This window comes from Copadichromis virginalis, linkage group LG2, assembly GCF_057382275.1.
Source record: "Copadichromis virginalis isolate Kocher_CV1m ecotype Utaka linkage group LG2, C_Virginalis_male_GT1.1, whole genome shotgun sequence".
NCBI classification, from domain to species: Eukaryota; Metazoa; Chordata; class Actinopteri; order Cichliformes; family Cichlidae; genus Copadichromis; species Copadichromis virginalis.
Genome location: NC_140619.1, coordinates 25145868 through 25287812, shown reverse-complemented (window position 1 = coordinate 25287812; position 141945 = coordinate 25145868). Strand labels below are relative to the sequence as shown.

The 141945-nt window shown below is 41.0% G+C and overlaps 10 protein-coding genes and 1 non-coding gene across 17 annotated transcripts; 4 read left to right on the top strand and 7 right to left on the bottom strand.

Moving 5' to 3' along the window:
• Positions 1 to 22034: 22034 nt before the first annotated feature.
• Positions 22035 to 23747, top strand: nkx2-5 (NK2 homeobox 5). Its single transcript, XM_085465808.1, has 2 exons — positions 22035 to 22426; positions 22924 to 23747. The coding sequence occupies exons 1-2, from the start codon at positions 22078 to 22080 to the stop codon at positions 23535 to 23537; spliced, it is 963 nt and encodes a 320-aa protein (XP_085321934.1). The 5' UTR covers positions 22035 to 22077; the 3' UTR covers positions 23538 to 23747.
• A 1304-nt stretch (positions 23748 to 25051) lies between these two features.
• On the bottom strand, positions 25052 to 29090 carry bnip1a (BCL2 interacting protein 1a). The gene is made up of 6 exons (XM_085475146.1): positions 28963 to 29090; positions 27651 to 27743; positions 27461 to 27552; positions 27275 to 27379; positions 26681 to 26799; positions 25052 to 26492 (listed from the first exon to the last, which is right to left on the bottom strand). Exons 1-6 carry the CDS (start codon positions 29041 to 29043, stop codon positions 26296 to 26298), a joined length of 687 nt encoding a protein of 228 aa, XP_085331272.1. The 5' UTR covers positions 29044 to 29090; the 3' UTR covers positions 25052 to 26295.
• A 249-nt stretch (positions 29091 to 29339) lies between these two features.
• Positions 29340 to 31248, bottom strand: atp6v0e1 (ATPase H+ transporting V0 subunit e1). Of its 2 annotated transcripts, none has more exons than XM_085475156.1 (4): positions 31022 to 31248; positions 30469 to 30516; positions 29790 to 29913; positions 29340 to 29698 (listed from the first exon to the last, which is right to left on the bottom strand). In XM_085475156.1, the coding sequence occupies exons 1-3, from the start codon at positions 31123 to 31125 to the stop codon at positions 29820 to 29822; spliced, it is 246 nt and encodes an 81-aa protein (XP_085331282.1). In that variant the 5' UTR covers positions 31126 to 31248; the 3' UTR covers positions 29340 to 29698; positions 29790 to 29819. The 2 variants fall into 2 exon arrangements, with proteins under 2 accessions (XP_085331282.1, XP_085331288.1); XM_085475162.1 differs by having other exon boundaries at positions 29340 to 29695.
• A 2572-nt stretch (positions 31249 to 33820) lies between these two features.
• rpl26 (ribosomal protein L26) lies at positions 33821 to 37345 on the bottom strand. Its single transcript, XM_085475134.1, has 4 exons — positions 37262 to 37345; positions 36423 to 36594; positions 36187 to 36327; positions 33821 to 33986 (listed from the first exon to the last, which is right to left on the bottom strand). The coding sequence occupies exons 2-4, from the start codon at positions 36588 to 36590 to the stop codon at positions 33858 to 33860; spliced, it is 438 nt and encodes a 145-aa protein (XP_085331260.1). The 5' UTR covers positions 36591 to 36594; positions 37262 to 37345; the 3' UTR covers positions 33821 to 33857.
• Positions 37346 to 37509: 164 nt separating this feature from the next.
• ppp2r2ba (protein phosphatase 2, regulatory subunit B, beta a) lies at positions 37510 to 78754 on the top strand. Of its 2 annotated transcripts, none has more exons than XM_085475115.1 (10): positions 37510 to 38473; positions 67190 to 67287; positions 68453 to 68618; positions 69760 to 69872; positions 72165 to 72342; positions 72649 to 72813; positions 74778 to 74947; positions 75542 to 75633; positions 75739 to 75862; positions 78143 to 78754. In XM_085475115.1, the coding sequence occupies exons 1-10, from the start codon at positions 38395 to 38397 to the stop codon at positions 78296 to 78298; spliced, it is 1341 nt and encodes a 446-aa protein (XP_085331241.1). In that variant the 5' UTR covers positions 37510 to 38394; the 3' UTR covers positions 78299 to 78754. The 2 variants fall into 2 exon arrangements, with proteins under 2 accessions (XP_085331241.1, XP_085331249.1); XM_085475123.1 differs by lacking the exon at positions 37510 to 38473 and adding an exon at positions 58664 to 59582.
• A 3280-nt stretch (positions 78755 to 82034) lies between these two features.
• On the top strand, positions 82035 to 84033 carry gpr151 (G protein-coupled receptor 151). The gene has a single exon (XM_085465795.1). The coding sequence runs from the start codon at positions 82241 to 82243 to the stop codon at positions 83564 to 83566; it is 1326 nt and encodes a 441-aa protein (XP_085321921.1). The 5' UTR covers positions 82035 to 82240; the 3' UTR covers positions 83567 to 84033.
• Positions 84034 to 87724: 3691 nt separating this feature from the next.
• Positions 87725 to 105027, bottom strand: adam19b (ADAM metallopeptidase domain 19b). The gene is made up of 23 exons (XM_085475099.1): positions 104699 to 105027; positions 104350 to 104462; positions 102767 to 102837; positions 96521 to 96599; positions 96254 to 96330; positions 94193 to 94394; positions 94048 to 94113; positions 93625 to 93696; positions 93362 to 93528; positions 93150 to 93234; positions 92889 to 93028; positions 92591 to 92768; positions 92414 to 92503; positions 92091 to 92286; positions 90952 to 91060; positions 90627 to 90843; positions 90317 to 90394; positions 89818 to 89926; positions 89584 to 89713; positions 89401 to 89503; positions 88972 to 89298; positions 88794 to 88885; positions 87725 to 88693 (listed from the first exon to the last, which is right to left on the bottom strand). Exons 1-23 carry the CDS (start codon positions 104832 to 104834, stop codon positions 88687 to 88689), a joined length of 2844 nt encoding a protein of 947 aa, XP_085331225.1. The 5' UTR covers positions 104835 to 105027; the 3' UTR covers positions 87725 to 88686.
• Positions 105028 to 105392: 365 nt separating this feature from the next.
• Positions 105393 to 105498, bottom strand: LOC146717367 (U6 spliceosomal RNA). The gene has a single exon (XR_014915874.1). It is a non-coding gene; the product is annotated as a U6 spliceosomal RNA (small nuclear RNA).
• A 3649-nt stretch (positions 105499 to 109147) lies between these two features.
• Positions 109148 to 114880, bottom strand: thg1l (tRNA-histidine guanylyltransferase 1-like). Of its 4 annotated transcripts, none has more exons than XM_085475072.1 (7): positions 114822 to 114880; positions 113884 to 113997; positions 113620 to 113796; positions 113353 to 113522; positions 113181 to 113269; positions 111404 to 111511; positions 109148 to 109491 (listed from the first exon to the last, which is right to left on the bottom strand). In XM_085475072.1, exons 2-7 carry the CDS (start codon positions 113985 to 113987, stop codon positions 109330 to 109332), a joined length of 810 nt encoding a protein of 269 aa, XP_085331198.1. In that variant the 5' UTR covers positions 113988 to 113997; positions 114822 to 114880; the 3' UTR covers positions 109148 to 109329. The 4 variants fall into 4 exon arrangements, with proteins under 4 accessions (XP_085331198.1, XP_085331213.1, XP_085331189.1 ...); XM_085475087.1 differs by having other exon boundaries at positions 113884 to 114081; positions 114822 to 114879; XM_085475063.1 differs by lacking the exon at positions 114822 to 114880 and adding an exon at positions 114301 to 114365 and having other exon boundaries at positions 113884 to 114081.
• Positions 114553 to 116745, top strand: lsm11 (LSM11, U7 small nuclear RNA associated). Its single transcript, XM_085475050.1, has 4 exons — positions 114553 to 115103; positions 115557 to 115696; positions 115771 to 115854; positions 116167 to 116745. The coding sequence occupies exons 1-4, from the start codon at positions 114650 to 114652 to the stop codon at positions 116491 to 116493; spliced, it is 1005 nt and encodes a 334-aa protein (XP_085331176.1). The 5' UTR covers positions 114553 to 114649; the 3' UTR covers positions 116494 to 116745.
• Positions 116746 to 118815: 2070 nt separating this feature from the next.
• clint1a (clathrin interactor 1a) lies at positions 118816 to 130888 on the bottom strand. 2 transcript variants are annotated; one of them, XM_085475029.1, is made up of 12 exons: positions 130682 to 130888; positions 126844 to 126948; positions 126025 to 126121; positions 125482 to 125590; positions 124955 to 125119; positions 124635 to 124809; positions 124237 to 124453; positions 124016 to 124106; positions 123390 to 123449; positions 122513 to 122820; positions 121318 to 121528; positions 118816 to 121211 (listed from the first exon to the last, which is right to left on the bottom strand). In XM_085475029.1, exons 1-12 carry the CDS (start codon positions 130720 to 130722, stop codon positions 120868 to 120870), a joined length of 1923 nt encoding a protein of 640 aa, XP_085331155.1. In that variant the 5' UTR covers positions 130723 to 130888; the 3' UTR covers positions 118816 to 120867. The 2 variants fall into 2 exon arrangements, with proteins under 2 accessions (XP_085331155.1, XP_085331163.1); XM_085475037.1 differs by having other exon boundaries at positions 122513 to 122817.
• Positions 130889 to 141945: the final 11057 nt, after the last annotated feature.

Below are 141945 nucleotides of genomic sequence, written 5' to 3'. Positions count from 1 at the left end.
TTTATCTGGATGTTTGTCTGCTTTTGGATTGCTAGGACTTTGTCAGAATGCAGCCAAACCCTGGTCACAATTTTCTGCCTGACCTTTGCTGGATAATTTTAGGTGTGTGGATGTATAATGTCATGATTTACAGCGAGGATTAGTTTTTCAACAGCCACAGCGTAACTGAGGAACGTCTCCCGAAGGCCAGTAAGTAAATTCCGCTGTCAGTAACTCACCCCCGCCCACATGCTCCCCACCACACCACTTACCCTAATTTTCCCAATAAAGTCGCACAACTCAGCCAGCGTCTAGCCAGGGAAGTACACAGACGCTGTGGGGGACAGTGGATTGGTTCAAAACACGTCTCCAGCCTGCACACACCTTTCCATTGTACTGTCCTGATTCCTCATCCTGGCTTTGGTAATACCATCGTGTTAAACATTTAAAAACCCAGAGTTTCTTGCTAATTAAAGTTTATCACATGCTTGTGGCAGTCCTGTTCAGTACAAGATCACTGTGTGCAAATAAAAACAACTGTTGAGCTCACATCTGTTGAGACAATGTGAAGTCCTTTAAAAAGGTTTCTGATAATGAGGTCACTTCATAAGTAATTCCTTACTACATAAGTTTAAAAAAAAGAAGCTATTTTTACACGTTTTAAAAAAGCTTTTCTACTTTTGAATGAGAAGGCTTATTACAACTGTGGAAGACAAAAACAAAGTAAAAATTCTGAAATTAAAGTCAGAAATCTTTGATTTAAAAAAAAAGCCTGAATTCTGAAAAGTACAGCACAGCGTGAATGTGTCGGCCAGGGAACACTTGTGCACACTTGATGCGGTGTGACGTACAGTGGGCATATATACAACACATGGAGACCATTAGTGGCCACAAAAATGACGTAGTAGAGGCACCGTGCAGCGGTCTGCTCAACACAAATTCTGGGCCGTTCGCTCAAACTAGCGGTGAACGCGGTGCATGCCACTTCCTGTGTGAAAGGGCCTTAATATAATCATCAGAGGCACAGAGCTCTGAAACCTTCTATTTGTGAGGGGCAGCCAATCAGAAGAAAGTTGACTTAAAGGGAGAGAAGCTTAAAAAACTCGATGAAGATAGTGTACACTGCTCAAAAAACAATTTAAAGAAACACTTTGGAAACACATCAGATCTTAATTTAATAGAAATCATGCTGGATCTCTATAATGAAATGAAAGGGGAACACATTGCTTAATGGAAATTGAACATTATCCACTTACAAATTATTGAAATCAAAGTGAAAAAAATGATGTAGCAGGCTAGTCCATTTTGATGAAATTTCACTGCAGCAATTCAAATTGGTCCTCAGCTGTTTTTATTGCCTACATGTCCTTGTATGCATGCCTGAAAATATCAGGGCATGCTTCTAATGAAATGAAGCGTGGTGTCCTTGAGGATCTCCTCCCAGATCTGGGTCAGGACATCACTGAGCTACGGAACAGTCTGAGCTCAAAACCCAACACCATCGGTGGACCAAAACATTGTGTCCCAGAGGTCTTCTATTGGGTTTAGGGGGCCAGTCAGCCGTATCAATTCCTTCATCCTCCAGGAACTGTCAGATGCTCTCGCCAAACTGCCTGCAGAGTCTTACCACATGAGGCTGACCCAGGACCTACTGAATCAGTGTAAGGTCAGGCAATGGGTCCAAGAATTTCATTGCAGTGTCTAAGAGGTACTGGGATGAAATCGCAACAGCCCAGCATGTAAAGCTCTGTGTGTGCCTCCATGGATATGCCTCTTCAGATCATCACTGCCCCGCCACCTAACCTGTCATGCTGAACGATGTGTCTGCAGGTAACATTCACGGATTCTCCAGACCCTTTCACATCTGTCATATGTACAGATGTCAACCTGTTCTCACCTGTGAAAAGCACAGGTGGCCAGTTCACAGGGCCCACTAGAGGATGTTAGACTCTGTTTCTGACTGTTTGCTCCAAGATATTCACACCAGTGGCCTCCTGGAGGTCGTTTTGTAGCCCTGGTAGTGCTCATCCTGTCCCTCCTTGCACAAAGAAGCAGATACCTGTCTTTCTGCTGGGTTAAGGACCTTTTACAGCCTTGTCCAGCTCTCCTACAGTAACTGCCTGTCTCCTGGAATCTCCTTCATGCTCTTGAAACTGTGCTGGGAGACACAGCAAACTTTCTGTCAATGGCAGAAAATTGACGTGCCATCCTGGACTACCTGTGCAAGCTCTTTAGGGTCCAGGCATCACCTCATGCTACCAGTAGTGACAGTGACCCTAACCAAATGCAAAACTAAAGGAGGGAAAAATGTCAGAGGCCTCCACCTCCAACCCCTCAACTACTTAACTGACCAGATCACTATCACAGAAGTTTAACTGACTTATGCTCTGACTAACAAGTTTTTCTATTTTTTTTTTTTTAGCAGTATATGAACTGAGGCGCTGCAGCCTGGGTCTGTTTAAGATAAATAAAAGTTATCTTGAATACCAAATCATGCAAAGCTAAACCAGCAGGGTCCAAGAATAAAATGACAGAGATGCAAATTAGCATAACTCTCTCCTTTATGATTTTGTGATGAAAATGTTAGCAACATTTTTCTTATGTACACATCCAGCATGCGTCATCTGGAGTCATGTTTGTATCCACCCGAATCTAATTCTAACATTCAGTCTCTGCCAACTTCTGACAAACAGTTCTCACTGTCATCATAACAGCGGTAAGATTGAGGCAAAGCAGTAACAATTTGGATCATAAAACCAAAACAATGCACTGAGGGACACAAAACAGCTCTGAATTACTGAGAACAGCTGAGTTGCAGAAGTTTTCTGTGCATTTGTCAGCACAAAAATCTGATTATGAATTATTAAAACTAACTGCAAAAATACCAACAAGTGGAGCTTTAAGGATGTGTTTTCCTGAAAATAAACATAAATAATCTATCCTAACAGATAAAAGCGTTAAGTTCTTAGGTATTGTTCCATTCTCAGAAACCCACACCTATGTTACACCTATGCTTCGCAGCTTTTTCCCCCTGTAGTCTTAAAGTTTATTTTACAATGTGTGCATTGTACAGTGACATATCATATGAACTTTTCCCCACAAATCCCCTTCCTTGCAGCCCTCTGTTGTCTTTTAAAAGTTTAAATCCACCCACTCTTGTAAGCTTTGGAAGACGTTTAGCACTGATGAGCACCGTGATGTGTGTGCGAGGGCAGCACGGATACGGCTGTCCGTGTTTCATGTTTTTGATCCAGTTGTTGTGGAATCTTATTCAGACTGTGACACATGTGCTGTTAAGATGAGAAATAGAGAGCCCATAAAACTTGTGCGTCACATCCCACGCAATACATGCTGTATAGGCACGAGGTCTGGTTGTGCCGTGCAGGGGAGAGCTTGCAGTGCACGGAAAGCTCATGTCTCACAACAAGCTCTGTGCTGCAGGCCCCACAAACACTAATTAGACCTGATATACAGCCTGATGTGAGCTGATTGAAAGCAGGCTCATCTAACTCAGGACAGAGTCCTGCTGCACTGCTGTGGAATGCCGGAGGGTGTCATTTTGTTTCCAGGCACTAGTCTAAGGTCAGTTTCACAGTCTCGAGACAAATGTCTATGGTAGTGATTTAGAGAGGGTAAACTGATGCAGATCCTATGGACATTATGCATTCAAACTGATGTTGTAAAAAGGATGTGGCTGTTTGTGGGGCTGCACAGGCCTCAGCCAGCTGTCCATGTGGCGACAGCTTCAGCTTCACGCAGAAATGAGTGGCATGCACCAGGCAGCACAGGCCACGGCACTGTGCCAACCGTGCCAGGCACTCCCTCAAAACGTTTTCCAGTATGCGCCTTGTGTTGGAAGTGCTAGACTATAGTATCTGTATCTTTCTTTTCTATGTGACTTAGTCTTGCAGTTTTCGTCTAACTTGAATGAGAAATGCTTGGAGGAAAACGGTCCGATGCCTAATTTTTTTTTTCCAGGATTCTGTCTTCTCTATTCTCTCTGTCTCTCACAAAATGGATCACTTGGGAGGTAGAGAGATGGCAGGACAATTATCCAAAAAAGTTGTTTTCACTGGAACTGCAATCAAGCACCTGGAAAACCTAGCCATCTACAATCAAGCGCTTAGCCAAAGCTTTACTATTTCCTATTGAAGCCGTTTATAGATTCATTATTATAAAGCTGTTTATTTGATTAGTGTAGATTCCATCAGTGGCCTTATATGAGGTTGATGCATGGATCTGCATTTACAGTGGATATGCAGTGAGAATGCTCTCAATGACCTCCAGCAGTTTCACTTTAATTATATAAAGAATAAAGAAAGAAAGTGCTGGGACATTTTTGGCAGCTCATGCCAACAGCATTTAGAAAAGGGCCACACTTGTGATTTTACAGCTGGTTTGCAATTGCAGAGTAATTAGAGATTAAGAAAACATGACTTATGTCAATGAAATAATGGCAAGCCATTGACAAAAGTGCCTTTAGCAGCCCAACAACTGGTGAAAGACCAATTGTTAGCCTTAACTGCATGCCAGCTTGAAAAAAAAACACCGCGGGTTCATTTTTCCAACATTAGTTCTTGTAATGAACCAACATTTTTTCTTTTGGACCTGCCATTTGTATCATGCTTAAACAAATTTTGTTCCAATAACTTTTTCAATCACCCAGAGGTGATTTGATTTTCCTTCAACTCACACATTATTAGTCAAAATATTACATTTCCATCTGCGAGGACTGCATGTACAATCACAGTGTCCAGTTGAGTTGGTGACTTGATTGATGGCGGCCTTGACTTAACAGTCCAGAGTTTTTGCTTTTTTTTTGGCCCTATTACATTCTAAACACAGGACTATTTAATCTGTGTGGCTATGAAAGTGGGGAATCTCAAACAGAAAGGTCTTCAAGCAATAGTGCACGTGCTTTCAAATGAGCAGTGATATTTTTTTTACCTGGCAGAGCATGCTTTCTTTTATTTTTTTTAAGGGCTTTTAAGAACTTCCACCATTCTTTGACTGATGTTGTAGTCTTTGACATTGCATTTATCCCCTTTTTGTATAGCAACATGTAATATCACAGTGTGACAGTGGTTGTAACTTCCCTGTAGTAACACATACTTCTTCTGATGTGTCGTTTAACAGCAAATGTATTGCCATATCCCAGTAAGTATGAATTATCAGGTGTTATTTAGTTAAAAAGTAGTTGAATAAATCATAAATCATTAAGTCATTTTCATTATTTAACAAATTGTTATACTGACTAGCCCTCATTCTTGTTCATGTAGCATGTAGAAATAAGTTGGAACAAGCTAACTTAATTTAAAATATAGGGAAATTAATGTCCAGGCTCTTTTCAGAGATAACTGCATCTGCCAGCGAAAGTTTACCAAAAAGCACATTATCAAAATAAAAGTCAGACAGAAAGCAAATAACCACATGTTAAAAATTTTATCTATTCTTATGTGGACTTGTATGGTCCACGCAGGGACTACTTGTCCAGTTTGTGAATTCTACTGACATATTCTAACAACTATAAGTACAAATGAGTAATATAGACATCTACACTGGCAAAAAGTCATTACAGTAACAGCCTAGCTCGTGTTAATTTAGCTAACTGTAGCATAATGCCTCTGACAAAACTAGCATTACTGAGGAAACTGATCCCACTGGGGATAGGTGGCTGATTGAAATCACATCTAGACTGATGATTTTGTAGCGTTTGAGCCAAAGCAAGTCAGGTTTGCTCATGTCCCTTATGTCTATTTGGAACTACGAAGAAGTCATTCATCAGTTTGTGCAGCTAGCTTTAAAGTATGAGCTCACTGAAAATGGCAAAACAAATGGAAATCTGCTGAGGAGATCCTGCCCTCAAATTTGGCAACTCCAGCTGTCCCAGTGTGTGGTGAGTTCACTAATCCACTTGTGCACCTTGAGATAGTGTCTCTCCTGCTTTGTACACTGTGCTCCCCAAGACTTTTGAAAATGTGGCTACACTGACATTTTCCTGATATTTGTTCTTAATATTCTTGAATTTGTTATGTTGTCTATAAAGATGCACCAGTGCATTACTTTATTAATTGCAGAATTCGTTTTAAAATGAAATCTTACACTTTTCATACTGTGAATCCTCTGATTTGCGTGTTCAAATACAAACACAGTTGTGCACATACTGTATGTAACAACTTCTCAATCATAGTTTATCCCTTTCTGAATCGGTTATCTAAAGGCCCCCACTGTCTCAAATGTTTGCCTGTCCAGTCCTTTTGTCGCATCCCTGCACCACAATAAAATGATAAAGGGCAGAACTGTGCAAAAGCCTTGAGCCACCCCTCATCTCTTTATATTATGCTTCCAAGGAGTTTTACTGTCTTGTAGTTATTGGTGATCTGAGCAGTAGTTCTCCAGGCTTTCTGAAGCTCTTTCGAAGTTTTTCTTTGCACACCTGCTGCTTTTTCAGTCATTTTCAGTCCACTCCTTGTACCTGACTATTTTCAGACAAATGTTTTTTTGGTTTCTGTGCGTCTGTTAAACCACTTAACACTGACGAATAAATCACTCATGTACAAAAAAAAAAATCCACTCAACTCAAGGTCATGTGTCAGGTCTTTGCTTGAATTTTTTCCTATTTCTTAAGGAAATGACATGATACTGTTCATGTGCCACTCAACTGGTGTTGTCTTTACACATTGCAGACAACTTAGCAAAGATCTAATTGTGTCTTTAAGTACTTTGAGTACTGTCTCCAAAACACACAATTTTGTTCCCATTTCTTTACCAGATAATGAAAAGATGACACAGTTTGACTGAGTATTTTTGCACCAATAAGTTGATTCCAGTGAGCTATTTGGAAACATGGCTGAGAATGGTATGCAGTCTGTCCTTGAAAATTTGAAGAAACTGGACAACTGAAGGACAAAAAAGAATTGGCAGGCTTAAAAACTATCTACAGCACATGAACAGTATCATGTCATTTCCTTAAGAAATAGGAAAAAATTCCAGCAAAGACCTGACACATGACCTGAGAGATGCATCTGGCCATTCAGCTGATCCATCTACTGTTCACTGAAGCCTAGTCACAAATGGTCTCAGTAGAAGAGTGGCTTTCAAGAAGTTATTCTTAAGAAAGGGAAACAATAAGAAAATGCTGATGTATGCCAAATTACACAAGAGCTGGACTGAAAATCACCGGCAACAGATCTGATGGAGTGATGAATCCAAATATGAAACTTTTAGCCCAACTCATCATCATCATAATCGTCACGTTCTGAGGAGGTCAGGAGAGAGGTACAACAAGAAGTATCTAAAACCATCTGTAAACATGATGGAGACTCTTTCCTGGTTTGGTGCTGCATTTTATCATGTGGTGATCTTGTCAGAATTGATGGAATTATGTATGCAGAAAAGTCCGATTTTGATCCATTGTGCAATACCATCTGGAAAGAATCGGATTAGCAATATTTTCATTTATTTTTCAGCATTACAATGATCCCAAACACATTCCCATTTCAGCAAAAATTATACATGTATAGCGGAGCACTGTGTTCATCCAGCATCCAGAGCTTTGGAATATCTCTGGAGAACTATTCCTGAAATTTTCTTATAGAAATTACAAGAAAGCCTGTCTAAGAATACATATCACTCCATCTATTTCCCATCTTTTCTAGCAAAATTTCAAGAAATATGGGTGACACACTACTTTTGCACAGACTTGCACGGTACTATAACACAGGGAGGGCATCTTGGAGTGGTAGTTAGAATAACCTGACAGGTAATGTCCTGAGTTCAAATCTTTGGCCACCTGAGGCCTTTCTGTGTGGATGTGTACCCATGTTTAGGGTTCTTTCCAGGTACTCCAGTTTCTTCCCACAGACATGCATGTAAGGCTAAATTGGCTGGAGGTGTGAATGTTAGCCTTATGATAGATTGGCAACCTCTGCAGGGTGCACCCTGCCTTTTGCCATATGAGTGCTGAGATAGGCTCTACGATTATGAATTGAATGGGCAGAAGAAGATCGATGGATAGATAACTGACAATTAATACTGTATAATTGTTTAAATTTTAACTAACTGTGTGTTATCCATTTGTTTTGAGCCATTAACAGACTGTGTTAAATCCACAGCTGAACTATGACCATAATGATGTAATAAAATCTGAATCTTCTGATTTTTTTCCTTGTTTAATATATAGATTTATTTTTGAAAATGATCTAGAAATAAGGATCGTGAGCTTTATTTAACCAAAGTAAATTTAAGGTTAGCGTGATTCTGTTTGCATTTGCTATGCTCCAGGTTTTATCTTGCTGCATTGTTAGCATTTAGGATAATCATTAAAAAAGGTCTTTTTTTCATGTATTTAGGCACAAAAATGATGTGTGTTCATGACTGTCTCACACATGGCTGACATGTTACTTTTTGACCTTTTATAAGAACATCCGTATTTCAATTGGTGTATTGGATTGTGTAATAATAGCCTAAATGACGATTTGAAATTATCTAATGATGTCAGGGCTCTGTGTGCAGGCGGATGGAGAGGAGGATCCAAATGCGAGACTCTGAGACTGAATTGAAACTGAGAACCTTAGCTTTATTGCTGGTGATAAACAAAAACATGAACTGAACAATGACACTGAGAACTGAACACACAGGCATAATTCTGAGGGTACGACGTGACACTGAGCACAGGAAAACACAGGGCTAATATACACAGGGTGGTAATCAGGGAATGGGCAATAGGAGGGAGACACAGCTAGGAGAAATTGGACTAACATAGACATAGACTTTCACAATAAAACAGGAAATAAGACACAAGGGCGCAGACTAAGAAACACAGACTTAACACGGGCAGAACTAAAAATAAACCAGAATAAGCTGGAACATAGAACATCATCATAATCATCATCATCATCACAAGCACTAAAAGAATAAGGAAACAATCAAACACACCAAAGTAACTTGAAATGCAGATTCAACATAAAACCCAACAAAGCACCAGAGAAACATAAAGAACAATCCATCATTCAAAAATAAACCAAAACATATCTCAAAATACTGGGTCAAACTGACCCAAAACCGTGACAAATGAACTTTTCTTTTCTCTAAGAATACAGGAAAAAACAAAAAGTGTATAAACGCAGCTGGGTATGACACAGTCCTACTTCATATATAGCACACACAGGCACCCATCATAATTGTCCCCGCCACAAATTATATTTTCATCTCATTATCCATGCACTTCAAAATTAAACTTCTTTCAAATACCAGACATTGTAGGGAATAACATAGCTATGAGCCAACGCAGAGACACAAGTCTGGTGTCTGAAAATGCTGACTCGGCCATACTTCACTATGCTGTGTTTGAAAAAGAGCAGGGTCTGTTACAGATGACAGAGGATAAATGCAGGAGAGATGCTTTATGGGGGATATGGTTTGTCCTGTGATTTAGCTACCAGTTGGAAGGTCTCACAGCGGCACTGATTCACTTATACAAGTCATGTCAGTAGCATCAGCTGAAGCCAACAGTAATGATGAGTACAACCCCTGCAGTACAACCACATGGCAGTTGCTGCCTTACTAGCAGCCTCCTCAGACCTCATACTGTCTGCACAGAGATACACTTTACTATTGATGTTTTATGCTTTAATTATCAAGATTTGTGGGCAATGGACCCCTCGTGCTTAAATGGAAAGACACGGACGTGCTATAACTTTGAATCCAGGTTAATAAACTTGAAAGCCAAGGCCGTCGCGTCGCGTCGCTTTCCGTTCGTTTCTCCTTCTTTTTCATCTTGTCTATCTACTCATCTTCATCCATCGCTTTTCTGTCTCCCACTTTAAAGCCTCCTATACTCTCCTGTTGACAGCTTTGCTTGGCTGAAGAAAAAAAAAGCAGTAGAATTACTGAGTAAAAGGGAAAAAGAGAGCAAATAACAGTTCTTAGAATGTTTGGATTGTGAAACCAGAACATTAGTACAAACCATAATGGCTGGCCCAAAGAGCCCGGTGCCTCTCCAGAACTTCACTCTCACAGGCAATGATGTAACGCCAGCCATTTCATATGAAGCATTCGCTTGTTGCACTCAATGTCTATTTATACTTTCTCCGTCTACTCAAAATAAAGCAGCCTATGTTAGACTGATGCTCTTTAAATAGCCTGTTAGTTTAAGCTAAGGGAATTAGAATACAACTCCATGGTGGCGATCGCTCGCTATAATTATTATACTCTAACTTTAATTTGCTTAAAGCCTGAAAAGTAGAAAAAGATGTGAGCAATTCGTCATACAATGATGAAAAGAGGAACACTTTAATGCTTGTTTGCGATGGTGTCCTGCACTCAGATATCCACAAATGACTGAATTATTGGACATAAAACACAAGTGAGTCACTCAACTGGCAGGTACAACCTGTTCAGAATAGATACTTTTTACTACTACAAAGCAGTGTGTGTGAGTGCGTGTGTCTGTGTGTGTGTGGCACGTGTGTTTGTGGTGCCAACCAGGCCTCAGTGTATACTATGCAGCAGAATAAACAAGTCTGTCTGTGTTCACAGCCTGTAATTAAAGCCGTATAAAAGTGCACACGCATGCAGTAACACAGCACACGTCATGGCCCTGAGAGGCTCTGTTTCCCTCAGCCCTCAGCATGGGTTTGACAACAGCTGACCTAAACCACCTATGGCTAACGTCTCTGCAAAGACATATAGGAAAACTAGAAACATAACATGAGGAAAGCTGCGTAGGCCAGACGTGCAGCATACAGTAAAATGCTGTTTAACAACATACTTCCACTGCACACAGCAGCCCTGTGCAGCCTTGCTTCATCAAAACTGGGTTCTCAGTGCAGCACTCTGTATCAACCACTGCAGACAGCTTTGACTGTGTTGGCTTTTTTGAAGGGTAATCAGACCTCCCAGTGGTTTCACCACCACCTCGGCCATAAAAATAAGCTAGACATGAGAAAAGACTGCATCGTGCTGAATCCTGCCAAAATTTGGCCTAAACGTAAGCATACCACAGGCCATAATCTGCCATGAGCTGAGCTAATAGACTGGAGCCCTAGCAGCTCAAACATGACAGTTGTGCAGATGTTAGTGGATTTAATTGCTGGGTCAGTTTATTAAGCCAGCGCTGGACTATTTCATGTGATAACACTGCTCAGCGAGATTGCTAGAAATCTAGATTGACTGTATACATTTTAACATTGGTATATGTAAAAGGGCTGCTGACATTTTAAAGCCATCTATGCACCTATGTTTGAGAATATGTGTGTTTCTGTGCCGTTTGCTCACGTGCACGTGAGCTCCAGAGACACTACATTAAGGTTTCTGACCAGATTTTGCCCCCTGGTGGTAAAATTTAGGCAGCACTGGTTTTGCCTCCCACCCATCTGAGTGAAAAGGACATTTGTGTACTGTGTATGAGTGATGAGTTTAAATGATTAAAGAAATGTAAGGCTCCAAAAGAAAACAATTGCAGGCGAGTAGCTTAGATGAAAAGTGATTGCCTTGCTGTTAACTCAATTGTGTTTATCTTTGTGTGTCCTTGTATTACTAATGTTGCGGGGATATAAACTTATTTCCACAACAGGGTCCTTACTCCTCTTACGGGGACAAAAAGCAATTCCCATTTGAGGTGGATAATTCTAATAAAAAAAAGACTAAATCTGAGGTCTGGATGAGGGTAAGCCAATATAATGTCATTTGATGACTTGTTTCCATACATATATGTGCATCAGTTACCAAACAGATCCCCATCATTGGTGCCAACGATGGACCATAAGTCCCACGCATTTCCCATGCTCACTCACACCAAGCAGAGAGTTCCACCTCACTCTCTCCTCTCTCTCTCTCATTTCACCCTGTATGTCCTCTTCTTTTCATTCACTCGCTTCCTTCATCACCGCTGCCATTATCATCCCACTTTGTTTTTAGCTGATTTTCAGCCTGACCTCATCTCTGGAGGAGGATAATTACTAAATGGGGACACTGTGTTTTAACAGTGATTTTTGAGGTCAGCAACTCGCTCACGTTTGCTAGCCTTTTTTGTTCCGGGCTGTCAGTAGGGAACTTGCCAATGTTCCCGTTCTCCCCAATAGTCTCTCTTTCTGACCCCCATGCATACATCGGTCCACACTGGGACTGGTTCAGGAATCAGGAGTAAACACTGTTATCTTTCACTGTTGCAGGACTTGGCAGGGCACTTTCTGTACACTGCGTCTTGGTACATTGTGTTCATGCAGTGTTAGATGTTAAAGAGTGGTGATTGCAGAGAATGTGGCATGGTTTTGCAGAATGCCAGCTTAATAAGTTCAGCCACGCCAAGAGCTATATTTGCATTCCAAACGCTCTGCTGCTCTACAATCCAAGGCACTGTACATTGTTTTCCCATGTCTGGAATATTAAAATGAAAAACTGCATATCGACTTCATAAACATCTGAGTTGCAACTCAGAGTCATTTGCAGCATGGGCGATTGCTAAGCGGGTTTTATCGGTGTGACCTGGATTGTCCTGAAGCAGGTGGCCAGTTATGCAAAGACTTAGGTACCCTGAGTGAGTAAAACGCTGGGCTAACAGAGCTGCGCTGGTATTCCACTCACCTTGAGCATGTAAAACACTATCCCTGTGGAAGCACGAGGCAGGCATGGGGGAAGGGGTCAAACTTTCTTCCCTGACTAGACATAGATCACATAACTGGGCCAGCATGGGTCTAAGTCGGCTTCAGCTGTGGAGGTAAACCTCTTGATAAAGGAAAGGGGGGGAGAAAGAAACTTGCCAATCAGTGTAAGTTCAGTGCTGCGTGTAAATCAAAACTAGAATGAAGACACTTCTGTGGCTGAAAGTCAAGCCTTATTACACAAATTCAGAACAACATGACAAGAGAGAGTGGACAAATCAATTTAGTGTCTGTTTAATGGACACATGCCTGAATTCGAACCCATCTATTTATTTCCCAGTAACAGTCATCACTGGCTCTACGTGTCAGTTTGAACGTGCAGCATTCAGGGAATGTAACTCCTGTCGTACGTGCCTCGAGGTTGCCACAGAAATTAAGCACATAGGTGTAAAGAAATGCCAGCCAGCCTCTCCATGGCTCCTTCAGTCCAGCTCCTGGCAGTGTGCTGGCAAGGTCCAGGCCCAGGAATGCTGTGCCCATCTGTCAACACAGAGCTGCCTTCCATGGCAGATGCCACAGAGAGGATTTTTGTAACCTGGCCCTGGGTGGATTTCATAACCTGGCCTGGCAGTAGCAGAGAGCCTTAGGGCTGCGAGAAGATTATATGTTAAGATAATATAGAGCTGCATGGATCCCTGTGTCTATGTGTGTGCATCCCAAGAAGGTTTTGCTCACCAGAGTGGTGAATAAGGGCATTCAAAAGCTTAAGTAGAATTCATTGGGCTTATAATGTGACAGATAACTTTTACCTGTGCTACATGCTCACCTCTGCTCATCTTTCTGTCCTGTACTCTCTTCCATCCCCTTCTCCTCCCCCTCTCATGTCTCTCCTAACCACTCCTCTGCTCTGAAATTTATAATGAATGGTGTTCTCTATGTGGGGCCTGAATATGTGTGGTGGACTCAAGGGATCACCACCTGAGTGATGAGTCTGTCTGCCCAAGTCTCTCTAGCTACCTCTCGCTCTCTCACTCTCTCTCTCTCTCTCTCTCTCTCGTTCACGCACACACACACATGCTTGACCTGCTGGGAACACAGGGTCTTGCTGTATCAGGCCTGTGTGGCAGGGGCAATTAGAAAGGTCCAGACGGAGCACAAGCTCTCTTCTCATACTGTCCCCATTAAAGAGGGAGAGACAGGCAGTGAGGGAAGACAGGAGGAGGATACACAATAACAGTCTCTCTCTCCCACTTATAAACACACAGTGGCCGTACAGTAACCTTATACAGACATATGCTTACTAAGGTAGTAAGCATGGTGTCTCAGAAGCACCAACAGTACAGTACAGTATGTTATAGTAAGCACTGAAAAAAAGTGTTTTTTTTTAGCCTGCTTAAAAGACGCCCTATTCATTGGGTCAAGCTATCACATGGGTTTCCCAGAAGTCCACTGTCAAATACTGAAAATAATAGGCCAGAGTTGGATGAATCAGTGTCCAGACCTGCCCGGCAGGATCTGTTTGCCAAGATAACAACACAATGATCGAACCCCTCAACGCTGCAGAACCTGCCACACAATTAGAGGTGATGAAAATTGATTCAGAGCAAGTGAATGACGTGTTTATGTGTTTTTCCACAGGAAGCAGTCATGAAGATGCCAACGACATGATAGCTTCTGGAGGAATATGTTACAGCTGACAGTATCGTGTGTGTGTGTTTATGTGCATATCAGGATCTGATGGGTGGCAGATCACTCATCCCTGAAGAGAGATCGGCGCTCTTTGTCTCCACATGAATTTTCATGCATTTAGCCATGTGTGTAACTCAAGCTATACCAACAAGACTTATTCTAATGTTGGTCATTTAGCCTATTAGCAATGCTCTTACCTCATTTCTTGGTGAACTCCAGTGGTGTGAAAAACAGACTACTCAACATGTGAACTTGGCTGGTAAACTCTGGGTAATTTAAGGACCATAAAGCAATGGCAGCTGATGCAGCACAAACGGGCTGGCAGTGAGAACCTACAAACCTCGGGGCACGTAGTCGGTCCCAGTTCACTTGAGGACCCATGAGCTGAGGATCAAGAAAACTAATATTTAAAGAAGGGAGAACACAGAATTCATATATATTTATAAATAGGTAAACATTAGGGGAGTAATACAGCTCCTAATACATAATTTACGCAGAATTCAGATAAGACAAATACACTTTTATAAAGAACCCCATATTTTACACAGCACAGAGGGAGATTTTAAGGAACAGGGCTGTAGATGTTTATCTACCCTGCATTCAGAAATTTCCAACAATTTGGGTTTTAAAAAAAAAATCTGTCATTTAAATTTGACTGGAGTATAAGATAAAATATGTCATGGTGTTTATTTAGATAAACAATATGATGTTGATGTGTGACAGTTAGTAAGTACTATGTGATGCTGCCCCCCTGTGGCCAGTTTTCATGATAACAATAAATAAGTAATTCAAACTGATGAGGTCAGGGAATAGTGTTTATTTTATTTTATTTTATTTTATTTTATTTAAGACATTTTTACACAAGAAGTGCTTTACTATGAAATGTAAAATCTTGTGTTACTAAGAAATCTCTTTTTGGTTACAAAAAAGAAAACAGATTTATTTAGACTTTATTTAGTTTTTATAGCCTGCAACCACCTGTGTCACTGGGTCGCTGAACAGTCTCAACAGTTGGTGAAGGCAACATGTCAGGCAGCAGGACGGGAGGAAGGGTAAGGGAGAATCCAGAAGACAAAGCAATCACATGAACACCAGGAAAGGACTGCAAACCTGGTGGGTGGGTGCAAGCAAAATACACTAGCAAGAAAGAAAGGAAAAAAAACTGTGATGGCAGGTAAACACAGTGCAGGAAATCACCCTTGGTCAGAATGGACATGAAATAAGACAAATGAAAAAGAGAAACAAATAAACAAGCAAAAAAAAAAAAAACCCAACAACCAAACAAGTGTGACAAGATAAGGCTTTTTATGACTCTGGAGGGAACTTGTGTAACAGATGTGTAATAAAATGTAAAAAAAAATATGAGGGATGTTAAAAAGGACTTGGTTGCAGAGATAAGTGCATAAGTTTAGGAGTGGCTCCTAAACTGTTCTACTGCTCATAAGTCTCCTAAATTTATGGAAGTGCAGTACTAAACTGCTGGATTACCCCCATTAAAATCACTGTAGCATGTACAATCTGTATATGTCAGCAAAGCACAATCTGCCCATTTAAAATCCATTCATCAGCTCATAAGCTACAACACAGTATCCCACTACTGACCTCAAACATCAGCTGTGAAGGGCCGTAGACAAAACTAAATTAGGCGCAGAGTTAGATCCATCCTCTTAAGTCCCCTGGGGGCTCGAACATCACCTTGAACCCAGCAAAAGATTGTGTGAAGCCTTGCCAAGCTTATGAACATGACCTGGGGAGTGTGTATGAGGGATGGGGGAGGAGGGTGAGAGGATGGAGGGTAGATAAAGGGGATGCTGCTCTCTCCATCACAAAAAAAGATAAATGATCCACAGACAGATGGCACTCAACATCACTGCCATATTCAGATAGTTTCCAGTTACAACAACCTGAATCTGGATCAGCGGATGCTTATGGTTACACTTGTGTCGCTTGATGAATGAGACAGTGTTGACCCCTGAATGATCCCTGCAACAGCATGACTTCTATTGCTTTAATTCACTAATAAAAACCCACTTCATCACGACAGCAAGCACTTTTTTTGTTTCTTGTAGGAACCACATGGAAGTCTTAGAGCTTAAAATTAAGAGATAGATTTAGATTTGACTTATTGATCAGTAAACCACACCAGTATTAGCTACATAATAATCAGGTCCCCTTCTCTTACTTATGTTGTGAGAAACATCCAGGGTGCAGCGTGGATGGAGACACAGCATGAGAGTGCAGTTGCCAAGACCTGACCTTGAACTGGAAGCAAATTGGACTGTATAACCCATTATGGGTTATACATGGGGGGAAGAAGAAAGTACACAAGGAAACATAATATGTAATGAAGTCTTGAAAACAAGGATGGAAAAACAGGTGGTGATATGAATTTCAGCTGCATCTGACACTGTAGGTCTTCTGGGCCACACAAGAACTGTGATGTGTTATATTAAGACCGGGAGAAGAAAATACTTTAGGGCTCATCTGTAATTTGAATTTTAAGGAGATACATATTTTAAACACAGAAAAAACTGTGCAATGGAAACTCATTTAACAACACTTTAACCCTAAGCACAATTCCACTGGTCTCACTCAAATAACATTGTGGAGGTTTTGCAAATCTCCAAACACAAACTGCATCATTTAGTACACTTTGTTCACCTAGAGACACAGGCATACAACACCCTGATTACCAATTAGTTTCACTCATGTTGCATCCGTTCATCTCAATTGGAAGAACCATTCAATTGTGTATGGATGTAAATATGTAGCATAGCCACATGAAGCTAAAACATAGATCAAATGATCACGTCAGTGTTTATTATGATACTCTATAAGACAGACATATAATTGCTGTGCATAGGCTGTTGTTTTGATGCAAGAAATTCGTTTTGAGAAGAGAGAGCACACCGTTGAGTGCTGTGTTTCATTTGTTAAGAGGTGTGTGGATTTTTGACAAACTCTTTAAGTATTTTCAGTCTGTGTTTGGAGTATTGAAAAACTGAGCCACAGTTTCTGGAGATGTGTTTAAATGTTTTTGGAAAAAACTGCAATTTGAAATCCAGTTGTAAGTTACAATGAATTACCTTAAAACGTGACATATAAGTTCAGGGTGGAGCAGCCTAAGTGGTCTCTGCATAAAAAGGTTACACTACAGTTATGCTGAACTAGGATACAGGATACAGAATTTCAATTTAACTACTACTCTTTCTGAGTCTTGGGACTTTGAAGATATTCAGTTAAACGTTTTTTAATGGTTCACAAATTTGAACTAACTGCTGTTCATGTGAAATTGATGGATTTTTGCTGAAAATATTCTCCTTTGGAGCAGTATAACATGCTGTTGTATGCTTAGATGGTTGGTTGGATTAGTTTGATTTTGACTTAGTGTATCACAGTAGGAGATATGTCTTGTTCCTATGGGACAAGTCACTCATTGTTTTCATTTCTGTAACAGTAGGAAAATGTAACTGTAATGAAAATGTTAATGTTAATCCATTAGTCACAGTACAGAAACGAGCACTGCGTATTATTCACAAGGCTGGTTATCTAGATCATACTCACAAATTCTTTCTTCAGGCAAAGTTACTTAAATTCCAGGATCTGGTTAATTACAATACATCCATAATTTTGTATAAAGCTTTTACTAAACTTTTACCGGCAAATTAACAAACTAGATTTGAAATTCGAGAAAAGGTTTATAATGTGAGAGGCTTTGGAGAATTCAAATTACCCAGAACTCGAACAACCCGTAAAGGTTTTTGTGTGTCTGTATGTGGTGTGAAAATCTGGAACAGTCTGAGTTTACAATTGAAACAATGCAAAAATATTCATAGATTTAAATTTCTCTACAAACAGTTGGTCTGGTCACAGTATACTCAATGATGCTTTTAGTGTGCTCTGTAATGTCTGTTCTCTTACCATTGCTGGTATGGATTCCAAAAAAAAATAAAGTGTGCGTATGTATGTACATATATGTACATGTGTGTGTAGATATATATGTATGTATATGTATGTGTGTTTGTTACTTGTAGTTATTACTGCCTGTTACCTGTGGTAATGCAATTTATAATTTATATATTCTGTATTCAGTTATGAAGGCTCTAATTGTTGTTTGCGAGCTGCCGTTTAGATGCTTGTATGTGCCCGGGGCTGTTGATGGGTCTGTATGCAATGATGGGCGTAGCTGCGGGAAGTTTGTTTTTTTTGTTGATGAGTGAGTATAGGGGTGGGATTTAATAAGTTTTCTTCGTCCCACTCCTTTTTCAGGCAATTTTTGTTTTTTGTTTTGTGCATTTTATGTTCAATATAGGTATTTGTTGTGCCTGAAAATGAACAAATAAATGAAATGAAATAAATGAAATGATTGGAAAATATAGCAACAGACTATGACAAATTTACATTCCAAATTTTCTGAAGGAGCTTTTTTGTAATTAAATAAATAATTCTCAAGCAGTGCTTCTTTTTCTTTTTTTTTCTTCATGTAAATTATTGTTTCACATTTAAATTTACATCAGATATCCCCTAATTAAATGGCAACTTTCAAAGAAGTTTAGAGCTGTTACAGAGTTCGGCATCATCCATTCCTTACCTCTGTATGAACTCGGGTGTGTTGCTGTTCTGACTGCCGGTATACTTTGGTAGAGCCTTCATGTTAAAGTCACCACACTAATTCACTTTTCTCTGCCTTTATTTCTAGCAAGTAAGACAAAAGTTTGAGTGTATCTAGTGTGTAAACTTGGGTGTGTTGCTATGTAAATGTTTCATACTCTACATGTATAATTAGGATGCATTTAAAAATAATAACATTAACATTTTGTATTTATTAATAAACATCATATAATCACATAAAGCTTAATAATAAACTACATAACATGGATTAAAAAAATTAAACTGATGCAGTGTCACAAACCTTTCCCTTGAAGAAAAAAGAAGGACTCATTTCTCCTAAAGAGTGTCTTCAAAGGTTTTCGGTAAGCAGGTTATCCCAAGCAGTTTGGAAAGCTTTGCCACAATTTCTCATTGTCTTCAGTCTCTTCACATAATCCCAGACTGACTATGATGTTGAGATCTGGCCTCTGCAGGGAGCGGACCAAATCTCCCACAGGCATTGTTCTCCTGTATGTTCGGGGCTGCTGTCTTCCAACAGACTTTGTGTGCCTGATCAGACTCTGACATAAACCTTTGCACAGTAATACAGTTTTCGTATTGTTTTGCTTTCTGTTTTTTAAATAAGTCTTTCAATAAGCACTATTCAGAACTGACCACATATTTGTGTTTTAGTGTATATATGCCATAATTGTTTATGTGCATGCTTACCTGCATATTTACATGTATTAACAGTAGTTTCTGTGGGTTTTTTGTTTTGGTTCCTTTTTTTATTTTTTACTTAACCACTGGAATAACAGACAAATTATAGAATATAATATAGCTGGTGTAATATATCATGTATAAAATGTAGATTATACTATTTCTTTGTTCTTCCCAACATTAATGGATAAAAGTATTTGGACTCACGAATTTCAATAAAATGTTGAATTTTATTTTATTTGAAGAATTCCTAGAAATGTCCTTTGTTTTCATCACTGACTGGTAAAGTTATTTACATTAGTACATTCAGCGTTCGCAAAATAAACCTGACTTTATATACATGCACGCACAGCTAAGGTCAGCTGAAGGACAATTTTTAATTGTATCGGTCTACTCTGTCCACCACTGCAATATTCTGACATTTGAAACAATAAAGTTAACGGGGAAAGTGTAATCTAATTGTTAACTATTATATAGCAAAACGCAAATAAGCAGCCAGTTAGAGGATTTAAATTATCCAAAAGCCTCGAGGCCAGAGAGCACCAGCCAACGGTCTAAGACCCCACAAAATCCTGCTATCTTTCTTTCTCTTTCTCTCTCATACACACACGCAGTGAGCCTCCCTCTAACACACAACCCTCAAAATACCCACACGTTCCTGCAGCGGAAGTTTTTAAGCAACCTTATCTGAAGCTTTATCTGAGCTGGAGATGTGCTGCAGAAAGACAGGTCAAAGGGGACCGCGGGGCTTCTGCAGGACGAAGCATTAGGGATATGAAACACATGCCAGACCTGTCATGTCCAATTTACAGTTGACAGAATAAGTTAGTATCCAGTAGGACTGGGAGTTTCACTTAATTCTGCATGCATGTTCATAATATGGCTCCTTTCTTTAAATCTCTTTTTGCAATTGATGCTATAAAAAATATGGAAACGTTCATTCTGACTGCGCATGGGCAGCCTAAATTAATCATGTCGAAAACGTTTCCATCACGTTCTGAGCCTCCCCGAAGCGCGTTTACTTTATTTAACCAATTATTACGACAAGAGCCGGGCCAGTGTTGACTCTCGCTGGGCCGGAGAAAGATTTTATGGCCATTCATCAGCTCGCGAGGCGCACAAATAGTCTTTAAAACTATAAACACAATCGCTGGATCGGAGACGGGGGGACCCATTTACCCCGTGGCTGCGCTAAACGCTTAAGATAAAACAAACGATAATACTGTCTGTCTCCTGTGACCGTCTCCACAGGCATTAATAGGAGGTTTAGTGCCAATGGTGCGAGGGGGAACCCATGTAGGTTACGCGTCATTACGCACAGCTGTCTCTATTTCACTGCTGACAGCTGAAGTCATATTGCCCAAATTATCATTGTTAAATTAAGAACTAAATGATTGTATGCTTAATTGATATCTCAGTGCGCCTGTATTTAACAGGACAGAGAAGATGCACAGAAAATGTAAACCCGGCTGAACGAATTGGGACTTTCTGACTGCCATAAGACAAAAGTGTCACACATGACACTTTTTTAGGATAACCCGGCCTGCAGCTTGGGTGGGAGCTTGTTGTCATCTGTTATCACGTCCCGATAAGACAGACAGCGTCTCCAAAAATCTCTTAGAGGCAGACAGCAGAGTATGTCACTCCTGGTTTCAGGTTCCTTGTTCAGGGACCCAACCTGTTGTCTGCTTCCCTCCTTCTTGACGCTTGTCTGCTCCGTTTCCCCTCAGAAGAGCCACGGGCCGACACCCCAAGCACACACGCGCAGACGACCATCTAGGCGCATTAATGGATTTTGATTCCACCCAGAAAGTTAAACAATGCAAGTCAGTGGTCGCTAATGCAAGTTTTTGATGTGTATGTCAGATAAATTATTTATTTGGTACTTGAAGACCTGTATAAACATCCGGAGCTTGTATTGTGCGTAATGGACTACAGCAGTGCTAAACACTATCCGGCGAGATGGATACTTCATTTAGAAGCTTTATAAACCAGTGACATCCTCAATCAAAGCACAATAAGATGTGTTTCTCCAACAGGATGAAAGGATGTACTGATTTAGTGGAATATTTAGAGCAATCCTATTTGCTCTGGGCAGAGTATAAAGGCTGGTTAAGCAGGCTACTTTGCTGCAAATTAAGAAATAGACCTATGACCAACATCAGGCCTAACATGCAACCTACCAAACATCACTTTACGTCAGTAAATGGGAGTACCAGAGCTCAAGGTCCCACTGGATCCCCCGTCCCTCCCTCATTCTCTGCGTCACTGAAAGGAGGGAGAGAGAGGGGCCAAGAAAAAAGTTTGGAGTCAGAGTTGACATTCAAAATGCACACTTCACTCAAGAACAGTCCGGTATACCAAACTTATACGTAAATCCAAGAAGGAAAGGTGGGGTTTTTTGTTTGGGGTTTTTTTTTTTTTTTTTTTTGGTGACTTCTTTTTGGCCTCCATGTGACAGATTAACAGATTATTTTTCTTTTTCTGGTTTTTGACAATGTTTCCCAGCCCTAGCACGTCCACTCCCTTCTCTGTTAAGGATATATTAAACTTGGAGCAGACTCATGACGTTCTGGCGTCTTCTTTGGACGATTGTTCTCGCATGGACTGCTGCACCGTGGCGACATCCTCCTCCTCCTCTTGTATGCTGGGCCGAATGAAGCAGGAGCCTCTCCGGGACATCTCGTCCACCGCCGCCTCGCTTCTTGTAGAGGACACACACGACTCCAGAGCCGGCAGAGGCAATGCACTTAACTTTGCTTCTACCTTTTATGGCAAATCCCTCATGGAGATGGAAATAGATAAGGGTGGAAAATCTGATGCGTTTGAGGGGAAAAGAAGAAAAGGTGAGCTAAAGAAAGAATTGTCTTTAGTTTGGAGGCCCATTAAACCTAGGCCTGGATACACATGTGCTTGATTTGAATAATGGCAGATTCTCTGAATGTTATCTTCACTAAAGCAATAAGTACCACAAGAAAGTACACAAGAAAAACGGGGGCTGCTGGACAAAGGCCCTAAAACGAAACCTTTGAAATTTAAACATAAATGAAAGTTGGTGAACTTTAATACTGATTTGAAAATTAATTTGAAAAATGTAATAAAATCCAAACTATCATTGACGTCTTTGGTATGAAATGACAAATCATAGCGTTGTGCGTAAATCATATTAGGAATGATTGGTCGCACGGATGGCCGGGCAATCTGCCCGAACCTGTGCCAATTATTATGATCGTTATAACAGCGCAAAATAAAAAATATGAATATAAATTCTAAAATCGTGAAGAATTCTAATCTAATTCAGTTATTTCTCTGTGCTTTTTCTGTCTGTGTTTGTCTTAATCAGGCGAATTCAGTGTTCCGTCAGAGTCTGTGGAGGACATAAAGGCCGATGATCAGGACCGGCCCAAGCCTCGGAGGCGCAGGAAGCCCCGGGTCCTCTTCTCCCAGGCACAGGTGTACGAGCTGGAGCGCCGCTTCAAACAGCAGCGGTACCTTTCGGCCCCGGAGAGAGATCACCTCGCCGGTGTTCTCAAACTCACCCCGACGCAGGTGAAGATCTGGTTCCAGAACAGGAGGTACAAGTGCAAGCGGCAGAAGCAGGACCAGAGCCTGGAGATGGTGTCCCTGCCGCCGCCCAGGAGGGTGTCGGTGCCGGTGCTGGTGAGGGATGGGAAGCCCTGTCTCGCGAGTGACGCGACCAGCTACAATCCTTCCTACAGTATGGGTCACATTAACCATTTTAGTTATAACAACTACACAGCCTTCAGCAACTACACCGGCTCCAGCTGCAACACGAACTATGCATGCAATTACCCCGCAGCCGCAATGCAGACTATGCAAGGTACCTCCAGCAACGGCAATTACATGAACTTTGGGGTAGGGGATTTCAGTAACGTCCAGAACACATACTCCTCCAGTAACGGGGTGTCTTCCTTACACGGCATTAGGACGTGGTAAACAAGAGAAGAAGAAGAAAAAAAGATGTTAATTTACCTTAATAGTATTTTATGACTGCATGCGTGTATACCAACGAATTAAAACATTGAGGAGTTTGTGTAATTTACTTATATTTGATGAATTATTTCTCGTAGTTTCCGTTTGAATTCAGCACCAGTTTTTCCTCTAAACGTGTTACATTTTAAGTTATTTTCAGCGCACATTTAATTTGAGCGAAAAACAACATAATAAATGCCATTTTTTAATTTTAAAAATTGCCAGATTTCACTTTCTATTTTTCCATATCTTCCTTAAGGTGGTTATTACATATTTCTTTTTACGAAAAGTATTTTCGGTGGAAAACAAAACAACTTACAACTTAATTATATGATATAATTGTATATGTATTCTATATTATTATTGTTACTACCATTATTATTATCATTAAAATTTTTAGCATACAACCACGTCCTCATCGTGTCTGTTTTGGCTCTGTTATCTAACTGTACATCACAAACCCCCCACAAGAATTCAACTAAATCATCCAATAAAAAAACGATAATTTTAACAGCACATATAATGCACACCTGTGGGTTATATACTGGTAAACATGCATAAAAATAAAATAAAAAATCTGACATCTATCAAACCACCCCATGGTTTGTTTCTGGTTAAACTGCTCAAGTACCTATTAGAAAGCTTCATTCAGTAGGCTTCAACAAGGTAAAAGGTTGTTAAATGTTTACACTTTTTTTACAACCTACTGTCAGCTGCATGTACTTTTTACACATGTTTATAAGGTTGCTTTGACTAGCCGTGACCTTGACCTTTTAAAATGTTTCAAACTGGGTTCCAATACGGAAAACCTGAAACGAATGATCAGTTTTTTATGTAGATAAATTTTATATGAATTATTTCTTCATCTTCTCTTTGTTCCTGAAAGTCAATAGTCTTATTCCCTGAACTTGGAAACATGGTGGCAAATACAAGGTGTGACCAGATCAAATATATGTAACTTTTTATGGACAGTACACTGGATTACTGAAAATTACTGTAATATAACCTTTCGCTTTTTATTGTAACACAGCTGTTACTCTCCAACTGAACATACACCCAGTATCAAAATGATGTATTAAATACTAACAATACCAAAGCTCTATAAAGTCAAATTTACTAAATGAATGTGAAGTTGCAGAGGTCTCCCATTAGCCACCCGATCCCCGTGTTTACACCATCAGTGTGGTGTCGTGTACACTTCAGAGACCTCTGCCCACTTATCCAGATACAAACCCAAACACTCAATTGTCAGTATCTTGGTGCTAAATGCAAGAATGGCCCAATTTGCTTGACAGAGAGCCAAAGGCTTTGTCTAAGTGTGTGGCTATACGAACAGGCTGGAAATTGGCTCTGTCCAACTGCCGCCACTTTACACAAGTAAGAGATGCTTAGGCATCTCTCAGGTCTCTTCACACATACTCTATTGTCTGCTATCTTACTGTAAACAATACAGTGACAAATGCACATTTGAGACACACTAAAGAAGACGGGAGCCACTGTGTTTATTAATAATTAGCGATGACATTTACAAATAATAAAAATGAAACAGCAATGCCAGGCAATTGCCCAAAGGGTGGCAAGGTCATGTGGCTTCTCTGGCCACCCTCTCCTCTGTAGTGTTGAAAAGGGAACGTCAGATAACAGCGCCACACAAACCTAAAAATATCCCTCACCCTCCACTCACGCTGGAAAGGGAGAGGGAAACAGGTTGGAATAATCTGCTTTTCCGGGTCTTATCTGAAGAAAGGCAGGGCTGCATGCTGTCCTATCTCTGCCAGTGCGAACACTGCTGGTGCTTTTCGGAGCTTTTCTGCTCTGCTGCAGAGCCACACCGGCAGAGACGGAGCAGACTGCATCCAGTCTTACACTTAATAAAGGGTTGTTTTTTTTTTACTTTGATTTGCATGCCAAGTGAATAAACATAGGGACAGTTAGAAGTGTATATACAACCTACGAGTGCTGTTCAAGTAGGAAAACACAGTGAGGAGTGAGTGCAATTGAGCCTGAATCATAATAAAGTTAAAAAAGTACTTAAATATTCTTTTCACATAAACAACATTAATTCATCATTACGGAGTACAGTAATGTAAGTTGCACAGTGCATTCCCACAAATAGCATTTACATATAAAGCTGGAACGTTATTAACAGTAATTGTGGGAAACTGGATCGTGGTAAATGGCTTGGTTTCCACTGGTGATGCAAAAACATGTACAGGCCTTGTTTTGATCCCAAATATATATGTCTGTAATATAATGTCATTACATAGCATTTTTTGCCTTGAATTAACAGTAATTAATAGCATTGCATGCTACTTTAATAGTTCAGTGATTGACTTGCCAATAAAAAAACTGTTGAAGCTAAAAATGACTTTTCTTTTTTCCAAATGAAACCATGATATTACTCATGCTGTACCATATTTCATGTTTCATAATAATCAGCAAACAAGTTTCCCCTCACACAAAGACACGTTTTACATCCTGAAGCCAAAATATTTTTTTTCCTTTAGTCTGCCTCTGAGCTGCAGGCCTGTAGGTCGCTCTCCCTCTGTGTGGACAATATTTCACTCTCAGCAGCGTCTCAGTTCAGTCAAGTAAGCGGTTCGCATTCTGCCGTGCAGACGCCGTAATGCGTCTAGCATAGCACGCAGCATTCAGAGTTGTTTAAATCATTCCCACTGACTATGGAAAGTACCATTCATGCTCACGGGAGAACCCTTCTGGTCTACAGGAAGGGGAACAGTCTCTTCTTTAGGATGTAGAGCACTGTTGCGAGAAACAGAGCTAACGCCAGGAAGATGAGCAGCTTGTCGGTGAGCTCCCTCCGGTTGTACTTGGTGATGAGTTTTCTCCCAATCTGAATGGTCCCTGTCATTGTCTTAAACTCATCATTTGTCTCTTGGATCGTTCTGGAGGAGGTTGCTTTAAACAGAAAAGAAAAAAAATGTGGGGCTACACATTTGTCACTGATATAAATAGACATTATATTCCGAGTGTGTGCATTAACACAGTATAACCTGTTAAATTACTCTCAATAAACAAGAATGCTTTAATGCCATTTAAAATTAAACAAGTATATCAAAACAACAGGATACTGTTCATTCACCAACCTAGTGACGTTATGGTCTCCTCGCTCTGCTGAACTTGCTGGGCCATCATTCGGCTGATGCTCATAAGATTTTCGGTGATGTCGCTGGTGGTCTGGGCCAGACCCTCTTTGGTCATCTTCCTGATTTAAAAAGAATGCATGCAAACAGAATGCATCACATAATAATAATAATAATAATAATAATAATAATAATACTAATAATAATAATAATAATAATAATAATAATATTTTTATCTCTTTATTTGAAAATAAAGAGATAAATAAATAAAAGCGATACACAGCAATACAAGTTAAAAACACAATAACAAGTTAAAAACATAATAAAAGTTAAAAACAATAAAAAATTTTAAAACTAAATGGCATAGAATTAAGACATGTAGGATAGGGTGAACAAGTGGGTCTTCAACTTAGCTTTAAAAACCTCCACCGAGCATGCCTGCCTAATATCTTGAGGGAGATTGTGCCACAAAAATGGGGCACGTAAAGAAAAAGCACGCTCCCCGATAGTCTTTTTTCTTTGCATTTAAGCAAACGTTGCTTAAGTGCAAAGCTGAGATTTAGTGGTCTTTAAATATTAGGACAATCTTCAGCTCACCTCTGTCTCACAGAATCATCAGCTCCATTAAGAAGGGCCTGCTTTTCCATGTTGTCGATTGTAAGTTTGCTGGCCAGGTTGGCTTTCCTCCAGGTTGTCTGGTTACTGCAAAAAATACAAAAAAGAAAATGAATAAGCTTTTATTAAGTAGACTTTTAAAGTGTTAAAGTGGGCAAAATGCATTACCTGAGCATCTGTTTTCTGTGGCCTTCTACCTGAGTCATCAAGGCCTGCTTGTCTGACTCTTTGTCCTGCTCCATTGCCATCTGCTCAAAGTCCTAACATGGAAGCAAAACAACCACAAGGGCTTACAATTAAAAGAAAAAAAAGTTCAAGCAACCGATGTACAGCCTATTAATTGGGAAAAATCTCTCACCTGAATCCGTAGTCTTAAGCTGAGGAAGTTCTTTTTCACTTCTCCATTTAATTCTGTCAGCTTGCTTTGAGGGCCTGTGCACTCACTGATATCCTGGTAAAATGTTGAACCAAGGATAAAAGTCATGACATTTCATTGCTACACTGCTGTTACTGTTCACATGTTGAAACGACAGCTGTTCTGCATATTAACACTGCTTTCTCAAGCTGAACTGTGGAATTCGCACTGTTTTAGACCTCCTCCTCACCTTTTAACTATTTTCACTTTTTCCTGCAAAGCGGATTTTTTTAATGTATTTATTTATCGACACTTCCCCCCAAATTAACCAGCTTTCTAATATTTTTTGACAAGTTTTGCAAAATAGAGTTTAACTTACCCATTTATATTTAAATATGCTCTAAAATCATTTTAAAATATGAATAGTTTCTACCAAATATGGTCCTACACTGCCTTGTGCTTACTAGTGTCGCAAAAGTGAGGCACTTGATCCGGTACATGTTTGGAAAATAATGCTTGATTTTCCAGCGCGCCTTTTATTGAATTGCTTTCCTGTCCATTGACTACTTGAAAAAGATTAACGTAGGTAGATTTTTATTTAGGTCCATAAGTTACATTAATCCTTCGTTTAAATGAAAACATCTAAATACCTGCTGCCAGAAAGATTTTTTTTACACCGATAAACAGGTTGTAGTCAACAGGAATTAAAAACAGAGAATAAAGAAATAAGAAACATTGCAAATATTTCTTAGCCTCTTGGCCACATCTCTCCTACAAAAAGGAGCTGTTTAATCTCAATCTCAATTTTCTGAATCTAAATGGTTTTCTATTATTCATGATAGAAATATTTAACACACTAGAGCTTTAAGTTATTTTAAACAGTTTAAATACAGGTGATGTACCAAAAAGTGATCTCAGATGTGTTTTTATGGCAAGTATTCGTTTTGCTTATAATGTAAACGGGCTGCAGTCAAGGGGATTTATGAAGGGGTTATATATAAAATAAAGAAGTGACCTGTTTTGGGAGGATCATCATTTGGTATATACCGGAAATCACTAGTTAGCGCAACACAACACCGGCTGGTTATCTACATTATTATTACAACATCTTGTTCATAAAATCTTGGCTGAAAATATTCTTTTTTTACAGCCTCTTTGTAACTTTGATAGAAAATGTTCCGGTGCAGGCTTTCGGAGACGGTCGCTACACCTCATAAAATCAGGCCAAGTTAATACAACTCCGCTATGTGACACGCTCAAAAAATAACGTGTCCCGTCGCAGCACTAAGCAGTCTTACCAAAGAAATATTCGCACCTGGATGAGAGCTTTAATTTCCAAGTCATATTTGAGTATTTCTTGTTCGCATATTCGGACGTGGACATCTGACGACGCCATGTTGCCAACGTAGCCGGCTGGAGCTACGGAAAGCAAAGAGGCCAATTTGAAGTCCGTACGTCAACGTCGCTGTTTGACGTGTTTTGTTACGCAAAAAACGTCAACGATAATGACTGCATGAAAAATGTTTTATGGGGTCATTTTTTTCAGATAAATTACAAAAAAACAACAGCATTTTCTATGCCCTATGAAAATATTTTAGTGACATAAATGTGTTTAATGTGTAAATGACTTTCAACATAATTATGTAGAAAGGAACACTTTTATATTTGAAAAAAATATATAATTACAAACAATTATGGATGAATGATTTGTTTATTAATTTATTAATTATCTGATGAACCAGCTGACACAAACTTCACACATACATACACACACACACACACTCACACAACAACTGCTATCCATGCTAACAATATTGTTGAACACAATGTACATAATATATAAACAAAACTGCAACAAGGAAATGTTACTTTAATTTAGGTCACAGCACATCCACACAGATCTCACAGCCCTTTGGGAGTCATTATATACACAAGGCACTGGTGCCACTCAATAATCATACAGGGTTCAGAGTTTTAAGGCAATTGGGGACAACTGATCTCTGCAATGGCAAACATCCACTGGTGTGCAGCACTGCAAGGTCATCCTGCTGCTGAGAGAATAATAACACAACATTAGACGAGAGGCATCCAAGTATTAATATATTACATAAAAGTAGCATGTAGGTATAGTCTTAAGCTTACCTTAAGGGTTGGGAGCCCCAGAAAGGCAAATTAAGGCCAGTGATAGCGCAGGTACCAAATAACATCAGTGGACAGGCTAGGCCCAAACAGCGGGTTCAACTGGGCCAGAATGGCTATCAACCAGCTGGGTGAACAGAGAGGACACCATCAAGATCACAAACAAAACACTCACATCATATTCTCTAATAAAAATGTCATCTTGAATGAACACCACGGTTTGTCACAACACTGCAACCAGCTCCTGGGTTTATTATAACAGCATCAAGCTTGGGGGGCATTTGGGAGATTAACCTCACATGGCTGTAACACTACTGTGACTATACTGCCCCCTTTTGTCTGCCAGCATGCAACAAAACACCAGATGCATTCAAAACTGTGAATGTAAATAATTTATGACTTAAATAAGATACGCATAGTCTGCTTTATTTTCAAGCAACGTGCATCAATTAACTTAGAGCAACAGAAGTGGACCAATTTGTAATTATCCAAATGCATTAATCACCTATCAAGAAGATAGTTCTCTTATATTTAACTGACTGCTCACTTCAGCCATTTATATTATAGGCCTGATTCATTGCAGGCTTCCTCTATTGTTTTTAGATATATATAGTACCACTGTGTGTGTGTGCCTGTCTGTGGAAAAAAAAAAAAAAAAGGAATCCTGATGGTGAATACTTACAAAAGGTAACAGCAGACTGCAGTTAGCACCAGCATCGTCACTATCACACTGTGGGGAAATAATATACATTTTAAATATATAAACAGCACATCTAATATTTAATGTCTGCGAGTTTTTGGATTTAAAACACATCCAGCCATTCATCCACATTCACGAGCTGGATCTCGTGATGCAACTGAAAATCAGACAAATAAAGGAAGTTGTACTGACTTTGGCATTTTTTTTTCCAAAAATAGAATCCATTAATGGTCGTATTATGTACTGAAATACAAGAGCAGGATTCACTGCCAAGGGGTGTGAGGAACTTTAGCACGAAGCCAGAGTAAAATTAGCTTTAGTTAGCTAACTCTTAAGTTTTAGTAACTAGAGTAGCTAACAGGGTTTAAAGGTGATATGTAAGTGTAATAAACAGCTTTACAAAACGCCAACAGTAAATTTAGCTCACGCACACTTCACCTGTTTGTATAAAAACTAAGAAAATAATACAACGTTGACATAAAAACCTTCCGTAAACTCCTTATAGCCAGCCGGGGAGCTAAGCTAACCAACTTACCCTCTGTTTGGTCCTTTGGGGATAAACCAAGGCACAATTCCTCCAACAATACCCCAGAACACAGTCATCACGGAAATCGCGATCGCAAACGAAGTTATTGCCATTGTGAGTTTCGTCTAAAAACACAAGACTTCAGAGGTATAAACTTTCAACTAAATGTATGCTGCCCAGCCGACGACGACACGCAGAAGGCAACACGTATCACATGACTGTGAACCGGAGAAAGAGGAAGTGGAGGGACTGCACTGCAAATTTCAAAGTGCTTGTGTTGTGAAACGTTTTCATTAATTCTTAAATTAAATAAATGGCGAAAAGTATTTGCGTTTTAACCCAACTTTTATTTGTGGTTATATTCCATATGCATAAAATGAAGCGGACAAACTGGAAGACAAACTGTGCCATATTTATGTTTATTTCTACTACATTTCTCTCATTAACGTGAAAAATAGTATATGAATATTACACATTGTTATACAGGTGAAACTCGAAAAAAATAGAATATCGTGCACAAGTTCATTTATTTCAGCAATTCTACTTAAAAGGTGAAACTAATATAGGTTCACCTTTTAGATATTTCAAGCCTTTATTTATTACAATTTTGTTGATCGTGGCTTACAGCTTATGAAAAACCTAAATTCAAAAGCTCAGAAAATTTGAATATTGCATGAAACCAATAAAATAAGGATTTTAAATAGAGAAATGTCAGACCTCTGAAAGGTATAATCATGCATATGTACTCAGTACTTGGTTTGGGCCCTTTTGCATGAATTACTGCATCAATGCAGCGTGGCATGGATGCTATCAGCTGAGGTGTTATGGAAGACTAGGATGCTTCAATAGCAGCCTTCAGCTGTTCTGCATTGTTCGGTCTCACGACTCTCATCTTTATCTTGGCAATGCCCCATAGAGAATCTATTGAACCAGGTTTTAGTACGTTTGTAGGTGTGGGCAGGTGCCAAGTCCTGCTGGAAAATGAAGCCAGCTTCAGCTTCAACAGCTGCCTTGACTCTGGACTTAATAAAGCACAGTGGACCAACACCTGCATGCCTCCCCAAATTAACACAGACTGTGGAAACTTAACACTGGACTTCAAGCATCCTGGATTGTGTGTCTCTCCATTCTCCCTCCAGACTCTGGGACCTTGGTTTCCAAATGAGATGCAAAATTTTCTCTCATTACAAAAGAGGACTTTGGACCACTGAGCAACAGACCAGTTCTTTTTTTCTTTAGCCAAGGTGAGACACTTCTGACATTATTGTTCAGGAGCGGCTTGACAAGAGGAATATGACATTTGAAGCCCAAATCCAGGATCCGTCTGTGTGTGGTGGCTCTTGATGCACCAACTCCAGCCTCAGTCCACTCCTTGTGAAGGTCCCCCACACTTTTGAATGACCTTTCCCTGACAATGCTCTCCAGGCTCTGGTCATCCCTGCTGCTTGTGCACCTTTTTCTTCCAAACCATTCCCTTCCACATAACTTTTTATTAATGTGCATTGATACAGAACTTTGGGAACATCCAACTTCTTTTGCACTTATCTTTTGAGGCTTTCCCTCCTTATGGAGGGTGTCAATTATGGTTTTCTGCGCAACTGTCAGATCAGCAGTCTTCCCCATAATTGTGATTCCTACTGAACCAGACTGTGAAACCATTTAAAGGCTCAAGAACTCTTTGGAGATGTTTTGGATTAATTAGCTAATCAGAGTGGGACACTTTGAGCCTACAACTGGACCTTTTCACAATATTCAAATTTTCTGAGCTTTTGAATTTGGGGTTTTCACAAGCTGTTAGCCACGATCAGCAAAATTTTAACAAATAAAGGCTTGAATTATCTCACTTTGCATGTAATGAGTTTTTATTATGTTTCACTTTTTCAGTAGAATTACTGAAATAAATGAACTTTTGCACGATATTCAAATTTTTTCGAGTTTCACCTGTATATCTTTTTTTCATTCAATTGGTAGCCTCTCCTCCTATGATGTTTTAGTTTCGCTAAATTTAATGTAAAATTTCTTGCAAAATCTATTTTTTTCTTCTTCCCTCTCAAACACTGTCAGAGATGGCAGCAGGGACCCAGAGGCATTCAGTGAGGATCAAGAGGTTACTGAATTACCTGCTGTCCACCATGGACAGCCCATCACGGTCACCACAATCCTCATTCATCAGCTCGTTTAAAACCAAAATGGTTTCCTACTGTTCTCTTCTTCTGTGACAGGTGAACACACCTGTCAGGATATAAGATTTCATTTTTATCCTTTATCCTGGTGCCTTAAAAGTAATTTCCTTTGGAGGATCCATAAAGTATATTAATCTGGATCTGTTAGAGCAAATGCTGGGTTTCCATATTTTTGCTTAAATGCTTTGAAATATTTTTTTGTTTCTTGCACAGTATTTTGGATTTTCACCTCATCATTTCATAGTGAAATCAATTAACATAGAAGCTGAGGTGGTGTGTAGTCAGTCACATGAATTTCCTTGCCTGTAACAAAACTACACTCATATTTGCAGTTAATTGTGCAATTAAAGAACATTTCTTTGTGTAGTTCACTTTTAACATTTTTAAACAATAAACCTATGCAATTTTGGCCACAGCTTGTTTTTAATTAAGCAGCAGCACTGGCCAATTCATTAAATTCCTTATAATACAGTGTGCTGTTTAGAGATTTGAACATGACTTTGAAGGCATACAGTATACCCAAGTGTTAATTTCCATAAAAAAGACAAGCATGTTTAAAATAAAACATTAAAAAACATTCCCGAGTTTAGGGCGTTACAACGAAAATATGACAGACAACATGAGGTCCATTTACAGAGTTTATTGATAGCAAAAGATCATTTTCACTCCTGCATCTTCTCAATGGTCTCCTCCTTGTATTTGCCCTTCTCCTTTCCATCAGCACGAGACTTGGCCTTGCGCTCCAGGATCTTCTTGCGGTCTTTGTCCAGCTTTAGCCTGGTGATGACCACCTGCAGACACAAAAACATCTTGGTAAACAAACATGTATTCTCTCATGGATACATCAGCAATATGTCTGAAATTACCTTCAAATCTCTTTAATAAAATTTAACAAAAAGACATTGCTTAATAATTGAAACATTTCCCACTGTTTTTGTAACCAAGGATTATTATTTTTACTCTACAAGGAAAATCTTGCTTTTCCAGTTTACGTTTAAAAAAATAAAAAAATAATAAAAAATTGAATCAAAAGGGACATGCTGAAATTCAAATATAATTCTTCTTAAATTACTAATGTTCCGCATCTAGGATGTCACATGCTCTCCCATTAGCTCTGTACTTGCTTCAGCTATCCACCAGTGTTTACAGATTTACAGAACTGACAGAAAGAGGTTCTGTGGTAGTTTAATGCATTACACTGCAATTTAAAACCGAACAGCATCAGCAAATTTAAAAAAAAAAAGAAAGAAAAAATCTATAATCCAGCTAAACCAGAGCAACTGCACTTCACAAAATGTTATTTGGTCACTTTGATTTTTCAATTTCAGTGCTCATAACACCAAGTGTCAGAGTATGATGAAACACTGTGTCAAATACCAAGTGAAATTTCTCTCAAGTCTACCTGTAATCAGAGTTTAGGGTGTGCACCCGGGAGCAGGATTAAGACATAATTAGTTAGAAGCAAATCTTAGCCCAACAGGCAGCTTTACACACGTGTAATATAGAAACCTGAAGTCTGGCTTAGATATGGCATCTTCTTATATCTAGTAATCCTAGACTGTCCACAAAAGAAGTCCTTAGTGAGTTGCTGGTGCATAGTGAGATTTGGTGTCATTTGGGCTCGATGTAAAGTTTCCTTTTCTTTTTGAAAACACTGCAGCCTCACTGGAGACAAGTGGGAGTGAGTTGGTCCCTTGATAAATTAACTTCAGGAACATAGGGATTTCCCAATAGCACAGCGGGATACTACCGCAGCAGTTGAAAAATTCTCCATAATAAAAATGTTTACTTGTTTTGACTTCTTCTTTACCAGCACTAATGCAGTGATTGAGTCTTGAAAATGTATCAATTTAGCAGCAGACTACAGCGACTGGACAACACCCAGTATCCAGATTTAAATGGGTCTAAGGTGGCGTTGAAGTGCAATGAGCAGAATCAGATACATCAGAGTCACCCTTATTTGGTTTGTGCTTAACAAGTAAGGAATTTGACTCCACTTTACTTTGCTCTCTGCATACATGTGCAGAGAGTATGCCAACGACATCAACCATAACACCAGTTTACAATCTCCAGATCACAACACACACCGCCTTTGGCTACTACCGTCCCACACAACCACAACTAGTCAAGTAGTCTGTCCGACTGCAAGATGAGAGAGTCAAGCACCTGAATGCTATTGAAGTTTACAACTGTAGTGACTGGGGCCCACTCATGGAAGCAGATTTAGCAAACATCCCTCGGTTTGTTAATCCAGACATGAGGAAAATGCTGGAATCCCACGATCCTATGATTCTGGGTGTCAGAGCTCCACTGATGGCTTCCTTTACATTTTTTCTACTCATGCATGTGCTTAACTAAAGGTGAACACTCAAGTTCAATGAAGATATTCTGATCAGCTGTTCTGAAACCAAAATCTTTAGCAGTTCAAAGCAATCTGGTAAGCAGACAACAAAAAGTGAATGATATTTGTCGACTTTGAGTGAAGTAACTGTTATCAATGTGAAGTAGGTGGGACCCCTCACACTTTCAGACCAGTGACTGAAAAGACTACCACAGAATGAAGAATACGGCTAAAAGGCACAACACGACAATTGTTTTCAGTGTGGACACAGCTTAAGAGTTGCAGATCTTAGACTTAAACTCAAAGTTTATATATAAACTTTATTTGTTGAACATGCTTCTTGGAACAGGGCTCTGAGCCAGCTGTTAGGAAAAGAAACAAACATCAAGAGCTAAAATACCTCAACTTTCAAAATTACAATAGATAAAAAACACTAAGAACCCCAAAATACCCAAGAAATACTTATATAGCTACCCTCCACATTGAATTTGTGTTGATCAGCTTAAGAGCTTGTGACATGAAAAGCTCAAGACTACATCTTCCTGACACAAACAAACCAAACAGATATGAAGCCAGTAAGCACCATGTGTGACTATACCACGGAACAAGTCTACTCACACAAACTCAGTATCTATTAAATTACGTCTCACCTTGCTGGGGTGGATGCCGACATGGACTGTTGTTCCATTGGCCTTCTCTCTCTGCACACGCTCGATGTAGATGACATACTTTTTCCTGTAGACCTGGACTACTTTGCCAATCTGCTGGCCTTTGTAGTGTCCACGGACAACCTGTATGTAAATACACAAGGAGGTCAGACTAATCTGCCTAACATGTTGCACATCAGCTATAAAAAAGAACCCCTCAGCAATACAAACCACATTACCTGGACTTCGTCATCTTTGCGGATGGGCATGGACCTCACGTTGTATTTCTGGCGGAGCTCCTTCGACAGGGGGGAAGACATGATCTTCCTCCTGATGTGTGAGGGGGCATTGAAGTGCCTCTTACGGTTCTTGCGACGGGAGGATGTTACAAAGGGATTGAGCTTCATGATGCTGTAAAGAAACAAGTAATGGCACATTGACAAACCCAGGCGATAAAGGCTGCACTTGCTTGCAAAACAGTCCACTCAAATTGTGGATCAGGATCGACAGTTTTAAGAAAATATAAGAATGTAGGGTTAAAGTACACACTACTATCTTCCGACACCACATAAAGCAACTGAGAACCCAAACCTAGAATGTCCACTATGTGTGTTATTTTGCTGTATTAGGTACCTGGCTAGGTTGTGCTACGTTTTAAAGGCGACTATTAAGCTAGCTCAAGTAGTTAGCATAAGATAGCCGTCAGACCGAAGCGGGATATTTCTGCAACATAAACTCGGTACAGTGGTTGAACAAACTACACACTTCCAAAACAATGTTTTTAAAAGCCCATTACAGTTACAGAATGTAAAATTGGTCAAATATTAAAGGCTAGCACCAGGAGTAGAGCTGGTTCACTATCGCTAACCGACATGCGGATACTGAAGGACCTAACAGGGAGACCAACTACTGACAGCGTTTATTTAGTAATCCATCGTCAACACGAAGCCAATATTCGCTGATTTTTAATTGTACTGAAGTATATGTGGGGTTTACACTTGTATACGGACACACAGTGGTATTAAAAGCAGGATGGATAACGATAACTTTGGCGAATTCATCTGCCGGGAATTCTTACCCTGCCTTTGCTCCTCTATGGCCGGCGGAAAAGAGACTCGCAAACTACTTCCGCTGGCATTAGTTCACACTCAAGTCTCGCGAGAAGTCAGTGTTTAAAATGATAACACAGATAAACGCAAGCGTAAACACAGAGGGGTCTGGCAAAGATGACACAATTTCGTCGTACTGAAACTTGTTTAAGTGCTGCGTGTGCTACGAGGAGTTAAATTCGACTAAAAGAAGGTGACCGTTAAGATTTTTATTCACCATAACAAATTTATTTTTTAAATAATGCCACGTAATAATTTTTAGTTGATAAAATTGCAGGGGCGTTTTTAGTAAACATGCACAACGATGTTTACTAGGTTTGTTTTTTGTGACGTTATAACTTGTGTTTTCTAGCTACATTAAATATTTCCACAAGATGGCGCTAAACTTAGTTAATCGGTAACCTGGTCTACAAACAAGTTTTGTCTATGATTCATCAAGTTCTGGGCTCTGTGCACCACACAACCCTCTTTTAGGCATCAGGGATAAGTGTGAGTAGCACTAATAGATCGGCAAAACACATGTTCTATCGGTAATACACACCCCAAAAAACATTCAGTGTAATTTCCAATCAAAGTATTTGCCCTTAGCTACATTTAATATAAAACAGACTACCAAATTTATAAGGCAAAACTTCCTGGCTCTCGCAGATGTAATTGCGCTTTTCCTGCTCTTTTTTTTATTTTATTTAAACCCAAATACACTGAGAAATAAACACGAGGAGGGTGTTCACACCAGCAGACCACACATACATTGACCTCCCATGATAAGAGGACAGAAGCGACCCCCTGTCCTGCTCAGACAAACTCGCCCACATACACGGAGAGACCTGCCGAAGCGGAGACGCGCTGACACCGTGCGCTATTCGCTCCCCGGGTGAAGCGCAGATCTACCGGAGCCTACTGCCTGCCTGCCTCCCTGCCTGCCTGTGAAAAAGTGATGCTGTCATAGCCCCCCTGCACCGCGGACAGAGCCTATTTCACTCCCCCCTCCTCCTCTCCGAACCTCCCCGGATCCTCTGTGGCTGGCTGTCGGCGGCAGCAGTGCGGATGTGGAGCCCGCAACGCAGCGCTCTACACCCGTTAGCAAGCACCGGAGAAGAAGATGAAATGTTTTTCCCGTTATCTCCCGTATCTCTTCCGCCCTCCGAGCACCATCCTGTCCTCCACTTGCCACACCGAAGGTAGGGTGGAACGCTTAACCGGGGGTGGCTTTCACGGGTCTGTGAGTCGCTTAGTTTGTGCCTTGTGACATCAATGTTTTTATGCTGCTGCACATATGATACACATGTGCAGAAGTTAGGCTGGCCACTTGAAGGGCTAAGGCTTAACCAGTAGTTAACCCAGACCAATGCAGATTTGACACTATGCATGAAGTTGAAGGAGCCCTTTCTCAATTTCTGATGCAAATTATAGAAAGTGTTCCAAGGCTCTGTGTGTGTGTGTGCGTGTGTGTGTGTGAGAGAGAGAGACTGTGTCTTGTAAACAGTATCACTCCATTCGCATTTTGCTCCCTTTAAAGGTGTCAACACACAGGCCTACAGGATGCCAAGAGAGAAAGTCAGTTTGTGGAGTTGCATGACAAGTACCCACATTGCTCCTTACTCATGGTTCTCTCATTCATTTCACCAGCTCACACTGCCTAGATCACTTAATTCAAGAGCATCTAGGCATCTCCAGATATCGCCCAAACCTCTCACATTCACCCATTCCAGTTATTCCTCTGGAGTCCCTGAAGTTAAAATGGTGAATTGACATGCCGTTAGACCGAGAAATGACTTCATAATCCTGTTGATTGTGCTGTCAGACACAGCCCAAGAGGGTCTGAGTGTTTGTATAACCAACCACTTACTAGGTCATAATGTGGAGACTGAGGCATTGCATTATTTAGCTTTGCATGGTTGCCCTCTTTCCTGTGTGCGCTCTGCCCTCAGCCTTCTGGTAGAAGGGAAGATAGTGTGATACACTGTACATCCCAGTATGTTGTGGGCATCAACAAGGTCTTTCACAGCATGTAGAGTTGACCTATATACTGTATATATTCACCAAAGAAGAAGAAGCACTTGAGGCTACCTACTCTTGCACTTTTTACATGTCTTCTCTATTTCATCACAGATCTTTCCCGGTCCTAAATTTCATTTTTCTCCCCCCCATCCTTCTGGCTAATTTAATCTTGATTAGCCATTAAAAGTATGAATATCAAACATTAATTACAGCACTTAAAGCGGCATCAGATGTGAAATTATGGCTAACAGTTTGCCTCATAGCCAGTGCCAGTTTATTTTGTTTTTTGTTAGCTCTGATTGTGCAGTGGAAGTAAATCTGAGTGCATTTTGAACATATACCTGTTTCAAAGTCATTTAGATCTCCATCACACAGCTTTTGAACATTTAATCAGCACAAAAGTGACACAACACATCAGATAAACATCAGTATCTGACGTCAATAAACTTCATCTTATTTATATCGGCCACACTAATGTTGAATCTGTATAAAATCCAAGGTCCAAGGTTTAAAGTGTGTTTATCTAATACTGGATGCAGGCTATTAATGAGATCAGGAGCAATGCATTGCACAAAATGTGAATCACAACAAAATAACTTACAAAAAAGGTTTTTAACAAATGAGTTTGGAAAACATTTCTTTTATACTCAGAGTGTACATATGTGGATTTTAATAAATTTGTTATATTTATCTTGTAAAATATAAATTGACCTGCTTGTCCTGTAGCCTAGTTTCTCACCATGATCACATGGCGTAAATATGATAGAAATGTTTATCATTACTGCATTCGATCGCAAATACAACCCAGTTTGAGCTCCCCGATGTTAAGAGGTGCGGCCAACATACAAAATGTTTTTCACTGCCTTCACTCCAAGCTTGTTTACTCACTTTCTGAGTCTCCATCCCTCCGCCTGACATGAGAGAGTGGTATAATAGAGGAAGTGATAGATCAAGAAGAAGAAGAAAAAAACCACGGCTGCCTTGTTCAGCCTCAGTAATATGATACACGATCCTGTGCTGCTCCCTGTGTGAAGAAATATGAAACAGTTGTATGGAGAAAGCAGGAGTAAGAGATGTTGAATCTCATGTGCTGGAGGCCAGCAGAGTGAGATGACACAGCAGATCACCTTAGAAATATGATGTGTTAAAAACAAAAGAAAGAAAAAGAGAGATAAATACCTCTGCACACTATGTGTTTGGGTGTGTTTTAAAAAGTAAGAGAAGGTAGATGTTTTTGTGCTAGAATCTATGCATGCGCTTGCGTTGCGTAAAAGCTTTTGCTCGCGTGTCCCGTTTTGACCTTGTTGGCATTTATTGCCCCTTATTCAGACATGCTGGTCTGAAGGAAGCTGGGTGGTGCATCACTGTAGTCCTCCTTCATGTCCGCTCCAGCTGAGCGGAGTTCACCGCAGGGAAGATGAGTGTGCAGTTACCATGTTAGTGGAAAATATATTATATAAGCACTGCACTGACCATGGTGTGTGTGTCGGTGTGTGTTCTCTTTGTTTATCTGGGCCATTGTAGAGAGCAATGTGCCAGCATCATTCGGATTCACCTGGGTCCAGTCTCTGAGGGATACACTGCAAGCTTTTGTCTGCCTCCCTGTATAAGTTTATAAGTTTGCATTGGTCTCTCTGTGGCTTTTATCTGTCTTTTTTTGTCCCCTGGTGTTCACTTTTCTCCTTTTTTCATGAGTCTGTCAGTAGGGGTGTGATGGATTAAGTCTTCAAGTTTTCTGAAGGGACTGCATATGTGTGTCTCTCTTTGCTGATACTTTGTGTTTGAGTCAGGAAAAAAAGAAAAAGTGCAACCCCCAACTGACATCTCACCACATCTCAAACTGCCATCAATCAGCAGAGCAAGTCCTGCATCAGCTTCCTCGTCTATTGGCTGTAGTGTCTAAGGGGAAACCTGTGGTACATTATTATGCTAGGGGGGAAAAAAGCTGAAAAGGGAAGTGATTTTTAATTAATTAATTAAACTTTTGAAGATTAGATCTGTGTCAAGTCTCTGTGATTATTAGGTATAGCTGACACGTGTCTCGTGCCACGCATGTGCATTTGTGTATTTTTGCTACATCGTGGTTTTTTTATTTGTAAGAGCTTTTCGTGGCATTGCCGGAGGGGAACTTCTGTCGACAGTCTGACAAAGCATGACACTGAGTTGGAGTTTTCTGTTTGAAGAACACAGCGTGTTTGTGTTTGAGGAACATCGCATATGCTTGTGTGTGTGTTCATTCCCTTATCTTACATCCTGCTCTGTTGTTGTTACCCTGGCAGACACCCAGTTCACGGCTCAAAACACACTTGTCGTAATCATCCTGCCCTTGCATGCCGTTGGGGACAAACACCCTACATACCAAACTCACATAATTCACACACTTACAAGTGTGACTGTTCTGCTTCAGCTTGTCAAAAAGGAGACAGCCCTTGAAGGGATAGGATACTCCTGCAGTTAGTATCGCATGTCCATTAGCTCGCTTTTTAACTCGTTAATTAAATAGTATCCAAGCTGAGATAGGAAAGATCAAATGGGGTTATTTCCACATATTCTAGAAAGCTTATCTAAAACAGAGAAGACAACTAATAGGAGGTTTCAAAGACTGAACAGTACCCTAATGACAAGTAAAGTAAACTTGAAAAGGTTTTCTTCCCACCTGGATTGCTCCTCTGACGTCCCATGCTGTATCTCCCCTAGAGCAAGACACTTTTCTGGCTTGTTGCCTGCAGGTGCTCTCATGACATAGGCCTAGTGGTGTAAATGTAAAAAGAAGTGTGGCTGCATGCAAAGGATTAGAATGACAAAGTAGAAGATTTGTTTCGGTTTTAGCAAACGAATGACCAAAGCTGTAGTCATGCATCCATTCTTTTTTCCCAGCTGTGTAAAGATTAAAGTTGTACTAAATAAAAATGTATTTTAACATGGGGCCGAGCAACTCCAAGTAACTAAACAATTATGCGGATCCCTTTAGTGTCATTCAGTGCACTGTTTATGTTTTATGACCTGTATTGCTTTGGTTCACTGTCACTGTTCTTAACCAGTAGATGGACTGGCCCGTCCTAAATGGGAGATAAATTAGGTGGTTTGTCAAACGAGTGGCAGCCTAGGCCTAAGCTTAGAAATATGTATCTTAGTCTGGTTCTTGACAGCTCCTGCCCTTGCTCCACAGGCAGTTTACAGTAACATGAAAACAAAACTGTTCTGTTCTGTTTAGTGCCACTTTAGAGCTACAACCATCTCGGGTTGCTCTATATTGCAAGGTAAAGAATTTACAATAATTTGAGAGAAGACCTTAAGAGGAAAATTCCCTATAATCAGTCACCTCGGAATATTGGGGAACTTTAACAGGACGAGACCTCAAGCAGAACCTGGCTCAAAGAGGGGCAGCCATCTGCTGCAACCTGATGGATGTGAGAGGAAAGAGAGAGCAACAAAAGGAGAGCCTAGATAGACAATGGCGAGGAATATGAAGTATACAAGAATTATTTAAATACTGAATTAAATAAAGCGAGACAAGTTGGGTGCTTGTAACAGACGGAAATAAATGGCAGATAATACACTATCTGGAAAAAGCAGAGGATCTCAGGAGCCACTGACAACTGAAAGAAACATGACGTTCTCTTGCACAGTGAGACAAAAACACCATAACATATCAGTGTCCTCCTCACACAGGATTTTCCCGTAATCTCACTTTACAGCAAACACTTCCTGCTAAGTTTCCGCAGCAAATCTGCAGGAAAACAAGAAAAGAAGCGCACATTTACAGTATGAGTGAGACTCTGTGCCTCACAGGGGTTAGTGTATTATTACAGCAAACACAGTGACACAGGTCTCTTTGTCCTGTTTCTTTATTGCTGTTTCGTCATATGTGGAAGTAGAATAAACATTATGTTACATCCTTTGGCCTGCAACTTAACGGTGAGACGACCCCCCCCCTTTCATTTTTGTTAAACAGCATCGACTGTGCCCCGGTTGGGAGCCAGACAAAGGGGCTCCTTTGCAAGCTTGACTGCTGGGCTTGTGCTCCAGCTGACGGGCTGCAGCAGAGACACAACTACTATTGGGACTGAGGTATATATAGAACATCAGGATGGGCTTCCTCTGCCCTCTCTCCGCCCATCTGCCTCTGTGGTTTTATAAAAGAGATGTTGAATGAGGCAGGTTATTGTGAACATGCTCACAGTGGTGCAATAAAAATCAATTCATTAAACCCTTGGCATGACAGTGCTCCTGTATCTTGTATTATTATTAGGCCCTGGAAAAAAAAAGATAAGGCAGTCAGTGCAATATATAGTCTTGAGTGTGCTAAACAAGCTTATAGAGGAAGTATTCGTTTGATACTGTTGTGGTGTAATTAAAATAGTTTTGATACCTAGCTCTCGTCTTTAATTCCTATTTTGGTGATTTCCATTATGAAGCGCACACAATACGATTAAAATTAGACTTCCCGGAGTGGAAGGCATAACAAGTGTTCAGCATGCCAAGGTGACACACACAGACTTCTCTTGTTTGCGCTGCAGCCTTTTAAAGCTTTGTGAATTTAGACTGGAAGAATAGACTAGCTTGGATGAAACTTTAATGAGACTGTGCTGCGGCTGTGACAAGAATATACAGCCGATTAGAAGCACAAATGGTACAAGAGATGACAAAACAAAGCGACCACGCGTATTTGAAACAATGCAGCCCAAAATGGAAGAAATCAGGTTTTTCACTTTAAGCAGACGTACCGATTGTGTGGGTGTTGTTGTATTTGTTGTGTAAGGGTTGAGGTACACACTGGCACTTGTAGTTCAGTGGGGTTTTTTGTACAGTTCAGATGTAGGGGTTGAGCTAATGTGGAAAAAAATAGAACTTTAGGAGTGCAACAGAAACATGTAGCACAAATGCAAACCAAACTACCGGCACTTTTAACAATGTCCAATTTTATTACAGTTAATAGTCTTAAAGTAGCTATAAATAATGTATCTGTATTAATGGATCATAACTGGATGCTTATCAGAGGGATTATAATAATAAAACCACAAAGAGCTATAAGGTTTATGGCTTCATAGCCTACAACATTATTTTTCGGTCCAGTCTCAGCAATGGATCCATATGAATAAATTCACATGTTACAGCAGCACAAGGCTCAATGAGAAAAAGTGAATTATTAGAAATATTAGATATTAGAAAAAAATGGAAAATAAATAAATAATGGTTTACAAAAATAGTTGCTATATACAGTAAATACAGTCACAGATATTTTTTTCATATGTATACTGAGTGCAGTGGGGATGATAACATATATATGTGTATACTGGGGCAGGTATCTATTTTTCTTGATACTGCATAGTTTGCAGCACTTAAAATACAAAGTTAAGGCTAGCTGGTGAGGCCAGAATAGTTAAGCTAGAGTTAATATTGATACCTGTTTATTCACATGTAGTTTCCGCTGCCCCCAAGTGGCTAAAAATCTTTTTATTTAGGTTTCGAAAATATACAGAAAATAATTTAAACTAACAATATAACTGCATGAAAATTGTAGTGTTACTGTACCATAGTTCTTTTTTGGGAATAGTGAAAATAAAATAGAATAATGCTGTTTTCACATGAATCCTACCAAAAAGCTGCAGGAAAACAGTGAAGGAGAGGTGACAATGTCATCTGCTGTGAGGATAGTAAGCATTCAGTTTAAGGAGCAGACATGACTTGGTATTCCTTTCAGCTGCCTGTAGAAACCCAAACCCAACCGCACCCATAGAAGCAATAGCTGTGATCCAATTAGATCTTGGTTTAGGTGCCCGTTTTATGGTTTCCCAGCATAGTTTTTCCTATATCCTTCTGAAAATAGCCATCCACCGTTGCAGAGTCATTGCACTTCTGATTGTACAAAACAACCTGAGCATTAGGGTCGATAAGAGGCAGGAATCAAAACCAAAACATTGTCTGGAGCAGAGACAGCTTTAGATAGCAGGATGTTTATGAGTCATCTGTTATGTTTTCTATCTGTCAGAACCACAGAGTATAGTGTTGCATGTGTGTGTGTGAGGGAGAAGGGAAGAGGGAGGAATGCTTCATCACTGCTCACGCCATACTGCAGTGAAAGCTTTTACTGTCCTATCTGAATGGTGTTATACACTGAAGACATGGCACTGGATAAATAATGTAACCAGATGTTACAGTATGAAGCAGCAGACAACAGCAGTACACGGAGTACCAGTCAACCTCTCCCTGCGGTCTCTTTTCACTCACTGTGCTACCCCACAACCCCCGAGTCCTGCACATGGAAGCGCACACAGAGTACAGAACATCCAGCTCTCCGACACGTGATGTCACATGAAAACCAGAACTCAGTCTTTTTATATTTTGTTCACCTATAAGTCACGTCTGATATTGACGACTTGTGATAAACAGCAGCTATCTGCCGCACACTTAAAGTGAGCAATTTAGTATTTATGATTGCTTATATGTTTCTTGGGTGTAATAAAAGATTTGAAGTTGAAGGTGTAGAGTGATGTCAACAATCCATTACACTTTGGCTTAAATCCACCAAGGTCTTCAGAGTCAAGCTAATGATTTATGCTATACAGGGCTATTAAAACTATGTTTCTTACTGCCATTGTTTGTACTGACAACATATAAGTATATGGTGGATGATATATGAGCAGAGATGGGCAGTAACGCGTTGTAATCTGATTACTTTTTTCAAGTAACGAGTAAAGTAAGGGATTACTATTGCAAAAACGGTAATTAGATTACCATTACTTTCACGTAGGAACGCTGCGTTACTGCGTTACTAAAACTGTGATTTTTTTGCGAGAATGTCTCATGACAGTGACGTAAGCAAGTGCAACATTCGTGAAAACAGCTGTGTGCAGATCAACAGTGGATAATATATCGAGTGCGGGAGCGAGTATGAGCTTGCAGCGTTTAAAGCGTGGAAGTACTGACCTTAGTTTAAGTTTGATTCCATAAAAAGTGACAAAAACATTAGCGTCCATCGTGCGTGGGAAGAAAACTTCTTTTTACAGCAAAAAAACCCCCTAAACTTCCGAGCAAGCACCGAGAGCCCTACGACGTAATGGGAAACTCACAGAGAAACTCGCGGATTCTTCCACTGACCGCTGCGGCACACCTGCACCAGGGTAAACCTCCGCCTACCCTGCTCCTGCTTTACAGGTGAAAATAGAGCAAAAGGGCCGCTGAGTCTTTGACTTTATTTATTTTCTGCTGTGTTTTACTTGCATCTATTTGAAAGAGTGAGTGTAAACACAAAAAAACCAATAATTTTATGTGCTGGAATGTGCAGAAAATAGGTTTAAATATTAAACAAATTTCTTCCAGTCAGAGAATGTTGCATATAATTAATTTTTTGCTTGATGCATGAAGTTAAAAGATTAAAACTAATAAAACAAGTTTTAAAAAAGGGACTTTTCCATTTGATTACATTTTGTATGATGGATTATGTAGAAAAGGTAGAATTGGGCTGAAAGATCTATCGCTTTATCACCTCTTCAGGTTGTAAATCGTGTTTTTAAAAAGTAACTAAGTAACTAAGTAAGTAATTACTTTTGAAAATAAGTAATCAGTAAAGTAACGGGATTACTTTTTTGGGGAAGTAATCAGTAATTAGTTACTGATTACTTTTTTCAAGTAACTTGACCAACACTGTATAGGAGGACTCTAAATATCGCTTTTCTTTGTTGTGACTTTGTTATGTACATTACAGTACCAGGTAATAACAGCTTAAATTTTGAATACATTCTGAATATGCTTTGATTTGATTCTAGAAGAAAAATATCAAATCAAAAATATTTGTGCTAGATATTTATTACATAACATTTAAACTAATTTTACAAAAGAATGAAATGAATGCAACACATGTACTATATCCACATGCTTAAAAATAATTTAAAAAGTAAAGGATGTCAGGCATATTAAAACAGGTTTTAACTGGATGAATATTTTTCAGTAGTTCTGTTTTTTAAATAACTCTTAGCCAAGTGTTCTGTTGACCACCTTTGTCTCACTGCAACCAGATTTTAAATCCCACCATGACACCAGCACCATACTCTGGGATTATGCAGACGTGACTGGATGACAGTCTGTCAGTTCAGCACTTGTTATCTCATTTGCTTAGGCGCCATCTCTCGAGCCTGCTGAGGCTCAACAGAAACTGATTTGAGTCAGAAGGCAATGAGTCCAAAAAGGAGGAAAGAAAAAAGCTTAACTCAAATTAAATTAGACAATGCGATTTCCCAAATCACATTACTGATTAAATCTCAGTCTAATCAGCCCATATTATTAAACCCCAATTTACATAATTGCTTGTAAAGAAGAAATTTTCAAAAACATTTTAAAGCTCAAACATTGCATTTCTTACATATAAAATTGTGCAAGAGAATTAAAGACAAACAGGCAGTTATTAATCTTCCAGCACCTGTAGTCTGACTTTAACTCAGACTACAGTGGGTTTGTACCCACTCTGTTACGATGTTCGTTTCCTTCTTAACCGTGGCTTCCTGTGATTAGTTCACATTGTTCTGACCAAATGCCTCTGTGACCCACGTAGCACAAAAGGTGTTTGGCGGCCCGGCAGGTGACAAAGCACAATACTGAGGCTAAATTAAGTTTCCCTCCAGCAGCCAATTTTACGCTTGATAGTAAATATTTTTGAAGGCCAAGACCCAACATGCTCTGACTGATCTAACATGAGAGGTATTGCTTTTTTTCCCCTTAATGAGCCACACATTAATTCATACTGTTAGACCTGCTCACAGTGATCCAGTGCCAAGCTGGTTTTGCAGCAGTCACTTTAGCAAAACTGTACTTGGAAGTAAAACAGCTCAGGAGGCCGGTAGCATTACAGTGATGTCGATGGCAGCAGACAGTGGGGTGTACTGAGCCCATCTGGTCTGTTTGAAAGTGTGGCTGAGTAAAAGGAGAGGCGGTCGGGCTGTGGAATGGAGTGTGTGATGGATAGGGTGATGCATGCAGGAGGAGGGGTAGAAGATGAGAGTGCAGATTTATTTATTTATTTTTTTGGTGGGGGGAAGGAGCTCTCTTCCGGCAGAGTTAAATCTCAGGCTTGGCTGCCGCACACTGCTCTGCCTGTTTTCATACCAAGCACTCGCCTCTGGCTCCAAACCAGCTTCAACCAACCATTGCCTCCAAACCCCACAACTCACCCGTTCCCCCTCTTTCTCTTTCCTTCTTTCAGGCAATTGGCTCACCCTTGATTTCACCCGTCTTCATTTTACTGAATCTCATTCACTAGCTTCCATCCTTTAGCACTCTCTGTCTTTGATTTTCCTTACCTTCGCTTTCATTTTATTTCCCCAGTTGGGCTTCTTTTTCTTGCAGCCTTCCGGTAGTACACAGGGGTGTGGGACAGACCCAGGGCCTCCAGGTTTCCATAGTGATACTTTGTGTCCTGATGTCATTAGTATTGACAGTGTGCCGCTAGACCAAGCTGTCCTGGCGCACAGGGCTGTTTACTGTTTACCTCAAACTTAAGCCATTAGCTGTGAGATTAGTACGTGTGCCCCGCAGATGTGTGTGACATATTTCAGTGTGTCTGATTGCTGCTATTTTACATTAACATAGCACTTGAGTGGAAAAGCAACAGTTTGAACATGTAACATGTGATTGTCTGAGCGTACTGGTTTTCACTGTAAGCAGCAGGGTCAGGTTCCAGGAGCTAGATTTGCCAGGAAGAACCTCCGCATGGAGGAAATGGCTGTTTCACAAAGAAACATCCTATCTGTCTGCCTCCTTGCTGTGTGATTACTGAAGCATGTCTGTAAGGCAAAACTCCCAGCCCGACTCCCCGCCTCGTTTCACATTCTCTCGGCGGTTTCACTCACTCGTCTGTCAGAGGAGATGGAGGTCCTCTTAGCGCCACTGCCCTTAAAAATCCGTATGAATGTGTTTATCTGCATACTTGTGCAGCCAAGTGTATGGCCTCTAACATCTGTGGTGAACACTCAGAAATCACAGATCACAGGACCGCTTCCACACGTCGACCTCTCGCAGCTAGTTCAGCTCAAAGCTCTCCTCCAGGCCCTCAGCTGGCAGCTTGTGCCCTCTGTGTCACCAGAGTAATTAGCTATGCTTTGTTTCTGAGGCCAGGGGTGAGCAAATTATGGATTCCATATTGATGCTGTCACATCACATGCAGGGAGAGCAGTACACATGCATACATGCACGAACCTGGCATGACCATGAAAAATGTGTAATCTTATACTCACATGTACTTCTTTTAATTCTTTGTACATGATGATACAGTATATGATAACTGTTCCTACTGACATGTGACCCACATCTTATACACACACACACACACACACACACACACACACACACACACACACACACACACACACACACACACACACACATTTAATTTATGTATAATTAATATCACATGGCAGTAGGGTGACCAGATCCCAACAAACTAAAACTAAATCTGAAGCAAAGAGTGTGTTTGTCTGAGACACTAAAGCTGAAAGTGAGTCCACATTGTGTATTCTCCATTTGTGAAATTGAAAAATAACACAGTCACCTTCCACCAGCTTCAAGTCCTAAGCAAATTCCCAGTGTTTGTTGTGGCTGGTCCATCAAATTGTGGCCAAATCAGTGTACCTGGTGACTTTTTGAGGGTGGCCTTGGAAGCAAGTAGACTTTAGAAAAGTTCCTGTCCCTAGGGTTGAGTCCATAAAAATTATGGGACATTTTCTCAATGTGGAACAAAGAATGAGAAGTTAAAATGCTGATACGCCTGATCAAAGTATATATATCTATATCTATAGATAGATAGATATGAGGGGTGCAACGATACACAAAATTCACGGTTCGGTTCGATACTTTGGTGTCACGGTTCGATATTTTTTCAATACAAAAAAAATGTTCATGCCTTTTTAATTTGTCATTTATTAAAATTATAAATATATATTTTAACTCAAAAGTACAGTTTTTAAATTTAATGTTGCTGAAAGAAAAAAGTAAGAAAAAAAAAATATATCTCAGGGCTCGCAAAATTTCAAAATCCCTGGTAGCCCTTAGGGCAGGGACTCTTCAGTTTTTGGTAGCCCAAAATAAATTTCAGTAGCCCGAATAAAAAAGAGAGCAATTTTTTGATTGATGTTTTGTTTCCTTTACAATATTATACATTAAAGTATAATACTCACTTGCTCATCATATCTTGAGGCTTTATAACACAGCCTCACAAACCAAAGAGAGATTCATTAATGGCTACAGCCATCTTTTATATGCAATCTATATTTTATCAGAGAAAACTACTATTAACGTCTGCTGTCCTGGCAACAATTGCATCTCAAATCGTCATGAATCTATTAAAAAAAATCCACAAACTTTCTTGGGATTCAAGGATAAAATGATTAGATTTCAGTTTTAACCTCACAAAGCAAGTTCTTAGGAAATAACTCAAGAATCAGTGTGCTGGAAATAATAAACACATTTTTCAGAGAATTATGAATTGATGACAAGTTATATATTGAAAGAGTCAACGGTGAATTTCACTTTTATCTTAATTTGGCTTACTATATTTGACTGTTAATATATTTTATTTGTGTGTGTGTTTAATTAATTTGGTTCATTCACAGTAGAACAATAAAAAGGACACCTGTTTGTTTAATCATTTATAAATAACTGTTAATGCCCGCTTCAATGTCTGAACTGTGTTATGACCCATTATACTGGAACATTCACAAAAGTACTTGTTAAAATGACATCCATTACATTATATGTTTATGACATTTTTCTTTTTCGTGCTAATATTGGTATATTTCTCTGAATTCTAATATGGTTAAGGTCTGCTTTTTGTTATCTTTGACTAATTTATTCTACAAAATATATTCAAAACAAGGGATGCACTATAAAATTTAGTGTTTGAAAAAATGCATTTGCCTGCCAGCTGGTTACAAAATCAATAGCAAGATGGTTTTTTGTATTGTTTTGATTATTATTTATGCCTTTTTGCACCAGATAGACAAGTGTCAAATAAATAAAGTAATTACATCTTTGAATGTTGAACACAAATTCACCCCTCCCCCCTCCCACACACACACACATACAATCAATGTGCCACGACTTTCAACCAGTCAATAGGTCTCTTCCAGTGAATGACCTTCTCTAAGCTTAGCATCACATGGAGACACTTTAGTAAATGAATAGTGAATACAAAAGGGCGAATAAGATGGGTGCATCACTGCTCAACAATGCACATGCACATCCTGCTTTTCTGGTCTTAACAAAGACAGGACCCAGCCTCATTTATCTTTAACAATGTAGGCACACTTATGTCCAAAAAAATCAATAAATATGTGAATGTAATAGTAAACAAACCCAAATTACACAGATGCATAACTGTGGTACTGTAAACTGTACAGGCTGACAAACAGCTTTTAGGGATCATGGCCGGAGTTAAAATAAGCTAAATCAATCTTAAATCGTTGCCTAGGTTCAAGCATGTAATATTAATTTTTTACCAGTTGGTGGTGCTATAAGATTATCTCCTTTAATACTGGAGCCTCGAGCACATGACATGCTGTCATTGTATGTTTAATCTTATTTTGTATACATTTGTGGATGCTGTGATGGGTGGATATAGTTTGTTGTTGTTTTTTATTAGATCTGTAATGCATATGAAAGATTTAGAATGATTTTAATATTTTATTTTATTATCCAAGTCTCATTTCACATCAACAGAGAAAGTGTTTTTGACAGCCAGCCAGCACGATAAGCAGACAGATGGACGGACCACTTTTGCCAGAAAGTCTCCTCACATCATGCTACATCAAAAATGGCAAATCCCTGCAGCTACGTTGCAACATAGATCCCACTCATAACAAATCAATAAATTAAATAACAAAGCAAAGCCCTGTTTAAATGAGAAAAAGGCTGTTTGAGCTTATTGACACCTACCTATTAGAGTGGCAAATGGCAAGAATTTACCATCACAGTGGTAGGGCCTGATCCCATCTTAAGCTCATCTTTAGGTGTGTGTGTCGGTTTCGGGGGTGGGTGGGTGGTTGGCGACTCTACTTGATAGAAAAGTGTGGATGGACAGCTTGCTACCCTGTGGGCACCACAACTACAGTCTATCTGTGATCCACGCTGGCAGCTGCTCTGCCAAATGGGATTTTCCTGGAGATTACAGCCTCTAAGTGTGACATGCTTGCATGTGTTTGTCTTTGTTGTTGACGGAGTGCGTGTGTGTGGACTATTGTAATAAAGCAATGTGCATTTGCGTGTGAGAGCTTGAGTCTGTGTGTGTGTGGGTGGGGGAGTCTTGAACCGAGGTGCACAGAGAACATGTTCTGTTGTCACATGGGGCTGGTTGAAACATGACTGAATGGCTGCAGGGAACCCTCTCTGGCAAGCTGTAGCAAAAAAAAAAAGAAGAAAAGAATGTTCAGATGTGGGGTCAGGCTATTTCCACACTGCTGCTTTTCTTGTTAGTAACAGGAGTTCTTCTTGAATAGACACTCCCTGTCCAACAAGCGTGATTACCTACATGCTGGCACATAACAGTGCTTCAGCATGGTACTACAGCACACACAGTAGGCATGTACATTACAACAGCGTATAATTGTGTGAAAGCTGGAAAAGAATTCCATTTACAGAAAAGAGTTTCTTTGTTTTGTTATTCTTAGTTTTTGATTGTTAGTTTGATACAGAGAAAATATTTGAAGACACAAAAGGCTGTGAAAACTCGTGATAGTCATTTTTTATTATACTGACTAGTTAATTCATATTAGAAGCAGCTCCTGAACTAACTCCACTAGCTTTTCTCTCTGATTTGTTCAAATGAAAGCCGAGCTATACGACATCTGAGAAACATTTTATAGAAATTGTATTTCCCCTTTAGGCCTTTTTCACTTTCTGCTAGCTTCAGCACAGTGCAGAGCTGTCCACGGTTCTGAACATAAGCTGCGCATTGATCCCTACTTGTGTATGGGTAGGTGGCTTTGTAGGCACTCACTAACCTGCTTAACCTACTTTCTACCAGTCGGTCTTTCATGCGTCCACACATAGAGGAAAGTCCTGTAGGTTAAATATAGCATACTTGACAACACACTGTGTTTGTCCAGTCTTTCAGGGCCGCACAGACAGACTTTGTTTTTGCTGTTTTCTCCCAATAAAGCGCTGATCATTTTCACTAATGAAAGCCAGCTTTCCTCCGAACATGAGCCCTCTGTGTTCTTCCCATTAACCCAACTAGTACAAAATGTGTTGGGACGTGCTTGAGCCTTTATAGAGATGAATATAACCAAAATAATGACATTTTAAGATCTTAATTGTCCAATTATGTGGACAGCTGTTGTGTTGCATTGCAATGCCAGTTCAATTGCAGTTACCTAGCAACCGTAGCAGCGCAATGCAATGATTTTCTGTTAAGTGGCACCATTTCCTCTCAGCAAGACTAGACTGTGTAGTCAGAAAACAAATCAAAATGTGTAGCAGCGTTGTAGGATTCTTCACCTGTCGGCCAATTTGTATGTTGCTTTATTGCTCGTAACATTTTAACACAACAAAGGCTATTATAAGTGTGTATATGTGTGTGTTTTGTGATTAGGGTACCTGCTTTATATAGATGCCAATGTGGGTCATGCATCCATGCCTCTGTTCTTGAGGTGTGTACATGCAAACACAATCATTTCGCTTGATTAATGTTCAACCAAAATGCTACGTCCTGCGCTAATCATTGTACATGCATTCTTTTCAATTAATTTATTATCAAGGGAGGCAGAGAGAGAGCGAAGGAGGGAGAGATAGAGAGCTAAAGGGGGGGAGGTTGGGGGAGGGGACTAGAGAGTCAGGGGGAAACAGAAAATCCAGTCCTGCTGGTCTGAAGTCTCGGAGCAATGGAGCATTAGTCTCATCCTGATGTAATTGGAATGACACCAAGAGTAAAGCCTACTGATTTAGGGACAGCCTCTAGGCTTGATTTAATGCCCTCAACCAAAACTATACATCCATCTTTTTATCTTTCTCCCCTTCCTTCTTCCAGGCCCTGAGTTCTCCTCTGTTATCCCTCCCCCACCCTGACTCAATTCATTTGCCGACTACATGTATCTCCATCTGTAGTCTATTAACAGAAGAGTAGCAGCATTTTATATTACTTAAAGCCAGGAGGTTATAAACTCCCACTAGAGACTGTATTTTCCAGCTTTTTACCTTTTCTTTCTGGCATTTATGTGCTTGAATGGCAGTGTTTTAGTTTCACAGAGGTTACATTTAAAAACCGTATAAATATTTCCGTAGTAGACCGCAAAGAAAGGGCAGAATGAGAGAGCGTATCCAGGCCAGGTACTTGTTCCTTGGGGTTTGCTGCTACTCAGTCCCCTGACAGATGGACTGCCAGGCCAATCCTATTACCCCCGTGTGTTTAGCTGCTCTTAATGCCAGGGTGGGTTGCATGGCTAATGGCAGGCAATGAATGTTTGGAGAGGGAATTTAATGCCATTGAATGATTATCATCCTGATTTGTTGGGTAACACAGAAAAAATCTAAAACCGGTGAACAGACATTAAAAATTATGACCATAACAACTGTGTAGCTCAGCATGTTGTGCTCTGATACAGCTTGTCCCACTGAGGCATGTCATACGAAATCAGCTCAACTACTAAATAGGCTTTACTGTATATGTTTTGAATTACAGCTTTACCTTTCTACCTTAAAGAGGAAGAAAATGGCCTTTTTTAGTGTTTTTAATGTATTTTGTTTTATTTTGCATTTTGTGCTTTCAAACCTCTGGACTATTATAATATAATAATACAGTCCTTTCTTATGTTCAGTTAAAGCATCCTGGTCAAATGATGGCAGTTTTTAGGAACAGCTGTTTTGTGAGAATACCTGCTTCATAATTCTACAATAAATCTTGAAACAAAGTAGGTCAAACATTGCCTAGGGTTAAATCTTAATTCTGTAACCACAGCTTTCCTGAGTAAAATAATCCATAGTTTTCAATTTGCATGATTGTATGACTTCAGGCAGTTTAGATTTGCTTTCCATCACAGATTTTGTTGTGCTGTTCAAGGGACGGCAGCTATTCATTTAAAATATCTGAATGTATTAAAGCATTGTGGGTAGTGCTGTAAATCAATTAGCAATTATGGCAATATTGGATTTGAAGCTGCAGCAGCGAGCAGTTTTAGGCAGCCTCAGTCGGTCAGTCCACCACTTGTTCCAAGTGTCAAATAAATTGTCAAGAAATTTTGAACATGTCATGCTGTGAAATCTTTTATAGATATTATTATTGCTCAGCAGCTCAATCTTAATGCTCCGTTCATCATTAATCAAATGTCACGTGAACATGTTTCTTCATATTTGAATGAGTGCCCTGGTCATGTTGCATCCAGTTAAATGAACAGGTAAGACTATAACATTTGTGTTCTGCCTTCTGACATGGGCATGTTTCAGTCAAGCTGTGATGAACATGAACATAAAATGAATGATAGAAATTACTTGTGTGGAAAAAAAGCTGACTTTTAGTCTTACTCTGCCAGCACATCAGAGTTTTGACATCTGATGAAATATATGATAAACCAGCTCGATGGCCCGGGGCACAGTTTTTTGCGTCTTCATTTATGTTTCCAAATGGCGTGTCCCTATGACTGATCATCTCTTGACATTTCCCTCTGTGAAACCACGAGGTTCTCTGTTGAAACGCCTCCAACAGCTACTCAATGATATTCCATGAAATGTGGCACAGATGTTGTTTTTCCCCTCTGGAATAATTGTAATAACTTTAGTTACCTCTTCCTTTTGCACCATCAATTGAAAATGTCATGTTTATAGGAAATTTGATTTATGAATCACAAACCCTGCAAAACATTCCAGTCTCGTGTATACTGGTAGTTGAAGAACGATAGCATGTCAGTACATTGAAATAAATAGTGAACATGCTAAAAAGCATCACTAGATTACTTCACTTCCAGCCACACTGGACCAACAGGTCAACAGCAGTTCTTATAAACGCCGTCTCCATGCTGCACTGACTCACCTTCAACACCTGGGGACATATGCAGGATTGTTGTTTGTAGACCTCAGCTCTGCGTTTGATATAATCATGACCAAACTGCTAAATCTAGCTATCGGTGATGACACATGCAGGTGGATCAAGGACTTAACAAATCTCTCAGAGAGATGATCGAGATTTTGTTATATAGCCGTACAATAACAAATAAAGGTATTCTAGTAGCATTGTGTCTAAGATTTGACATGACCAATTTACAATCAAGATAACTGGTGTAAAATAAATTATTGCATTTTCAGCCCAAACTATGGTTACCTTGCGTATATGCTTTGGGATTTATTTACCACAACCTCCTATTTATTGGATTAACTGATGACAATAGTCAATATCTTCGCCTATTTAAACCTGACATTATCCACCGATCAATACACTATTGACTGAAGTTCTGAGATATGAGGTAATTGCAATGAAGGTGTAGAAGTATAGGGAACTGTGCCGAACAGCTGCGGTGTTCTCAAGTATCTATATGTAAAAGCGTATGCATGCATTTTTTTGGTATGCAGACAGCGTCTTTGCCTCCTGTAGCCCTTCACCGGAATCCCCGGGTCAAGCAATTACAACACATCAAGGAAAGCAATTGGCCATGACTAAAATATCATTGCCACGTGATTGTGTCCCTATGTTTGATGCTGCTGGAGTCTAATTTAACCCACTTTGTCCACACGATCGAGGAGAATTGAGGACACGCTCTCCAATTCTGGCCGCCCCCCAGAGCATTTCCTACAAGTCTGACACGCAGCAGCTGGGCTGTAGACGCTCAGTCACTAGTGTCTTACCCAGTGGAGTGGGAGATGGGGTGTAATGAGCGAGAGAGCTGAGGTAGCGGAGGAGAACAAGTAGCTTGGTGTTCTGAGGAGGAGGACAGCATCAATTGGGTGAAGAAACTTGGGGCCTTTTGAGTGAAGGCTTTGAGAATATGAGTGTATCAACCTGTAATTACTTTCTTAGTCACATTATGAAGTGCTGGAGGGGAATGGAATGCAGGTAAGGACTTGTATGCACAGCGAATGGGACCAAGGCAGGAAGAGAGGATATTGTATGGATGTTGTAGCATTGATCCCAGGCTCTGGCTCCAAGCAGCAGTCTCCACTTATTCCTTCATTATACAGTCAAATATCTGTGCTTTAACCATGTTTCTGCCTCATAATTTTCCCCCCTCAACTCCCAACAAAATCTGACAAAACTGAACCGCTCATCCATGTGGCTTCATTCTATAAAACCCTTTTGTCTCGCCGATTCCATTTCAGTTTATTCGGCCTGCTCAGCTGTGACTTAGCCAAAGTCTTTGTTGAAGAGGAGGGCTTTGTGTTTCTTTTGTCCCCGTATATCCTGTTTAAATATTGATAGAGGTGGGAAATGCTATTGACCACTCAGTTAAATCTAAGAGGGTCAAGGATGGCAGCATTTCTCTGCTGATTTCATTAAAGGTGTGGAGGACTGTAAATATGGAAACGTGAACCACGAGTCCTCACGGATGCTCCAGCAGCCTTCATTATCCCCCTGCATGGATAATGCCCCGTAATGTATTCTGATGGAGATGGAGTTTGGAGGTTGATGGGGTGTAAAACAGCATGTGTAGGAGGCCCCTGTCTTTTTTGCTATGTGCAGCATGCCTCCCTCACAGCCAGATCCCCATTAGTAGAGGAGAAGAGGATTGGATGTGCAAATGGTCCTGTGGATTAGAGAGCTAATGCATTTAGTAGAGGGGGCTCCACAATCTCTGCTGATGCTATGTGCGCTGAGGCTTGTGCAGGGGAGATACCCAGTCCCTTTGTGGTACCAAAGAGATTTAGCGTAAAGTGAGTAGATAGAGCTGAGATGCATTGCACTCTGATGCTGCACACACACACACTCATTAAAGATTATGATTTGACCAGAAGAAGCTTCGTTTTGTGTGTCGTCATTAAACTCAGCAGTGAAATCAGATCTTTCCCGAAAGAGCCGCAGATGGTGACCTTACTAATCTAATTAATCAGCCTCTGGTTATTTTTTCTTATTCTTTCTAGTCACCTCTGTTCTCTAGTTTAAGTTCACCTTTCCTTCTCTCTGTCTCGGTCTTTCTGCTTTGTGACCCCTCTCTGCCTTTAATTTCTGAATCCTCTGTCATGTGTTCAGACAGAAATGTGACATGTCATGCACCTCATAACACATCCATCCAAACCTCAGTGTTGTGGCTTGAATAGCTGTTTTTAGGGTCTTAATTAGAAGAAAAGTAACACAAGCCACTGCAGTGCATAGATGCCTCTGAAGCAGAATGGAGGAATGGTAGTTTAAGAGCAACCTGCTACCAGTGACTTTACACCCACACACACACAAACCTCGGTGGTTCAAAAATCTGTGAACAGATTTTGAAGTCTTTACTAGTCCTGGTGGTTCAACTGAGCGTCACGTTTGCTGCTTGTAGGTTTTTAAAGAGCCAGCCGTCAAGCAGCAGGGAGGGGCCCCTGCTGAAGCGCAGCAGCAGAGTGGGCAGCTACAGTGAAGCTCTGCGCTATCCGGCACAGTGAGTCAGCTGAGCTGCAGGGATCGCAGGCGCCGGGCCGTTTCGATCAATGAATGAATGAGAAAGAGCGAGGAGACCATGCAGAATCTGGATCCAGAAAAAGTGGAGATGCATCGCTGTAGGCTATGACATGGAAATGCGGAGGTGATCGGAGCAAGCTTGTTGACGCATAATCCCGCCCGCCCCGCTGGCACTGGGAGGGGAAAATCTCGCCTGCCTAAACTCCAGTCCTCCAGAACAGATTTACGGAGTGCGCCCATGCTGCTGCTGCTACTTCAGGTTCAACCTTCAAGAACACGTTTATTGAAATCATCATCAGCTCTAAGCTGCAGGTTTTCCGTGCTGACATTTTTGGGAGATACGCGTTTGAAGAGTTCCCTGAGGCAGACGCACCTATGACGCGCTGCAATAATTAGGCTATTAAATCCACTGTTGGAGTCGACACTGTCACTGCGTTGCGGACGGTCGGTCTGTTGGATGCCACCCGAGGTGTGGACAGGACCTGCCCCGTGCACCGTCGTCATCACAGGTATTTGATCGCGATTGTGTTGATTACACCGGAGATCTGGAGCCATGACAGGCCCCCCGCTGGTCCCACAGCCCGCCTGCTGACGGTACCGGGCAGGATGGGAGCAGGTCTGCCGCTTTCAGGATTTCGAATCAGCCGATTTTTCAATGGAGGAGGAGAGTGACACCCGGAAAATCAACAACAGCTTCCTTCGCGACCACAACTATGCAACCGAAGGTATTTTGATGTTGAAAAGAAACACAGTTTAAAGGTGTTTGACAGTAAATAACCTGCGGCTGTAGCTAAAGGGATGCTAATATCACAGCAAGAAATTGGTCAATCTAATTATTAAGTAGCCCGTAAATGACAGCAGGTTACACATAAGATGGCATAAATAGATGATAAAAATAAATATCCTCATGTTAGGCTATATAATGATGCTGTGCGGGGACTATTAAATGCATAAAGGTGGGATCACTTAAAGCTCGTTTAATCACCTTAGTCACAGAATAAGCTGGGGTTATTACGGGAACATTCTGGTCATTTGTGGTGAAGATCCAGTGAGAATGTAATAACTGGGCAGGATGGGGTGGTTTCCCATCACCGGTTAGCGCTATAATAAGCATCTTGATCAGAGTAATCAGGGTTTTTTTAATCTGTTTGGATTGTTCCTTGTAGAGGCACCAGTACAGAATGTTTTATTCCCTAGTTTCTGAGTTTAAAGAGAATGTGTGAAGTAGTGGGAAAAAATGTATTTTTTTTCCTTCTGTGTGCACTTGTTGAAAAAAAAAAAAAGGAGCAGGCAAGGTGCCCTAATTCAAGGAGACAACACAATGAAATATGGATCCATCTCTCTCTCTCTAGCACACATGCATCCACAGACACACGTTTTCACTGTATGCAATGCACATAACCTTTTTTTCCCCACCCTGCAGCTACAAATGTTGCTCTGTTCCATGCATGTGTTTCTCCTCATTGACCACAGACATCAGCCTTTTGAGTTCCAACCTGTTAAAAGTGATGTTTAATACTTCCCTTATGTTCTGCCAATTAGCTCCAGCTTTTCTCTATGAGCTCCTTGGATCGCTAATGAACATAAAACACTGATTTATAGGTGAAAATGGTGGTTGATCTCATTATGCAATTATGCAGATTGCTCATAGACATTATCTGCTGCACTGATAGCATTGAGATTACAAAAACATTGAGGTCTGATGGCTTTTTGTTTTAAAATTATTGCAGTACAATCAAACTTCATAGAGGCTAAATGCCCTTCTGTACTGTATTTGTTGTAAATGCCAAGGGCCACATATGAATAACTTTATATTTTTAACCACAGATTAAGCTCAATTTTCAATTCCTTAATAAGTGGACATCTCCCATCTTCAGCTTAATTGTCCTATTCTGTTGAGTGGTTTTTATTGTTCAGTTTGATGCAGTGTTTCAGTGGAAGGCTTGCCAATTGTATAAATAGTTACTGCAGAACTGGGAAATCCTTTAGTTTTTTTCACACCAGACACATTTTGCCACCCACTTACCATAAGATTGGGTGAGGAACAAAATCAGTGAAAAGAGGAATGTAATTTCAAATATTATGGAGCTCCACATGGGATAAGATATTTATGGACACACTCTACACAATTGAACAGGATGGATGTTGTTGGAGGTTATGAGTGGCTGCAGGGTGGGTCAGAGCCACCACAGAGCTTCTGTGGGGCTCAGGTTACAGATGCCATTGCAGGCTGGAGGAGAAACAAAGTCAGGGCTCAAAAGACATACGTATGTTCTCATTCTTGCACGCTTTTGTGCCGTTTCCCCTCGTCCCTTTTCCTTCCTTTTCTTCATTCAAATGGAGAGCACCATTATTTGCCTAGGGCTTAGATGATTCTCTTTCACAACTAAACTCACTGCCACCGGTTCGCAGCGAGTGCGCGAGAGGGTGCGATGAATATCTTTGTTTGATGTGTGCGCTGAGATTTAAAAACGGCAGGGAATCTTCATCTCCCTGTCGCTCCTTCTCTGTCTCTCCCACTCTTCCATCTACCATCTCATTCATTCAGCACGAGGACTGTCAAATATGTCCTCCCAAAGCAAAGGACCATCCAGTCTGAAGCCCATCTGTGCTTTTCAGATGTCTGCTTTTGTTATGTTTTATTGCTGTAATTTATGACTGATCATCACACTTCATATATCATGAATTAGTGTGTGTGTGTGTGTGTGTGTGTGTGTGTGTCTCCTTTCAACCTCTAAATCCTTGTCACCCTTAAGTGCTATAAAGTCAGTCTTCTGCCCATCTCTATGAATTCCCCAAACTGCACATTTTTTATCAGACCCAGTATGTGCAGACCACACACACGCACACACACACTTTCTCTTTCTCTCTCTCACTCTCACACACACGTTATCTCTCTCTCACACACACACACTCACACACACACTTTCTCTCTCTCTCACACACACACACACACACACACACACACACACACACACACACACACACACACACACACACACACACACAATGGTTCTGATGAGCAGCAGTGAGTTGGTTGGGTTTCCCCTCAGGCAATCCTTGTCCACAAAAGCAGGATACTCTAATGATGTCACTCAAGCTGACCTTTGTCTTGCACCAATCCCACCCCTCAGTGCTTGGTGGGTCTGTGGGTGGTTACACTGACTCTGTTGAACACGCTGTAGTCATTCGTAGTCAGGCATGAAATTTCAAAGTCTCCTCAATTTTAAAGTGAAGTTTCCAGAGTCATCATTATTATCTAGAGGGGAGAAAATTGTATTACACTCTGATTTGCATTCGGCAACCGCCTGCAGATGACACGTTGCTAATGGTGACAGAATGGATGATTTCTCACCGTGGCTGTGTATACGCGTGTTGAGTCAGTGGACTGTGGTGCTCCTACAACAGTTCATTTTCAGCCACCTCCTCCTTGGATGTTGTGATAATGGATGAAATAGCACCACATTGGGTTTAAAAATGCAAATAGCTTTCTGGCTGTGAGGCAGGACCTAACATAACGCCTGCTTTAGTATTGATTTCTGGTCCTTTACAATTTTGTTAGTGGAACAATGACTTAAAGAACAACTGGTCGGATATGTAATCCCTTCCTCTTTCTCTCCCCTGCCCCCCCTCTTCTTCACATTCTACCTCTTGCTCTTTGCTTTGCTGTTATACATCTGTCTGATACAAGCTTGTGTGTGATGTGACCTCTCTAGCCCCACTGAATACTGATGCAGTCCCACTACAGAGGGCTCACAGCCTTTATTGCTGCCGCCGCTGCTGCTGAGAACAGAGCCAGAGCTCTGTCGGCTGTGCCAAGGCAAACGGCCTGGGGCCACACTTTAGGACCCCGGCATAAAAAGACTTAGCCCACCATACCCTCAGGTCCCATCCATTATTTACTATGAAGCACTCAAAACGCCTCGCCCCGCCTCACCACATAGTGCAAGAAAGACTGTGCATGTACATGTATGGAGATGGTGCGGGGGGTAGCGGAGGCTTAATGGCAAGCTGTGAAGTTGGGGCGAGTCGCACTCCTTATTCAGCAGCTGCTTTCATCCCCTGATTAGCTTCTTATTAAGTCTGAAGCACCATGAAAGTTTAATGAGAATTTATTAAAGAATACCCGTGGTGTTGCTACTGTAGGACGATGACAAAAATGTCCTATTTTTCTACTGTGATATGGCTTCCTGGTCAGTAGATGAGTTAGCACTGGGATAGACGTACTGTGTGTGAGTCATTCGGGGTGCAGCTAGCCTCAAGGCTAAGCAGTTCTTGACCTTTCTGGGATTTTATAATGGGATATATTTGTAAGTTTTGATAGCTAATTCCCGTGTCCTGTCGAGGAAGCAGCGCCACTCAGAATGCTACATGTGCTGGTGATAAGGTCACTAATAAATGTAAGGTTTTAGTCTGTACAGCAGCCATCTAATCTTTGATGGAAACAGGAAGATGAAAGGGATTTCACCAAAGCATCGCAGGCAGACAGATCGAGCGTGAGTGTCAGCTTTTGTTTTTGGTGGGGGATTATAATACTGCGCATCCTCGCTTTCCTACCATCCCCCCTGCTCTCTATTTTCAATTTCTAAAAGAATACCAAATAACAAGAATTTGAAATCACTCTTCTTGGTATTCAGCTTAGGGCCTGCAGGGGATGAATGCTGGTTCCTCTATCCCCTCTTCCTCTGCTCCATTTTTGCCTCGTGTTGTGTCTATAGTCAGATGTGTACCACGGCGATGTGTTAATGAAGTGTGAGAAGAGAAGCAGTATCACGTCTTGCCCATTTCACCCTCAACTCCCTGGAGTGTGGGGATACAAAAAAAAATCACACATGCACACACACAAAGATACATGCACAAAAGAATCCACACACACACATGCAAGAAAAAGGAACACAAAATACACACACCCTGTCTCAGTCTCATGGGGCTGATCCTGGAGAAACCAGGTTAATTAGCTTGTTCACTCCAGATCTTACAAAGAGCCATTCTCTTCTGATGAGGAGACCTGCATTGTGCTCTGTTGCTTTATGTGAAGGTAATCGAGTTGAATAAACCCTTAATCATCTGACGGGGTACCGGACCAGTAGGTAGTGGGGTTTATTCAAAAATGTGATTGATCTCTATTGTTGGTGGTGTGAATTGAAGTTATTATCAGCTGCTTGTTCAGCACATGAATGGTCTCCATTTCCAGAGCATGTAATACTAGCGTGTGTTTATTCATTCCCTAGGAAGAATGGCACTAAAGACACATTTGTTAATTGTCATTGAGGGAACAAGACTGGCAGGTGAAAGGGAGTGTGAGAACAGACTTGAATTATCCTCCGGCTTGATCCTTTGACGCAGGCAGCTCAGCACAAGTGCTGTAATCCTTTCCCCTCTACCTCTAACAAAGCTTTTGCACAGCACCAGGTTGCTCACGTCCCTCCTTCTACCTGGTAATACTGCACACCCCTTATGCAACTTGCTTTCTATTCAGGCACACCTTTTTCAAGTCTTTGTGTCTTACACAACTCCGCAGTGCCACGAGATCAACGTCAATTTGCTTTCTTGTTGCCTTAGCTCCTGACAGGATTATGCGTTGTCTAGAGGTTAGGCAGGGCACTCTTATTTTTGGTCTCTGCCGGTGACTGTGCCAGTGAATCTTGCTGTACAAGCTTTTATTGAGCTATTTTGAGAAACCGACTTCTCTCCCCAGACCTTTCCTTTCTCTGTGATTGCATTTAGTGGCACCTCTCTCTTTTGGGTGGTGTGCTGTGCACAGGCCTCTATAAATAAACTCAATATTCTCCCTCCCTTCCTGGTTTTCCTGTGTCTCTGGCTCTTCGTACGGGGTTTTCATTCCAGAATCGATGCATATCTATGTTTCCATCCAGCTGGTCTGATTGCCAATTCTATATTGCACAGTGAAGGGGTTATTGGGGGTCAGATTGTTGGATAGAAGCAGATAAGAACTGTGCCATGCCTGTTTTAATTCAGTCTTCCATGTAGACATCTGAGCAGCAGGCCAGCAGGCTCGTCTGAGTTATTACTGGTGATGGATGTGTGTTATCTCAAGCATCCCTCTGATGCATCAGGAAGCGCTGACCTGTCTTTGTCAGACCTGGCTGGCCACAGGATTTATAGGCTTCATCTGGTTTTGTGTGTGTGTGTGTGTGTGTGTGTGTGTGTGTGTGTGTGTGTGTGTGTGTGTGTGTGTGTGTGTGTGTGTGTGTGTGTGTGTGAGAGAGAGAGAGAGAGAGAGAGAGAAAGTGTGTGTGTGTGTGTGTGTGTGTGTGTGTGTGTGTGTCCATCCAAGTAAGCATTTGATCAGTCCAGTGTCTGGCTTCCCTCTAATTCAAGTCATCTTGGTCATGTAACAACTGACAACAGCAGAAATCATTTGAGACACCCTGCCCACCTGTGACAGTGCTGCGAATTTATTTTTCTATTGTCATAAAGTTTCATTTGAAGAAGATGTTTGCCATTCACAAACGCAATTACAAGTCATGTCTGGTCTGAAATCATTTGCATGAAAGAAAAAAAAACTCATTTAAGGGAGCATTCCATCACGTTAGCGTGTGTTTCAGCTCCACTGGCTCTGCCTGGTTGATCATTCAAAGAGATGATTGAAGGATGTATTCGTGTGTAAACTTGTTAAATAGCATCCATCAATTACTGTTTCCCCTCAGTGACTTAATGTGTGGATGATGATGATGAGGGAAGGGAAAAGAAGAGAGGCAGTGGGGGGGGGATGGGGAGGGGGCAGAAACAGAGAGGAGAAGGGCAAAAAAGGGCGAAACCAGCTTTGATTAAAGAATGCTGAATGCTAAGCCGATTCCATTCGATTCACATGAGTGACTTTGGCCTGGTGGTACTGGAAGACATTACTGTGTGTGTGTGTGTGTGTGTGTGTGTGTGTGAGAGAGAGAGAAAGACCTCATACATGCACTACATGTATGAGGTGTACAAATGCATTTACAGAGCGCCTTTAGCATGTGTTGCTACAGTACATGCAACACCAGCATGGTGCATTGAAGGGTTCTCCCAGGCTGCAATTAGGTCAGACTTTGTCTTCTCTGTGAAAGGTCATTATTTCTTCATTCAAATATAATTAGTTTTGCCCTCCCACATCATATCATTATCAACACGTGCTCGTAAGAATCCCTCTGGCCTCATCTGTGACTTTCTCTAACATTTAAATTAAAACTGGAGGAGGACAGAGCCAGATTCACAGTATACACACAGACAGGATGCATGGTCATTTCCACCATGCACGACAGGTTTTTGTGAAGCGATGAGTCCGTCTATGGGGACTCTATTGTCTGAACTTGTGTGCTGCATTGAACTGAACTCGTTCCCCCAGATGCAGTAGCAGGTTTTTCACTCTATTGCAGCACTCTCTCTCTCTCTCTCTCTCTCTCTCTCTCTCTCTCTCTCTCTCTCACTGTCTGCTGAATTACAGCTAGCATCAGCAACTAAGTCAGAGAGCTATTGACACACACATACACTCTCTCTCTCTCTCTCGCTCTCTCTGACTGCCGCTAGAGATGGAAACGGTCTCCATAGCAACATTCCCCTCTCCTGTTCAGAGCTCCACCAGCAGCAGGTCCACAGAGGGCGTGGGGGGTACAAAACAACAAGCGCTCTCTCTCTTTCTCTCTGTCTAATATTATTGTCACTGTTTAAAACCGGGCTAGCCTCTGCTGTGGTTTGCGTGTGTGTGTGTGTGTGTGTGTGTGTGTGTGTGTGTGTGTGTGTGTGTGTGTGTGTGTGAGAGACAGACTTTATGATATGACAATTTATCCCTGGGCTGTATAATACGTAATTACAGTCACCATTAGCCTTTCCTAAATTCAGGCAGTTGTATGTCTTTGAGGAGAGGAAAACCTACCTTAAGGGTAGGTGTCCGATATTTACTTTCTGGTGAACCTGTAGCTATGCAGAGATGCTTCAAAATGTAAAATACAGGCAACTGATAACTGATGTTGCTAAAACACATTAAAGCTTTTTGAATGTGTTTTGTGATGAGCAAGAGTGCGGCGGCAGAGTCCTCTAATAAGCAGAAGTGCAATTAAATAACACAGATTGGCTCACTTCAATCAGACAAGAGTCTCAATTATCATGCAGTGACTCATCCAGTGGTTTCTCCTAACCTATATTTCCTCCAAACTGGGCTGTCTGCACCGAGGAGTCCTCTGTGGGACTGTCATGAGATTCCCCTCCCTTTTCTCCTGAAGTGTTTTCTAGAAGATCCCATTGAAAAAGTGTTTCCTTTTTTCTGTCAGATACTTGACAGGTTTGCTCACACTGACATTTTCTCCCCCTGTCTGCTCTGCTTCCTGTGTTGCAGCTGACATTATCTCAACGGTGGAGTTTAACTCATCGGGGGAGCTGTTGGCCACTGGGGATAAAGGAGGTAGAGTGGTTGTCTTCCAAAGGGAGCAGGAGGTAGGAAATGCCAACAATGCAGTGATAATTATGCTGTCCTTCAGCTGAAAAGGATTTGACAGCCTTAAAGCATTAACATTGGATTGTTTGTTTTTTTGATAACTAGCAAGCAAGAGGATGTATTTCAAAAGGACAGCTGTAAATATGCTAAAAAACAAAAAGCTTTTGTTGGACCAACATTATGAAGACATGTAACAATGTGGCACAAAAGTACTGTTGAAAGCCCCAATTCGAAAATCTAGTCTGTTCTGTTACTCAACATATAATATTCCAGAATCTATGTAAATATATCATAGACTGTATAAAAAAATGGATGTGGCCACCATGAAATCGCTCATTAATTTTTCCTGTGGTATTAACATTTTAATATTACTAAAAAAAAAGTATAGCTTCCAGGTCGGGAAATGAAGTCTTCGCGGAAGTTCCTTAAACCTATCCTGCATACTGTCTGAGGGCCACCAAATGCCAATGGCTGTGGTTGCATAAAAGACTTCTGATCCTATATTTTCCCATTTTCCTACATATGGGAAATGCTAAACACTTACCTGCTGCGTTTATGGTTCATATTATGGGTCATACGGCATAAAAATTAAGTCTTTTTTTGTAAATTATTTTATCTACCCGTTAGCTCATTGGCTAACAACTGTTGTTGTTTCAGTCACAAGTTGTTAGCCAGTGAATGACCTGCCCCTCCTGGTCATATCTCATTTTTCCAAACAAGATGGTGACCCCCCCAAAACCCTTATCTCGCAACCTCAGAACGAGATATCATTTCCATGTAACTTTTACTTTTCATCCGTGGAGGTAGGGGCTTGATGTAATTGTGTCAAACCAGAATTAGGAGAGGAGATCCCCAAATGCAAAGCTTGACTAAAGTGTTTTATTACGTTTTGTCATTGTTCTACTATGTATTTTATTCTATTGTCAAGTGTCCTTGGGTGTCTTGAAAGGTGCTTTTAAATAAAATGCATTATTATTATTGGTAGTAAGCTTCCTAAGGGGGAATTTAAGATAAATTAAAGATAAATTACATCTTTTCCAAAATGCTAGATCTAATATTGAATCATTTACACCTGTCTTATAATCACGGGAATCTAATGAAACTTTCACCAAAAAAAACAAAGTCTACCTGTGCTTCACTTTCTTTTTTTTTCTTCCTCTGCAGAGTAAGAGTCAGCCCCAGCGTCGTGGGGAGTACAATGTTTACAGCACATTCCAGAGCCATGAGCCAGAGTTTGACTACCTGAAGAGTTTGGAGATTGAGGAGAAGATCAACAAGATCAAATGGCTTCCTCAGCAGAATGCAGCATATTTCCTGCTTTCCACCAACGGTCAGTACACCTAAGGTGCTGTAAGAGCAGCACAACTATCAGAATGGTCAAAAGAACCAATAATCTATCACTGGAGTAGGGGTGGGCGATAGAAACGATATACGATAGAAACGATATAAATTTGGCCAACGATAAAGATTTTGACTACACCGCTCTATCGTGATAGCGCATGTTGATGACGTCATCAAGCAGCGCCTGTTTTGGTCGAAAGCATCGCAGCTATTGCATTTGTCCCTAACCACCAGAATCCCTCACGTTAACTTTTATCGAATGGAAAAAAGTTGGCGTTCATTCCCCAGCTTCACTGCGCTAATGTTATGCTAACATAGCTGTGTCGCTAGCAATCACGTAGCACAACATTATATACCAGGTAGTCCTACTTCAGTAACCTTGCAAACACCAATGCTGTTTAGTTTTCTGTCTTCATTTATGTTGGAAGTGGTAGCAGAGCTGTACGTTTGAATTAGTTTGTTTTGCTTGGGTGAGCAAGTGTCACCTGCAGAAGAGTTTCAGATTAAGGGCTTCATGCATGGCTGTCACAGCAGGGCCACATATTAAGGCATGTGCCACCACACACGCCGTACATGTACGAGAGCCACAGCAGACAAGTACACACATCAGCTGAGAGACGTCTTGCAGATTGTGGGCTTCACGCATGGCTGCTACAGACGTGCTTGCGGTGGCTGGAGCAGATGGTGGAGAGTCCTGTGGCGATGGCCTCGCTGCTCTGACACCGGCATCGCAGCGGAAATTAAGAGGGGAGAGGAAAAAAAAAAAAAAGCAGACAACCTGACTGCGGCTGCCATCCACTTCAGTAGACCGAGAAGATGAGATGTAACCGATGTTTATATGATGCAAAAATTGAAAAGCAACCCAGATGGCTTTTCCAGGGTGTGGGAGGGGAGGGGCGAGGGTATAAACAGCAGCAGGGAAATTAAGTCAACTTGTAGATTGATATCGGTGACATCAGAATCTACGCAGGAGTCGCCATTCATCATCCTTGCTGGCTTCTGCCCAGCTACTTGCCAGATTGTATCCCCAGCCCCCCGCATCCATCTTGTATCTGAGATTCACTCTGCTGAGCCGTGATCTAACTGTATTTTGTGTATGTCTGTGCGCCTGTGTGACGTGTCCACCTCAGACAAGACAGTGAAGCTGTGGAAGATCAGTGAGAGGGATAAGCGCCCTGAAGGCTACAACCTGAAGGATGAGGACGGACGGATCCGAGACCCATCCACCATCACCACTCTACGGGTATGTGAAACTGTTGAATGTCACAACACCCATGATGTCACATACACTGCGGTGAAAATAGGCTGCGACTAGATTACACTCACTTTATTAGACAGTGCACAACATTTGAGTGGAATGAAAACATTGCATCGATGGCACTACTTTGAATTAGTCCACAATGAAATGGACTGCAATTTATGGACGTGAAAATTAGAGTCAGTGATGGCAGAGTTTTTATTCTCTGTCACTAAAAACCACAGATTTTCTATTTGAGGGGAGGCTGGATGACCCAACGAGACTGCGATAAATCTGACAAAAATGAAATATTTGAAGCCATGCATCAGTGGTCCGGGTGGCTTAAGACTGAAAAAACTACTATAGAAAAAAGTAAAACATGACAACTTACTGCCACTATATCCATAAATAACAAAAATGAAGAATATTTGTGCTCTGTGGAGGCTGAGATAGGCTCCAGCGCCCCCCATGACCCAGATAACAGATAGAGGGTAGATGGATGGAGAACTATTTATTTATGCATGGATATCAGAAATATTTAAGAATATTTGTGGTGCTCAGTTTAAAAATGAAATTAAAAGCATCACCTAGCAGTAGCATCTTTCATTTAACCTTTTGGTAGATTCCTGTTTTACAGATCCCACAACTGCTGCTTGTAACCCAGGCTCACGTATTTTGAATGAACCAGCGTTTCTGGAAAGACCTGCACATGGAATCCAAGCAAGCAGAGTTCAGATAAGCTGATTAAGTCAAAATTTAGCATTCAGCCTTTTATGCTATGATAGCCTTTAATCCAGCATAAACTTCTTAGTGACATATGCTGCACGCCTGTGTGTGTCACAGTTGTTTTTTCATTTGTGATCAGTTTCAGTCCCGATAAATGAGAGTCTGACACCAACAAAGCAACCTGCTATCTTTGGACTCTTTTGAACTTCTGGCAGAAGAAATTGAGAATGAGCGATCAATATGTGCGCTGAGATGAACACCGTGAAGGGATCATCCTCTCTCTCTCTCTCTCGTTTTTATCACTCCGCTACCTATTTAATTTTCACACAAAAGAGGGCACACACAGACACACAGGACTGTGTCTGTGTGTGTCTGCCATTGCAGATTAGTGCTGTGTTCAGCGTGTCTGTCCCTCTTTGTCTGGCTGGCCAGGGGATCATAGCAACCTGGAGGACAGGCCGGGACTGTGGCAATCCTGTTTAGAGGCTGTGAAATCTCAGCAGGGGGAGAAAGCAGAGGAGGAGAGGGAGGAATTCACTAATATTCATCCTAGAATTCATACAATGATTTAAAGTTTATCATTCAGTATCTCATAAAGACATATATAAAACATTATAACCTACTGATTTACTTTGAAGTATTATTTTTAAGGCAGAAATGTATAAATATATTATGTTACAAAGACAATCAGATCACAGCGAATCTGCAAGGGGCAAGCTGAACGGCACAACTGTCAGTGTTCGGGGGTTATGGGTTAATATGTTCTGTGTCTCTCTGGACAGCCAGTGAAAGACATGGAAATAAAGTGACATCCACGGAGATACAGCAGCCTGCTGGGCTGCCATGTCTCTGTCAGTGCCAGCAACGGACGAGAGAAAAAGGGAAGAAGCAGCCGATTTGTTCTCCTCGCTCCCTCCCCTCTCTTCTCTTTGTCTGGGTTTTATCTGGCCAACGGGGGGCTGCATGCAGACTGGTACTGGGCTTCTTTGAAGCCCGAGCAGCAATGTGCAACTCTGGGTTCTTGTGTGTCTGCGTGTGTGTGTGTGTGTGTCTGTGCAAGCTTGTCTTAATTCTGCAGAGTTCAGTTATCATTCCTCAGCAGGGCCTGCCGATGCCCTCGGGCCATGTCTTTTTTTCCACCTCCTTCGATTTCTCTCCATTTTCTCTTTCTCCATGACACACACACACAAACAAGAAAGCAGGAGTGACTTGGAGAAAGAGAAGGAGGCGTGATTACTGGGTAGCTGTGTAGCAGAGAGATATTTGCGGTCTGATTGAACCAACTCATCAAGCAGCCCTTGAGCTTCTGTGTCATTAAGATTTGCGGAGTAAATGTCAAATAAATCCCCGGAGTCATCCGATTGTGCCTCACACACAGACACACACAAAACTGCCCAAATGGTCCTCACTAAAATATCTGGACAATCACACACACCGACACAAGTATAGACACAGATACACTCACAGAAGGCCAGCCTAGTAATTACTACCCTCAAAAACCTCAAGCTGATTTTTCTATTCTTGCATATTTGTCTGCATTACTTTACATTTTCCCTTAAATGTTCACTCCAGGTGCCGGTGCTTCAGCCTATGGATTTGATGGTCGAGGCTACAGCCAGACGGGTGTTCAGCAACGCCCATACCTACCACATCAACTCCATCTCTGTCAACTCCGACCTTCAGACCTTCATCTCCACCGATGACCTTCGGATAAACCTGTGGAACCTGGAGATCACCGACCGCAGCTTCAGTATCCTCTTGTTCTGTTTTTTTTTTTTTTTTCCTATGATTATCATTGTTTTCATTTTTAAAAAAGACAAAAAAGAGAAGGAAAAAACACTCAAAATCACACTTAATTCTTTTTAATTAATAATGATAATAATGATAGGGTGATAAATAGATTTGAGGTTCTAAAAAAATCATTGTTAGTAACAGTTTGTACATAAAATATGTATTTTTTTCCAGGGCTGCATTTCAGTAGTGGCACGATTTTTCATTTTACTCTGTGGGTTACATGTCCACTGTAGTCTTCTGTTCCTTAGCGGTTCTCTCTCAGACATTGTGGACATCAAACCAGCCAACATGGAGGAGCTGACGGAAGTAATCACCTCTGCAGAGTTCCACCCGCAGGAGTGTAACACCTTTGCCTACAGTAGCAGCAAAGGTTCAATACGCCTCTGTGACATGAGACAAGCCGCACTCTGCGACAAGCACTGCAAATGTGAGTACCAGAGCATCATGGGAGCAGATTTAATAAGTGTCTTAGTGTTCAGGTAGACCTACCAGAAACGTGGCTGTTTTTATCTAGCCACAATTCTTTAAAGGTTCACTGAAATACTGAACACCTTTGTTCTATTGTATTAATTTATTCCTTTAAGACAGACAAAATTTAGATACTGGAGAACTGCAAAATTCACGGGACGCAAAACCGCAAAAATCAACAATTTCCATCGATGCCTTTATTGCCATTGAGGTGATGGTAGTCAACAAGGGAAATATAGCCCGATTCCAATATTCCACACCTTGGCTGTAAATTCACACTCAGCTCCACCTTTTTTTTTCAGCTGTGACATGTGGGCTTCCCCTGCTCAATATGCCACGATTGATAACACACGAATAAATCTTGTAGCGCGTCTCAAACAATGAATGGCCTTCTCCGAAGCTTGACATCACATGGATACACTTTAGCTGAATGAATAATGAATACATTGACATTTTTGCTGGGAAATCAATGGCTTAAGAGCAATCGCATTAGTCCCTCATGGACACACCCTGTTGTTCAATAATGTCACTCATTTCCTCAGACGTATTGATGGATCCACTGGACCCAGCACCAACACGGCCTGTTGAATTTCACATGAGCATCACATGAGAGCTGGAAAAAAAATGTTTACATTTGGAGACATTGGGCAGTTGAAGTTGTTGGCTTCATACTCTGATTGTTTGGCATGTGTGTGCCATTCCTAGACAGGTGCTTGTAGCAAACACACACAGGCAAAGCAGGCAGGTGCTCTTGTTAGCCTCAGGAGAGGTCTGTTAATACCAACCTACTGTCTCACTGCATTAACGTTTACGGCTCAGAGCAATGTAAAGCCTTCTCTCCTGCACTCACACACCACTCCTCCTTTTTGTGACACACACACAACACAAAGTCACAATCATAGTGTATCTCCTTCTATATAGAAGGATATATATATATATATATATATATATATATATATATACATATATATATATATATATATATATATATATATATATATATATATATATATATAAAAAAATAAATTCTGGAGCACGCTGCTATCAGTCAGTTTTACAGGACGGATGAATGGCCGCCGAGGATTGCCAGTGAGCTGAGCCCCAGGACAAATAGAGAGAGGGACCAAACAGCCCCCCTGCTGACTCCCCGGGGACCCTATTATCCACCCGTGGATCTGGATGGGAGGGAGGGCAGGGGCACACATAACACATGCATATATACATGCACACATTACACTTGCTCTTATTCGCACGCATTCGCTGGCGCGCGCACATACAAATCCAGCAGGGCTCATATGGACCCAGCACTTTGACATTGATTTGTTTTTCTTATCCCTTCCTCATCCCCCCATTTTTTTTTCATCTCTCACACTGCATCCCTAGTTAGACTCCCCACTGACACATCACAGAGCTATTCTCCAGGCCTCAGCTGAGGAGTGGGATTGAGTGGAAGTGGGGGGAGAATGGTGGGGGAATTTTTTTTTTTTGGTTTTTTTTTTAAAGAGAGAGAGAGAGAGGGTAGGAAGGGTGGGAGGAAAAGAGGAGGAGGAGGAGGAGGAGGAGGAGGAACAATAACTTGACAGCTAACGATGGAATGCCTGTCTGTTATCCCCAGCGTGCTGGCCTACACACGGAACAGCAGCTGCCAAAATCAATATGAATCATAACCAATATTTACCCACCATGCTGACCCACAACTATCTCCCTAAACACACATGTAATTCTGTGAGGAGATGCAGCTGCTGCAGAAAACTCAGCATCCAGGCATTGTCGTGGCTGTCATTGTTTTCTAATAGCAGCCTCCACTGCCCAAACCGAATCTTCCTCCTTGAAGCGATTTAAAGTCTTTAAAGCAGCGAGCACCAACAGTGTAAAATCTTCTGTTGAAAGATAACTGCTTTATACATTTTCTTTTACATGTAGACTTTGAGGAGCCAGAGGATCCATCCACTCGCTCCTTCTTCTCTGAAATCATCTCATCCATCTCTGACGTGAAGTTCAGCCACAGCGGACGCTACCTGATGACAAGAGACTACCTCACTGTAAAGGTGTGGGACCTTCAAATGGAGAACAAGCCGCTCGAGACGTACCAGGTACGCTTTTCATTGTTCTCTCGTGTGCTTTTTGGATAGCTTGAGGGCTCCAAAGAAAATGTTCCGCTGCTGAAGTTAGTAAATAACCGCTGTGCCCAGATCAAATCAAAACTTATTGATTTCAGGCTTATCACTCAATATAATCCTGTTTCACTGTCACCCTGCCAATCTGTAACCGTGTCATGTGTAGCAATTACCCCAGGAGGGCTTATTGAGCTGAATGTCTGTAAGAAGACGGATAGTATAGGCGCTGATGGAACCCGGAGGGCAGAACCTCCCACTGTGTGGTCACGGCAGTCACGTCCACGCTGTCTGATCAGGGGAAGCCATCTTAGGGCAGATCATGATTGATAAGGCCATCAACCGGGCTCAAGGGATTCTCTGTCCAGTTCCACCTCAGCTTCCACCTGCTACCTAGCATCTTAGCACAGGTCACCAGGTCTTGAGGGATTACTGAAAGCAGAGCATATGGTGGTGCAGCTTATGGTTTCGGTGTGTTTGCCCACTAAAAGGCAATGCGAAGAACTCCAAAGGCCTATAAAGACTGATCCAAAAAGTACTGCAGATTGTCATGTTTTTGGTTTTGTTCTTCAGGTTCACGACTATTTACGGGGTAAGCTGTGTTCTCTGTACGAAAACGACTGCATCTTTGACAAGTTTGAGTGCGTCTGGAATGGATCAGACAGGTGAGACTTCTTTTCAGCGCCGCCATCGACCAGATCTACCAACCGCTCGGTCCATCCAGCCACCCCTCTCGATAACACCCCCTCTCTTCTTTTTTCCCTCCTCAGCGTCATAATGACCGGCTCTTACAACAATTTTTTCCGAATGTTCGACCGAAATACCAAACGCGATGTCACACTGGAAGCATCCAGAGAGAACAGCAAACCCAGAGCTATTCTGAAGCCTCGCAAGGTACCATCACCAACACAAGTTATCCTTTTTAAATTCAAAGACATCTGGTTTTAGTCTTATAATGCCTCACCGCAAGTGAGTTTCTAATGGAGAAATGCTAATTATTCACTGGTTCTCCAAAATTGTGATTCTTGCTGGATTGTGTGGATCTGTGACAGTTAATATCTTTTGATTTGTCAAGCAAAAGTATTCAATTTGTTAATTTGGAAACCTGTGATTGACATTATTTTCACTATTTTCTGACATGTTTTCACCAAAGTATCAGAGGCAATCATTGACAGACTCATTGATAATGTAATTAGTTCAGGGTTTAAGCAATGATTGTCATAATCGATTAATTTGTCAATTATTTCCTAAGCCAAATGATTTATTGAATATCTATAAAAAGCTGGTCAATAGTGAAATTTCCTGCTGTAATTTTCACTGATTGAAAGTGGCACCTCCAGATGTCTTTGAGTTCATCTATGATATTCATTTATGACAAAAAAAAAAAAGGATTAAGTAAATACCAGCAGTTTTTGTGACCAGTCGGTTTTGAGATTTTAAAGTAATGGTGTCACTAAAAACAATTCACTTCCCCTCCTTATATTCTGTAACTTTGATAAAAATGTCCTCACTAGAAATCTGCTGTACAAGTCCAGAAATTCAATATCAAAACAGACCTGACTTAACAGTGACAATCATGACTGAATACAACACACAAATGAACAAAAGAAATGTGTTTAGTATATGTACACAGTGCAGTCTTATGTTTCAAACTGCAGTAATCCGGTCTTTAAGTGATGACGTGATGAATACTGCTTCCGGGCCCAAAGTAGTCTGCATTTAATAAGGCTGTCATGTGTTTTAACATGTTTTAATGCTTTGTATCTTGTTCTATTTAATCTCAACAAGCCCCTAAAAACAGTCAGTGATCACTGTCAGCTTCTCTCGGTTTTTATTACTGCTAATCACTTTAAAGCTCAGTTTTTAAACCCTTACGATGTAACTACAGCCCAGCCCGTGCAGCAGTATATTAATGACTAACCTTGTATTGTGAATGGATTATCTAGGTGGTTCTCCTGACTGACGTTTGGTCAGTTTACAGTAATGTCTTCTGCCATGCAATTGCATTTGCCCCTAACCATTGGGAACCCTTATGTTAACTTTTATCGTGTGGAAAAAAGTCCTCCGTTTGTTAGCGTTTGCCCTCCAGCTTTACTGTTTATGTTATGTTAACATAGCTTTGTCATGCTAGCGATCACGTAGCACATCATTATATACCAGCTAGCCCAACTTCAGTAACAAATGTCGTTGCTGTTTAGTTTTCTGTCTTCATTTATGTTGGAAGTGATAGCAGAGCTGTACGTTTGAATTTGTTTCATAAATCGCTCAGTCAGAACATGGTATATTATATTTAGATGGAAGCTAGCAAGCTAACGCCCTGCTAACTTCTAACTCTGTTAAATATCATAAATTCTGTTTTCATGGATGCCTGGACGTTAAACTTAATTGTTACACCTGGTAGAGCAGCCACATTGATCATTTTATTACAGATGAGAGAATTTAGACAGTTTTCAACTCTCAGTAATGCTGCAGTGATCATTTGACTTAGGGACTTGCAGCGGAGTTTGGGCCCAGACATGGCTAATGACGTCAGACTTAAAGACCGGATACATGTTTTCAGTGGAGAGAAGAATCTTTTGTATACACAAAGCTGTAAAGAACATCTTTAGGTTTAGGTTTTGAAGCACTTTAGGTTTTGCTTGCTCTCATCAAGGTTCTGTTTTCTGCTCATGAAAGATAACTTTAGATTTATGTTCTTTCATGTGTAAATATGGGGCTAGCTAATTTGCTAACTCAATCTTATATCAACTTTGTAAAGTGACCAAACCTGAAACAAATGTTGGTAAATAGCCCTTTTTAAGTCCTATTTTTAGCATTTTGGCTATCACCATTAGAGGTTTTTGAACCAAACTGACCATATCTGGAAGGGTGCAAAGCTATCAGCTAACACTAGCTTGGCTCGTTATCAAGATGCATCCATTTATATCTCGCAGACACAGATACCTAATAAATACAGCCAGACTTTTAACTCACCAAAACTGGAGCATGGGCCTCTTAACGCTTAGCACCAACACGGTTTAGAGGTCCAGCTCAGTGACGCCATTGACGCCAGCTACAAGCCTAGTCAGCACCCCACCCACCCCGTCATCTTTCAAATGACTGACATCAGTGAAACGTGCGAGCTGCCACACTCCCACTTCTTAATGCCTCTTCCTTTTTGTTGTTGTCCTCCAGGTGTGTGTAGGTGGGAAGCGGCGTAAGGATGAGATCAGCGTCGACAGCCTTGACTTCAGCAAGAAGATCCTTCACACGACGTGGCACCCACATGAAAACATCATTGCTGTAGCAGCCACCAACAACCTATACATCTTTCAGGACAAGGTCAACTAAAGGGCAGCCTGCCCCCTGCTGACCCCTGACCCTGCACCTGTAAGGGGCTGCTGTCTTGAATTCCCCGACTCTGCTGATGACGACCAGGGTAAAAGTATCCAGTGACTAAAGTGGGGGAAGTGGACAGCACATGTTTTAGGAAGCAACAACTTGATTCCTTGAAATCAAGAATGAACTTCTTCAATTTGACTTATAATTTAATTTATTTAGCCATGCGGACACCCGAAGAATTGTTTCCCATGCGTTTATGCAACAAGAGGATTGCTACCATCACATTATGACGTAGCAGCACTCTGGACCCTAAGGACAGAGGCAGATGTGGGCACAATGAACAGAAAATAGAGCACACTGACAGAAACCAGGCCTACGTGATGGTGGCTCACTGTCATGTAGCAACAGTGCCCCCTGTCTTTCGGTCTTCTCATGCTGCAATGCATGTGATCAACCCTGCAGCCTCTACGTGAGGCAAAATTCCTGAACAGCGCAATGTGCTGCAGAAGAGGAAAAGACTGTTAATCTCTGACCCGCAGAAACTGAGTTCTCGCTGCCTGTGACACAACACAGACAGTCTTTCTAGTACCAATCTCGTGTCTCCTTGTGAGACTGCTGTAGTCTGTAATGTGAATGAAGCCCTTCCAGGCTGTGTCATTGGGTTTTATTTAACGCTTTTGTTTTTGTTGAGTCCTTCTCTCGGTCAATGAGTCTGTTTAGAAGCTGTGGTGCCTTCTTTTGGTATGTGGGGGTTCGATGTAGTGGAAGGGAGGGGAGGGGAGGGTCGGGTGGGGTGGGGAGGAGGGGTAATGGCTACAAGGAGGGAGTGTGTGAATGTTTCAAATGAAATGTTAACTTAGGATTTTTTTTTGTTCTTTTTCTTTCTTTCTTTCTCTCTAAATAAACAAACACACACAAAAAAAGCTCCACACAGGTCCCAAGTAGAAAAAGTGCTTGAATCAATGTAGTCACAATTCTACATTAGAGCACTGGTTTCATGCTTGTGAGCTCAGGGGAGAATGCTGTGATATGTACAAAGTAATTGTTGCTCTCACCTTGCAAGTCAGTCTGATGTTGTCAGTTTGCAAGAGACACAAACAAAGTCACATTCATTTCTAAATTTCTTGCCACATTTTCTCTTTATTTGGATAGTACTAAAAATGATCTGTAGACTGTAGATTGGTCGACTCATCGTGTTGACATATTGAATTTAAAACTTGAGATTTTCTTGGCCTAACAATGCTAGCATAGCTTTTTTTTTTCTTTGCATGCGTTGGATCTGATTCTGATGAAGCTGACAGCCTGCGTATAGCTATATTTGTACATCTGCAGATCATCTGGGGCACTATTCAGTTTTTTTTATATAAATATTAGATTGCTGCAATGCCTTTCCATGTTTCTCATCAAGCTGAAAATGGGTAACATGGAACAGTAGCAGATTGTCTTTCAGCACTCGGCTCTTACCGGCCAACTCCCGTAAAGCAAAGCAGTCAAAGGTCTAAGTGAACTCTGTGAAATCAGGGAATAATTAAGTGTGATTCCTTTAAACAGTAATGTCTTCTAAACAACCTCCTTTGTGACACTCTAATTGAAAAAAAAAAAAGACTTTTATAGCTCAGAATGTATTGAAATGCAATGAAATACCATGCAGTCTTTATGCTTACTGGACTTTCTTTTGAATAAAAAAAAGAATAAAGATGTGCAAGTTCAAATCATGCACTGGTGGACTTTCTCTGTTAACACCTGCTGAATCACTTATCAAACTTTATGTAAGATGTTTTATGGGCTAAGACCGTTTCTGCTTGTGGTGTTAGGGCGCCCTCGTGTGGACAAAAATTAAGACAAATAAAGGCAGTCCAGCTGATGAAATGGGATTTTCCTCAACCTCCTAAGACCCGAACTCTTCCACAGCATGCATTTTTAATTTCTCTTTGATATTTGGGCTGATTGGGGCCTGATGAATGTAAAAACAAAGAATTAACAGATTTTTTTTTTTTTACCTTATTTTTGTTTTTAAGAAAAATAAGAGCCACATATAAGGATATTTGTTTACAATTTTGATAGAACAGTAGCAGTATAATGTCCTCGTAAGTGGATATCAGGCCTTAGGAGAGCAAAATTTTGGTCTTTGGTATTTTGGTCTAAATAACCCAAAATGTGATGTCCATATATGTGGATGCCAGGTCCTAGGAGGTTAAGCAAAGTTACAGCTAGGTCCATAAGTACTTGTAATATTGTGCCTGTATATCACTATGTTGGATTTTAAATCAATCAAGATGCAATTTTCAGCTTTAATTCACTACACATGAATTTCTGGACCACACCTCATACTACATATTCCTACATTTTAGGCTGTTTGTTGTCATTTCATCAGTATTTGCTATGACCATCTTTATTTTTCACCACAGTCTGAACATCCTGAGGCAAGCTTTCTGTAATTTCTTTGAGTAGTATAGACATTCAAAGCTCTTCTTTGGATGTTGGCTACCTTTTGTCCTCAACTTGCCTATGAAGTTTTCCAGCTAATAGATCTTGTTGTTGCAAAACTATAATTTTATGCCTCTCAAACTTATCTTTGGTATGATTGTATGTCAAACTCTAACAAATTATGTGTTTTTGTGACAGGCTGATAGTAAGAAAATGCAACTAGAGCAACTAAAGGTGGCTGCAATGAAAGGTCTGGTAGGGAAACACAACATTTGGTGATAGACTTCAGGCACTCGTTGATTTAAAGGAATTTCACCCAAGTATTAAAACGTGTTAAAATTAAAATGATGTTAGTCTGTGAAGTTACATTTGAGTCGCTGAAAATGAGGGGCTGTATTTCTTAAACAATTAATGCCATGAGTGTTTAACTTCAAATTCACTGTGGTGGTTTACAAAGACAAAATTATAAAAACTGTTCATCTGAGCACATTTACAGGAGACTTCTTCTGATTGGTTCTGGTTGGTTTATTCATATTAATATCCATCCATCCATCTTCTTCCGCTTTATCCGGGGCCGGGTCACGGGTCAGCAGCCTAAGCAGAGAAGCCCAGACCACCCTCTCCCTAGCCACCTCCTCCAGCTTATCCGGGGGAACACCAAGGCATTCCCAGGCCAGCCGAGAGATATAATCTCTCCAGCGTGTCCTGGGTCTGCCCCGGGGCCTCCTCCCGGTGGGACATGCCCAGAACACCTAACCCAGGAGGCATCCTTGTCAGATGCCCGAACCACCTCAGCTGGCTCCTTTCGATGTGGAAGAGCAGCGGCTCTACTCTGAGTCCCTCCCAGATGGCTGAACTTCTCACCCTATCTCTAAGGGAGAGGCCAGCCACCCGTTGGAGGAAGCTCAATATTAATATCTATTGTTGTTTATATATGATGAAATTTTGAAAAAAAAACAAAACAAAAGAAACATTTTAAATGAAGCTTGTGATTATGTCCCAACCACCTCATTGATAAATCACATACTCTGTCAGGATGTCTAGTGAATGCAGGTCACAGTTTATGGTAGTGCCTTGGGTAGGCACTGTTACCTTTAACTCTTATTTAAGGAATCTGATTACTGTTAAGACCATAACTTTAATGAATCATTTGCACCAATCCAGTATATTCATCTGTGCTGAGATTTTCCTAATTGGCCCCATGTGGGTGTAGTCTACACACATTTTGCCAGCTGGGGACAGCAGCTGTCAATCAAACAGCATCTTTATAACTTGCTCGAGATGCTGCATCATCGCATCTCGGGATAAACCAGAGGACTGTCAGGTGCTCTGTACACTGCGAAGTCATTGCTTCTCTGGTGCTTAAATTTGAACAGGTGTAAACTCCAAGATATATTGTCACATTGTTTTTGGACATTTTTTCCGCCCAGGGCATTTTTCCCCTACATTTCCTGCCTGCCTTCAATTATTTTTTAAAATTCATTTATTATCTTCTTGTGACCAGATCAGCATCTTCTGGAAACAATGGATAAGCTTAGTGGGACCAATAGCACTGTGGTGAACAGCTCTGTAGACATGTGGTCATTTAGTGAACACGATTCCTTCCAGCACCTGGACACGACTGAGCTCAGGGTCCTGGTGCCAGCTATTCTGGGAGTCATTTGTATCCTGGGCGCGGCTTGCAATCTCACTGCGATGGTCATCCTGTTCTCTAATGCGCACAAAGGCAAACTGTCTCTCATCAACTCCCTCATTTTCAACCTGATGTTTGCAGATGGGCTGGTGCTGATGTTTACAGTGCCTTTCAGGGCTGCCTCATACTCCAAGACGAGCTGGAATCTAGGCTGGGTGGTGTGCAAGACAGCCGACTGGTTTCTCCAATCCTGCATGGTTGTGAAGAGCTTCACCGTGGCCACCATGGCCAAAGCCTGCTACCGCTACGTGTCAAATCCAAACAAGCAGGTGAGCATACACCTGGGCTCCATCCTGGTGGTGCTCTTCTTCATATGGCTGTCTGGCTGCACTGTCACCATCCCACACTGGCTGTTTGCTCGGCTGCAGAGAGAGATCCGTGGGCTGGTGTGCGTAATGACAGTTCCTCCTGAAGCCCAGGATTTCATGTCTGTGTATGTGAAAGCGTATCCTCTGGGGGTCTACTGTGCACCTCTGAGCATTGCCCTTATGTATTTCTGGAAGGCTTATGGCCAGTGCCAGCGCCGTTCCAGTAAGAGTCAGAATCTCCGTACACAGATCAGATCCAGGAAGCTCACTTTAATGCTTTTCAGCCTCACTGTGGCCATGGCTGTCCTCTGGATTCCTCACTGGGTTGTGTGGCTTTGGGAGCGCCAGATTGCAGAAAAGGAAACTGAAGGAGCTCAGCCCCTTATTTCCTCTCCTCCCCTTCTCCTTATCCTTTCTGCTCAGCTGCTCACCTTCTCTCTGTCTTTGGTAAACCCTCTCATTGTCCTTTCTCTCTCCGAGGAGTTCAGAGAGGGTTACAGGGGGCTTTGGAGACGCCTCACCCTGCGCAAGCAACTGCCACCTAAGCCTGGACCCCACAACCCCACCACTCTCCAGTCCCCTTGTCCTAGACCAGAGAACTCAGGTCAGCTGCGGGGGGAGAGAAGCCTTCAATCAGGCTGCAGCAAGGAAGCCACCAGGGAGGCTCAGCCTCAGCCGGAGCAAGTCGGAGCAGAAGGAGGAGGGAGGGAAGCGGACACCGTGAGTCTTAAAGATGGGAGCGTCTTGCCTGATGTGGAGCAGTTCTGGCACGAGAGGGAAGGTGGATCACTCACACAGGAAAACGACCCTGTGCCGTGGGAGAACCAAAGCATAGAGGAAAAAAAATAGCTACCACCTTTTCAGCCGATCATCACCTGACCGAAGCTGAGAGGACTGCAGAGTGCTGAACTGTAAATAACTGTAATTCTGTCAGGTGTGTTTATAGTATTATTCAAAGGTAAGAAGTGCAATCGGTGTGAATGTGGACTACATCTATATCTGTGTAAACGACCGAATTCACAACAATGTGTTAGCATTACTATATTTAGAGTAAGGTGATTTTTGGTGGCTGTACATAGAAACTTCTGGCAATAATGATTATGTAAATTACACAGTAGAACAGATCTGTATATCCTGTATGTCCTGGTGTTTCTGTGGAATATTTGCCAGCTTATATTATTTGGACTTCATGCTGCTCTTTGAACATATAAAAAATAATTTTTGCAGCTGTGCAATAACTGCATGTAAATACTCTCTGAATGTTATAAAGTAATGCTAAAGTAGACCAGCTTTTTTGCACAAAAATGAAAAGATCTGTGGGGATTGTTTTGTGATCTAATAAAGAGTATTAAAATTTAACTCAAGTGTGGTTGTTTTTGTGGTGTCAAAAATATTCTTGTTATTGGTTTAATCAGTGGCACTCACGCACATACAGTAGCATCCTAAAGGGATGCATCAAACATGTCTCAAGCTGATCGGGTCATTGAATGTATTTTCATAAGGGTATTCATTAGATTTGCTGAAGTTTTATAATTAGAGAGAAAGAGCTGTCGCCTGAACTCACATGCAGTTTTACTGGAATCTCACAAGGAATTCTCTCTTCACTGATTTAAACACACATAACAGGTATCACAGTAAAAGGGATAAACATCACGAGTGGAAACTCTGCTGATCTGTAATCAATTTGTCTGTCTGCTGCTGTGATTAACACTCAAGCCCATTCTGAATAATCTTCCTCCTCCTCCCTAATGAAAGACCTACATTCTTATTTTTTTACGTGTAGTTAAATCTCAGGGTTTTACATCCTAAAATGAGGGTAAAAGGTTAAAAAAAAGAGAGAGCAGAGGAAAGTTTAGGTTCTAATCACCCTGTTTTCTCTTTCCCCTCCCTCATGACATTTTCCTCTCATTAATCATTTACATTGACCTTTTATTGCCAGAGGCAAAATACATCAATCAGAGCAACACTTAACTATACAACCCACCATCAGTCCCTGGGGTAGTGACCTGACCATAAACACTGAAGGCAACAAAAAGCTAGACCCTCATTAGTGGACTGAAGTTTTCACCTCTGCTGTTTCAGCGGTGAAATAATGCAATGTTATTGCAAAACAAAAACAAACAGTAACTGAACATTAATCGTGGCTGTTGTACTATCTTTAACAAAAGTACACGGATGTTATTTACAGCCATGGTTGTTGGCACCTCTGGCTGAAGCATTTAGTCTGGTAAATGAGCCAGTAAATCTGCAGTTGTGGGATTTTATCCAATTTCAACAGAAACCCCAGGAGCTGCTAATATCTGGCAGGCATCTCGCTTGCTCATTTGGCACAGTTACTGGCAGGTGAAGTGATTTCCAAAAAGCATGTGCACAACAATCAAACTCCAGGCTTGAACCCAAACCTTCAATTAAACTTCATAAGATTTTTTTGTATTGTTCCAAGATTTGCATGCTACCATTAAATCATTTTATTTTCAGCCAAGAGGAGCCTGTGCACTTCCTCTACATGCTATAATGTAGACCGAATATGCAAAATATAGTATAGCTGTATATTTAATGGTGTCATGCACACGTTTTTTTAGTGCGTGCATTAGAGTTTGTTTTACTTATTGTGCCTGATCAGACTGCACCTGCCCCAAGTAACAACTCCCTCACACTTCTGTGTGATTGCTCAAGACCACAGAGCTTACATACATCACTTGTCATATTGGAAATCATGCCCCCAGTCGGGTGTTTACTTCATAATAATAAAATAATCAATAAAAAAATCTATGGAACAGATTAACTGATCTGTTTTTCTTCCATGAGAGAATGGAGACACTTACTGCATGCAATGAAGAGACTGGCTGTAAACGCGTGCTGATGTGAAGTGACTGCCATTGTCATAGCACAAATTAGCCTCTCGGCGATAATAACCCACATTTCTGTTACACAATGGATAACCACAAAGAAACGGTTTGCGTTCACTCTGATATCAGTGTGCTGATCTACGGTCTTACACCGCATAAACCAAGAGGCAGCTCAACATTATGCTGCAGTGGGGGAAACTGCGATTGCCTCCCAGTGTCTGCTCCTTTATTTCACAAACTGTAATATTTGATAAACTCAGGTGTTACTAATGACATTAATAAAGATTCTCATCTAGGTATAGAGCCTTCATTAATTTGATTAGTAGTACCTGTGTTTGCCTGTTAGTGTATGCCATTTTTGGCATTAAATAGTTCATCCTGAATTCAGCCTATTTACTTTTGAAAGAAAGTAAGCAATAAAAAAGCATCGGTGTGTCAGTGTTGAATAATAAATGTGAAATAGCTTGATAACAGAGTCAGGACAAAGAGGAATTTTCAGGCCGACTGGCGAAAAGTGAATTTTTGTGTGTGTTAAATGATCAACATGACAAGTGGCAAAACAACTTGGGTTTAATGAGGTCATTATACAAGGCAGGGGAGCATCCAGCAGGAGAGATCCTCTCTTTACTGGCCTCCTGGCTGTGTCCCTCTCCCACTGTGAGGGGAGGCGGGGGTGTCATCCCCGCGTTTCATCCCACAGCCAATCATCATCTCTAATAAATGAACCTCCACAGGAAGTGACATGGTAGCGAACACTAATTACGCTCAGCAGGGGAGGCTGGCTGCAATTAAGCCACATGCTAAAACCTTTGCCTACCAATGCCTGTGGAAGATCACCTGGCTCTTCAGTCCACAGAGAGTCAACTACTGTGTATGTGTCTATATGTGTGTGCATGCGATAGGCTGTCTTTGTGTTGGAGATAGATTGGTTTGGGGGGTCTGGCCCTGGTATTTAATGGTCTTTTAATTAGGATAAATCAAAGCGCTTTCATCTCAGTGAATGATGCAGAGATCTAAAGGGCAGGTAGACACCTTTCAGCATTTCTAGCCCTACTAAGAGGGGATGCCATTTACACTTATACAAACACTGGTGACAGGTGAGTGACAGGAAAGCAGAGGGAAATGTACAAAAAACAGTTCAACTCCAATTTAGCACAGTGGATTGTCTCAGCACAGAACTGGTAAGGGAGACGGGGGTAAAAAGAGCCTTTTTCTTTTTTAACTCGTGATATCCAAGATACGGGAAAATGAGTAAGTTGTACAATGAAAATGTGCTGCTGTACAATGTAAACTGGACTGTTGACTCAATTTGCCCCACAGCATTTGCCTCAAATGATCTCTAAATAACAAACATAAAAATATTTGAGACCTGGATACAGTTGCTTTGATGGAGCTGCCAAAAACAGTTAAAAAAATAAGTTCATTATATTTCATGGCTGTCAGTGCACAGAACATGGATAAACGTAGCCACTGGCTCATCTTATTCCACTCTGCTCCTACTACCAAGTTGTTTTCAGGAAGAACAGGATGTGAAAAATCAAATATGGACGACTATTTTTAGTGTAATATGTTCAAAAAACATCCTTCTATGAGGAGAACACGCGACGACAGCATTGAGATTAGACTAAATGAGTTAACTGGTAGTCGGGTGGTCATCAGTTCCCCAAAGAAATACTAATGATGATCCCTTCACTGTAAGACTATAAGCCTTGGCTGTGAAGTTTCTATTTTGGTCATGTGATAATGTGTCAGTGTTGATTCCAGCATGTTGTGCTGCCACCTGGTGGCCAAAGTATGAATGTAAACGCTAAAATTAAGAGTTTATTTTTCTTCTGCAAATGCAGTCTGAACCACTTTAAGAGAATTGTGAACAGGGTGAATAAAGGTGTTTCCAGTTTACTGTAAGAATGCACAGGAAAATAATTTACAATCCCTCAGAGTTGCTATTTATTGAAGTTTTCTATGATGCAGTCATGTTCAAATCTATGGTTTAAAAGTACCTCTAGAGCTGTTTTTGTACATAGCACTTACAATGAAGGGGAAAAGTCAGATTATATGTTCATTACTGACACTTTTCACACACTTTTTGGTTTTATAAAAAAAAAGCCATTTTTTTTAATCTAACATAGCAAGTATCTGAACTCAAGAACTGCTGCTGGCAGCTGTATTGGCGAAAGCTAGGAAGAAAAAGCTGAAAAAACAACAACCTGTTAAAATGTTCAATATCTTTTTATTTACCCATGTGTTCATTTGAATTTCAGTTTCAGACACAGTGTTACACAAGCCCTGTGTTTGCATAGGTCTGATAATGAGGTAAAACATGGGAGTTGGCATTCTGCATTTCCCTTTTACAGATTACAATTCCCCAAGCAGTCACAATATGACACAATATTTAGAAGCACCTAACAGTAATGCCAAATTATTACTGCTCCAAAGCCTGCGGTTACACGACCACCTTTTAAACCCTTCAGGGCATGAGAACTCAAAAAGACAATTAAAAAAAATTAAATTAAAGAAATTAAAAACTAAAGAAATGGAAAAAAGTCCCTCACAGCTCCTGCTACATATCAGACATGCACTTTTCACCATAAGAATAAACTTACAGGCATGCAGGTCTTTCTCTGGTTACTATCAGTCCAGTTAAAACCCATTATTATTCACAGATAAGAACTTCATTACTGGCATCTTTTCTTAATATAAGACATCCCTTTATGGCTAATTCGCTTTGAGAGGCATCACGTTTGGTACAATGGTTTCTCTGTAAACATTCATTTCTCATTGATTTTGTGAATAAATACTTCTTCATTTATAATTCTACCAACATAAGTAAAAGAAACTAAACGCGGTTCAATTCAGAGCTCTAGCTTCAAAGTTGATAAAGCAGACACATGTAATACACAAAGCACTCATTGTTAAGCCTAAATCTTAGGCTTAAAACATCTCTACTTTATAACTTGCTGTAATTATATAATTTTCCACATATTGCACACCAGTGTACAGCGTCAAGTATTCCTCGCTTATCACCTTTTTTACGACCTGGCACCGCACTGAAAATATATTGTGAGGCAGTCTGTCACTGGATGTAAGCAGTGGTCCCCAATGCCTCCCTGAGCTTGTAGATTAGGCTCTAGAGAGAAGAAGTGCAAGAAAATTTTAATAAAATATAGGACGGTATTAAGATCTGTTTATTCCTACAGAGAGACATTTGAGAACACAAGACCACTTACCTGTTTGGCATTTTCTGTCCAGCAGATGGAGCCAAACCAGGTTTTCCTCGTTGCAAGGCATTGGTGGTAACCTGTGGGCCTTTCACAGGGTCCTGCAAGACAAACGAGACGTTCAGCATTTATTTCACTGTTGCAAAAGTACACACTTTACTTATTAATGCAGAAGAGAAGGATTTACCCCTGATTGTTTTTTGATAGGGCAAGGCGGTGGAGGTCTGTTTGGGGGGTTTGGTCTATTTTTGGGTACTGCTGAAAGCTGTGACGAGTTTTTGGCATCCAGGGAGCGTAAAGGTGGAGGTCTTGTAGGCAGTGCAGAAGCCTGGTTGGGTTTCTGTCCTGGAGGGACAGGGGGAGTGCGGCCCTGAGGAGAGATCACTCTCTGGGGCTGTGGTGTCTGCTTTCGCTGCTCTCCTGCACACATTGGTACAGGGGGAGGCTTCCCTGCAGGATATACAATACCATTCCTGGGTAGAGGTGGGGCAGACGGGCTCGGATGCGGAGAAGGCTTCCCATGTGGAAAAGCACAAAGATGACAAGTATTTTCAACATTTTTTATGGTATTACATGACAGACATTACTTAGGTGGTCAAAGAGTGGGCTTATTTACCGACTTCTTTAGCAAGAATGTTGGGTTGGCATGACCGTTGGCACGACTTTCCGGATTAAGAGGCTTGACGTCAGGTGGCTCGGAAGTGTGGATTTCATTCATTCTGGATGTTCGCACAACACAAAGGAAAAACGTTATCTGCAAAGTACGTTTTTAGTGTTTAGCAACTTCAGAACTACATACTTTGGCACTGGTGGTGGAGCAGAAGGCTTCAGCGAGGGGAGCTTATGTCTGCCGAAGCGCCAAAAAGCAAAAACAGCCAAACCCACCAAGAGAAGCAGAAAGGAAGTAAGGAGGGCTGTACCAACGCTTCCTGTTGGAATATAAAATAGACAAGAGTCAGAAAATAAACAAACACCAAAAAAATTGTTTTAACTTTAATTAACTGCACATAAATGATTGGTGCATGGGTCTCACTGCGGTTGATGACAGGCCCGCTGTCCACACTGCCCCCTGATCCTTTCTGGTCGCAGAGAGGAGGAGCCCAGCCTGGATCACAGTGGCAGTTACGGTTGTTGTTGCACAGCTGGTAAGAGAATAAGTCACATTTTTTATGACTGAAGGAGAATCAGGGACAGGAAGTCAATGTTTTGTAACAAAATGTAGTAAAAAGGCTCTGCCGAAAAAAATTGTATAGTTTATGGAACATTTTACAGAGGTGACCATATTGCTGCATAATACAGCCGTGGTTTCCCATAAGTAAGATGCCTGAATGCCAAACCCTTACTTGTTTATGATATGTTTTTTTTATATTGTTGTGTTGCTACTTTTAATTAAGCAAAGGATCTGGACCGTTCCTGCAGCGCTGCTTAGGGCTGCCAGCTTTCAGTAATTGTAGGCTAGCTGCCAAATCTTTCTCAGAAGTCCAGAGAAATCCATCAAACCAGCATCTCTTCTGCGACACACTGAAACTTACTCCGTGTCCGTGGCACTTGGCGTTGCATTCCCCCGCTCTGAGAAAAGATGCATTGCGGCATAATCCGTTAAAGCAAATCTGTTCAAACAAAAGAAGCGTGAGGAGGAACATTAGAGAAGCGCTTCGAGACAGGTTGCTTATCCCCTTTCAGGTGAAAACTGAAATCACAGATGATCCATTTTCTCTGTCTGATCGAAACAGTTTTGTCTGCTTTGTTTGTGACTTAAGATCGGGTGAAAAAAAAGTAGTACTGGTACATGCTCTTTACTACTACTGCAAACTCTGTTTAGTACATTTTCATAACTCTCACCAAGTCTTCGCCGCACTTGGTGCCCGTCATGACCAGACCTGGATCCAAAGTGTCACCCTGTGCCTCCTTTTCCTCCTTGTCAAGCTTGTACACATGTGTCCCCTTGCACATGATTCTTTTGTAGCCCTCAGTAACCGTGGTTTCTATGACAACCGCATTTTGCTCAATAGGCTTGGAGGCTGAAGCCAAACACTGGATTTTCCCACATTTAGCATTCCTGTCATGTAAACAGAACCCCCCACCCAAAACAACAAAGTTAGACTTCAGTTGAGGGAGAAGTAAATGAAAGTGTGATTAGTTTGTTGCTGAACGTTTTGGTTTTCACCTGTCACTACAGCTCCTGTAATTCCCAGACTCATCTTTGCCACAATTCCCATACATATTGCCAGCTTCATTTACCCTCTTAAAGCACAGGTCAGGGGCCGGACGACCATCTGTGGTTTAACAAAAAACAACAACAAAAAAATGCACAGAAACATATTTAAAAGTGTGAGCTCACGCAAACACAATAACACACATGCAGGCATACAGTCAGGTTGTGTTATTTGACCGTCTGATGAAGACCAGATGGCATCCCTTACTGTTCAATGTGGCTCCTGTGGTACTACAAAGGCTCTGTCACCACATGAACATGGACACTGTCCAATAACAATCCCTAGTCCTGTGACCCATCAAGGACTCATCTTTAAATACACTGAGCCTGACTGGATATTTATCTCTTTAACATTCATTTCTTTAATTAAAAAAAGTCCAGAAACTTGGTATGACTCAAACCCCTCAAAGCCCTACGGATGAAAAGAAAAGAGATATTATTTGTGCAGTCACTTCCTTAAAAAGTAGTGAGCTATTGTTCCTGTGGTTTTGGTATTTAAAATAATACCAAGACCATTTTAAAGTTCAAAGCATGAGTGCATGCACCTTCAAACCATGTACAGTTTGTAAAATTTGACTGTTTCAGTTTTATTTTTGTTAAGTTATTGTTCACTAAAAATACTGATTTAAAGTTAGTCTATAAGATATATGTATATAAACTTTAATAATCCTTTAATAATAAAGACCATTTTTAGAAGCAAAACCACCTTTAGCAGAAATAAGTTGAAGTAGTTATTTTCAGTATGAGTTCATCAGTTTCAACATTTTGTGGAGGAGTTTTGGACGACTCTTTGTTACAATGTTGCTTCCGTTCACTGAGGTTTGTTTGAATTTGTTTATGCAAAATTCTCTTAAGTTCCCACCACATTTCATTCGGACTGAGTTCTGGACTTTGCCTGGACTATTCCAACACCTTGATTACTTTCTTGATTGTAGGATTATGTTAAAACACACCTGCATGTTCCAGACCAGCAAACTGCCAAAACCTCTGCTTTTATGAGGTGCTGAGACTTGTTGATGATCAATTAACCAAGTGCGTTTAAGTGAGGATAAACAGCAGTTAGCTATAGATGGAGAGTCCGCTTTACCCACCTTTTCCCCAAAGTGAGCGACACTGTTGCTCAAGGGTCAGACACATGCCGGTGTAACAATAGGCCTTCCCGCCTGCACATGATGTGCCATCTACTAAATAAAAATCTGCAGGACAAGACTCTGTTTTGCCATCACAGAACTCAGGAAGATCACATGACCCCGAGAGAGCACGGCACAGCACACCCGGGCTCTTCAGCTTCACAGTGAAAGACAAAAGAGTAATGACATAAATAAAGTTAGAAGAGTAGAACATTTATTCTGTACTAGTGAGAATAAGGGTTGGTGATTTCCCATTTAAATAGTATGTACACTAATAAATGTACCTTGCAGTTCTGACAGCAGACTCCGTGGGCACACTCAGCTCCAGCTTTCAGGGTACAGTTGTTGGCATTACAGCATGGACTTGTGCACTCCTGGGCAAAACGTGTTGTAGAGTTATGAAGCCTGGCAAAACCATCAAAAGAAAAACCTGCAGTGCATACACAGAAACACCCACTGACCTCTTCTTCTCCACAGTCGCATTCTTCTCCGTCTTCCAGGTAACCGTTACCACAGCGATGCCCTCCATACATTGTCCTGGTGTTGGGCAGGTTAAAGAGACACTTTCCTCCTCCAGAGCTCAGGTAGCTCTTCAGCTCCTTTATGTTGCAATCATTAAACACTCGAGGAAAAGGATCCCTGAGCACGAGGTAAGGAAGAAATCAGGTTCAATTTTTTCTTTCATATTCTATCATTTATCCCCTTTCTCCTGGTTTAATGAATGCAATTTTTTGTATTGTGGCAAGCTGAATTTCATACCCAGTAGCAGCAGCCATGATACAGCCTCCGTCTTCTGCTTTCGCCTGGCAACAACCTGGAATGTCGTGGCTCATACCAAAGTTGTGTCCCATCTCGTGCGCCATCGTGGCAGCAACGCCGACTGATAAATCTGAGTGGTCCTGTTCGACACAGCACGAGAATTTTAAGATCGGCAGAAATCAACGTGTGATTCTTTGACTTGATGCATGCTGATGTAGCGTAGCATCATCAAATTTAAATCTAAACACACTCGTCCCTCACCATGTTTACTCCGCCGGACTGGTATTCGGAGCACATGGCTTTGAGAGGTGCCAGCCCGATGGTCGTGCCCCGGAATGACTTCCCCCTGGAGACAAAAGAGAGCACTTGAAATTAGTTCCAAGTCAAGAGCATCCCGCTGGACTGCAACCGGTGTTTATTACTGTCTTGCGCAATGATTATGAAATGTACTAGAGTGAATGAGAAACACTGACGTGACCAACTGAGCATTGTCGTTGGGGAGACTGCGTAGCTGTTTCTGTCTCCAAGACAGGAACGCTGCCAGGGTGCTGTGCGGGTTATCGGAGACGCTGATCATGTCCTGGCTGGTCCACACCTCCAGACCAATTAGTGCCACACGGATATTTAAAGCTTTGTAGTACTATCGGTGTCGGCATAAGGAATAAAAATAGGCATGTTAAACTCCAGTATCTGGGGTTTTTTTCTTTTTTTTTTCTGGTTTCAAATCAGATGTTACCTTGTCAACTAGGTTGGCTGCTTCCACTAATTTCTGTTTCGTCTTGTCAAGATCAGAGTTGTGCTTCTCAAACTGCAACGACCATAAACCACAATGAACACACAGAAATAGAAACTCAACGTCTACACATCTGTTAAAATATCTTTCCCATAAAGGGTACATCTCACACTTGAAATAAAACAGGAAGTGAACCTTTTTTTTTTTTTGCAAGCGTTCTCCACAATTGGGTTTACCTGCAACTGCATGAAGTGGGAAGCTATACATAATGCAAACTTTACAGGTCATAAATAATAATGATGGCACACACCTAATCCCACATACGAAAAGCCACACTCCCCGCTACCACATCTTAATGGTTCACTGCAAACCCCCCCCCCAGTGTGGTTGCAAAAGTCACCCAATCTGAGTACACTGTTTTCTCACCTCAGTCTTGTCTGCAACTATGAGCAGCTCTACGTACTTCATATTCTGACTCACTTCCCTTTTTTCCTGACGAGAAAGACAACATAATCATGTTTTAATAAATCTCAAAGAATGTCATCGATGAGGTTACTGCTACTGAGCTCACCCTCAAACCCTGTGGTGACATCATTCCCTTGATAAAGTCATTAAGCCCCTCCTCATGCTCCACTTTGCCATGGTGATGCTGGCAGTGACCCCCGGGGAGACGAACACTCTCGGCTCGGAACACAGCGTGCCGATCAGCATCCGTAGAAACGGGAAGAGGCTCTATCAGGTAGCTGATGCTCGTGTTCAGGGAAATTAGTCCCCTAGGAGGGAAAAACAGTCATATTCAGAAAATCAGCGATGTCTTAATATTTGTGCGACAGAAGGTCACGCTTCTCTCTTTCTCCGTTGTTGTGTAAATAAAGATCAGCTGACATAAACAATCCTCTTCAAAAAGCCACTGATCATAACAGACACCTATACTCAAACACACACGAGTGCATGCAGAGCAGCGGGCCGTGCAGCTGCAGAAAACATCTGGAGAAGTCAGACGCCCACACGTCAACATCCCTTTATGCTGTATTTGCATTCCCTTGCAGAATCTACATTAGCAGGAAGATGTTATTCGCTCATCCTCCAGATGCAGAACATTAACCCAGAAAGAAATCACACACGCACGACTAAGATGTTTGTCAGCCCTCACTAGTTCCCCCTCTGCTGCCTGCCTCTCCTCTCTCTCTCTCTCTGAGTGTCTCCAGCAGGAAGCAGCAGCTGCTCTGGAGGTGCATCAGGAGAACACACAAGATCTCCAGTACCGAGCTGTACTCAATGAACCAGCACTGAAGCCAGTGACCTAATAAACTTGGAGACTACATCGGACAGTACACAGGGCTGTTTCCTGTAACATTATTTATTGAGGCACAGCTTGATCACAAGCTGAAGAAAGTCAAATTCATACATCTTTTACTCCCACTGCCCAGCTGTCGAATTCTCAGCACGTCTCTCAGCACGTATATAAAACAGAAATACGTACATGTTTTAGACAGGAAGTTTGAGAAACTTGTTTCTAGCAGGTTTTTTTTAAAAGCAAGCAACTTATTGCTACTATAGATAAGCAAATGAATGAGCTGAGCAACCAGCTGATCAATATAATCTCTGCACAATCTAGTCGGTATCAAACAATTTCCTGTTTGTATAAGGACAGCTCTTTCCCCTGCCATCACGTCTTTTAGCTCTTACCTCTGCTTTTTCAGAAAATGTTGACTTTACAGAAACATCCTCTTTTTTGTCCTTTCAGCTCTTTTCCTTGCCGGATAAATTTAAAGATTTTATCTATGGATGGAACATGTAGCTTTAAATGGTGTTTTTTCAAACAAACTTGAGAAACTTTTCTCTTACTCTGAGCCATCTACATCCATCCATACTTGAGTTGGACTTAAATATATGTTACTGTAAAGTTTTATTACTTTTTATATTCTAAATCTGTTCGGATGCATGGTTTCCCCTGTCTTAAATCAACTTAATTTGACTTATATGGCGCCAAATCAGAACAATAAACACCTCAAAAATGCTGCCTTAATACAGAGCAAATTCCAACAATCAGATGACACTGTACGAGCAAGCACTTGGTGACAGTGGGAAGGAAAAACTCCCTTTTAACAGGAAGAAACCTCTGCTCCAACCAGAATCAGAGAGGGGAAAACAGAGATTAATTATAAATAATGATACCTAATGATTAAATGCACACGGAGTAAAAAGAGGTGACTGAAGAAGAAACAGTGCATCATGGGAAGCCGAACAGCGCAGGCCTGTTGGAGCATAACTAAGCAAGGGTTTAAAGTCACATGTTCCAGCCCTAACTATATGCTTTGTAAAAATGAAAATGAAACTTTTAAGCCTAATCTTAAATATAGAGAGACTGTCTGTCTCCTGAATCCAAACTGGGAGCCAGTTCCACAGACAAGGGGCCTAAAAGCTGAAGGCTCTGGATCCCATTCTACTTTTTTTACCCTAAGAACCTCAAGTAAGCCTGCAGTCTGAGAGCAAAGTGCTCTAATTGGGTGATACGATACTATGAGTTCCTAAAGATAGGATGGGACTGATAATTCAAGACCAATGTAATTTAATGAAAGGCTTGCTCATTGGAGGGATTTAATGAATAATAAGAAATATTTTTTATTACCTGAGCCCTGAACAAGTGCTGACAGCAACGCTGGAGCCTTCCATGCCCTGAACCTCGCCATGGTAGAAACAGTGTCCCTGAAAAACAACATTTTCATTCATCACACACTGACCTTTTAATGTAAACAGAAGTAGTAGTATTTATGCCAAAACCTGTCACTAACTGTTTATTACCCTCCTCCCACTTGACTTGATCAACTACACTGATGTTTATCAGCTAAGACTCCCCTCCGCAGCCTAAGAGCATGAAACTATCTCGCAGACTCACAGTGCTGGGTCGAGAAGAGGACTTGCGCGCTCCATTGGGTGTGTACCATATTTCCTGATATCCAGGGGCCAACAGCTGCCTGGGTAAAAAAAAAACAAATTCAGGGACAACAAAATATTCTGTATTTTGTGACAGTAATACAGTCTATGGAAACAACAATATTGTGAAAAGACGGTGAAATACAAAACTGCAGGAAGCTGAGAGGTTAGCAGAGGACAGACTCTCTGCAACAGCCCACAGCTCGTAAAACATTCACTCTAACACAGGCGCTCCCCAAAAAACAAAGTGCTTTAAAGATTTAAACAAAGAGCCTATTGGTGACAAGAGAGCGCACAGGAGAATGTGGGAAACTGTAATCAAAGCCATATGTACCGTCCCCCAGTGATCCTTTTTACTTCTTGGCGAGTACTAGTCTATTGCTGAAGCAAGAGATGATAACTTCCCTATGCTGACAGCTTCAGTTGTTGGCATGTCCTGACTGCATTTGTTTGACAGATGGATTATTTACAAGTGCTCTTGAGCTTCTTTGCTATTTTTCAGGCTGTGAAGCAGAAACATGCATATGCATGACACCGAAAGCTTTCTTTGGATAAAGTATCATAATCCTCTTATTTTCTATTTATCTGTATCAGCACAATTAAGTCCAATGTTTATTGCAAACCATTCTTCCTGTTTTCAGTCAACTTTAAACTTTAAGTCATCTTCATCTTCTCCTCAGGCCAACTCTGCAACTGGCTGTAACTGCAGAGAAACTCAAGCACATCTACTGATGTTGTTTCCTGAAGCATTAAACTGCAGGAGTTTGACTCAAACAGACCAAAGATCTTAAAGATTTCCTTATTATCATTGCTTCTTCATTTATTTTTTAATCTGGTGGCTTTTAAGGGAAATAGAAAAATAAAAATGTAATCTTCTTGTAAATATGCCTCAGCCAAATTTGATTTCTTAAGTTAAATGAGAAGATCCTTATCACTGCCATATAGTTCAATGAGGAACAAATGATTAAACTGCTGGAAATTATGTTCTGCCCAAAGGCAGGAAAAGACCATCTACCTCCCAGTCCAAAACCTTGGATCGGTATTGTACCTAAGGGATGTTTCTGAGTCACTTGATTTAGCCCTACCTATACCTATAAGCTTTATCGAGGATAAGAATGGCTTCTAATCTGACTATCTGACCAGGAAGGCAAATTAGCACAGATCCACCAGTGTTAAACTCATTGAAAGGATGATGCAAATTTTCTTTTTCATCCCTGTTCGATGCCAAGAAGGAAACAAGCCTCTTAAGACAATGACAGCCTGCTGATGAGAATTTGAAATAAAACAAGCAAAGACACAAAATGACTACTTTTAACAGATTAGGACTCACAGGAAGAAGGGGCTGGCTAACCACCTAGACCAATAGGAACTCTAAAGGGGGACCTCAAAACGATCGGTGGGACGTATGATGTCAGCATGAACAGGGTCATGTTGTGATTTGAGCTAAATGTCATTTATATCTGTAATTCCACAAGTTTTCCAGCTTCCCTAACTTCCTGAAGACATTTCCCATCATCCTCTGTGTCAACTGTAGGCCAATTTTGTGGCAATTAATGACATTAGATGACTGACTGAACTTTAGCCTGCTGCTGTTCCACAGTCATTTCTTCCATGATGGAACCACACAAGTACTCCACTTCTGTTCTCCCTTATCCTTAACTTGACAGTCAGCTGCAGTTTCTGAGCTGAATCTTGCTATTCCTTGGGCACTCATTTTAATGAAAGTTTTAATGAAAAGTCTAATCCCAGCAATGTATTTGTAAGTTACTTTGGTATCGTTGATGGTAGTCTATGCTTAAGAAATAGAAAAGACTTAAAACATGGCAAAATAACAACTAAAAATCTCACAATATGCTGCACGGTAGACAGATTTAGGACCCAATATTCGTGATGTTACATCTGATGTTGAAGCCCCGAGGCCTGTGTCGAGCAAAGGGGGCGTGTCCAAATGAAGCCTGTGTCGAGGCCCGTATCGTTCTGCAGCACGTGACCATTATGGGTCCACAAATTTGGGGGCATTTTACATAATATCTCCCAATAACAACATACATCTTCTCAAATCGATCTCAGAGCAGACGGTACAGAGGCTTCGGTGATATTACCTCTGCCTTGTGGTGAAGCAATTGGAAAGATTCAACACATTCATGGTGATTTATCACACCATGACTAACTACTGTGCAGGACTCCAGAGACAGTGGCTGAACTCAAAATAAGGAAATTCATCACTGGAATGCGCAAAAAAATTCAAAACAAAGCTGGGCTCCAGCCAAAAGGAAGTGAAATACACATGAGGTAATTAGGGAACCATTATACAGCTGAGGAAAATGAAACACGGGTGAACAGAATCTAAGTAACAAGACAAGGGGACCCAAAACTGAACACAATACACACAAGACTGGGACTGGCAAAATAAGACAGGAAGTAACAAAACATGAATACGCCTACACTGACGGAAACTTAGCTGGACACATGAGCACAGGGGAGGCTGATAAAAATAACAGGTGACAAAACCAAAATGCCCAAAATACTAATCGATAATACACTAGACTAGAACTTAATCATAACCACAAACATAGAACTCCAGAAATCTATAATTACAAGAACACTGAAAAACTCTTAACTGGGGACAAAAAACAATGAACTCAAAAGACAGAGTCAATGACTGAGCAATCGTGACATAAAAGTTGACTCTACAGCACTTCTAACTGTAAGATCTAAGGTGTGCATTAATGATGAGCGAGTTACAACCACAGAAACCAGAGAATAACAACCTGCGGGTGTGTCTGAGTTTCATTTCTAATCACCAACGTCTCCAGAAGTTGGAGCTCAGTGAGAGAAAGAAATGAAAATACTATACAGGGTTCAAGTAAATGGACAACCTGCAGGGTGGTGAAACATATTAGAATAACTGAAATAGAAAGATAAATATCACTTAGTTAGTCATTTGAAATTGAAATTAAATGAAATACTGCAGATAATTAAAAACTTTTACACCCTTTATTAAATCAGTAATAATTTGGCCAGATATGCAATTTAATGGCACCACAAAGCCCTGAGTCAACTGCCGTGAAACTCTCCAGCAACACTTTTGGAATACCCCAAAGCTTTATGTATTCTGCTGAATACTGTGACAGCTTTCAAGTAGAGACTGGAATAAAAAAAAAAAGCTTTGTCCAATGGCGGTCAGCAGCAGCGACTGGATGTCATCCAGCGCTTGGACAGATGCTGTGATTGAGGAGCCTGGCGATGCCTGAATCACGGCGGTCTGGCAGTGAAGCTGAGACAAAGGCCTGGTTCAGCCTCAAGAGGAGAAAGAAGGGATGGGGGAAGAGTAATGCTAATGTACTTGAGAGATAAAGAAGGGGGGAGCGAGAGGGAATTTGGGGTAATGCTTTAAGGGTCAGTGGGTCACATTCTCTCATAGTATCAGATGACATCACCACATAGAGCTGGAAGACGGGGAGGAGGGGGAAGGCTGATGCAAAGTCAAATTACCTCTCAGCAACAGATGATGAAGAGGCTTTTATTGCAGATGGAGGCTAACGTTCTGTGTGTGCGGAGCCTTGGTTGAACACACACACACAGGCTAACACAGAGGCCTAGATTAATGCATCTAAGCAAACAGGACGGCTGTGAAACTAAACATAGGCACAAGGGAAACAAGGACAAGCAAATCCATGAACCCACTCTCTGTTCAACAGACCTGCAATCCATCAGATCTGCGCTTTCAAGTCATGTTTGTGTTCTTTTTGGGGGTGCACAAATGTGTCTGCGAGTGTCGTCTGTCTGCGTGTGGCCGCAGACGCCCAAGCCTGACCGCAGGGAACATGTGGGAATGTATATTTGGATTAAAGCCCTGGGGGGATATCAGACGAGGTGAGAGAAGGGGGGAGAGAAGGAGAAAGAACGGGGTGCACATTTTTTAAGTTGGCCAGTGGAAAGACATATAAGGTGTGGGCATGATGGCAAGGGACAAGAGGGGAAAGGAAGGAGAGGAGAAACAGTATAGTGTGATCTTCCCATGAGAGTGCTTAATTCAGATTAATGCACTTAAGGGTGTGCAGGAAGGACATTAAAGAGGAGAACAGAGAAAGTCAGGCGGAGGAGGAAGCAAGAGTGTCGGCACATTCTGAACCAGAACTGACCAGAGAATCTGCTTTCCTCTTCTCATGACTTTCAACACCTCAAGCTCATCGTTCAGTTTCTTACTGTTTCCTGCCTCGCTCACTCTGTTTTTACATCCTTTTCCTGCTACCTGAGTCAGCACTCACTATGGCCCCTGCCTTGCTCTTAACTGAATTAACCCTCTGCTGGTGCACTACAGTCTTTCATTAAGATAAAAGCTCAGGCAGCCGCTTATACACAACCACACCAGTGAAGTATAAATGCTAAAGAGCCACACAGATACACACACATTCAAAAACATGACCAGGGAGGACAGAAATGGATTGAGTGTTGACTCGAGCCATGGGGAGGGGGCTGATGCCCACATAAACTCACAGTTATGCTTTCCCCTAAGATTTGAAGTGATTTAAGGAGGACAGCTGGAGCTCTCACATCGTTTTTTTTTTTTTTTTTTAAATTGAATTGAATTCTTGTCCGGTTTTAGGTGCAATGAGGACATAAGGGAGTAACCAGGACACAGGGTGGACACTGGTAGCATTTTCTCTGGCTTGTCTCCAAAATCAGACATTAATCTCCCTTGGCATAAACTGCTTTCTGCCTTAGCCCTGACTCAAGTCTCACATTAGACCAGCAAAGGATAAACAGAAACAGGGTAGGCTAATCCAGAATAGCATTCTCTGTGGGGCAACAGAGTTGGTGGGCAACACTGCTGAGCCTCAGCTAAACAATGAATCTACAAAAGAAGCTGCAAGCTTTCTTTGAACCTGCAGCACCGCTCATGCAGCGCACTGTACAGGAAATATGAGCTGAGGTGAATTGAAGCCTCGTTTTTTGTTTGTTGTTTTAACGAATGTTAAACTGTCTTCTGACTTCAATACCTACATCCACATAAGCAAAAACAGCAGACAATGGTTGCCTGGATGCATGGATGGAATATTTGCATCATTTGTTCAGCTCAATATAGCTCTCAGACACAGTACATTAAAGAATCAAAACATTCGGTTTTATACTAAAGTGTGTGCATCACAGGATACACTGCTTCAGTAACTAAATCCAGCTTTTCAGAAAAAAGTAAATATCTTTACAGAAATCTCCGTAACTCTGACTGCGGCAGAAAAAAACTGTTATGAGTTAATCCATTCTCACAGCTTCTCTGTTGCACAAAAAATGAGAAGTTTCACAAAAGAACACAAGTTTCACAATATTTTTTCCTGTCCTGAGTACCGAGCGGGGATTGTAGTTCCTCTTTCTTAGGAAAAAATTGTAACATATTTTATTTGCACCATTCAACACCTTGTTGAAGGGTTTTGTGGCGTATCTTCTTCAGTTACTCTCTTATCACACATGCGCAGGCGAAATACCTCACTCAGGAGGAAATGTAAGTGAGTGACCACCTGCTGGGTTTGGAGAACAGGGGGCAAGATCCCCTCAGGGGGCAGTCAGTCAGACACGGTGGAGTCGGGGCTTGTTAGTATTTGTGTGCCTACGAGTCAATGAATGACAGAGACGGTATGCAATCGAGGGTAAAAACGGACTTCATTCCTAATATTCCTAAAAGCTTCCCGGTCCACTTGTGCGCTGGCTCGAATCCAAAAGTGATAAACCGCAGCTCCGTTGTTACCACTGATATCTCAATGTTGCAACCCCCCCCCCAAACTAGTACACAGTCTATTAAACAGATGAGACACCAAGCTCCCTTCCTATCACCAATCCATTGTTACTGGACAGGAACCGCTCCATCAGATTAGAGGGCGTTAGATGCAGAGGCACAGTCCTCACTTCCTGATTGCCTCATCATGCCCTGGTTGAACGGATCGGGTGTCATCCCTCCAGTGTCCAAAAACCATCAGCCTGCTTTCCTCTGCTCATCCCCCTTCTCAGCACCCCCTCAAGGGGCGCTGACCTTATAAATGCGTCTATGTGACAGTTAACATCTGGCCAAATAAACAGAGGTATGGAAAGGGCATGTTGTGGAAGTCAAAGGAACAATGTCGATGAGTGATTTCATCGGCTCCTCTAAACTACTGCTTTACTGATTTTGCATGGAAAGATAAGGCTGGTGTTGAAAACTCAAGTTACTCACTCATTTTTCTCTAATAGTAGTCTGAGCTCCTGGCCCTCAGTTGTGATGAGAACCTGTGCCTCTGCTGGATGCTGGAAGCAAAACATTAAATGCATACTAATCAGTGAGAAGAAGTGACAGTGCCAAGGAAGTATTTCCCCTTTTCCTGATTTCTTAGTTGTTGGATTTTTGGTTTTGTTTTTTGCATATTTGTCACACTTGTATGTTTCAAATCATGAATTAATTGTGATTCAACACATGTTCTGGAAAGCTGAGTTCAATTTTATTAGCCACACTCTATAAGCCCCAATTACTGCTAGTACCTGTCTGAAAGAATGAAGTAGGCTAAAAGATCTCAAAAAGCAACAAACTGTAATCTAAAGAAACAGAGTCACTGACATTTATCAGTCTGGAAAGGGTTGCAAAGCCATTTCTAAGGCTTTAGGACTCCAGTGAATCATGGTGAGAGACATTGTATGGGTGAAATGGAGAAAACTTTGAAGTGGTGAACTTTCCCAGGAGTGACCAGCCTCCCGAATTTACCCCAAAAGCGCATACTTGACTCATCCAGGAGATCACAAAAGACCCCACAACAACATCTAAAGAACTGCAAGCCTCATTTTCCACAGTTAAGGTCAGCGATTATGATTTAACAATAAGAACTGGGTAAAACGGCACAATGGGGGAGTTCCAAACTGAAAACCACTGCCGACCACAAAGAACACAAAGGCTCGTCTCACTTTTGCCAAAGAATATTATAATGATCACCAAGACTTGTGGGAAAACATTCTGTGGACTGATGAGACAAAAGCAGAACTTTTTGGGAGGTTTGAGTCCAGTTACATCTGGTATGAAACTAACGCAGTAATTCATATTTCATAAAAAGAACATCACAGCAACCAGTCAAGCGTGGTGGTGGTAGTAGTGTGATGGTCTGGGGTTGCTTTGCTGCTTCGGGACGACTGCCCTCATTGATGGAACCATGAATTCTTTTCGCTACCAGAAAATCCTGAAGGAGGACGATCAGCCATCAGTTCGTGCCTTGAAGCTCAAACACACTCGAGTTATGCAGAAGGACACTCTACAAAACACTAGCAAGTCCACCTCTGAATGCCTAAAACAACTAAATGGTGGTTTTGGCGTGGGCTAGTTAAAGTCTGGACTTAAATTAGATGGATATGCTTTGACATGACCCTCCAATCTGGCTGAAATAAAACAATTCTGCAAAGTTGAGTGGGCAAAATTCCTCCACAGTGATGTTATTGCAAACGCTTGATTGCAGTTCTTGCAATCTGATGGTGCCACAACTAGTTATTAGTTTTAGGACCAGGTGGGCTTTGACAGCTTTATCTCTCAATAAGCGATCGTTTAAAATCATTTAAAACCTGCTTTTTTATTTACTCTGGTTATCTTTGCCTGATCCCTTTGTTGGATCTGAAACATTTAAGAGTGAGAAATATGCAAAAAATATAAGAACTCAAGAAGGGGGCAAGCACTTTTTCACAGCAGTGGTTTACACAAAGGTTTTATATGAAAGCTGGATGTGTGTCAGTGCGTCTAAAGCATTTTGTTAGTCAGAAGGACAAAGAGCGAGACAAATTCACCTCTTTGTTGTCAGACCTCTTGTGTCTGAGAGGATGCAGCCATATGGGATAAGTAATCTCATAACTCTCCACGTTCTCAAGGATGCTTTCCAGCGAAGCCTGTTTGGTGTCTCCTGATTAGAAACACATGGAACGGAGGGAAAGGTTGAAAATACCACAGAATAAGAGTTAGCGTCTTTTCTTTGCTGCTAGTTAAGAAACAACACTGGAGATCCACGTTGTCGTCTACATAACCGACACACACCTGATGCAACCATTTAAACAGGAATGCATCCCTGCGCAAAACAACAGTCGTCTATTCAAAGCAGGCATCCAGATTCTAGTCGTGCCGGGGAACACTTGGACTCACCATTGTAAACAGCGGCTTCAGACACAGCAGCAGTGACGGTACAGTAGAGGACAACTATGAGGCACACACACACACAGCACCGCGCGGCATAGGGAGGTGGTGATGGTGGTGGTGGAGGACGCGCTCCTGGACGCATTCTAAAAACAAACGGCTCCGGGTGAAGTCGCTCAGCAGAGGCATAAATGTGCGGTGATCCGGCCCGGTTGCTTCACATCACAGAGGCAAACCGTGAGATGCTGGCACACCATTTTGCCTAACCACTCCCCTTCGACAGACAGAGAGGACGATGAGCCGAGACGAGGCAGACTAGCAGTCAGGAACAAACGAGCGACAAGGAAATCACGATCACAGCGCTTTTTTTAAGTGAAAATCTATAAACGGGATTATTTAAAAAATATATCAATTTAGCGCATTTAATTTATTCTAGAAGTCTTGAAATGGTTATTTTAGCACTATTTGCACCACTTCAAAGGATATCCTACTGTACTTCCACAAATTTGAAAGACAAAGCCGTGGCAAAACTGACAGAAATACCAGATCATGTTTAATTCAACTCTGTTTGATTTATATAGCCCCAAATCACAATAACACTTATATTGTAAGGTTACCCTAAAATAGTACAGAAAAGACCCCGACAATCAGACGACCCCTACGAGTAAGCACTTGGCGACGGTGGGAAGGAAAAACTTCATTTTAACACGAAGAAACCTTTACGAATTTGCGTGTCATCCTTGCGCAGGGGCCATGCTAATCTTCTCTGTATCGTATCCAATTTAGCGTACGCGCTTGCCGAAGAAACCTTTACCAGAACCACGCCAGCCATCTGCGCCACCAGTTAAAGGTAAAAGGAGGAAGACAGGACAAAAGACATTAATAAGAATGTACTTCCCATTATTTGACTACTATTTTCATTTCTCACTTTCTTTTCCACCAAAACAATTTTTAATGGAGGCTTTCTGTTGTTCTCTTTTTATAACATGCTTATCCATTGCAGTGTCTCTCAGAACAAGTTATGGACCTTTAATGCCACCATAGGCTAGACAATGGACTGTTGCATTCATGTTATACATTGAAAATATATAAATGAAAAGATAAGTGTACATTAGCTGTGCTATATATGTTTTTCATAATTATTTAGAATAATTATGAACAATTATTATGAAATAATTAAAATTGGTAATGTACTTAGACTCCAATTTAAGACATTCCTGATGACATCACTAGGACATCTGCAGAGTCATGTTAGTTTCAAATGTAAAGCTTTTTGACAGCTGCTAAAGATTAAAAGCTACTGTCTACAACAGGGCTGTCAAATGTAAGGCCCGGGGACCAGAATCTCTGGACTGCTTTGGAAAATGTAAAGGAGGGTATAAATTTTGAACTTTTAACTGTATTTTCATAAGTTTTACAGCTTTTCCTACTAATGAAGACCTCTCTGATTACCATTCATACTACACCAAAGTAATTAGGTAATAAATAAACCATTAAATGACAAAAGTTAGATTTTTTTCACTATGCAATACAGAAATTTCTTTTGTTTTTCAGTTAATTAAAAAAAAAGCTTTCAGTGTTATAAGTAAAGGATAGTCTGGACAATGAGCTACTAGACCTTTTGAAAAATGCCATAAAATACCCACATGGGTCCAGTGGCTGTGTGTGTTTTCCTTTTTAAATGACCTAATGACTGTGTTTTAAATTTAGTTGGCGTTATCACACACCATCTGGCCATTTTACCAGTAGCTTAGTAACCTTATCAGAACTGAAGGACTAACCAAAAAAAAAACCCAAATAAACACAAGCTTACAATTTAGGTCACTCCTGAATTTATTGTCTAACTTAGTAGACCTGCGAGTAAATGTTTGGCATTGCATATGCTGTCTTTAAATAACTGCACCACTTGTTCTAACATGTTCTGCTATCTGAACTTTCTAGGCCACACGCTGAACCACTGGACGGACTGTTTGCCAATGACTCAGGCAGGCAGATTATATATGTTATTAAAGTAACATACAGTATAATATAGTATATGCTGATATTTTAATTACTATATAACTGTATCTGTATATAATTGTTCATGAAGTCATTCTAGATAATGACCGCTGTATATTTGAAACAAAAAGGCCTCCGTATTAGAATTTGCTCCACATCTGTGCTTAGAAAGTTAAATTCTAATTACATAAAATACAGTACAGCTAAATGCTTTTAACAAGGTCACAGAACCAAAAATATCAACTGCAACCGAGTCCACCTAAAGTAACAACATACAGTAGGCTCCTACTAGTTTACAGTGGGGCAAAAAAGTATTTAGTCAGCCACCGATTGTGCAAGTTCCCCCACCTAAAATGATGACAGAAGTCAGTAATTTGCACCAGAGGTACACTTCAACTGTGAGAGACAGAATGTGAAAAAAAAATCCATGAATCCACATGGTAGGATTTGTAAAGAATTTATTCGTAAATCAGGGTGGAAAATAAGTATTTGGTCAATAACAAAAATACAACTCAATACTTTGTAACATAACCTTTGTTGGCAATAACAGAGGTCAAACGTTTACTATAGGTCTTTTCCAGGTTTGCACACACAGTAGCTGGTATTTTGGCCCATTCCTCCATGCAGATCTTCTCGAGAGCAGTGATGTTTTGGGGCTGTCGCCGAGCAACACGGACTTTCAACTCCCGCCACAGATTTTCTATGGGGTTGAGGTCTGGAGACTGGCTAGGCCACTCCAGGACTTTCAAATGCTTCTTACGGAGCCACTCCTTTGTTGCCCGGGCGGTGTGTTTTGGATCATTGTCATGTTGGAAGACCCAGCCTCATTTCATCTTCAAGGTTCTCACTGATGGAAGGAGGTTTTGGCTCAAAATCTCACGATACATGGCCCCATTCATTCTGTCCTTAACACGGATCAGTCGTCCTGTCCCCTTGGCAGAAAAACAGCCCCATAGCATGATGTTTCCACCCCCATGCTTCACAGTAGGTATGGTGTTCTTGGGATGCAACTCAGTATTCTTCTTCCTCCAAACACGACGAGTTGAGTTTATACCAAAAAGTTCTACTTTGGTTTCATCTGACCACATGACATTCTCCCAATCCTCTGCTGTATCATCCATGTGCTCTCTGGCAAACTTCAGACGGGCCTGGACATGCACTGGCTTCAGCAGCGGAACACGTCTGGCACTGCGGGATTTGATTCCCTGCCGTTGTAGTGTGTTACTGATGGTGACCTTTGTTACTTTGGTCCCAGCTCTCTGCAGGTCATTCACCAGGTCCCCCCGTGTGGTTCTGGGATCTTTGCTCACCGTTCTCATGATCATTTTGACCCCACGGGATGAGATCTTGCGTGGAGCCCCAGATCGAGGGAGATTATCAGTGGTCTTGTATGTCTTCCATTTTCTGATGATTGCTCCCACAGTTGATTTTTTCACACCAAGCTGCTTGCCTATTGTAGATTCACTCTTCCCAGTCTGGTGCAGGTCTACAATACTTTTCCTGGTGTCCTTCGAAAGCTCTTTGGTCTTGGCCATGGCGGAGTTTGGAGTCTGACTGTTTGAGGCTGTGGACAGGTGTATTTTATACAGATGATGAGTTCAAACAGGTGCCATTCATACAGGTAACGAGTGGGGGACAGAAAAGCTTCTTACAGAAGACGTTACAGGTCTGTGAGAGCCAGAGATTTTCCTTGTTTGAGGTGACCAAATACTTATTTTCCACCCTAATTTACGAATAAATTCTTTACAAATCCTACCATGTGAATTCATGGATTTTTTTTTCACATTCTGTCTCTCACAGTTGAAGTGTACCTCTGGTGCAAATTACTGACCTCTGTCATCATTTTAAGTGGGGGAACTTGCACAATCGGTGGCTGACTAAATACTTTTTTGCCCCACTGTAGGCTTCCAGCAGCCATTCATACTGAGCCGGTCATTTATAAGTGTGATGATAACTACCCCACAGCGCACATGTCAAGGATAAAGTGTATGCAGGGTGTGTGAGGTATTCTTAGCTCCGATGACAGTGCAGCCCATTCACGTCTCTAAATGGTAAGCTGGCTTCAAGACAAGGCCGTGAGTTCCTGTCAAGGTATTGATTTCTGCTTTACTCTGCTTATTTCTTTTCTTACTGGACACTGCAAGGGAATGCTTTGCAGAAGTAGTATTAAAACTCAAGGATTAGAATTTTAAGGTAAAATAGATTTGACACATGCTGAATACCCCTGAGTAATAAGAGCAGGAGGCCAAGAGAAAATATGTCAAACGTACTGAAAGATCAAGTGTTGGTAGTATTCTAAATGTCATTCATGGTATCAGATGAGGGCATATTTTAGGAAAGGCAACCTTAGGAGAGCCACATGCAGGAGTAAATAGATATCACACTATTAAAACACTCACATCTGCTTTTCTTTAAACATGACAGACATCATTATGCAGTCAAAGAAGGGAAGTTCCAACATATTAGGAACATTTTTATATATGAAAGTAAGAATACATTGGATCTTCATGGGTAACATGTCATTTGACACAAAGTCAATATAAAGCTGTAGCTCTGGAGTGGCTGCTTAAAAGGGTCCGCTTCCGACCACCTCCGAGGTCAGATGCGTTCAGAGTTGTTCTCCTTCAACAGGAAAGGTTCGGTTAGCAGTTGTCATCCTCCAGGATGTCTGGGTGCTCCTCCCAGAACTGCTCTCCTATAAGGTCACAATGGTAGGCCTCTACCCTCCTCCTGCTACGTGTGACGGGCATGTCCTTTTCCTCCCCATTTGGCAGCTTTGTGCGTTTAATGACAGTCTCATCTCGCTAGATAAGACAAATGAGAAAATTGATTAATATAAGTAGTTCAACATTTGGAGAATAGATAAGCAGTACATAATCAATCAGTCCGGTACCTAAATCCTGTAAAATTATTTTGTGGGATTTGGTTTTGAGTGCATTTAAAAAAAAAAACCCTCAGAGGAGCTGGTGCAGTGTGATGCAACCTAACTTAAATTTCTATGAAACCAGCGTTTCCTGCAGTTAGTGTCAGGTCTACATCCAGTGCCACAGCAAGTGGCAGCCTGACACACTACACATTACAGTGATTTATACTTTGTTATTTATTTATACATTTGATCCTATGAAAATCTCTTCTTTCCTTTTCTTTGTTTTTGTGTGAGTTTAAATTTCCCTTTCACAACCAAGGAGCATCTAACTGCATAAATAAATGTCCTATTAAAGGAATTGCTACTATTACATGAAAAGGAAATTTCTAAAAATGGCTTCTTGCACTCCATCCACAATGTGAGGTCATGTGCAATAAAAAAAGTGTATGCAGCTGCTGACATTTCTCTTTCATGTACAACAACAGAAATACCAATAAAGGGGAAAAAAGGCAGTGTGGTGATTTTAATGTTTCAATCTCAGACTTCACTGCTTCTAACAAGAAGAAAAACAGACACCATTTGAAAAAGCGAGCCGTTAGTGTGCTTAAACATGCAAAAACAACCACAGACTATATAAATATGGTCACACCCATGGCCCACTGGTTTGTGGACTACTGTTTTGAGTTTGAGAGAGAGGCATTTTGACTGGTGTTATAAATCCTGATCTAACTAGTGAGGGGTGGATGTGACGGAGAAGAAAACTGATGTTGCACCATACAATAGCAATCTATCAACCATAAGGCAGCCATTCTAAAATGCATACCCTGCTTTAACATCTATTTCACAGGAAATTTGGGAATAACTTAAAAAAATAAATAAAACAATGTGTTATGTTAAGGTAGGACTTTCAAAGTTTCAAAAGGTGCGACTTTTACTTTGAAGGCTAATCTTCCCCCTATCCAATTTGCGTCACACTTTCTCAAGTTATTACTGTTACGCTAGTAGTTAGCAAAAGCTTGTGGACAAACAGGAAGAACCGCAGGCAACCTTGGAAACCTGCTAGCAACCAAAGCAATCACTATGAGCTTTTGGGTGCAGCATCTTCTTTGCAAATATTTCACCAAGGAAGATCCAGCAACCTCCAGGTACTCCACTGCCAACCAGTAGAAGAATACACATGTTTCCCTACTGGTCCAATATGGCAGACAAATCTTAAGCAATGTCTACGTGATGTGAATGAGAAACCTCATAACAAGGGAATTGATTTATGCAAGCACAAGAGTTGATCCTGCTGGCTATTTAAAAGAATTCAGGTTTTTAGGCATTTTTTTAAACCTTGGATTCAATTTCTGGACAACAACAAACTTCTATGTACAGGTTCTGACGTCACCTCAAACTGTTAAAAGGTTTTGCCCTAACTTTTTGACACAGAATTTGGTGCATTGCCGCAGGTGGAGCAATTCGTCTGGTTAATTCCAACAAAAAACTCTGACATATTAACTAGGTACTGAACCCCCATGCAGACTGAGTCCAATTTCTTACAGGGACAAGTGGCGTTCATGCACATTAGATTAAGCAATAATAGATTTCGTGCCATGGATGTCCAGGGCTGCACATGTACCGCACTGATTGGATCAGCGTGTCCCTGCACTTCACTGAGAGGCATACCTAACCTGATGAATGGAGGTGGGTGGACTGATCAAAATATCAATAGTATTGACACAAATGCCTGTATCGGTATCGGACTGATAATTGCGTGATAGGATCTATACTTTGTTTCTATCCTTTGAGTTTAGTAGATAGCCCACGGAATAGGGGAATAGATTTAAAACCCTTCTTGAGCACCTCACCTTTTCCCAGATGAGGGTGGTACCTTTCTTGTGGACGGCAGATTCATTGTTGTAGTTGATACCAAATTCTGTGAAGAGGATCTCATTTTTATCTCCAGCCAATGTTCCCTGAAAAAGGCAGAAATACTGTGAGACATCCAAACTTAGGTGTGTAGCTACACAATCCCTCACATGGTCTTTAGATAGTACAGTTTTATAAACAGCTACAACAAAAGCATGACAGGAACACCACCGCCCACCAAACCGCTGGTTATATATAGTGGCTGTTTCTTTTACTTTGGAATTAAAACTAGAAGAAAATCAACAAGAAATAAATAGTAAACCACTCTGTCATTTTTTTGTTATTATTTGTTGTTGTTATTATTACGTAGGAATTATGAACCATGAATGTTGGATAAGGTATAAATAAATAACTCATGCTGCCTAAACATCCACCCAAAACCCATCAGCTGGTTCCAGACAGCCCCCACAAGAATGAGGTGATTTCCAGAGGACAGCTGCGTCAGTCTGTAGCAGCTGTCATAGCTAGTGACAGACCTGTTCCTGTACACACTATTTTAATGCACAGTAATAAATTGTTCACAATGACGTAGCTGAAAGCTTACATCTTTTAAATAACCTCTTTGTTTACTCGGATGAAATATCAGAAATAGTACCTTGAAACTTATCAGCCCCTAAAGCCAAGTGTTGTGTAAGTATATAAGTGATATTATTAAATGGAGAAGATGTTTGTTTTGTTTTTAAACTGAAATTATACTGATAGATGAATTTTTACAATTAAGACATTCTTAGCTAACGAATCAACCAATTTATTCATTTTCACAGTCCGGGTAGGTAAACTTATATATTTGGGTTTATTACTTTTTGCCAGGTCATGTAAGTTTGTGTTGATGGATAGCTCTACTTGTTTGTTATTGTGGTCTTGGCTCACTCATTTTATACTCTGATTTTTGGGAAATCTGTTGTTCAATAAATATAACACTAATACATAACTAAGAAGTTGTTCTTATGGCTACTTGGGACTCAGGGGAAGGGGATGCCTTTTTCATATTGTGCCAACTGGGGGCTCATCGCCTGTTTCCTCGCTTTTTGGTGGTCTGGTGAGTTATTTGTTTCTGGTTGGCAGTTTTCTATAGCGTGTGGGGAAATAATGGAAATAATCCCTTTCCTAATAGTTTTGGGACCTCACCTTCCTTCTAGGAAATGTTAAAAGGGCAGATTTGCTTACTGTGGCTAATTCACAATATTCAATACCCTAAATTAACCTTTTAATTTACAAGTAATAGATAATACATAACTATATCAGCACCAGCCATCACTGCCACTAGCTTGTTCCTGATGCTGTTTAGGAGACCAGATACTCGTAGTTGAAAAGCTTTATACCTACCATAACGTATCTGTAGCCAGAAAGAAAAAAATCACCAAGTATGGCAATCAATTATCCTTTATATGGCACATTTTGAGAGATGTGAGCATTCACTGTTGTTTTTTTCTGACACATGATCAGCTGATATGGATCTACAAAACATGCTGCTGGAATCTATTGGTAGGTAGAAGCCAGTGTGTCATTTGGGACATGGTACACTTTGAATACTGTGTGGATGACCTTGACTATAAGCGACAGTCTTTAACATATCGATGCTTACAACCTTAAATATGTGGGCATTACCTTAATATGATTTTTTTGATGATACCTTTTTCAAATACTTATATCTGTTAATAAGCACTTGCAGCTGCCAGTTTACACTCAAAAATACATTAATCAATTGTGTTTCACCTTTAAGCGATCCTCTGCCTGTGTTGTGCTGAGTCCTTTTCTTTGCACTAACATCCAAAACACTGTGTTGTACAAATTATTTATGTGACCTTAAAGAAACAGAGACACAATGTGACATATTTCCACCACGCCAAATGTGTGATTTACCATTCAGAGCATCATTTGCACTTACAGTCTGCCTGCCTCCAGCTAAGGTAGTCTCTAAGGTTACGATTGCTAGGATATAGGACCACCCGTCCGTCAAATCCCGGAGGGTACAGGAGGGGCTGATTCTCAAAAAACTCCTTCCAGTAAAACACGTACGAGGAGGAGAACTGGGAGGCCACGTGGGTCATGAGCTTACTGTAAGGAAAAGAGGGGACAAAATGAAGTCAGATAAAATGCTAGAAGATGTCTGTGTGAAAATGATGTTATTCAACATTATGTAAAACATCAGCACCTGGCTCTTCTTTTGAACCAGGTAGAAGACCGGTTGAAAACAAAGCTGAACTCATCACTTTGGCCATAGGCAACAACAATATCCTCCAGTTCTTCCATGACAGAGCGTGCACTCCTTGTCATCAGCCCCAAGGCCCTGTCGTCATTGGGCTTTGCAAACTTGTGCTGCTCTGCAAACCTGAAACACATAATGCATTAAGACGCCAAAACAACAATTTGGATTCAAATAGCTCCTGGTGTTTTAGCGCAAATGAAGAATACTCACTTGTGAAAATTGCGACCATCCAGTCTCACGACAATGTAGCAGTTCCGCAGACAGGTGTCATCTGTTTCGAAGTTGCGCACATACTCAAACTTACTTTTGGCCATGTTACTGGATCTGGAGAAAAGACGGACCGAAGGTGTAAGAGAACAGCACGAAACACCAAATCTGCTCGCTGTACTAATTAGCATTGGGATGATCCTGAAGAGAAAGCACAAGGAGCGAAAATTATATGTCAACAGTGGGAAAATATTCAGTCAAAACGGACAACTACTATGATATAAAAAACTAAATTCAATAACTTCAAATGATGGAAAGTGTTATTATTAAAATGATCTGTGTTATACGTATGTCAGTTCTCTATTTAGAGAATATATAAACTAAATATATCTAAATAATAAGAATAATTCTCTTCCGCACATTCAAACACGTTGGTTTGTATACGGTCCGCCCAGAAATTGTGTCGTAGAGGAACTACAATCACCCGGAACACAAATTTTCGGAGCTACGGTAGACTTAAAATAAAACGCAAATAATTTCCCGTTTCTTCAGCCACCTTAAAAATAATGCTTCAATTTTCAATTTTTTTGGATGCTTTGCGGAATTTTTTTTTAAGTTTTAAAGATTTTACGAAAGTAATTTGCTTTCTAGCGCCATCTTGTGCCTAAATAGAAACTAAACTAGATACTGTACATCTAGGAGGCTATGGGACTTGTAGTCCAGTTGATAAACACGACAAAATACCCAGAATTCCTCGGTTGTTTTGAACATGGAGGAGAGGGAAAAAAGAAGTGTAAATTCAGACAGTAAGGAGACGTTGTCAGCACCCTGCTCCAGCCCGGCCTCGGCGCCGGAGGCTGGCAGTAAAGCCGAGGACGATGGCGCAGATAAACTGGACGTCTGCTCGGATAAATTTGATCCACTCTTGGCCTTGTACTCACCGACAGTGCAGCTTCCCATCCCAAACATCAAGTGCTTCAACAACGTGGCCGAGTACGAGAGCTTTCTGAAGGGCGGCCGCGGGAGAGCTAAACCGGAGAACGTGGAGAAAAGGCAGCGTAAGGCGATGAAAGGCGTGGTTGACCTGGAGCGCATCGAGAGGCTGAAGAAACTCATGGTGAACAACCCGGTATCTGAGTCAGAGGAGGGAGAAAGCAGCAGCGGCACGACGCGGAGGAAGAGGAGGCAGAAACCTGTGAAAAATGTCCTGACGAGAATGCCCCGTAGGTTCAACACTCATCATGTAATGTGTTGGAGACCTAGTCCCGCCTGGGCAGTTTCACTGAGCCGCTTTAAACTTTAGGAGGGACTAGAATACGATATTTGTATTTATTAGAATACACTAAGAACTGACAGACTACCCCAAATAAACCGACAAATAAAATAAAATGTCCCAGTAAAATAGGACTACTGGAGTAATAAAAGACGCAGAATGGCTTGGTTGGCAGGTTCCTAGTTGTGGTTTACGTATAACCCCTTTGCCCCCAATAAAATGAAAACCACATTACAACATTACACACACACATATATATATATATTTCATTTTTAAAATATTTTATTCATAATTTTAGCATTACTTGTTACTTTAAAGAAGCATCAGTTTTAGCTGAATTCCCTGTATCATTTATCATAATAGGCAGAAGCAGCTGTGCGACCTGCTTGTCTTGTGTTTTCAGTGTGTAAAGGCAGTCCTCTGGGGGAGCTGTACCGCTGCGTGGAGGAGAGGATAAGAGTCAAAGTTCACGTCAGGACTTTCAAAGGTCTGAGGGGAGTGTGCTCTGGCTTTGTCGTGGCCTTCGACAAGTTCTGGAACATGGTCAGTGATCTCATGTGGCATTCTTGAACTACGCAAATTTCGTATCTTAATCGTTGGTTATCTCTCGCTGTCAGGCGATGGTGGATGTGGATGAAACGTACAGAGAGCCTCTGTTTGGAGAGGCTTTCTATCATGAGAAAGCCCTCACCACTACACGGGTAATGGATGAGTTTTCATTCTATATATATATATATATATATATATATATATACACACACACACACACACATGAGTAAAATTTTGTCCTTCGATTTTCTAAGGAAAGCTAGAAACATTTAGTTTCTAATGACTACTTCATAATAACAGCTATCTGTGCTTTGCTGATTAAATGCTTGCAAGCAAGCTGACAGTAGTATTGCTGGCTTAAATTGTAAAGGTCTTTTTACATATACATATAGAGCACACGGAGCGCTTTTATGTGGTTCAGTTGGATGAAAATCTTAAGAATGATCAAATCTTTGTATCTGCAGCTTTTTGAGAAGCTAAGTCTCCAGGAAACCTCTGAATGTGCTGAGTCGGTGAAGAAGCAGCCTGCAGATTCTCCCAAAGAGACTCCAGAAAGTCGTTCTTCTTCTCCTGCCGTTGGTGTGAGAGGAGACAGCAGGACAGCAGACTCAGATCTGTCAGGAGCTGCTGAAACCGAAAAGGATGCAAACAAAACACTGCTCGTGGTCCAAAGTCCACAGGCTCGCCAGAAGAAAGAAACCAAGACGTACGGCAAGGTCCATACGCGCCACATCAACCAGCTGTTCATCCGTGGCGAGAATGTCATCCTGGTTAACCCCCAGCCGCTCTGATTTTCACTCTTACATTGATCCCGGGCAACAATGCAGGGTTTTTTGGAGCATTCTGCGCTAACTAGTACTGACAAATTCTAGAGATTCAGATGGATCACAGACTGATGATTTCTATCATATTGATATGGAGGTTTGTCTTTGCCCACCAGAGAAATGATTTTGCTTTTGATAAATAAAAGCTTTCCAGTTGTAATTACAGAAAAGTGTGTTTGTGTGTGTTTTGTTTTTGCCTGTTTAGTTTATTTGACACCCTGTAAAGGAAACCCAGTGAAATGGCTGTCTCCCAGCAGGTGGCACCATAAACACACCAGAGCCATCGAACAGGCCATTGTCATCTCAAAGAGCTTGTCCCTTTATGTTGCATTTCCCCGCTAGTTTGAATGGGAATGACAGCGCAGTCTCAGCGGACTTCATAAATGCATTATGAATAATTGAGTTTGTGAAGCTCGAGATTGCAGATGGCACTCAAAAGCTGTCATTTGTCTTGACGTCTTAGATTGCTTTTACTCTTTAATGGGCACATTACCCATAAAAGCACGATTTACTGCATCTCTTAGAAGTTGTAAAGATGTTGCATTTTTTTTTTCCTTTTTAAATGACAGAGGTTAGTTTTGGATGATGAGTGGCACAGAACGACCGTCGCTGCAATGTTTCTGGGTCTGCGTCAGATTTCTTTCTGCATTTCAGCGTCTCTTAATTTGTTTAGAGACTGACCCTCTTTCCATATATTTTATGTCATAAGTGGGGCATGTTCTATGAGTAAGGTGAGCTTTTATTCATTTACTGTATATAACGTTACTTTTCATATAATGTATCAGAATATTATTAGTGTAGCCCATTTAAAAGGCCTCTCCAGAGAGGGAAAAAATGGGGTCAATTGTTTAATGCAAGCTGTGTTTGTCACAAAAGTGTGTTCCAACAATCCCTGATGCAGTGTGAGCAGAGCACAGTACTGATTGTGTGGTCTAATTGTGGCAACAACTGCAACATCTGTCTCTTGTGTGTGTTATACCAGAGTAATGAGGCCATCACTTGCACTGGGAGAGACTATAAATTTGACAAATAAAAGAATCCAGCGCTTCCTTAACTGTAACACCAAAAGGATTTTGTTGCATTCCTTAAGTCCCGATAGTCTGAAAGTGCAAAAGGTTCAAAGCATGTGTTGAGCTCAGGAGCTGCAGCTGGCTCGTTGCTTTCTTGATTTATTCTCTTGTGTTCTATAATCAGTGTTTTTTCAGCCTGGGCTACCTTTGCAGGACCCGGCGGGTAAATTGGAATTAGCTCAACTTATCAGAAAACAGAAGTACAGTTAATTAAAGACCTACGTGGACCACAACTGGTTTCACAAGAAAAGTTACTTAATCAGCAATAATGGACAAGCTGAATGATCAAAAAGTGATAAACTCACTGGCTAAAATTAGAGCTAGAGTTATAACTGTTAAGTTTGGATTAACAATTGAAATACAGTCCTGTGCAAAAGTCTTGAGTCACCTCATTTCTTTATATATTGCTAAGAAACCTGGAAACAGGTTTATTCAAACGTGCAAACATACAGGGTTACAATATGCAAGGCAAATCAGAGTTTGCACAATTATAACAAGCGTTAAGGTAAATATTTGGTATGACCACTTCTACGCTTCAGAGGACTGCTTGCATAAGAGTTCAGACTTCTTTAGTTTTTAAGGACATGACTTTCAGATACTGTTAATCTATAGTTTAGTTCCACTCCTTTTGTCCTCCACTTGAGCAGTTTTCTCATTTTAAAATTTTTAAGGACACACTATGCTGCGATATGTCAGGTTTTCACCTATAGATCTGTGAAAATAACCTTGTTGGTGCAAAAAATAAATTCTCAAACTGTGTTTAAAAATTTAATTTTATACTGATTATTTGTGAAGTTGCTTGTTGACCACAAGAGGAAAAAATAACATTCCTCTGAAAATGGTCAGGTACTGGACTGAAAAGGAGTTGAAAAGCAGAAAAGCGTCCAGAGAAAAACTTTGAAAGACCTTTTTAAACATTATATCAGTGTTATAAGAGATCCATAATAAAGATTTGAAGTGGTACAGGAGTCCTTGTGACTGGCCGGCAAAAAGATAAAATGCTGGGGGATCTACCTGAGCTATAATGCATCTGGCAGCGCGTAACTTTTCTCTTTGATTTACAGACGGCCTTTTGAACACCGTCTCATTACTGGCACAAATTAAACTCCCATCAAGTAAATGTAATTTCCAAGCCAAGTGCAGATGCTTCACTTTTGCTGCTTGAAGCAGTTTTGAATGAGGCTAATGACACAACACACCAAATAACACACACCATTAGCAAATTTCAATCAACTGTTTAATGTTGTAGATAAAGAATCTTGATGTGTAAATCAAATCAAAATGGGAATAATGCAAAATTTCATTTTCTAGAAGGATTTCCATGATCTTACATTTGCATATACTAGTGTTTCAACAATCCCATTTTTGAGAGGACCAAGAGGATTTAAAGTAGAAAAGAAAATGCGTAAAACAAACCTCTACGGATATATATATGTATATAATAGAAAAAAAAAACAAAACTAAAAACAGCAAACAGATTTTGGTCATTTTAATGCTTCAGACACCGATGCAAGGCTACTATGTGTTAGTGTGCTCAGCCTTATGAGCCCTTGAGAGGAGGGTTGAGAGTAGAAAAACACAACTTAAATCCTCCTGAGGCTGCAGAATCCACCGCCTTCTCCTGTGGTCAGTGAATTATTTATCTCAGCGTCGACACACCAAAAATGTCAGGCAGTCAAGATTCAATTTTGATTATCTATCACTCATCACAAGGATCAGGAGGCAACCACCGGCAGGCACTTGAACCACTGAAGTGCAATGTTGTGTACATCTATAGCATAACGAAACTGGCATACAGCTGGATGGGACTGTTCATGATGTGCTACCCGATGACACAAATGCAATCCAACCAACATGCTGATCTGAAACACGGCAGGTTAGTGCTTCCTCTCACACAATCGTCTGTACCTGATAAGTCACTAAACACACAGACTCGGACTGATGGTGGCTATGACAGAAAATCTTTTCAGGACTCCTGCTCCTGCTTTAATGTGCAACATTAATCAACATGGAAGGTGTCGTGTACCAAAATGCACTGATGAACATCTAACAGACAGCTGCATTTTACAATCTTAACAGTCTGAATCAACACTTGAGGTTTGAATGAATTTATCTTGGTGTCTTGTAGCTCTGAAGTTCTCACTGGCCTTAATAGATTGAAAACAAAAACAAACAAACAAGAAAAAAAAAGTTGAATCAGATGAACAAACAGAACTAGTGAAACAACTGCATCCGCCATCTGTACAGACAGTACACTTGGCTTGAGGCGCAGGCATATTTGTACCAAGCACAAAAACTCCATCCTCGCAGCTATTTTCAACACTGCAGTCACATTGTCGCCTTCAAAGAGGTTGACTGAAGAGAAAAGGCAAAGGTCTTTCAGGCACTCTACTCCTGTATAAGGCTTTTCTACCTACTGATTATCTCATTTGGATGCTAACTGATTATAATTATCAGAAGAAAAATATAGCTATATACCAATAAGAAAGGCAAATTCATGGTCTTGCAGGTGCAACTCCTCAAATTCAATTGATAGCGTTCACTGCAAATAATTAATTACTCCAGCTGCAGGCACATTTGAAGTCTGGATACTTATGTACAAAGAGAAGGTGTCAATGTGCTTTGTTATAGTTCTTAATTCATATCAGATTTGGTCTACATGATACAATTCTTCACATTGTCACTGCCTCTCATATATGAGCTTCATAACTTATTGTTAGGGCTTCAGATTTCTATTTACACGTTGAAGGAAGAACGATGACATTAAAGAAAGAGGTAACCTGACATCCTTCAATGTTTGTTAGGAAGTTAAAATGGCAGATCAAGCTATCGAAATTCATGATTCATCAAGTTATCGACATTATATAGCAAAAGGAAAAAAGGAAAACAAACGCAGCTAGTTGTGTTTTTTTGCAATTCTGGTGATTTCATTTGATTGAGGTTATAAAGCAAATCCCCCTGACATTCTCTCAGTGGCACTTTCTTCTTTCTGCTCACTGATATACAACTAACCTACAAGGCACACCATCATCAGAGTGCCTGACCATGAACCCAGACCTGACAGATCATTCGTTCAAACGCACGCACACACTCATTCACTTAGATCCAAATCATATTACTATAAAAAAGAGATTGCAGGGTGTTGGTATTATGATAGTTGACATTATTGACATTCAAGTACTCTTTGTTTGCAGCTCTTAACAATCCTTCACCAGTGGACGGAGAGGGAGACTGCCACTGCTCCTCTTATAATCTTTGCTCTCCAGTTCCATCACTTTCCAAAATTTCCAAAGTCAGCAAAAGCATCTTGTTTGGGCTGCTGGGCCATCGCAGGGTTCATCCCCATCCCCATCCCACCAGGCATCCCCATGGTCATACCTCCCTGTGGCATCCCCATGTTCATCCCACCTTGATGCATCCCCATGTTCATCCCACCTTGATGCATCCCCATGTTCATCCCCATTCCCATCATGCCCTGATTGGGGGCCATGCCCATTCCCATCCCCATGCCAGCACCAGGGTGCATCATGGGATTAACAGGAGGTCGGGCAGCTGTAGGTCCCAGACTCATATTGGAAAATCCCTGGGAGAGCATGTTGCCGGGTGCCTGGTTGCCTGGAAATAACAAAAGAGAAATTCAAATTTTAAAAAGACTTAAGCCAGAACCTGGACTGTGAGGTTGTTGCCATTCATGTCAGATCTGAAGTACTAATCCTCTCACCTTGTTGGAGAGTGTTGAGACTGGGCTGGGCCTGTTTGGGGGGCTGCATTCCAGGGCCTAGGAAGTCCAGGCTGATGTTAACAGAGTGATCTGACCAGGTGGATGGAAGGGATGCTTTGGCTCCTGCACCTTGAGATGACACTCCCTGCTGAACAGGCTGGAGAGACTGCATGGGCTGTGGTTGAAGAGGACCCCCCATTGTCTGGAGGGGCTGGCACAGATAAACAAGCAGGCAAAATGTTAGAAAAAGAGCTCATTTGTGCCAAATTCATAAAAAAATTGAGATGCAGTTTTTACTTCATTATTCAAGCCTCTAAACCTTTAGCATGACCCACTTAACCTCGACAGAGGGAAATCTACCCGAGTCTCTTTCTTAACTCAATAAAAACATATCATTTAAAATAAATAGACGAAATGGAAGAGGTGAATGTCTTCCCCCCTTTAAAGTAGGTCAACACCCTTTTTACATGAAGATACAGTCAACATATGTGAACTTTCCTTGGACTTTTAATGTTTTTGTGACTCAAATCTCATTTTTCTCATTCGGTGTCAGTAAAATGAGGAGTGGGTGGTTATGGAAAGGTCTCAGGGGAAGATGAGCATCTGGAGTGGCTGCACATTAACTCTCCACCATCCCGCTTGTCCTTTGTCTTTCAATCACATGAAGTATGTCTCCATCACACAAGGAGGTCAAGGTGCAATGTTAAAAAGTGGGAGTAAGAGGATAAATGGAAGTATTTGACCCTTAGTGATAATAGTTATCTAGCTTGTCACATCTGGAATTAATCTATTATAAACAGCATGTGAAAGAAATTTTGCACAGCATTTGAATTTGTAGGCCAAGAGCAAACAAGCATGTGGTACGATAAAAGGTACACATTTTGAATTCACAAAAACATGCTTAATTCAGATTCGGCATTGACAAGATCTAAAAATATTGCTGAGGAAAATCCAGATCTAATCACTCGAACTTACTATTGGAGCTAGCAATGTCTCATATCTCATGCTATGCTTTATATACCACACACTAATCCATATCTCTAGCTCTGTATCCATGAAGCCTAAGAGTCTGTGACCCAAGAGATTTTGATTCCACCTGTATTCTATTTACACCCGATAGGACTCTTGTAATGATGTGTAGAACAATCAATAATTTAACAAGGATGTGTGTATGAATGAGTGCAATCATGCATACCTGTGACTTAGACTGGGGTAGGACCGTGGTGCTCACACTCTGTGTGTTGCTCATGCTAAAGCTGAGGCTCTGAGAGGAGGTGAGAGACTGTGTTGGCCCCATCAAGTCAAACAGGTTTGCTGAGGCAAGACCAGAGCCTGAAGCTGGGGCCGGGGCAGCAGTTGGGGTGGCAACAGAAGGACCTGCATTCATGGGTGCAAAAAGGTCATTTCCACTCATGTTGCCAGTCTGAGCAGATGCTGGCATCTGACCTCCAGGAAAAGCATTCCATTCTCCAAAGTCTCCATTGGGGTTAGAGGGTTGTGCTGCTGCAACAAGAAAGGCAGAAAAACAACAAAAACAAAAAACAGACAGCTGCATGAGTGTCTTTATTTGCCATCGAAACAGTGATATTTGTACTGTGAGCCGTGCAAATATTTGATTCAGCAAAATCACAAATCTGAGCCTGACAGTAAACAATAGAAAGCTAAAGAGGTTATGTTTTTGAGGACATTCTCAGTGACCACTGATGGCTCTTTTTAAATTTTTATTGAACTGGCCTGGCCTAATGTCTCTCTCCCTCTCTCAGTCTCTCTCATCTTTCTCCACCCCCACCAACTTCTTCCTCTGTCCCCATCTCCTTGTCATCCATAACAGGAGTTGATGTGTGTCTGTTCTTATTATGCAGAGCAGGTAGCAGGCTCCATATGGCCAGGGCTCCCTTCCAGAATCCCTCTGAATATTCTAGTGGTATGGTTGCAACAGGACAGCATAGACATGCACACACACACCAACAACACACACACACCAACAACACACACACACCAACAACACACACACACCAACAACACACACACACCAACAACACACACACACTCCAAAAACTTTTAAAACCAACCCGAGGACAGTCCAGCAGAGGCAGCAGGTGAGGAGAAGTCGGCAAATCCACCGATCAGGCCTGCATTGAGAAACAGAAATAAATTTAAAACAAGTGAGCTCCAGGTGTCATTCCACCATAGTTAGCATTCCCTTAGTGTCAGAAGTGTAGGAGGGAGGGGAGGGGGAAGCAGTGAATAGGTGGAGGGGACCAAACATCTGTTCAGTGCTTCTGCCCTCTCCATTCCCTAGGGACTCCTCCAAAAACATCTGGTGCACTTAGTTCCCATACATCAACTCCCTCCTCCTGCTGTCCCCAAAAAATGGGAAGCTGCTATCAGCAGCTGGGCACCACACTTTCAGTAGAGTCTAGTGTGTTCGTGCAGCTACTCTGGAGTTTTTTTCTTTGTGGTACTGTAACGCTGAACTAAAACGGTTAGTCCTGGATTTACTGGTATGTCACAATTGCAGTGACTGGAAGGTATTTTTCATTTTGGGCAGAGACCATCAGTTTCTTTAAGGATCCTGTCCAATTTGTCTACTGGAAATTTTTTTTTTTTTTTACTGATAATAGTCTCATCAATCTTCTCATAAGACAGGTTATAAGTGTGCTTCACAAAAGGTTTCTCAAACTTAGTGACATTATACCTGTGGCAGCAGGCTGACTAGGTGTTGTGTCCACCATCAGTAGATCAGCAAGGGCAGCATTGGTTGGCTGAGGGGCTGCGGCTGGCTGCATCTGGAATTAAAACAAACAACCAAAAAAATAAAATAAGAAAGCTAAAAACTCAAGATTCAGAGTAAACATAACCAGCCTCATATCAATAAAATCTTCTCTCAATTCATTTGTTGAAGAGCGCTATTGCTACCTGTTTGGCGGTGGTATCTGGGCTCTTGTCTCCTGTGTAATGGGCTGCGGCCCCAAGGTCTACTTTCTTGGATGGCCCTCCTCTCTTCCGTGTTGCTGTCGTCTCTGTTGCTTGGACAATCTGTAGACTTTTTGTGGTAACAGTCTCCTCTTCATCTTTGAACTCTTTTCTTTGCTGGCCATTGTGAGATGATCGACCCCTGTCCTCCTCGTTGTCACTAGGGACAAAAACAACATGAGAGGTAAGGTGACCAGACACAATCATTGTACACATTCTACCCATCAAGAAACACACAAAGCTCTGTGATCACATCTTCAAATGTCTTTGTCCTAAATAGCAACAAGAAACTTTCCTTTTGTGTTTAGTTTCCTTGCATCAGATCGGAGGCTGTATCCTACCTGAATCGATCTGGTGAGTCGTCTCTGTCCTTCTTTCTAAACTTGTTTATGGTGTCATCAATGGTGGTGCCAATTTTGTCACTGATTTCCCCCAGCTTATCACTGAAGGGGAATGGCCCTTTTTTCTCCCAGTCATCATCCCACTTTCTATCACCAGAGTCATACCTGTCCCCCGCTATTAGTGGAAAAAGAGAAGCAAACATGAGTTGGACATCATAGGATATCAGGTTATACTTCCGCACCAAAAAGTAATCACATCAGTTCCAGCTGCTCTTTTCCCAACACCTCTATTTACAAAATGTGCACATCTGTGGACTTACAGTAGCCTCTGTGTCCCATGCTGTCAGAGGATACACCAATGTATTTGTCTTTATTCTTCTTTGCCTTTTTCCGTTCTTCCCTAAGCCTGTCATCATCCTGAACAAACTCCACCATCTCCTTCACCTTCTGACGTACATTCACACCTTGGTCCTTCCCATTCTCATCTAAGGGTAGCAATTTAAGGAGAAAGAATAACAAAACTGATTAAATTACAACAGTAATACACAAAATCCAGACACAGACAAAGAATAATAATTATTGTGTCCTTCCTTCTAAACAAAGTCTAAAATACACACATGGTTTGGGCCACTGAAAGCAGCTTTACAGTAGTATGCTAAGAGTTTCTGGACTAAGCACTGCTTAGGGCCTCCTTCCTCCTTCCATTCATTGCAGCCCACATTAAAGCTGTTGTTGATACAGAACTTTTCACCTCATTACAACAACATTCAGCAAACAAAATGTCTAGCCATCTAAGATCTAAATTAAAAAAAAAAGAAAAAAAAAGAAGACCAGAATGATACCTTACCTACAAAATGGTAGCTTTCTAGTGATCTCAAGTCATACAGATGTTCTCTGGCACTAGTCACAACCCTTTCAGACCCGTTCCTGATGAGATGGGCTAGCAGTAATAGAGACTGAAGGGAAGGGGGGAAGAAAAAAACAAAATGGGAAATTAAAAAAAAGATTTAAGATTTTATTTTTAACTTCAAGTTTGGAGTTAACCCAGTTTGTTCAAGTTGTGATTCTTGTGTCAGACTTTCGTTTACTCTCAATCACAGTGTTTCAAACAATGTGGTTTGTCTTCACATCTCTTGCTGAGTGAAATCCATCAGTAGGTTATTTGTAAAAAAGCTTAACCCAATCTTAAAGTTCTTGCTGATACCCGATTATTGCTAAAAGTAAGGAGAAAGGCCTTTAAAGTTAAATCAAATCTATTAATTTTAGTTTAGCAAGTCCAAAGTGTTCCACAGAATGAAAAATGTTCTCAGCACTTAGGTCTTCAAGCCTTGTTTCACAATTAATGCAAGAACATGCGTTTGTGTCATTTTACAACAGCACTGAGGCAGACCTTGTAGACTCTCCTCCAGTTCTTTTTGTTGTCCCGCAGCATGCGGGCCCACAGCATGTTCATCACCTCTGGGAACTGTTCATACATGAAGGTGGCTCTGTTTATAAAAAAAACGGAGGGGTGGGGGGGGAATTAGACTTTTTACTTTCATGTTAAAAAAAAAAAAAAAAAAAAAAAAAAAAAAAAAAAGCATATCTGCAATTAAGCATATCTGTGTATGCATAGTTGCATAAGAAGAAAGCATGAACAGTAAAAGCCAGATGAACTCAAACACTGATGTCCACTTTGAATATGATAAATAATCAACAATGAACACTTGGGGGTTTAATATTCTCATTGTTTGCAGTTCTGTGCAGGAAAAGACTTGAGGTCAAACGGGACGCTTGAACATCAAAAACCATTTTTTGTAAAAACAGCTTCTAAATGAGTCATTAGAAACTTCTGTGTCACTCATAACTTCGGGGCTCATACGTTTTTGACAAAGCTTTCTGCACTTAAAGAAAGTCACGTAAGACACATCAGAGGTAGTTCACGGGAGTTCTTAGACATTCAGATGCAGGTAATTTACAGCTTAACTTTTAAACTATAATTGTTTATGGTTGTTTATTCAGAAACGTTCTGCTGACTTTCAAAGAAGCCCTGTTTCCTGTTTTGATGAGCGAGGAGGCTTAAAATCCAGTAAGAGCTGGATTTGTCATAGAAGCCTGATCTTTAAAAATAATGTTCATGGAAATGCAGATAAAGGGATGTAAGGTTTTCTTTTTATTTACAGTGGGTGCTTTTCAGTAAAACATAAATGAAATAAACAACAAACCTTACCTAGAAATTTCACTCATCAGCTGTCCTGATGGTCCCCAGGGGTCATCATTGGTGGCTTCTCTCACCTTAGACTCCACCTCGGAGTAGTTCATCACCACATTGGTTCTATAATAACAAACAAAAACAAACTTCAATTATAATACATTTTATTTGTCATTTCTGCTCAAAGTATGCACCTGCACCTCAGCCCAGCAAGACCAACATGAATGACAGTACAAAAATCATATAAAATCAGAGACTTAAAGATGCTTAAGCCAACCACAAGTGCCCTTTTAAAGGCTAAAAGAACAAAAGGATCACGTGTTTTCTATAACTCCTTGTCAAAACCTAAAACAGCTTACCACACAGGCAAATGCACAATGCGTTCAGTGTAAACACATACATGCAGGCTAAAATGGCGATGAATAAAACAAGAGTTGCTGACTGATTTTGAGCTCTAGTTAGAAACTAGTACAACAGGAATCAGAGACTCAAATGGGAAGAAATCAAAACAATGAATCTCTCTAAGCATTTCAGGCTAAAATCTGTGTTCCAAATATATAGGACTTCGTATATTATAAAAGACTAAAGAAGTAAAAAACGCAATCACAATCAGTACAGAACTAACAAAGGCTAATCAAACTCTGCCTTATATTTATCCAGGATTAGAGTCTACAAATCTTGTTTCTACTTAAAAATATAGCCAGCATTCTGTAAGGGAAAGAAAAAAATATCACGTCTTAGCTTCAGTGTGTATAAGGGTTCCACCAAGATCTTGAAAAAAGCAAAGGACTTTATAAAGTTTTTCTTTACCTTTTTTTATAAAGTTCATTTCTGCTTCTGTAATTTCTATTTACATCACCTGCTGTGCATTATTTGACAATGGTGTCCTTGTGTTTTTTAATTGAGATTTTGCATCTTTATTTGACTAATCGCCGTTTGTGTAAGGGGATTTAATTTAACATGTCATTTGGCATCTATTCAGTCATAACTGGATAAACTGGTTATCCCTTAATGCAGTGTTTGCATTAAGGGAAGCAGTATAGCCACTATCCCAAATTGTATATGCAACGTAAAACTGAGCCACAACCTGAGACCTTATTCAGATTTAGAGTATTAACTTGTTTGTTACAGAACCGCAGAACTATGATCAATAATCATACAGGCATCATCTTTAAAATAAGTAAGCAGGCCCTGCTGCAACTTTAGCAATAAAATGTGGCAAGGCAAATAAGCAATTTGAAATTTCTACAACCTCCTCCTTCACTACTGCCACATCAGCAATAAACAGCACAGCGCCTGACAGAGCAACACTGATTTGATGCCATATTGTTAACAAGGATACACCCTCTCTGTGGTTTTCAGGCAGACTGCATTGCTAAAAGTTGCAGGGTATGGTTACAACTCTGACAACATACTCTCTTTTGTAAAATGTGGCTTAAGCCATGAAAAGTATTTGAAAATTACCACGCCAGAGTCCTTTCACAGCTAATTAAAATAAGCCTCTGGGCCCAACCATGGATCACAGTCAACATTTGCTGAAAAGTCCCAGACAGACATTCAAACATTCTATATCCAAGAGTTTTCAAAGGATTCTGGTTACTCCATGTGTAGTTATAACTTTATATATCCAGAATTTCTCTAGCTAGTTAGGGAAAATGCTAACCTGCCATGCATGAATGACAGACAAAAAAATAAAAGGCACTGATGCAACTGCTTATCTTCACACAGAGGTTGCTGCTGTTCTAGATATCAGCTAGATAAAACGGAAGCTGTGATACTCTCAGTGACACACAATCACACATATTTCCACTGCTATACTGCTGAAGCATTTCCCTTGCTCTTCATTGCAACTGCACTTTAGTTCTTATATTAATGTTAACTTTACTCATTACAAAAGTTAAAAAAATAAGAAAAACAAATCAGCATTTTACTCATTATATTTAACAAAAAAAAAATGCACATAAAACCCTCTGATTAATCAGAGGAAGAATGCAACAATCAGTCTTAATGACTCAGCATTTATTGACACTTTATGAAAACAAGTCAACAAGTTCCCAATTTCAAAGGTCTCAAGACACGAGCTCTTACACCACCCAGTATTTCAAATAAAGCCAGATTAGAATGAAGGCGCACTCATTCAGGCATAAAAATAATCTCTCTTTTAGTCTGTCAATTCAAATTGCTTTATATTATAAGTTAAAATAAAAATGGTGCAGATGCATCAGAAAATAAATATATGCAACAATATACAGTATTTATACAATACTGCAGGATAGTGTGATCTATATAACATTAAGTTTAGTAAATAATTTACATGCTTCTGGGTGTGTGTGTGTGTAGATGAATGAATGTCTGGCACGTCATGACCATTGTTTTTACAAGTTGCGGCATCTTTATACATCTATGCCTCGTCTCCTTTATCTCAACTGAAACTTAAGTTCTTTCAAATGTGGAATTACTGAGTTAAATTTTGTAAAGTAAATATTTCCTTCTTTGTCTGACTCGCTCCAACAAAAGCAAAACATGCTGCAGAAGGTCACACACAGAGGGGAGTCAAGTGCATCCACAGGATTGCATTCTTGGATAGACTTAACACACTATTGTCTGACTGTGCACAATAAGCCACTAAGCCCTTGAAAGAACAAAAAATAAAAATACATTTTTAAGAAAATTGTGCAATAGCCTACAAAAGCTTCAGAGTACAGTCATCAGCTGAAAATAAACCAGCAGCCAAAGGAGAACAAATGTGCTGAACAAAGGTGTTGGATTGCTCTTTGATAAAGCTAGGTAATAAATTACTGCCATGGAAGCTTTGACCAACACTCCCATCAAACTATGCAAAAATGCACCGGAAGCAAACAAAAGAGAGAGAGGGAGAAAGCTTGACATCCACCAACAAGTTACAAAACCCAGCAGATGACTGATCACTCATTAATAAATACTCTGTAGTGGCTCTTTTAAGTAGAAAAATAAATAAAAACATAAAGCACCCTCAATAACAGTAAAGCCAACTCAAATAACAACTGTCGTAAGTTGTGGTCAAACTTCTTAACACACACTTACGTTTACTGGGAACTAGTTGCCACCAACATGATTGTAAGCCAAAAGTGTAAAGGTAGTTGTTTTTTAAGGGTGTGTTTTTATTTTAAAACTAACACGATGTGTTAATTTATGTATTTATGTGTATGCTAGCGTGACGCTGGTGGAAAATCTACAACAATCTAGACAATTGTTGTATTGTAACTTAACGACGAACAATTTAACTTACAACTCAAGGGCTCTCGTGCAACTACCACAACGTCGTGTGTAACTTAGCTACAAGTGTCAAGACGATCGTAAAGCACTTCTACCTTAAATTAATTAATTAAAAATGTATTTCCAGGCAGTAGCAGCTAAACAGGGGTTGGACGACAAGTCTGTTTCACATAACTCCAAAAACACCCATTGTTTAATTATTCAGCCTGGGAGCTGTCAAACTAGCTTAGCTGGCTAGCCTGGTCAGCTAGCTACCCACCCAGTCAACAGGCTACATAATTAGCTTGTTAGCCAAGCAGGTTAGCATGCGCTTTCGGAGAAAACGAACAAATGTCAAGCGCAGTCACACCATATCCTTTTAGTTACAGTTTAGCTGAACGACAAGGCAAGAAGAACTGTAAGAAAAACAAGACACCCACACTTAAAACAAGAAGTATGGTGTTTGTAAAAGTCAGTTAACTAATTCGCTAGTAGCATACAGGCTAGCTAACTTGTAAAGAATGACGTGACGTCAAAGTTTTGGGTACGTGTCTCTTTCAAACAGGTAAACTACAAGCACAAATAACTCGTTACAGCCGTACTGTGATAAGAAGATACTCACGCTTTGTCAACCAACTCCCTAACTTTCCACATGTTCAGCATGTTGGCTCTGAGAAAGGGGGCTTAACGCCTCGGCAAAAGCCTTTACTCCAAACGAACACCGACACCAAACCTTGAACTCTGGAAAGTAAACTATTCTTCACCTCGCTTTCAAGACAGGAGGCGCAAACGCACCAGCAAGCAGACAGGAAAGGTTACTATGGGAAATGCCCGTGCAACGTCATCAAAACTGCGTAAAGCAGGATTGGAGTTGTAGTTTATAGCATGTATTCGGACACCACCTTGATACATGATTACATTAACCTTTATATAAAGTTAGAGAAAGAGCTTTCGCAAATTATTCACATCTATTAATGACTATGGGGATATTTAAATAATGGAAAAAACGTTCTAGGACGTAGACATATTTTTAGAATAAGGACCTCTCACTGAATTTGAGAAATTGTTAAATTAAACAGTAAAGTTAAAAAACAAAACATAACAAGTAAAACATACTAAGACCCTATATAAAGTACTTATAGTAATTCTGATTTACGCAATAGATTAGTGATGTCAAACATAAGGTCCAGGGGCCAGAATTGGGCCAACAAATCAGCCAGAATTCTGCTGATATTCTCTTTGAAAAAAGAGAATATATATAGATATACATTTTAGACTTTTAACTGTATTTTCACAACTTTTACAGCTTTTTCTACTAATAAAGACCTACCCCATAATCACCATTCATACTACACCAAAGTAATTAAGTAACAGAAAAACAATTAAATAACAATTCTTACCCATCAGCTGTAACAAGCCTGACAGGGTATTGTTGTCAGCCAGGTGGGTGGAGTGGACGCCAAAATTTGTGAATGCGATAACTTGAGAACAAGGTGATGTAGAAATTCGTACCAAAGGCGCATCTAATAAAGCTTGCGGACAAGTTTGACTCCCAGTGAAGGTCAGAGATCAGGTTTTCTGAAAAATTTCTGAATGCCATAACTCAAGAAGGAAGTCACCTAGGATTTTCACATTCATACCATAGGTGCATCTACTAAAAGTCTTCGGCAAATTTGAATCCTGGTGATCTTGAGCTCAAGGTCAAGGCCACTGGTAAAGTTTTCTGAAAATCTTGTGAATATGATAACTCAGTAAAAAAGTCACCTTTGATGTTCAAATTGATAACATATCTGCATCTACTAGGAGCCTGAGGGGTCGCACTGGAAGCCAGCAGTATTTTTCGATCTACTATAGAAATGTTTATGGGGGGGTTTTCTGAGTCACACACATTTTTTTTGTGAATTAACAAAAACTTTAATAATTACAGGGCAGTCTGAGCAATGAGCTACCAGAACTCCTTTTTAAAAACACATTTATTTTTTACAGTTTAAGCCCAAAGAATCATGCTAACAGATTTCCTTGTTGCTACAGCAGCATTTCTTTATCATGTATAAGAACTGTCCAAACTGTATAGGTATACTTCTTTACATTGACTGAAAGTGGGCTGTATAAAATTAGTTTGACATTCCTGCTATAAAGATGTGTTCTTCTATATCACTTGTGCTTTCAGCTTATAGTCATTAAGGTTCACAGGAAGTTGAGACAAGATGCATTATGCTGCATTAGGCCAGTGTTGCCATAGTAGTGACAAAAGGTTTTTTTTTCCTATTCGAGAGCACTGAGAACTAAACAATTTCAGTTCCTTAAAAAAACAAACTCAAAAACAAACATGAAGATAAAACTGGATGTAAGAGATCTTTGAATATATTGTTCAGCATTAGATATTTTATGCTATCACACATCTCCAAAATACAATGTTATACTGTCTAGAGTTACCATTTCTATAACACGTTTTCCTCAGTTTGTTATTTCATAGCAAAATTCTTTGGCTTTGACTTCACACAGCTTCCTGCACTATTGGAATGGGTGCTCTTCTTTGTCCAGATGAACTCCAGCTTCCCCCAAACTATGGGCTGCATCACAGACAGCGGGTCACCACCCCATGTGTTCACCATCCCTCCTCATCTGGCATTCAGGCATGCTACAGTGACCCAGTGATGCTGTGTGACAGGCCAGGCAGGGCACTGGCTGTTTGTGTCAATCCAGATCAATCACTCCCTCTTCTGGACGGACAACGTCATCAACGTGCAGAAAGGTCACGGAGTGTACTCAAACCAGGCCTTATGTGGAGTGCAGGGAGGTCAGCATAGCAAGTGAACACCCTTGAAAGACTGTGTATTATATTTAATAGACACGGTTGGCTCATGAGTTACCCGTATATGTATTCCAGAGGGTCATTTTTATTTGGGATGAATTAAATGATTGGCAGTAGTCATTTTATCTGAAACATCTTTTTTTTTCTTGATTCTCCAGTGACTGGGCGTGTGCAAAAAGTGTTAAGCCTCTTTGTCGTATTGATTGATATTCCACGGGGCAAGATAAACCCACTCATGCCCCGCAATCGACAGGGCTTCTATTCTCTAATGATACATGTAAATATGGCCCACTGCTTACACTTCTATAGGAAAGCAGAAAGAAACAACACAATAGCCAAAATACAACCCATTTGAGAAAAAAAAACAAGAAACAGCACTTAACGGCCCAGAATGCACTGCACCCAAGGGAAAAACCTCAATTACTGTTACACGTCCGAAAAAGGAGAACTCTAGGAGAAGTGATTGCTGAGATGGAAATGGCTGTGTGTATGTTTGTGCATGTGTTGAGTGTGTTTTTGTTTGTGTGTGTGTGACTGCGTGTAGGGTGTGGTGGGAAAGGGATGGCTAGAAAGGCACTCAGTAAAAAGATCTTTCAGAAACACTTTGCCTTGGTGACGTTGACACGAGCTGTTGATTGACGTGGACTTCTCGACAGAAACCAGGGCTATCAAACTATCTGGCTCGCATTAGGAATGGCACGGTCCTCGGGGAGGGGCCTAAGTGGTAAATGATGTTGCTCGAGACATTCTCTGTCAACAACTGGTGTGTATTTGCGTTTGTGCGAGTGCTGAGGATGGCAAAGTATTCAATCAAAGCTTTGATTGAAAAAGCCCTGTGTCCTTAAAGATCAGAATCCCGTATGAAGGGGTGAATGTGAGTGTTTGAGAATTTTGTTGTGAAAACAGTGCAATGCTGTGCGGCACAGGGAGGGGAAAAGGTGCTGGCAGAAGACTTAATTGTAAAAGTATAATCTTGAGCATTATTCATGGCTGAGAGGTGATGCCAAAGAAAGCTTTGCACAGTCTCAAAGTTCAAAAAAGAAAGGAAAAAAAACATATTTTGCAAGAATCTGTGTAGACATTCTTTCTTTGGATATGTTAAAAAAAAAAGAAAAAAGAAAAAAGAAAGGAAACCCTTTCTTGATATTTCATATTTTGTAACCATGTCTTCTATTCATCATCTTGCTCCTCAGTTGATCATCAATTTGGTCTACTGAGACCAAGTTGTCACTAACGACTTGTGAGTTTTAGGAGATGAAATACTGGGGAAGACAAACACATGGTAATGGTAAAGCAAGCAGCACTAGGGGGCACTCTGACTTTTCTGGTACTGGAGAATGCTTGTGTGTTGCACACGGGTGAGTGTGCTCAGCGCTGTTCAAGTGTGTGCGTGCATATGTGTGTGTGTCAGTCGGTGCAACCACTGGGAGTCAAGGCTGTGTGTTTACATGGCTGAAGTTCCCATGACAAATGTGGTCAGAGCATCATCTTGAACTGGGAATGCGCGCAGAAAAACTTGCACAGCTCTGCCATTATTCTTCCTTCTCAAACATGTGCTTCCAATCTGCCGAAACACTTGGCGCTCTTTTTCTTTTGCTGTTTTACAGTGTCATTATAAAACAATGTTCTTTGTTTTGCACATTAGCAATGAATTAGTGATCCTGCCCATCTCTGTGCCCCGTGGAAGAGTTTCTGATCTGTGGAGTCGCTTGGCTTGGGGCCCGGCTTTCCTCCTGTCACTGCGAGGGTTCTTTTGCTGCTGTTATATTTCAGGCTGTTATTGTTGGCCCTCTTGCAGCCCCGGTAAGATCTTTAGTCCTTTTTCCCAAGCGATATAACCCCCACACACATCACACAGTATCTGACCCCTGTCTGCATGACACATGACAGGTCCACAGTGGTGTTCATGTGTGTGTGTGTGTGTGGGTATGTGAGCAAGGAATGATGGGTGTGCGCTTTTATGTGGGTCTTTGCTTTCATGTAAATGTGTTGTAAATATGTGTGCCCTTCATAGATATGTTATGCAAGTGCACAGAGCGTATCTGGCACAGTGTGTAGGTATTGAATATGCTTAAACAATGAGGCCGCTTGTCACATGTTCAAAGTCGTACAGACAACCCGCTGTGATCTCAAGCCACACTCGCAGATGTTCCTAATGGGACGAGAGTAGCATTCGCATTCCTGCGGATAACCAGTCTGTTTATTTTTCTCTCTAAACCGGAGTGGATTGCCACTTTCTCTGGTGAGAAAAAGGATAGAAGATGATAAAAAATAAATAAATACAAGGAGGCTGATGAGAAGGCTCCCACCGCAGTTTAGACCTCCAAAGCCAACTTGTCAGTCCTGCTAAACCAGCATAACCTCAGCAGTGGTGATTTAAGGGTGACAGTAATGCAGGGTGTAATGGAAGTTGATGCCAGTGTGCAATTGTGTGCGAGTTAAAACCGCTGTTGTCTTATTCTCTCTGCAAGAATAAGTGAGCTAGGCGTAATTGTGAGGGGGTTATGTTTATGAGTCAGGGGTGTTAGAGTCGATCGTGTTGCTTTAAACACGGGCAGGAAAGCATTCGCGCACACATACGCACGCAGACACACACAGAGTGAAACCCACACAGGTATGCTCGAGTCCTGAGAGCATCTGCTCCTTTACAGCCAGATTGAATTAGCAATTACAGAGAGTAAAAAACAGAACAAAACATCTGGAGCAGTAAGCAGCAGAGGTTATAAATCTGAGAGGGGAGGTGGGGTGGTGAGGTGTATGAAAATGAGCCAAAGTGAGAGTCTCAAGGACAGTGGCTCTGATTGGGCCATTAACATGCCAGTGGTGTCAAAAAGGACCCGAGGCAATGGGAGAAATGGGACAGAGCAGAGGGCTTTAGAGGGCATAAAGAACACCAGTGAAAGGAGAGGTAGAGCGTGCAGAGGAGAGCAAGAGGCAAGGCCTACTGTAGAGGATTGAGATACAGTAAAGACAGCATATCTGAGGTTGTTTTGCCTCTTGAACCTTTAACCAGGAATCGACTCGGACAAGGAGAGAGGAATCTGTGGAACTGATGGGGGAAGTTGTGGAAAAAACAGACCTAGGGGGAGTTTTGAAAGCTGTGTAAAAGTATAAAAGAATTAAGAAACGGGGGCTGGAGATCACCCCCTTTTTGCCAAACCATAATTAGACATGTTTGGGCAATGAAAATGTTGGGTGGGTGTTCATAAATGTATTTTAACAATTATATGCAGTTTGGTTTAAGTCCATATAAATGTGGGGTTGGAAAACTGCAGTGCCATTACCACATCTGTTTTTGCTATTATTGGCACAATAAATTACGTAGGCAATTTGTTTGCGCTGTTGTTAGAGTAATAGAATCAAATTATCCCATGTTAGGGAAATGATTATGTACGAAGCGGAACCCATCAGGGATTCACAAGGCAATCAGTGAGGTAAGACAGAGCTGAAATGTTGGCGCTCTGCACATCAACTCTTCCAGGTCCAATACGTCATTTGAAAGCCACAGTACCTGTAGTGCTCGCAGTAAATCTCCTGCACAGCATCAGTCCAGCGGAGCTACGCGAATCAGCGAGATAGAAGGCCAAGTCATAATTGAAGGAGCTTGACACACGTGAAACGAGGAGTGTTTGGGATGAAGGACAATATCAAACGAGCCTTATCAATTCATATGCCGCGGGAGCAGTGTTTACATTCCCTCTCGGTTGGTGAAGCACTGGGTGGATGTTTCAAATAGGTCAAGGTTACAGCGAAAACAAAAGTTAGTCGATTAGCAGTCGAGGTGCAACATTCCTAATTTGTATGCTAATCTGGCGGATCATCATATCATGTAGGTACTGCCTGCGATTCTACATCTGCACGCACTCATTTAATTATCCAAACACAATTCACAAAAGTCATTGGAAACAAACCAAACCAAAATAAAATAATTTGCATATATTTAAAAGAGCAGATAAACTCCCTTGGGGTTGGTTAATATTTCAGAGGCATAATAATAATATGCAAAATCATTCACATTTCATCCAGCACCAAAACAAAGTGGCTTTGTCGATGTAATTAGGGTGTTTTAGAGTTGAATCACCCTGGCAAATGACCATGTTTTTCTCTCTGGGAGACCAGTGTGTGAATGTATCTAAGCCCCCCCCCCCCCCCCCCCCCCCCCCTTCCCAAATATATGTGTTTGTGTGCGAGTGTGCGTTTGCACGTTGTATTGTCAACGCTCCTCTGTGCGCACGCAGTCTTAGAAAAGGATTGATTAAAGAGAGAGTGTCTGTCTCAGAGCAGTTAATGAGGTTTAGTCCCATGAGCTGCGAGGTTTGGGTGTGTTTGAGTGCACGCACATGTGTGTTTGCGTGTGCACATGTAGACCTAGTGGAAGACGTTGTTAATTGGCTAAGACTTACTTTCAGCAGGGGGATAGTCAAGGGCACAGTGCCTCCACATTTGTGGAGTGCCATTTGTAGAACACAATGATACATTCTCTTTCTATATTCGCTTTTTTTTTTTTTTTTTGAGGGAGTGATTAGTCAGGAGCATGAAAAATATGATTACAACGAAACCTGGAATTTTTTATGCTTGTATTTCGTTTAAATTTCCAGATTAAAAAAAATCTCTTTAAAAAAAGTAAAGAAAAGAAACTGACAGAAGAAATGATATTTGCTGTTTGATCTGAAGAAGGAAGAAGGAAATTCATTTACTTTACTCTCTGGGGACATGCAGAAGAAGAAGAAAAAGAAGAGGAGAGGAAGAAGGAGAAGAATAAAAGGAAGAAAAAAGAAGCAGAAGAGGACGAAAAAGAAGAAGGAAGAGGCAAATAAAAAATAAATAAAAAATATATAAAAAAGAAAAAAAAACAGACATGGAGAGAGGTAAAGGAAGAGAGATATTCCACAAAGCACAAGATGGATACAATCTCACCTGCTCTGGTCTCCACGCAGACCTGTCCGTCTACATGTATATACAGACCTGTATGTTCTTTTGCAGTGCTACACACAGCTCGTCTCAAACAGCAGGAAGCATCTACGCTTTCATGTGGAGCACAGCCCAAAGTAGAGCAAGATCACAATGTGTGTGCATTTCTGTGTATATGTGTGTGCGCATGCATGCATGCACGCATGTGTGTGTGTGTGTGTGTGTGTGTGAAATCCAGGCTTTTCCCCCCTTGGGACCTGCACAAACACACTTCCCATCTTCCCTTTGAGTTCCACATTCAAAGGTTCCACTCGTTCAACTGTCAATCATTCTCTCAGCCAATCAAGGCCCTCGTTCTCAGTCTGTTTATAGATCAAGGGTGGTTTAAGCGTATGTATGTGATGTGACTGGAATTTTTACCATGACTAATACTAATACTGTAAATATTCATTTTTTTTCTGCACATCACCCGTGGTGTCAATCAAAATCAACGCTATTGTGCCTATACTGTGAGGGCACTGAAAGTCTACAACAATGTTTATGACTGCAAGGTCCTGGACCAGGTGTTGGTGCTAGAGTTAGTTTCGAAAATGCATAATGGGATCTGGACCAAAGAAGGAAAAGGTCCTAAAGTTGGATAAATGTAAGAAAATAAGTTCACTGATAGGTTTAGAAAGAAACAGACATTTCTTTTAAAAGTGTGTGTGCATATGCGTGTATTTGTGTTATCAAAAGAGATTCAGCATCGTATAGATGTGTTATAGGGTTATCGCAACCCAGATATGTCACGCCTAATTAAGTGGCTAAGAGTACAGGAAAAAAAGGGGTGAAAAAAACCTACAAATTGCTGTGAAATGTACATTTAGAATAGATCTGTAAGTGTGAGTAGACTGCATCACACAGCATCTGGTCCTCATGCTATAAGAAACTGAGAAGAAAAGAGGATGAGACAAGCAAACAGACGGAGCATCAGGTGACAGCAGGCGTTATCAGACCTCACCTCTGATTACTGTCTATTATGAGGCAACAATAGTTTCCTGTGGGGCATGCTAACGACCTGAGTGTATCAGCAACGTGGGAAATTAACCCAGAGTCTGCTTTATGTCAGGAGGGAAACGGACAAAAGCGGAGTGTGAGAACAAAGAGTCATTCCCATACCTGTTATTTATTGACAGGCAGCTGCCATATGTCCATCTTCACCTACACTGTGTGTGAGTGAATGGTGGTTAGGATTGAGATTAAGCCGCCAACAGAGGGCAGCAGAGGGCTTCAGAGCCAACATATCCCTCAGAGGCCAGGCCAAAGAAGCTCTGCTTCATGGTGAATCAGACTGTTTAGATCTGCATGCCATCTCCAAAATGTCCACTAAACAGTCATTTTACATGAAATGCAAATGATTTAGTTAGTATTTGCATGTAAAGCAACGATAAAACCACCTCAGAGCTGCCACGGTGAGATACTTGTTTGTTTTTGTCAACTTTTTTATTTTTTCCCCAGCTGAAATAAGGTGGGAGTGAGGTTTGAACTGCGGGGCACTGGTAATGGCGGAGCGAGTGTTCTACAGCACGTCTCAGCGAGAAACTAGCTCGATCTATTCACACTACATGCAGAGCCGTGGCCTCCAGGCTTGAGTTCCTGCTTCGGTAATGACTCTGTTCCCCTGTGGAATGTAGAACATTGTCTTTCCTCAAATGAGGGAAGCACACAGTCTCTTTGCACACATGCGCACACACAAACACGCACACAAGCATGCGCTTCAATATGCATGAAACACAAGCTTGTAAACATATACAGGCAAAACAGTGCACACTTGCATGTAAGTATACATAAAAATGCATACTTGCACCCACACATGGCCCCCACCCGCCTGTCTCCCTGTTTCCAGAAACATTGATTGGACCTCTTCTCTCAGGTTTGCTTGTCTCTTCCATGGTCAATCAGCGGGTTTATACACCACATTGTGTGGCAGCCTGTATTGCTCTTTCTCCCTCTTCGTTACCGATCAGAGAAAATCCCACTCTAAGCAGGCGCAATGCACATTCATACAATTTTAATGACTCTTAAATTAACCATCATATTTTTTTTGCTCCACTCCTTCACTGACTAAATCGCTTAATATGCATCAACGCTGGCCTCACTTGTGGGCTTGGCGTGACATTTTTATAATTCCTTAGCACAGGCATTGTGTTTATTTATGAGTGTGTAGGCTTTTTTGGCTGATAAATGGCACAATTAAACAGTGCTCAGACACTCGAGCAGGCGTTTCAGGCTGCTGACAGATTTTTAGTGTCCTCTTCTTTGGCTAACGATGAAAGTAAATAATGTCTTAACGAGGTTGCTGGAGCAGTTGTTTGAGGATTCATTTTATCTTTTACATTCGCTTTGAGCAGGAGTGGTTGAACACAACACAAAAGCAAGGTTCACAGCCTAGATTTTACGCTTTGAACATGATTTAGTAGCTTGTTAACAAATTCCTTTACAATTATTACCAAGGTTACAAATGGGAATTGAAATCATTTTTGGATTTTTTAGGACTGTTTTTGGAGTAAGCAGACTGATGACATTATTCATGCCGTCTTCCAGTGACTACAGACCCAACTACTATTTTTGCTGTATTTTTCAGCTTTAAATATCACTTTTCATTTGCATAAATGATAGGACAGCAGGGTCAAATAAGACATACAACAGCAATGTTAAGCTGCAGTACGCCAGGCGCCATGGAACTTGAATCTTCCGACTTCCTGTATGCATTATTCAAGGACTTCTATTGGCTGCTGTGGGTTTAGTGATGAAAGCAGCCTGACGCAATAGTCGGCAACAGTGTTTTACAGTATTGTTTTACAAACTATTGTAAGGCAGGGTTAGAACAAGGGAGAATATTAGCCAGGCCCTGGGAGGAGGGAAGCTTTATGAGCCCTCTGAGGCTGGTTGGGGAGCGCCTGGGCTCCTGTGCAGTTAAGCAGTAGGCTACAGCTCTACAAGCTGCCCCTACATTTACAGAATGCCCTTGGACGGAGGATGTGTGCGAAAGGAAAAAAGTGTGGGGCATGCATGCTCATGGGCTAATGAGTGCATGTGTTAATGCCTGTGTGTGTTTGTGTGCACATGTGAATGTGCACGGACGAGATGTTGTTGGGTTGAGTCAGTCTCCAGAGGGAAAGAGAAGGACAAATGCTCCTTAAAAATAGCCCCTGGGCAGCTGGTGTACACAGTCTATCAGCAGTCCGTCCCTGGGGCCAAGGAGGGAGGGAGGGGGAGATGGAGAGAGAGAGAGTGAGAAAAAGAGAGAGAGATGGGATAGATGTAAGAGAGAGAGAAGAAATGTGGAAAATAGGGTTGAATATGAGTGGAATGCAAAAAGAGAAAGAAATATTTTTTTATTATATATATATATAATGGTAAAAAAAATAAACTCTCCACTCAAAAAGGGAAGAAGATAGTAACCCCCCCCCCCCCCCCAAAAAAAAAACAAAAAACAAAAACAAGAAGTAAAAGTCAAGAAGAAAGAGGAAACACACTGATAGTCAGCAGAAAAGAGAAGGTAAAAGATGAAGAGTGGCTCCCAGTCCTAGTTGTGAATGCTCTAGAGGTCACAGTGGAGGGATAGGGTTTTAGAGAGAGCAGATTTGTCCCCAGACGTCTTTAGTTACTAATATACCAGAGAGTGGTGCGCTAAATCGCTCCCAGTCGGCAGGAATAGAGATCTTTGAGACCCACTGAGACCCTTTATGGAAATAACTCTACCCCATTTGCTCTCAATAACTCGCCGTAGCAGTGTACGTGTGCACGCCGGTAGGTGTGGGTGGTGTGTATTTGAATCGAAGGTGCTCATTGAGCATTTGCGTGCATAATTTTAATGGACATGCACATAATGGATAGATGGTTTTTACAACTGTTCAATCTACTGGGAGCAACAAAGTCATCAAGCCATTAGATATTTATGGCATTGGAATGGATTCTTTTGGCTGCACTGTGTGTGTTTTTTTGTGATCGCAGATATGGCATTAGTGCATACCAGAAAAATTAGATTTAAACCCAGCAATAAGAAAAAGATTCTCAGAAGGAATTTTTGGGAGAATATAGTTTGCAGCATGTAACTGGAAGGGTTCGTGGGTGTATTTTTAACTTTAAATGAGAAATAAAGAGCTGGAAGTCATTCT

Bases quoted from the DNA above. Each gene is read 5' to 3' on its own strand.
- nkx2-5 (XM_085465808.1), top strand. From the start codon at position 22,078: ATGTTTCCCAGCCCTAGCACGTCCACTCCCTTCTCTGTTAAGGATATA. The intron at 22,427-22,923 runs GTGAGCTAAAGA...TGTCTTAATCAG, and splicing joins TGAGGGGAAAAGAAGAAAAG to GCGAATTCAGTGTTCCGTCA.
- bnip1a (XM_085475146.1), bottom strand. From the start codon at position 29,043: ATGGCGTCGTCAGATGTCCACGTCCGAATATGCGAACAAGAAATACTC. The intron at 27,553-27,650 runs GTGAGAGATTTT...CTTCCATGTTAG, and splicing joins GCTTAAGACTACGGATTCAG to GACTTTGAGCAGATGGCAAT. The intron at 27,380-27,460 runs GTAATGCATTTT...TATTTTTTGCAG, and splicing joins CACAGAAAACAGATGCTCAG to TAACCAGACAACCTGGAGGA.
- atp6v0e1 (XM_085475156.1), bottom strand. From the start codon at position 31,125: ATGGCAATAACTTCGTTTGCGATCGCGATTTCCGTGATGACTGTGTTC. The intron at 30,517-31,021 runs GTAAGTTGGTTA...ATTTCCCCACAG, and splicing joins CCCAAAGGACCAAACAGAGG to TGTGATAGTGACGATGCTGG. The intron at 29,914-30,468 runs GTAAGTATTCAC...CTGTTCACCCAG, and splicing joins GCAGTCTGCTGTTACCTTTT to CTGGTTGATAGCCATTCTGG.
- rpl26 (XM_085475134.1), bottom strand. From the start codon at position 36,590: ATGAAGCTCAATCCCTTTGTAACATCCTCCCGTCGCAAGAACCGTAAG. The intron at 36,328-36,422 runs GTAATGTGGTTT...ATTTACATACAG, and splicing joins GCAAAGATGACGAAGTCCAG to GTTGTCCGTGGACACTACAA. The intron at 33,987-36,186 runs GTGAGACGTAAT...TTGTGTCTGCAG, and splicing joins TCGGCATCCACCCCAGCAAG to GTGGTCATCACCAGGCTAAA.
- ppp2r2ba (XM_085475115.1), top strand. From the start codon at position 38,395: ATGAAATGTTTTTCCCGTTATCTCCCGTATCTCTTCCGCCCTCCGAGC. The intron at 72,814-74,777 runs GTGAGTACCAGA...TTTTACATGTAG, and splicing joins CTGCGACAAGCACTGCAAAT to ACTTTGAGGAGCCAGAGGAT. The intron at 75,863-78,142 runs GTACCATCACCA...GTTGTCCTCCAG, and splicing joins CTATTCTGAAGCCTCGCAAG to GTGTGTGTAGGTGGGAAGCG.
- gpr151 (XM_085465795.1), top strand. From the start codon at position 82,241: ATGGATAAGCTTAGTGGGACCAATAGCACTGTGGTGAACAGCTCTGTA.
- adam19b (XM_085475099.1), bottom strand. From the start codon at position 104,834: ATGCGTCCAGGAGCGCGTCCTCCACCACCACCATCACCACCTCCCTAT. The intron at 96,600-102,766 runs GTGAGTAACTTG...TTTTTTACCCAG, and splicing joins CTACTATTAGAGAAAAATGA to GCAGCTGTTGGCCCCTGGAT. The intron at 89,714-89,817 runs GTGAGACCCATG...ATATTCCAACAG, and splicing joins CGGGCCTGTCATCAACCGCA to GAAGCGTTGGTACAGCCCTC.
- thg1l (XM_085475063.1), bottom strand. The intron at 113,270-113,352 runs GTAAGTGCAAAT...TGTTTCTTTAAG, and splicing joins TAGCTGGAGGCAGGCAGACT to GTCACATAAATAATTTGTAC. The intron at 111,512-113,180 runs GTGAAACACAAT...TGCCTTTTTCAG, and splicing joins AGGCAGAGGATCGCTTAAAG to GGAACATTGGCTGGAGATAA.
- lsm11 (XM_085475050.1), top strand. From the start codon at position 114,650: ATGGAGGAGAGGGAAAAAAGAAGTGTAAATTCAGACAGTAAGGAGACG. The intron at 115,104-115,556 runs GTAGGTTCAACA...TTGTGTTTTCAG, and splicing joins TGTCCTGACGAGAATGCCCC to TGTGTAAAGGCAGTCCTCTG. The intron at 115,697-115,770 runs GTCAGTGATCTC...TCTCGCTGTCAG, and splicing joins TCGACAAGTTCTGGAACATG to GCGATGGTGGATGTGGATGA.
- clint1a (XM_085475029.1), bottom strand. From the start codon at position 130,722: ATGCTGAACATGTGGAAAGTTAGGGAGTTGGTTGACAAAGC. The intron at 125,591-126,024 runs GTCTGCCTCAGT...CCTTCCCTTCAG, and splicing joins ACTGGAGGAGAGTCTACAAG to TCTCTATTACTGCTAGCCCA. The intron at 124,107-124,236 runs GTAGCAATAGCG...TTTTAATTCCAG, and splicing joins CAGATACCACCGCCAAACAG to ATGCAGCCAGCCGCAGCCCC.